General features: G+C 40.8%; 2 protein-coding genes across 13 annotated transcripts in view; both read right to left on the minus strand.

Moving 5' to 3' along the window:
* Positions 1-478: 478 nt before the first annotated feature.
* Positions 479-68,005, minus strand: NUP153 (nucleoporin 153). Of its 2 annotated transcripts, none has more exons than XM_040249318.1 (22): positions 67,310-68,005; positions 52,856-53,078; positions 46,846-47,094; positions 46,550-46,689; positions 46,342-46,470; positions 43,788-43,904; positions 43,653-43,697; positions 43,495-43,551; positions 40,966-41,112; positions 38,328-38,380; positions 37,919-38,021; positions 32,825-32,962; positions 32,090-32,188; positions 30,389-30,476; positions 25,972-26,097; positions 23,303-23,923; positions 20,314-20,511; positions 17,793-18,680; positions 14,925-15,281; positions 10,619-10,891; positions 3,696-3,867; positions 479-3,132 (listed from the first exon to the last, which is right to left on the minus strand). In XM_040249318.1, exons 1-22 carry the CDS (start codon positions 67,421-67,423, stop codon positions 3,048-3,050), a joined length of 4,422 nt encoding a protein of 1,473 aa, XP_040105252.1. In that variant the 5' UTR covers positions 67,424-68,005; the 3' UTR covers positions 479-3,047. The 2 variants fall into 2 exon arrangements, with proteins under 2 accessions (XP_040105252.1, XP_040105251.1); XM_040249317.1 differs by having other exon boundaries at positions 37,919-38,045.
* A 24,544-nt stretch (positions 68,006-92,549) lies between these two features.
* Positions 92,550-144,179, minus strand: part of KIF13A (kinesin family member 13A) — a 197,354-nt gene continuing 145,724 nt past the window's right edge. The window contains exons 17-42 of one of the 11 annotated variants that reach the window (XM_040249321.1): positions 144,070-144,179; positions 139,616-139,829; positions 137,209-137,371; positions 135,869-136,009; positions 134,807-134,956; positions 131,823-131,984; positions 130,718-130,891; positions 127,286-127,437; positions 125,679-125,811; positions 125,344-125,490; positions 121,126-121,164; positions 119,433-119,532; positions 117,731-117,857; positions 116,325-116,380; positions 114,630-114,754; positions 114,191-114,367; positions 112,417-112,509; positions 112,024-112,176; positions 110,656-110,733; positions 108,408-108,455; positions 107,143-107,248; positions 105,590-105,741; positions 104,972-105,076; positions 104,592-104,651; positions 98,138-98,929; positions 92,550-95,137 (exon numbers count right to left, since the gene is read on the minus strand). The exon at positions 144,070-144,179 is cut by the window's right edge and continues 10 nt beyond it. In XM_040249321.1, the coding sequence (XP_040105255.1) occupies positions 95,117-95,137; positions 98,138-98,929; positions 104,592-104,651; positions 104,972-105,076; positions 105,590-105,741; positions 107,143-107,248; positions 108,408-108,455; positions 110,656-110,733; positions 112,024-112,176; positions 112,417-112,509; positions 114,191-114,367; positions 114,630-114,754; positions 116,325-116,380; positions 117,731-117,857; positions 119,433-119,532; positions 121,126-121,164; positions 125,344-125,490; positions 125,679-125,811; positions 127,286-127,437; positions 130,718-130,891; positions 131,823-131,984; positions 134,807-134,956; positions 135,869-136,009; positions 137,209-137,371; positions 139,616-139,829; positions 144,070-144,179 (3,778 nt within the window). In that variant the 3' untranslated portion in view covers positions 92,550-95,116. The remainder of the gene's footprint in view (positions 95,138-98,137; positions 98,930-104,591; positions 104,652-104,971; positions 105,077-105,589; positions 105,742-107,142; positions 107,249-108,407; positions 108,456-110,655; positions 110,734-112,023; positions 112,177-112,416; positions 112,510-114,190; positions 114,368-114,629; positions 114,755-116,324; positions 116,381-117,730; positions 117,858-119,432; positions 119,533-121,125; positions 121,165-125,343; positions 125,491-125,678; positions 125,812-127,285; positions 127,438-130,717; positions 130,892-131,822; positions 131,985-134,806; positions 134,957-135,868; positions 136,010-137,208; positions 137,372-139,615; positions 139,830-144,069) is intronic. The other 10 variants (XM_040249325.1, XM_040249322.1, XM_040249326.1 and 7 more) reach the window with 10 other exon arrangements.

Here is a 144,179-nt window from a genome sequence, read left to right on the forward strand (position 1 = left end):
TCTGAGTCCTGTAGACAATGTGCTGTTAGGCACCCGGCCACTCCACTCGGAACTACAGTGGATGTCAGAGATAAGTTTCTAAAAGTCGCCCCACGTGAAAAGGAAAGCTCTGACATAAAGCTGTTGTGTGTAGCCAGACTCAACACATTCCATTTTTCTCAATTTTACTATACCAAGTTTGTCAGTTTCCAAGACAGGGCAGGGCCAGCACCTGACATGCTAATATTAAAGAAACTAAGTTCTTCCCCAGGTTAAACCAGGAAGTTCATGGACTGGTTATAAATGGCTAACATTAGTCCAACACTTTTACCTCAAGTAATAAAATCCTAATTACATGAATAATTCTAAGAGAAATTCATAACATATTAGCTAAAGGCTTAAACTTCAGTTGTCTGAACTGTACTTTTTCTTAACACCTCAAACTGTAAATTACTAAAAAAACCCCCCAAAAAACAAAAAAAACCCTACCCCTTAGAAGTGGCACGCCTGGACCTCAGGCATCGCAAGTCTTCCAGGCACTTATTTAATGATTTTTGAACACTATCTGAACTCAGTGAGTGCATGAATCTCTGGTGCATAGGTCTGAGATTATACATCTGCCACACCCCACCAAACATACTGATAGACATTCAGTGAGAACAACTTGACTCTTGCAAATTAACTGAATTATATAAATATACCTGATTATTCAATCTTTCTGCATATGGCTTTCTTACCGTCAGATTATTTTCAGTTAAAAACAGTTCCTCATTGATCCAGCATGAAAAGTGGGCTATTTATTTTCTTTCCATAACGTTTCCCCATGTTCCACAAACAGCACTTGACTTTCATCTGTGTACAGAGTATGGAAGCCAAGGCTGCTATTACAGCCACAAGGAGTGGGCCTGCAGCCTGCACCAAGCTGATGAAGAGATACGTTGGCTGGGCTTCAGTAGGGAAAGATCTGGGGTTGGAACTGCGACCAGGAGTGTATTCTATAGCTGCCATGTGCAGCCTGAGAGTTAGTCCCAAGTCCCAAACAACTCTAGCCCTAGAGATCTCAGTTCTGGGGAGATAGGAGACTTCAATTTTATAACTCACCCTGTTTGGTTTTTGGTTACTAGCTTTAAAAAAAATTAATAAAATGAAATATTTCTGGTACATTTTTAATGAAAAATCTTTCCCAGAATAGAAAGCTTAATATCCTCATCCATATGGGTCTAAAACAATGACTAAGATGGAAGGAACATGCAATTTAGTTAAGCATTAACACCCCACACGTTTCCAATTTACTCCGTTAGTATTCACCATCATCTTCTGCCCTCCAAACAGGTTATGTCAAACATTTATTATTTAATAAGTTGAGAATTATAAATAGAAAATTCCTACTCCAAAGCTAGCACGTGATGATGGCCTAAGACATTTCAGTAACAGAAATCATTTCCCTGGAAACACAGAAAAGCTCAAACATTTTAAACTACTGATTTTAGAGTCTAACCACAAGTTCAGTAAAATAAAAGTCACCATAAAATTATATGTTCAAATTGAAGAATAAAGTTATCAAATGCTCTCCCCCAAGAGCTCTTTTATGGGCCATAACAAAGAAATCTACTTCTTAAAAAAAAAAAAAAATCCATAAAACAATCCAAAAGAAATCGCACAAAAGGACCACTAAAGTTTTTGTGGGCTACTTTGGGTATGTATCTCCAAAAATTCAGTCAATAAACACTGTCTAGTCACCGATGAAGGAAGATACAAGTACAAACAGAAATTGTTGTTTCCATTTATTTTCTACTTTAAAAAGGTATGTCAATTTATATGCAAAGTAGGCATGATTCCTAGCACCAGACAAAAATGCAGCGAGCGTACCTTCAGACATTTCCCTTTCACTTAGGAGCTGTCCAAATCACTTAAATGTATTCTTTGGAATTTCTCTTCTGACTGACCACTGTTAACTTCTATAAAAAGATTCCCTTCCACTAACACTTTTTACCTTCACTATAATTTAACACTAGAGCAAAAAGTATTTCATAATTTTTTATTGATGGCATTTATCCCATGGTTTAACATGTTAATTATACTGTAATAAACATGGCTTTAATATTAAACTTTTCCTTATTATCCAAAGTCACCACAGTCCATTTCAGTAAATATAAAAATATATGCTTAATACTTTGTACAATACTGGTTTTTGGTCCAAACAAAAACTGGATCAGAAAAGCCAATAAACTCACTTTAAGAATCCCCAATTTTTTTTTTTTTAAAGATTTCCAAATGGATTTAGGCAACTTTGAATAATGGGATTTACATAATAAAATCTGAGACAAGACTAAACAAACAAAAAAAATTTCTAACACAAAATTAAAATTTCAAATTCACAGATTTATGTTATGCCAAAAAAGTACAGAAACAAGATTGTATTTACACAAGTTTCATAATAAAATAATGAAAAAGGCAAGACAGGTGATAGTCAGAAGAATGACAATATAGAAATAGCATATAATTATTAAATGGAGAACGAACTAGATCTAACAAGTCCTTAGCATGGACCATTCTTTAATCAGGCTTCCTCTATCAGAAAATTTTAGTGCACGATACACCCAACTCACTCACTTCACACATACACCAGCACAAACTCAGCATAGAAATCATTCATTTCAACATTCTCTAGTCTATACAGAATTAACCTCAGATATAATTACAATTGCAATGCGTTCCATAAACGCATATCAACGCGCACGGTGGTGCAGACGAAGAGGTTCTATACAAAGCCATTCTCCAAGCAGACTCGATTCCTGGGTTCTGCCAGCCTATGCCAAATCAGTGAATAATTTGCTGGATCATAAAATAATTTTGCTGAAGAATCAGTCACCAGTCTAGCTATTATTTTTTTTAAAAAGGGGGGTGGGAGAGGTGAAGTTGGGCTTCTATAAAGAAAAAAGGAGGAAAATTCCCAAATTAAAGAAGTCCTTAGGCAGATCTGACTTCAGATAACCCAGTATTATAGTACAATCCAGTATCTGAAAGCAGTGCACCAGCTGTTAAGTGTGTGTAACACATCATGACCTTTATTTCTTGCGTCTAACAGCAGTCTTTATCTTTCGACCAGAAACTGAAGTTCCAGAAGAAGAGAACATGTTTTTCCCATTTGACCTGCGAAAAATAAAAACTCTGTAACGTGACATGATGCTCACATAAAATCTCACAATCATAACACTGTGTGACTGGTGATGGGGGGTGGGGAGACAGTGTTACAGGAAGCACACTGTTGCACCGCATACCTACACCTACACACACACACCCCCTCCCCCCACCATGCTCTTTTGCTTGATAGTAATATGGTAAATTGGTGGAGAACATATTTGATTTTACCTCAACTATACTGCACCTGGAGAAGGCAATGGCACCCCACTCCAGTACTCTTGCCTGGAAAATCCCATGGACAGAGGAGCCTGGTGGGCTGCCGTCTGTGGGGTCACTGAGGGTCGGACACGACTGAGCGACTTCACTTTCACTTTCATGCATTGGAGAAAGAAATGGCAACCCACTCCAGTGTTCTTGCCTGGAGAATCCCCGGGACAGGGGAGCCTGGTGGGCTGCCATCTGTGGGGTCGCACAGAGTCGGACACGACTGAAGCAACTTAGCAGCAGCATACTGCACCTTGGTGATTCTAAACACACACACATGCACGTATCTCAACAGAAAGTTCTCTTACCCCACAGTAAACGCTGCTGAAGGCTGGCTAAACTGAAAGCCCCCTGAGCCAGAGGGTTGGGCTGAGGCCGCAGGTGTGCTGGGACTTGCACCAAATGTGAACACTCCTGATGGATTGTTGTTGGTGAAGTTGAAATTTGTAGCAGTACTGCTGCCAAACTGGAAAATGGAACCTGAAATTGTTGAAGCAGAAAAACCTCATTAAGGTAAAAATGATGGTTTTCTAGTAATGACTCTGACTTTTACATAGAAAAACATGTGAAGGGTTAAGTTCTCCTATGGTCACTTAAATAAGTTAATTTCTCTATAGACAAAATATATATCTGACACCCTCCAACAAGTGACCCAACTCACCCGTGACCAAGGGGAAAAAGGGCTGAGTGGACTTCTGACTGAGATTGTGCAATCAACATATTGAGCGCTAACTTTTTCAAAACTTATGTTAAAATCACAGTAAGGGGAATTTTACAAAGGTAGGGAGAGAAAGAAACAACAGAACAAAATTTAGAAGCTGGAAGCATGACGGGAGCCAAATACTAAACTGGTAGCAAGAGAAAGCACAGAAGGCATTCCATTTACACTAACCATCTCCACAAGGTTTAGGTTCCAGGTACTTCTGAAGTGAGAACGAAGTCTGCTTCTTAAACAGTTCCTCTACCATCTTGCCTTGTTTTTTTTTTTCCAGTAACTGTTTAAGAAGCAGATACCAGATCAATCCCTCCCCAACAAACAGGATGAGAACTCTCCTCCTCTACCTAGCAGAAGTACAGACTTCTAGTCTCTGGAGAGGCCCCTGGACCGGGGCCCATCACACACAGAGGCAAGGATACCTACTGAAAACAGAAGGCCTAGGAGTGAGTGAGTACAACAAATACTGAGAACGGCAGCCTTCCGCCCTGACTCAGCTCCCAACACTGGCAATCACGAGTATTTATGCCCTTCAGACAGGAGACTTGAAGAACCTTCTCTGGGGAATGTGACAGCCCCAAAGGAGAAACCTAAAGATACTAACAGTCAGCTCTTGGCAAGAGGACAAGCCAGTCAGAGAAACCTACAATGATATTAAAATCAAACCCTTTGCCCAATGGGCAAACAACCTGAACAGACATTTCTCCACAGACAACACATGGGTATATATAATAAGGATGCTCGACCTCAGCAATCATCAGGGGGAATGCAGATCAAATCCACTAGGAGATACCATCTCTCAGAACAGCTATCGATAAGAAATAGCAAGTGCTGGCAAGGATGTGGAGAAAAGTGAACCCTTGCGAACTGCTGGTGGAAAGGTAAATTGCCACAGCCACTAAGGAAAACAGTATGGAAGCGTCTCAAAAAGTTAAAGAGAAAACTACCATATGATCTAGCAATCCCATTCTAGATATTTACCCAAAAGACTTGAAACCAGGATCTCAAAAAGATATCTGGACTCTTATTCACTGCAGCATTATTCACAATAACCTAAGTAGAAACAACCCAAACATCCCCAGACAGATGCACAGATAAAGGAAATGACGTGTCCACATAAAATGGAATATTAATCTTGCAATTAGAAAAAGACATGGACACATCTGGAGGACGTTAAGTGAAATAATGCATGAGTTCACGTCTATGAGGAATCTGAAATAACCAAATCCACACAAGCTGGAAGAACAGGGGCTGCAGGGAGAGGTGGGGGTGGGGAGAAACGAGGCGGCGCTGTTCAGAGCAGGTGTAAAGTGCCAGTTATGCAAGATGCTCAGGTTCTGGGCCTCTGTCATACAACACTGGGCCTCCAGTTACCAACACCCGCGCCTTTGCTGCTGAGTAGACACAACTCATGTTAAACATTCTTACTGCAACTTAAAATAAACCAAACCCAAACACTGTGAGTAAGAGGCAAGAAGCACCAGACATCTGAGGAAAGTATTTCATAAGAAACACTAAGACTGAAGCAATAATAAAGAAAAGCAACTTGGAGAAAACAAAGCAGAAGCCATCAAACGGAAAAACAAAACAAAAACTCACTGTTAATATCCTCAAGAGATCAACAGATAACACATATAAAACAAAAGCAGAAGAACATCGACGGAACAATTTCCACCAAGAAAATAAGCAATACATGCAGAAGTAAAATCTCAACAGGTGTGTTTCAAGATAAAATTGAGGAAATCTTCCCAGGAAATACGACAAAAAGTGGGAGACAAAGGGAAAAAAATGGAAGATAAAAAAGAATGAGGTGCAAAATGTCCAAAGAAATAATTCAAGAAAATTCCCATGAAAGAAGCTTATAATAAATAGGACACACTGCCTTCCTAACATCATCCAAGGATAAAATGGATCCAGACCAGGAACATCCTCATAAGCAGAGCACTGGAGGCAAAAAGTACTCTAATGATGCTCCAGAAGGAAAAACAGATCAAAAGTAAAGAGACTGCAAGAGCAACTAACTCTGGGAGCTAGAACATCCACAATGGGAAAATGCCCTCAAAATCATTAAAAAAAAAAAAAATGTAATTTCCATTCTAAATATATATATTGAACCAAAATCTTACCCAACATGGGGGCAGAATAAAGATCTTTCCAGAAATATAAGGTCTCAAACTTTTCTTCCCTGTGTCCTTAAGATATCATGGGAAGATGTATTCTCCCAGAACAAGGGCATAAAGAGGAAAAAGATATGACACTCAGGAAACAGATTCCTTTAAGAGGAAGCTAAAGGGAATCTCCATTAGAATGGTGACTTAGCATCACCTTGACACCAAAATCAGACAAAGATATCACAGGAAAAGAGAATTACAAGCCAGTATCAATGATGAACATCAATGCAAAAATCCTCAACGAAGTATTAGCAAACTGAATCCAACAATGCATGAAAAGAAGTATATACCATGATACCCAGAGATGCAATAATTGTTCAATATCCACAAATCAATGTGATACACATCAAAAGACTGAAGAATAAAACAATATGATCATCTCAATAGAAAATATTTTTGACAAAATTCAACATCCATTTATGTTAAAAACTCTCCAGAAAGTGGGCACAGATGGAACATACCTTGACAAAATAAAGGCCATTTTGACAAGCCCATTGTGAACATATTTAATAGGAAGTATTTCCTCTAAGATCAGGAACAGGACAAGGATGCCCCCTCTCACCACTTTTATTCAACATAGTTTTGGAAGTCAATCAGAGAAGAAAAGGAAATAAAAGGAATCCAAATTATAAAGGAAGAAGTGAAACTATCACTTTGCAGATGACATACTATACAGAGAAAACCCTAAAGACACCACCAGAAAACTACTAGAGCTCATCAATGAATTAAGTAAAGTTGCAGAATCAAAATTAACATACAGAAATCTGCTGCATTTCTATACACTTAACAATGAACTATCAGAAAGAGAAATTAAGAATCCCATTCATCATCACATCAAAAAGAGTAAAATACCTAAGAATAAACCTATCTAAGGAGGTAAAGAGGGGCTTCCCTGGTGGCTCAGAGGTTAAAGCGTCTGCCTCTAATATGGGAGACCTGGGTTCGATCCCTGGGTCGGGAAGATCCCCTGGAGAAGGAAATGGCACCCCACTCCAGTATTCTTGCCTGGAGAATCCCATGGACGGAGGAGCCTAGTGCGCTACAGTCCATGGGGTTGCAAAGAGTCGGACATGACTGAGCAACTTTAACTAACTAACTAACTAAGGAGGTAAAACATCTGTACTCACAAAACTGTAAGATACTGATGAAAGAAATTGCAGACAACACAGAGGGAAAGATAGACTAAGTTTGTGGACTGGAAAAACTAATATTGTTAAAAGGGCCATACTACACATAGCAATCTATAGATTCAATGCAATCCCTATCAAAATACCCATACCCATAACATTATTCACAGAACTAATATTTTTAAGATTTTTTTAATATGGACCATTTTTAAAGTTTCTATCAAATTTGTTACAATATTGCTGCTTCTTATCTTTTAATGCTTTGTTTTTTGGCTCCAAGGCACATGGGATTTAAGCTCCCCAACCAGGGATCGAACCCACACCTGCTGCACTGGAAAGTGAAGTCTTAACCATTGGACTGCCAGGGAAGTCCCTAGTAATTTTTAAATTTGTATGGAAACACAAAAGACCCACATAGCCAAAACCACCTTGAGAAAAGAACAGAGCTGGAGGAGTCACATGTCCTGGGTTCAGACCATACTAGAAACCTATAGTAATCAAAACAGTACAGAATAGGCACAAAGAGCAAAGAGCAAAGACACACAGACCAAAGGAACACAGCAGAGCCCAGAAACAAACCCACACACTAATGGTCATTAGCATATGACAAATGAGGCAAGAGTATATAATGGAGAAAAGAGTGTCACTCCAGTAAGTGGTGCTGGGAAAACTAGATAGCTACCCGTAAAAGGGTGAAATCAGAATGTTTCCTCACACCATATACAAAAACATAAAGACCTAAATGTAAGACCAGAAACCATAAAACTCCTTGAAGAAAACAAAGGCAAAAAACTCTGATATAAATTGTAGCGATATTTTTTTGGATCAGTCTCCTAAAGCAAAAACAAACAAATGGAACCTAATTAGACTTTAGAGCTTTTGCACAGCAAAGAAGACTATCAAAATGGGAGAAAATATTTGCTAATGGTATGATAAATAAGGGGTTAACATCCAAAACACATGAACAGCTCACCTAACTCAACATCAATAAAACAAACAACCCAATAAAAACTGAGCAGACTTGAATAAACATTTTTTTTTCCGAAGAAGGTACCCAGGTGGTCAACAGGAACATGAAAAGATGCTGAACATCAGGGGAATGCAAATTAAAACCAAAATGAGATATCACCTTTCACCTGTAAGAACAGCTATCATCAAAAAGAACACAAATAACAAAAGTTGGCATAGATGTAGAGAAGAGAGAACCCTCATACACTGTCAGTGGGAATGTAAATTGGTGCAGTCACTAATTATTGCAAAAGAGTAAGGCAGTTTCTCAAAAAACTAAAAATAGAGCTAGCACAAGACCCAGCAATTTCACTCCCGGGTATGTATCTGAAAAAAAAAAACCCAAAACATTAATCCCAAACAATACACGCATCCCAATCAATGTTTATAGCAAGATTAAGGGAACAACTAAAGTGTCCATCAACAAATGAATGACTAAAGACGATGCAGTGTGTGTGTGCTGGAGGACGACGTGGCAACCTGCTCCAGTGCTCCTGCCTGGAGAGCCCCAGGGACGGGGGAGCCTGGGGGGCTGCGGTCTATGGGGTCGCACAGAGTCGGACACGACTGATGTGACTTAGCAGCAGCAGTAGCAGTGTGTGTGCTTTTGCGTGGCCCGGTAGTATCCCACCGTACACACAAAAAGAATGAAATTTTGCTATTTAAAACAACACGTAGGGGCTTGAAAGGAGTATGCAAAGTGAAATAAGTCAGAGAAAGACAAATACTGTATGAAATCATTTATCTGAGGAATCCAAACAATGTAACAAGCTATTGAATATAACAAAAAGGCAACACTCTCAGACGCACAGGAAGAACTTCTGGTTGTTAGTGGTGAGCAGAAAGGGGGAAGAGGCAAGACAGGGGAGAAGTTAAGGGGTACAAACTATTCTGTATAATGTAAGCTACAAGGATATATTATACAACATGGGAACGTGGCCAATATTTTACAGTAACTATAAATGGAGGATAACCTTTAAAAATTGTGGATCACTATGTCGTACACTTAAATAATACTGGTCATCAACGAGATCAATACAAAAGCAAAAACAAAAGCCAATAAAAAACTTAAAAAAATTATGTGGTAAAATTTCAGATACTGAGAAATAGCCAAAGTACTTGAAAAAACTGAAAATAGTTATATACAAATGGGAGAAACAAATATTAACCATGAGAAGAAATCACTAAGGCTAGGAAAAACAAAATGTTGTCTAGGAAAGAAAATCACAGTGTATCATACAATGTTTGTGTACTTAGCATAGTGATCTAATCACACAGTATCACTCTATTAGGACTGAAGGCATTCTTAGCTGTGTGAAAGAGAGCTAAAGTCTTCAATTTTGTATTGAGGGGTTGGGAATCATTAAATCCTGATTAAAATGATTATCATGTATCACAGAACAGGAGAAATTTTGCTACATGTACTAGCTAACAAAATACTAACATTCAAAATACAGAAAGAATTTCTACAAATCAATAAGCAAAGCAAAACAACCAATTAGTATTAGGGCCCCAAAAAATTACAGAAAGAATTCACAAAAAATGAAATCAAGTAGCATCCAAATATGAAGATCTTCATTTAATGCTGGAACGATGTGAACTGGCACAATCCATCAGAAGGAGTGTGTATAACCTTGTGATGTACTAAGATGCGTGCAGAGCTGCATGTCCTGACAGCTAAGAACAACTCAAACTTTCATCAACAGGATACGGATGGTCCAGTGGTTAAGAATCCACCTGCCAATGCAGGGGACACAATCCCCGGTCCGGGAAGATACCATGTACCATGGAGCAACTAAGCCCGCACTCCAGAGCCTGTGCTCCACAGCATGAGAAGCGACTGCAGTGAGGAGGCTGAGCCCTGCAGAGGAGCCTCTGTTCACTGCAACTAGAGAAAGCCTGAGCGCAGCAGCAAAGACACAACACAGCCAAACGTAAATAAATACATAAATACGTAATAAACCAATAATTTATTTAAAAACTGCACCTACCTTTTTAAAAAACAAAACAAAACAGACTGCTTAACTGTGTTGGGAAGAGAGCTGGGAATGCTGTTTATAGGTAAATCTAAACATACATGTCTCTATTCTGCCAAGTACAAGAGATCGAAGAAAAGAGACGTGCATGGTTTCAAAACTCAAAGAAAAAAAACTGTACTGAAGACATACAAAACTCAAGTAGGGATACAAACTACATTACTGCATACTTACTGGAATTAGGAGCTGTTCCAGAGCCAAATGCAGACTGACTAGGCTGCTGCCCAAACACAGGAGGCTGTCCACTGCTTGACACTGTCCCAAAAGTAGGTGGTGCAGGCTGAGAACCAGCAGAAAATAATGCCCTTGAAGATGGTATAGATCCAAAACCTGGGGGGTTAGGCTGGCTGGCACCTTGACTTTGTCCAAATGTTGGGGTCTGGTTAGCACCAAACGCTGAACTGGCAGATGGTGCTGAAGCTCCAGTGCCAAACACAAAGGAGGATCCTAGAGACCCAGAGACACACTTAAATCACCACGGATGGCTAAATCGAGGATAATCCTCAAATGTCTGTAAACTGAAATGCACATATCAAGATTGTTTGCAGACTCTTACCTTGCTGAACAGACCTTATCGGGACAAGTTTTGAATTACTGATGAAGAAAATACAATGCTTGCTACCATTATTTAGTAAAACCATACAGAATCCATAAAAACTTCAATTAACAAGATTCCTATCTTGCAGCCAAAAATGTTCAGGTCTTTAAATATCTAAGAAGACAGCTGCTCTCCTATCAGAAAGGCAACATAGTGCAGATACTGACTATTATGTGATCATGTATCCACTGCATAAAGAGGACTAACGTCTAATAAAATAATCTTCAGCACTGGTTATTTACAACATTAAAAAACACTTGAACAAACTAAAGATTACACTCTTAATGAGATGATAAAATTGCTTCCAAGAGTTCCTTTCAGTTCAGTCGCTCAGTCGTGTCCATCTTTGTGACCCCATGAACTGCAGCACACCAGGCCTCCCTGTCCATCACCAACTCCTGGAGTTCATGCAAACTCATGTACATCGAGTTGGTGATGCCATCCAGCCATCTCATCCTCTGTCATCCCCTTCTCCTCCTGCCCCCAATCAATCCCAGCATCAGGGTCTTTTCCAATGAGTCAACTCTTCCCATGAGGTGGCCAAAGTATTGGAGTTTCAGCTTCAAAATCAGTCCTTCCAGTGAACACCCAGGACTGATCTCCTTTAGGATGGACTGGCTGGACCTTCTTGCAGTCCAAGGGACTCTCAAGAGTCTTCTCCAACATCACAGTTCAAAAGCATCAATCCTTCGGTACTCAGCTTTCGTCACAGTCCAACTCTCACATCCATACATGACTACCGGAAAAACCACAGCCTTGACTAGACAGACCTTTGTTGGCAAAGTATTATCTCTGCTTTTTAATATGCTATCTAGGTTGGTCATAACTTTCTTTCCAAGGGATAAGCGTCTTTTAATTTCATGGCTGCAATCACCATCTGCAGTGATTTTGGAGCCCCCCGAAATAAAATCTGACACTGTTTCCAATCTATTTCCCATGAAGTGATGGGACCAGATGTCATGACTTCATTTTCTGAATGATGAGCTTTAAGCCAACATTTTCAATCTCTACTTTCACTTTCATCAAGAGGCTTTTTAGTTCCTCTTCACTTTGTGCCATAAGGGTGATGTCATCTGCATATCTGAGGTTATTGAGATTTCTCCCGGCAATCTTGATTGCAGCTTGTACTTCTTCCAGCCCAGCGTTTCTTATGATGTACTCTGCATAGAAGTTAAATAAGCAGGGTGACAACATATAGCCTTGACATACTCCTGTTCCTATTTGGAACCAGTCTGTTGTTCCATGTCCAGTTTTAACTGTTGCTTCCTGACCTGCATACAGGTTTCTCAATAGGCAGGTCAGGTGGTCTGGTATTCCCATCTCTTTCAGAATTTTCACAGTTTATTGTGATCCACACAGTCAAAGGCTTTGGCATAGTCAATAAAGCAGAAATAGATGTTTTTCTGGAACTCTGTTTTTTTGATGATCCAGTGGATGTTGGCAATTTGATCTCTGCTTCCTCTGCCTTTTCTAAAACCAACTTGAACATCTGGAAGTTCACGGTTCACGTATTGCTGAAGGCTGGCTTGGAGAATTTTGAGCATTACTTTACTAGCGTGTGAGATGAGTGCAACTGTGCGGTAGTTTGAGCATTCTTTGGCATTGCCTTTTTTGTGATTGGAATGAAAACTGACCTTTTCCAGTCCTGTGGCCACTGCTGAGTTTTCCAAATTTGCTGGCATATTGAGTGCAGCACTTTCACAGCATCATCTTTCAGGATTTGAAATAGCTCAACTGGAATTCCATCACCTCCTCTAGCTTTGTTCGTAATGATGCTTTCTAAGGCCCACTTGACTTCACATTCCAAGATGTCTGGCTCTAGGTGAGTGATCACACCATCGTGATCACTGGGTCGTGAAGCTCTTTTTTGTAGTTCTCCTGTGTATTCTTGCCACCTCTTTTTAATATCTTCTGCTTCTGTTAAGTCCATACCATTTCTGTCCTTTATCGAACCCATCTTTGCATGGAATGTTCCCTTGGTATCTCTAATTTTCTTGAAGAGATCTCTAGTCTTTCCCATTCTGTCGTTTTCCTCTATTTCTTTGCATTGATCGCTGAGGAAGGCTTTCTTATCTCTCCTTGCTATTCTTTGGAACTCTGCATTCCGATGCTTATATCTTTCCTTTTCTCCTTTGCTTTTCGCTTCTCTTCTTTTCACAGCTATTTTTAAGACCTCCTCAGACAGCCATTTTGCTTTTTTGCATTTCTTTTCCATGAAGTGAAGTGAAGTGAAGTGAAGTGAAGTGAAGTCGCTCAGTCGTGTCTGACTCTTTGCGACCCCATGGACTGTAGCCCACCAGGCTCCTCCATCCATGGGATTCTCCAGGCAAGAATACTGGAGTGGGTTGCCATTTCCTTCTCCAGGGGATCTTCCCAACCCAGGAATCGAACCCAGGCCTCCCAGATTGCAGGCAGACGCTTTAACCTCTGAGCCACCAGGGAAGCCCCTCTTTTCCATGGGGATGGTCTTGATCCCCGTCTCCTGTACAATGTCACAAACCTCCATCCATAGTTCATCAGGCACTCTATCAGATCCAGTCCCTTAAATCTATTTTTCACTTCCACTGTATACTCATAAGGCATTTGATCTGGGTCATACCTGAATGGTCTAGTGGTTTTCCCTACTTTCTTCAATTTAAGTCTGAATTTGGCAATAAGGAGTTCATGATCTGAGCCACAGTCAGTCCCAGTCTTGTTTTTGCTGACTGTATGGAGCTTCTCCATCTTTGGCTGCAGAGAATATAATCAATCTGATTTCAGTGTTGACCACCTGGTGATGTCCATGTGTAGAATCTTCTCGTGTTGTTGGAAGAGGGTGTTTGCTATGACCAGTGCGTTCTCTTGGCAAAACTCTATTAGTCTTTGCCCTGCTTCATTCCGTACTCCAAGGCCAAATTTGCCTGTTACTCCAAGTGTTTCCTGACTTCCTACTTTTGCATTCCAGTCCCCTACAATGAAAAGGACATCTTTTGGGGGTGTTAGTTCTAAAAGGTCTTGTAGATTTTCATAGAACCGTTCAACTTCAGCTTCTTCAGCATTACTGCTTGGAGCATAGGCTTGGATCACCATGATATTGAATGGTTTGCCTTGGAAACGAACAAAGATCATTCTGTCGTTTTTGAGACTGCATCCAAGTACTGCCATTTTGGACTCTTTGGTTGACCGTGATAGCTACTCCATGTCTTCTACGGGATTCCTGCCCACAGTAGTAGATATAATGGTCATCTGAGTTAAATTCACCCATTCCAGTCCATTTTAGTTTGCTGATTCCCAGAATGTCGACGTTCACTCTTGCCATCTCCTGTTTGACCACTTCCAATTTGCCTTGATTCATGGACCTGACATTTCAGGTTCCTATGCAATATCGCTCTGTACACCATTGGACCTTGCTTCTATCACCAGTCACACCCACAACTGGGTATTGTTTTTGCTTTGGCTCCATCTCTTCATTCTTTCTGGAGTTATTTCTCCACTGATCTCCAGTAGCATATTTGGGCACCTACCAACCCGGGGAGTTCCCCTTTCAGTATCCTATCATTTTGCCTTTTCATAGTTCATGGGGTTCTCAAGGCAAGAATACTGAAGTGGTTTGCCATTCCCTTCTCCAGTGGACCATATTCTGTCAGACCTCTCCATCATGACCCACCCATCCTGGGTGGCCCCCAAGGCCACCCGGCTTAGTTTCACTGAGTTAAGACAAGGCTGTGGTCCAGAATTATATTAAACTCAAAATGTACTTCATTCCACACTGAGTAATTACAACATCCCAGCTAGAGACGACCTAAATGCAGCCATGCCTTCTTGTGATATTATATGCTAAGAGATCATATACTTATAATGAAAGCCAATTCAACTACAACATGTTTTTGTCTTTAAACGTACCTGCAGAGCTAGATGTGGTTGTAGCTCCAAAGTTGAAGCCAGAGGTTGCAGTATTATTACTGCTGGCTCCTGTACCAAAGACAAATGGGGCGACAGCTGTACCCGTGCTTGATGTGGTTGCTGGTTTGCTCTCTTGAGAAAACAGCAAAGACTGAGATGTACTAGATTCGGCAGCGTTTCCAAAGGCAGAGCTGCTCACGGGATTGCTGGCCTGTCCAAACACAAAGGCAGCCACAGGCGCGCTGGAGGATGAGGTGGAACTACCAAATATGCCACCACCAGCTGAAGTGGCTGGTGCAGTTGAATTAGAGGAACTGCTGTTCAAGAAACTAAAAACTGGCTTGGCCGCACCTTGATCTGTAAGATGGAAATTAAGAAACAAAATTCTTTAAGAACAAGTAATAACAGAAGGCATTTTTTTTCCTACCCCAAAATCTTAGCATCCATTAGCAAATAGAATCATTACTGCTTCTGCTGCTGCTGCTGCTAAGTCTCTTCAGTCATGTCCAACTCTGTGCGACCCCATAGACGGCAGCCCACCAGGATCCCCCGTCCCTGGGATTCTCCAGGCAAGAACACTGGAGTGGGTTGCCATTTCCTTCTCCAATGCATGAAAGTGAAGAGTGAAAGTGAAATTGCTCAGTCGTGTCCGACTCTTAGCGACCCCATGGACTGCAGCCCACCAGGCTCCTCTGTCCATGGGATTTTCCAGGCAAGAGTACTGGAGCGGGGTGCCATTGCCTTCTCCAAGAATCATTAAGATTTTAATATAAATTAGTTCATCGAATGGAAATTTGTTAAATTTTGATGTAGTCAAACACATAAAACTATTCATATATATATATATATATATAATATATATGTGTATTTGCAAAATATACATATATTTTTAAATACTCCTTAAATCCAAATTCTCACTGGACACCACTATCTGAATTTGCTGTCCAGACTAGTGCACCCTAGCCTGCTCACTAAGTTGTAACTCTACAACATACTAAACTGCCAAACCTCTACAGCTACTATTGCTGGACTGTTTCAAATACTGCAGCCTTATAGCATTGCTGCATATTAGGAGGGCAAACCTGACGGTATGTCAGCCTTTCTCTCCACAATTCAAGTTTTCCCTTCCATATGAATTTTTAGAATTATTTTCACATGTTAAGTTCACAAAAATTCCTCTAAGAACTGAAATTCTATTGGGGCTGAGGTGGAGAGGAAAGGATATTCACTCAGGAACAAGTATAAAATACCTCTTTTATGTTCTCTTATTTATCATGTTGCAGGTTCTGCTGATATTATAAAACACAAATTGGAACTGTCAGAAAATATAAATGGGATATGCTACCAAACTATTCACTTTTGATTTGGAGGGAAGCTACTGATTCTTTATATGGTGACCCTGAATCCAGCTACCTTTAGTAGAAGACTCTTTTAAAAAACTTGTTCCAATAATCTCTCAATCCCAACACTACTAGACAGGGCTGGTCACACTGCAGTATGGGCACCAGTATGACTGACAGTAAATGTAACAGGTCACTTTCAAGTTGCTTAATAGGATGTTGAAAATGTATGTTTCAATGGAAATAGTATAGTGATACTAGGATTAAATTTGATTAGACCCTATCTCATTTTTATTCCTTTTAAATAATAATGGATAATTTAGTTTTTGCTTTCTTTGAAGGGTGTTTTTCAATTTAAGTAAAATTTTATAGATAAAAACTGCTCGTACCTAGGTGCTGAATTCCATACAAATATTTTCAGGTTAATTTTTCATTTTCTTGTGTTTCCAATTTATTATTCACAAAAGTGTTCATAGGCATTCAACTTTTGATTCTTTGCTTGTCTGAAAAACATCTGTATGTTACTCTTACAGTCTGAAAGTATTTGACTGGTTAACAATTCTCAACTCAAGACCATTTTTTCATTTTGAGGTCACTGCTCTACTGTTTTTGGCATTCCATGTTACAAATGAGAAGTCTGATGCTAATCTGATAATCTACTTGTGGCAAACTCTTAAGCATTCAGGATTTTGGCCCTGGTGTCCTAAAATGTCACTGGTCCTTCGCAGTGAACACGTCGTTTTAAAGACCAGTGTCTTTCTTTTCATGTGGGGAATTTTCTCCTGTTGCTTCTTTGATATTTCCATCATACTGTCCTCATCTTCTACGCACTCCTATTCCAATGGAACTTGTGGATATGGCTTAGATCAATCTGTTCTTTTACATTGTGTTCTGGGAAATTCTAGTTCACTAATCCAATTATCAGCTGTTTTTTTTTTTTTTTTTTTCCTTCCTGCTACTCAGTCCACGCAGTGATTTTATTTCACCAACTATGTTTTTGGTTTTCTTACTTTTAAAAATGCTATTTCATTTTTTTCTTTGCAATTTTAGTTTTCATATCCACCTCTGTTTCTCAGGGATTTATTGTATTTGTTGTCTATGTTCCTCAAATGCCAGCTGAAGACTGGCTAATGCTGTTTGTATATGAAGGCCTGTACATAAAGATTTTATTAGAAAGTTATTTCCTGAGCTTAAGGAAATAAAAATGCTTATCTTCCTGAATAGTGTGTGTCAATTCTGATTTTAAAAGCTCAAACAGAAGGGAAAAAGTCACACACAAATATGCAAATATTGTGGGCTTTCCATCAGAGCTATATCTCTCAAAATCAGACACGCAGATAACTTCATCAGAATCACGGAGGGTGGAGGAGGGGTTGGCGGGGGTGGTACAGAGCAGTTAAAACAGAAAGTCCTCTATTCCTTCCCAGAGTTCTGTGACTGGGACTCTCTCAACTATGTCCAGTGTAAACCACCCCTTGACTTGCTGCATTTGTCGACACCTTGTTAAAAAAAAAGGTTTAATGCTTACCAGCTGCAGTACTGGTTTGAGCGCCAAAAGCAAAAGCGGGCTTTGCTGGCTGCTCGGATTCCTTTTCAGATGGTTTCACCATGCTGAAACTGAAGGTTGACTTGGAAGAGCCCTCATCTTTGGTTTGCTCTGAATTCCCAAAGGAAAACACTGGTGGGCACTTCGGCTCTTCATTGTCAGCTTTCTTCCCAAACACGAGAGATGTGGAAGTGACAGGCTCTTCCTGTTTCTCTGCTGTCCTTCCCAAACCAAATAATGAGGCTGATGGCAGAGGGGCAGGGTCCACGCTGCCAAAAGCGAACCCTCCTTTGGTAGCAGGTGTTTCTTCCTTTTTTGCTTCTGAAGTCTGACACGTGAAAGGAGCCACAGAGACACTCTTGGTGTCTGTGGTTCCAAAACTGAAGCCACTCTTGCTCTCAGAGGTCACCGCGGTGTCAGCAGCAGCAGCGGGGGGAGGGTTAATGACACCTGAACCAAAGCTAAAGCCTGTCGATGAAGATTTAGGCAGTTCTTCTTTCTTTTCTTGCTGCCCGAGACTAGACACCCCGAACTGAAATGGAGCTAAAGGAGCTGGATTGCTTAAACCAGAAGAAAGTCCAAACTTAAAGTTATTGTCATTTTTACTGTCTTTTTTGACTTCTTCAGGTTTAGAATCAGATGAAACTCCAAATTTAAAATCTCCTATGGGTTTAGAAAATTTGAAGCCTTCATTCAAGGGGTTTGCAGACCCCGAATCTGATGACACGCCAATTTTGAAGCCTCCTTGATCTCCAAATTTAAAGTTCCCAGTGTTGGCTAACGTCTGAGAGGGCCCAGAAGAGGGTGATGGAATGCCAAACTTGAAGGATGAGGTTGCTGTGTTCGAAGATGAGGAAGATGTGCCAAAGCCTTCAAAAACATAAAGACACCACGCAGACACTGGATTAATATTACTAAATACCATTCAGTCAAACAAAATGTCAACCTTGACAAGCAGGAGGAGACAGGAACAGCTCAGACCAGGCCTACTTCAAAGAGCATTAGTTTAACAATGACAGTGAACATGAACCAAGCTGGCCCTCCTTCAGCATAAGAAGTACATCTCAAGCCTCACAGCCACATTTCATCCATCATCTCGAGCCTCACAGGCACATTTCCTCCATCAGACTGACAGAGATCAAACAAGTCTGATCAATCAGTGCTGGTGATGAGACTAGGAGAAACGGACAGTCTTGATATGGCATGTGGATGTATACATCAACACAAAGTTGGTGGGAGGCAGCTTGTCAACAGCCCAGCAAGTCTATAGCTGAGTCTATTTGAACGATAAACTCACAGTATGTAAAATGCCATACGCCACCCAGCCAGCTGAAATGAAGAACTAAGACACATCCGAGCTCATCTGTGGTAATGACAAGGGCGCAGAAAGGTGATGGTGCCTACAACCTTTCCTAACAAGGTAGAGAGAAGTAAAAATACAGAGAAGAGAAGTACATTTGCTTGTGATGTGCATAAAGAGACGTTGAAAGAGATACAATAAACTAACCACAGATGACTACTGCCGTTGGCAGGGCAGGAAGGATAGAAAATGAGCCAACGAGGACAAGAGACAGACCTTTCACTGTGAGTCCTGTCGTAACTTGCTTCTTAAATCTTGTGAGTAAATGTGTTATTTACTTAAGAATTCAAGTATTTAGCATGAAAGAACCAGAATTGTATGAGTGGAAGCAGTATTTTAAAAAATACAAATACTATAATGACAAGATCAAAGTCTTGGTTTCAGAATGCTTTTCTGTAGCAGAATAAACTAGAAATTAAGCACCTGACTGATTGGCTCCACAGAGATCAATGAACGGTACCAAGATACTTAAGCACTGTTCCCACTTACCCACATGTAACTTAACAAGTGACAGCCAAGCACTTGTAAAAAGCGTTTGTCTTCAGATTTCCTTTCCTTTAATGGTTACCCACCCAACTTTCTTTCCCTAAGAAACTTACTTGAAAAATTACATCAGCATCTCAAGAGCAAATGGCTACTATCCACATGGGCTTGAAAATGCCTTATGTGACAACAGACAGAAAGCGAAAAAATAAAGGGGTCAAAGACAATATTAACTAATTATCACCTCTGCCTCAAAGGAGTTCAAAGGCACTTCTGCCTCAGAAAGAAGGTTTAAGGTATGGTGATTACTACTAGTGGGGAAAATGGGAAAGAGACTGTGAGGCAACAGTTATTATGAGTTTTAGTGACCTCCTAAAATCCAAGTGCAGTGTTCTTCAAACCAGCTGTAACCTTTAGTCATGTCATTACTTCAGTGGGCTGCAACAAACATTTTCCTTCTCAAAGGAAAACTAGTAAAACACCAAATGTATATCCTCACTCCTGACCACCAAATAACTACACGGTAATTCAGAGATAGATTGAGCTGAAAGTCCAGGACAACACCTCATTTTACAAGAATTTTCAAGAAAGAATGGTTTTAAAAACAAAGCTGTGTGCAAACATTTTACTTTTTAAGGAGGCACTTTACCAACACCTCACCTGTAAACTCGGGCTTTGTGTGTGCCTTTACAGTTTCACATGCTATACATATGGTAGAATCTGCTTTATTCTTCACTAGACACACTTCACAGTTCCAGCTTCCCTCAGGTTTCTTGAACTTGTCCAATCCTAGGCAGCCTCCAGATGACAGGGAGACTGGGGGGGCCGTGCCGCTGCTTGAAACAGGTACTGAACTTCCTAAAAAACAAAGCAAAAATACAATAATTCTAATTTACATTATGTCACGATCTCCATGACACCACACGTAAGTCCAAATGAACAATTTTTATCAGTGTTTCCTATTAAGATAAAGAAAATGCCAGAAATATAAACATCATGTTGTTAAAAACGGTCCAGACATCTCAGATTTCTTTTAGTCTTATAAATGAGCAACTCACACTCACCTTGCTCACTGATGAGTGTCCTCTTAACCCCAAGGTTGAATAGCCATGGGTTTTTTTTGTTTTTTGTTGTTTTTTTTTTAAAAACTGATGCTCACAGATCAGAGCATAAAAGACTAAATTTTCCTTAATAATGTTTGTCAAATTTTGTTAAGCATCACAGATTATAAAACATAAGTTATAAATCGTAGGCAAGAGCCTAACACATAAAATACACAGTCATGGCCATATTAATTTCAAGATTCCAAAGCACAGATCTCTGACTCTGAAATGACCATTTCTGCACAGAAGTGTTCTATTATCTACTTTGCAACTCAAGTAGACATGACCTACTATGTTCAAGGCATTTCTGTTAAAACTTAGCCATTTAATAGACACTGATTAAGCACTGTAATGTTCTTAGGTTCTGGGAATATCAAGATGAGTAAAGTGTCGATTCTAAAGGTGCTTCTGGTCTAAAAAGGGGAAAGTAAAACAAACATGAATGCATAGTACCACCATCGCCAAGATGGAGTGACGAACGATCTAAACAAGCGCACAGAGAAGACACTACCACGAGACAGAAGGATTCAGAGGCCCTACTGACACCTTTAAGCAGACATAGCGACTTCATGGGGAGAGGCAGCAGCATAGGAGGGATGGCTCAGCAAGGCGCAGCTGCGTGAAGAAAGGCAGGGTTGCAAGGAAAGCCATTCGCTCCGGAAGCCCCCCTTCTCTCAGTGTCCTCCAGCTGTTGTCACTTCTCCCAGTTACCTGCTCTGTGGTTTATCGGTATGTTCTCTTCCACTTTGCCAATAAAATCCTACCGTCTGTGGTCCACTGCCCTCTTACAAGGTCTCATCTACCCTGATGATTTTAATCACCAACAAAATCTTTCCCATTAGCACCCAAGACCCATACTTCCGGGCGTCAGTGCTGTACTACCTCTTTGATGGGAGTTCCACTACGCACCTGGCTGGCCTGGTGAGATGACAACTCCTCCCTGATGTATCTCTGCAATCTGTTTCATTCTCTTCCTCGGACCCTTCTGCTGCTCTTCTAGGGGACAGCCTTATTGAGACTTCTGGTTTGGTTCCCTTGAAACCCATCCTCCTAAGAAGCAACCAGTATTACGTGGTTCTTGTTTGGTTCTTGTCTTTCCTCTCAATTAACTGTTTCAAAGTTCTATTCTTGCTACTCTCTTAAGCTAAGCAGAGTTCAGTTTTAGGCTATCCTCTCTGTTTGCTCCACTCACTCACATCACCTCTTCTCTCATCATTTATTTGAAAATTATGAGTGAATGATTCCCAAATCTGTGTCTCCAGTCCAGAGTGTCTATAATCAGTTTTATATCTTAAAAAGTCTTCTCACACATATCTGTCAACTTCAGCAGCTTGAACTTAATGTATCAACTAAATACATTATTCTATCCCCCTCCATTTGATTTCATTAGTACATATCTCTATCTATATTATTGATCAACTTCCTAATCTGTGCTCTGATCTCCAAATTTTGTTGCCTTCAAATCCATCCTCCAAAAAGCCACCGGATGATTGAACAAAAGTACAAGTTTGACCCATCAACTCAATTAATTTTGCTCTCAGACATCCATCAACAGCTTTTTTTGTTAAAGGGACAATGATGACAGATGGGAAGAGAAAGATATTTCAGAATAAAGACTCTGAAATCTTATTCCTGTAGAGATGTCTAGCAGGAATCAAGAAATATAGCATACCCCTTGTGTTAGGATAGGGTTCTAGGCTATGAAGAGCTTTTCATTGTAGACACAAAACCACGCATCCATCAATAATGCAATAAGAATAGGAAGTATAATTCCCAGGACACTCATAACATGTTTTATTTAATATCTATGTTACCATGTATCTGTACCAAATAATTATATAATAGCATTACAAAAACATCAAAGAGTCAAATGAATTAAGTCCAAATGAATTAAAGATCAGTGTAAATCTTCAGTAACTCTTTCAAAATTGAACAGAGAAACAGGAAAAAGTCAACCCTAACTCCATTTTTCTGTCTGCCCAATAGTACTTTTTCATTAACGATTTAATAATTTATGATCATTGCAGGGTCTCTGGCAGATAGCACATACAGGTACAGGTATCATCATTAGTACTCAGCCACACTCTTCTGATAACGCAATACTGTCTACTCCTTAATGAAACTAGCTCTGGAAATGGCCACTAGCCATCCTCACTTCCTCTTTGAGAAAAAGAGACAGAGTAGTATTTTATTCTGTGTAAAGGTTTGAGAAAGAGTGCTCCGTTCTAAGACCTTTGCATCTGTATCCGCCAACTTTGAAAATGATCACGAAGAGCCAGAAGTTTCTAATAAGTGCACACAAAGAAGAGGTCAAAGCAAATGCTGGACTGATTAACACACAACCTAGCTTAAGAGAACATGCAGTGCCAGTTCCAGGCAAGTCATTTTCATCTCAAGACAGTTTGGAAAATTATGACACAGGAGGAAATGCTTGTCCTGAAACATCTAAAATACTGAGGTTTGTTCTTCGCTGTTTTACAGAGAACAGAATTAAAATGTCCTATTAAAGTAATGAACACAATTATTCCAAACAGCCATAAACGTACCTGGTTTCTCAGACATACAGGACACACACTTATTGTCTTCTGCATTATTAGAAACACAGCACACTGGACACTCCCAAGATCCCACGGGCCTTTTGAATTTATCTGCAAATCCTAAGGCACCAGTGGTCACAGTGCAGCTGGAGGAGGAAGCAGCCACAGTTACAGCACTTTCTGAAGCCACTGGCAACGTAAGGACTCGCTTAACACCAGTTCCCGGTTTCGGTGTTTCACAAGCTACACATTTTATCGCTTCAGGTTTATTCTGCACTAAACAGGTATCACAATCCCAAGTTCCTACTGCTGGTTTAAATTTGTCTCCGAAGCCTGTAGTCCCTGGTGTGGAAACAGTCATTTTGCCGCTTTTACTTGGTGTCCCGGTTGCAGTCTGTTTAGCAGACTCTTTTGGTAGCAATTTTGTTGCCTGGCAGGCTACACATTTGTTGTCTGTGACTTTGTTCTGGAGTAGACAAGTATCACACTGCCACGACGACCCAGCTTTTAAACCTTCCCCAAACCCAGTTCCACTAGAAGAAAAGCTGCTTATTGCTGGTCTTGTGTGAACTACCGGGCTTGTGGTGGCAGGTTGAGCAGCAAGAGAATCTGCCTTCGGTGATGCGAAACCTACAAGCAGGGGGAAGAGGGGGGTGGGAGGGGGAAAATTAGTTCATGTTTTGATTAGAATGTCTCCCTGTTTACTATTAATAAATATTAATAACATTAATTTATATTGGGCTGGACAAAAAGTTCATTTGGGTTTCTTCTGTAAGATCTTACAGAAAAACCCCGAAACAACTTTTCAGCCAACCCAATAATGTGATACACTTATAGCTGTTAGTAACATTATTCCTGGGAGAAAACATTTTTTACCTTAATTACAGAATTATTACAATCCAAGAACTACTTACGAGTTTTCACCTAAGCTGTATTTCTAGTACTAATTACATAGTTAATAACTGACAACCCAGTTTAAAAAGTCTACAGAAGGTGTTTTGTTTATAGTGTATCATCCTCCTCTAGGAATTTTAGTTTACTATAGTTCAGTCAACACCTAATTTATGACTTGGGGCTTCCCAGGTGGCTCTGACGGTAAAGAATCCGCCTGCCAATGCAGGAAACCCTGGTTCGATCCCTGGGTCAGGAAGATCCAGGAAAGGAATGGCTAACCACTGCAGTATTCTTGCCTGGAGAATCCCGTGGACAGAGGAGCTTAGCAGGCTACAGTCCATGGGGTCGCAAAGAGTCAGACATAACTGAGCGACTGAACTGAATTGAAGGTTATATACACGTACAATCATGAAATAAGGAGGAAAGGTTTTGTGGTATCATTTAATTGATTCACTCAAGCTATACTTTATTTGGAGAAACTACCTTTCAATCCTTTTACTTTGGACCAATTAACATTTATTCTACATTCACCAAAAAACCCTCTAGACTGTAGCATCAAAGGAAAGAAAAACAGAGGGAAAGATGATATAGAAGGTGGTTAGAGGTTTTTAGTGGCACCAAGAAATAATCCAACCTAGAGCTATTTTTCCCTGAAAGACAAAACAATTCCAAATGCTTCAGTTACTCCCAACAGACAACAATGTACTGTTTTGTTAATGATTAACCTGAGTCACGAAAGTTGGCAAAATTCTAACAGCAACCACTTCAAGGTGTTACAGTTTTTTCCTTTTTGGATTTTTAAAATTTCCCTCAAGAGAACATATAACTACTCCAAATTTTTGCTTTCTGAATCAGTGTGAAAGAGGGAGTGGGCATTATGGATCCAGGCAGAGTGACACTTCTATGATGATAGACTATAATATATGCATTTGATGCTGACTACCATTGTTCATCCCAGCACAGGATTCTGGAGCTCTGCCCGTAACTGCATAAAATCATCTATACTTAGACTCCAGTAAGCAGTATACTAATCTATGAAATGGGAGCTACACCAAACCTCTCCCGCCTCCAATCTCTCTAAATCTTGTAGTAGCCAACCTTATTACTGAAACTCCTATTCACCTATACATGAACACATGTACTGGATAAATCAAAACTCTTTCGGAGCTACTACATTATCTTATAAATCCTTTTATATTCTTATTGTATACATCCCAGTTGGAATTATGCTATCCTCTGATTTTCAAACTGAAAACCCATTCCTATTTGAGCACTTACTTCTATTCATCACCTTCAAATATTACCCACCAGCATTCATATCTTATTTCCTTTCCAGTACTACCCTCCCCCTGCCCCCACACACCCTGTGTGTGTTACAATTAGCCAATGTTTTCTTCCCACTTGGCTTTGATATATACACACCACAACTGGGGAGTAATCTGAGGACAAGGCAGTTCAATGCTCTGAGAGAGAGACATGTCTAGGTATATCATCAAGTTTATCTACTTTTTCTAATTATTGGCCCATCTCTATTAACATGCAATTCACATTTTTTTCTTCTATACTTGCCTCTTAGAGATTCCATTTTAGTGCAGTCCTTGAATTCTAAAGCAATAGTTTCTAAGGTCTTTCGCCTAAAAAATTTACACCTGAACCATCACTACATTCAAAAGACAAGACACCATTTTTTAAAAGCCTGAAGTACAACAAAGTGTAACAAACAATACTGAGATGAAATCATGATTTTATAATTAAGATTTCTGACTATCTCAAGGGCATCTCACCAGGGCTCTTCAGAACATCTAAGACACTTCCTTCTTTCAGGGTTTTCGCCACTCTGAAAGGGCTCTCGCAATCTTCATCTTGCTTCTTCTTATAGCTTGTACTGTTCACTGCAGTGGTATCTTGAGCTGTAATTTTTGTAATTGTAAAAGATATTACCACAAGAAAAAGCAAGTTACATGCATTAGAAAGATCTTTCAATCAACTTCTAAAAAAAAAGAAAAAAATTACCATGACCCAAAGATAATGAACAACAAGGGACTGTACATCTCTCCTCCAAAAGAGTAAACAAACACATATATAAACTATATATAACCCATAAATGAGTCATTTATAGATCCACTATAATGATAGGAGTCAATGAGTTCACCAGTCATCAAGAAAATCAAAACAAATCTTACAGAACATATGGCAACTGGGACAAGCTCAAACACTGTATGAAATATGCCTTGATTATACAGAAACTTTAACAAGTGATTTAAAAACAACATTCAGACTCTCCTGGTGGTCCAGTGGTTAGGAATCAGCCTGCCAATGCAGGGAACATGAGTTCAATTCCTTGGTCCAGGAAGATTCCACATGCCCTGGGTTAAGTAAGCCCATGAACCACACCTACTGAAACCTGCACGTCCCCCAGAGCCTGTGCTCCCCCAAGAGAGAAGCCACCAAGACGAGAAGCAGAGAGCAGCCCCTGCTTGCCAGACTACAGAAAGTCCATGTGCAGCAAAGACGATCCAGTGCAGTCAAAAATAAAAGTTTTTCGAATTTTTTAAAATGTTGAAAGCTTTTAAAAATGATTAAGTCAGATACTTCTAAAAATTCACCCTATGATTGAAAATACCTGTCAGTTATTATGCTGAAAACCTGAATGATAAATACGCGATAAAAGGGTCTAGCTACATAAATTATAGAACATTGACATGATGGAATGCTATGCAGCCACAAAAATCATTCTTAGAACAGTTACGGGGAAGAGTAGGTTAGAAAGTCCAGAAGATTGTGCCTGTTTACATCCAGAGTAATGCTATTACTTTTTATGTTTCCCAAACTTGCTAAAATGAACATATACTTAAGTATAATATTCTTATACTTAAAATACTCTACATTGTGAGTATGATAATCATTTTGTCAACACATTTTTAAGGGGGAGTGTTTCTGTTTACAGATGAAGTATTGTTTGAAAATTACCTGGCAGTTGCATCTGTGTGTGTGAGCGGAGTAGTGAAGGTGGGAGAAACAAGACTGGTCACAAAATGGCAAAGGCTGAAGCTCAGTAAAGTGTACCTGGGGATTCAGTCTACTATTCTATTTCTGAGAACACCTGAAATTTTCAAAAGTATAAATAACCAGGTTTTTTTAAGTTTTCACCAATTTAGTAGTAATGGGTAAAGCAGTTAAAGAAAACCTATCTACCCTTACTTCACATCATGAGCAAAAATTAATTCAAAATGGATCGATGATCTAAACAAGAGAACTAAAACCATAAAACTCTTGAAAAGAAAACCTATGAGGTACATCTTCATGACCATGACAATGAATTCTTAGGACACCAAAAGCACAAGAAAAAAAACTAAACTTCACTAAAATTAGAAATTTCTGCATCCAAGGACATAATCAAGTAACAAGACAATCAACTGAACAGGAAAAAAATACTTGTAAATCACATATCTGATAAAGATCTAGTATCCGGACTATACAAAAAGGCAAATAACTCAGCAACACAAAGAGAAACCAATTTAAAAAATGGGCAAAGGACTTAAACAGACATTTCTCCCAAGAAGATAGGTAAAAGGCTAAAAGCACATGAGAAGAGGCTAAACACAACGTCAAGTTTTTTAAAGCACAAGCCATCCATCATCCTTGCTTGGTCCTGCAATAAATCTTTCTCCATTAAAAAGAAAAAAGAAAGCTAAACATAGTCCTCAGGGAAATAAATGCAAATCAAAACCACAATGAAGCATTGCTTCATACCCACTAGGATGGCTATCATCAAAAAACGGAAAATAAGCACGGTGAGAACATGGAGAGTCCTACTGGTGCGAATGTGAAACAGGCTGGAGGCTGAAAATAAGTTTCATTAATTCCTCAAAAAGTTAAATGTAGGACTACCATCTGACCTGTCAACTCCATTCCTAGGTACATCCTCTAAAGTACTGAAGCCAGTATTGAAACAAATACAAGCACACGTACTTTTATTAGCAACACTATTCACAATAGTCAAAAGGTGGAATGACCCAGATGTCCACCAACAAATAAACAGGTAAGTTATGGTGTATCAAAAGAGCGCAGCGTCTTTCAGCCACAAAGGAATGATGCTAGCAGTACACGTTACAACACAGATGAACCTTGAAACGTGAGAAGCCAGATGCAGACAGTCACACTGTGTGATTCCAGAACAGGTGGATACACAGAAATAGAACATGCATCACTAGCTGCCAGCAGTTAGGGGGAACAGGAAATGGAGACAAACTAGTTAGGTTTAGGAGTGATAAACGTGTTCTGTACTAGTTAAAGGTGGTGACTACACAACGCTGCGCATGTAGTAAACGGCACTGACTGTTTCCCTTTAAATGATCAACTTCGTTCCTGTCACTGTTTAGTCTCTAAATCATGTCTGACTCTGCAACCCCATGGACTATAGCCCACCAGGCTCCTGTGTCCATGGGGTTTCCCAGGCAAGCATACTGGAATGGGTTGCCATTTCCCTCTCCAGCGAATCTTCTCAAGGATCGAACCTGTGTCTGCTGCACTGGCAGGCGGATTCTTTACCACTGAGCCACTAGAGAAGTGCATACATCTTATCTCAATTTCACCTCAATAATAAAAATGTGCAAAAACCAAAACACCATACCTACTTCTTACAACTGTGTTAAAACAAAGAAAAATCAGCTCATATGCATTATCACATTCTATATTCCTTTACAGTCAAAATTTTAAGGTAAATTTTAAGGATTTCAAGTGTACTCAGAGACGGAAAAAGATGATAATGTGAAAATTATCATAATTAGCTCCTATCATACAGTAATTAACCATGACTTCCACATTTTCAATCAGCGTTTCAATTACCAAAGTGGTAAGAAAACAGAGGTGTCAATGTAAGAACAACTCTATATATACTACTTAAAATACATGTCTTAAAAACTCTTGAGTAATTTCCCCACATGTAATGAAACATAAAAGTTTTAACAAACTGTTACTCATTCAGGGATCATTAGTAAAGCATTAGTAAAAATGGAAGCATTTTAATGCCTTTCCCTCATAACCAGGCATGAAAATGCAATTTGAATAGGTTTATTCCTTCTTGAATTCACAGTAACATTAAAGAAAGAAAAGTCACATGTTAAGTACACCCGAAATATACTTGTTACTTTCTCATACACAGGGCTGTTTTATTCAACAGAAGTTAGGACTGCAAACATACCAGTCAAATTCTTATTCTGTGCTACTTGCAGAACCTATACTCTTGTCTTCCAGACCATACAAACCAAAGACCTTCTCAGCTTATGGGTCCTGGTTCTTTGATATCCTGATTTTTTTTTTTTAATCTATCTATAAGGGAAGATCTAGTTTTTTAAGATTCCCAAATTCAGCAGATAGTCAACACTTCTGAATAAGGCAACAGCCCCATAGCTGATATCTCAGTCCATAATACCCCTCTCCCAACCACACCCCCTCAATACACTGCTGTTACTCCAAGGAACCATCTCACACCGCGCCCTGCACAGTAAAAATCATGCCGTGTTTTCCTATCATTCAAATTAAAATTCAATTATTTAGCGTAGCACTCAAGAATCTTTAGAACTTAAAGCTACCTCTCAATCTCATGACAAATTACTCGCTATTTTCAAAGTGCATCAGACTTCTCCTCCTGTTCGCTTATATTTGCTGTTTGTTGGGGGAAAAGCCGTTCCTCTCAATTCTTGACCTGAGCAGCTTAGCCCAGATGATTCTTCATTTCCCAAGCACCCAATACTTGAGAGCACACATCATGACCACCACAGCAAATTCCTATGGTCTATTTATCTATTCAGACAGATAATTTTTTGAGAAATAGCCCATTTTTTTGAGAAATTATATACTACTACTGTCTGCAGAGGCTGATATAATCCTTATGCATAAAAATGCTTGTGAACTCAAGAGAAAACCTGAGATGGAATCCACTGTAATTACAATGTGGAACACCCTTGAATTTCTTGTACTGAGATTTCATTTATAATAAACTGTCACTTTTTTGGGATTAAACAAAGACTGGATAAATTTGCTATTGTGACCATCCCCTTCACAAGCGGTAACTTATTCACATTTAGGGAGCTAATTATATTCACATAAAAGCATTTACAAGAATGACCAAAGGTAAAATAAGTAATTTGAAATATTAACCTATTTTTATGTAAAATATTATGAGAAAAAGTGTCTTACCTGAACTACTTGTAATTAGTTCTGAAACACTACTAGAGCCAGAAAGTTCTGTTGTTTTTGCCACAGGCACACTAAATGTAAATCCAATCTGTAGAGAGAGAAGTTGTCCTTTAACTGCCATTTAACTTTAAACAATCCATCAAATATAAAGCTCTATTTCAAGTCAAAAAAGTATACTGGATTTCACATATTCTAAGATTCATCGTTTTTCCTATTTTAAATCTCTAAAATCAGTGTGCTTCTTATAATGAATGGTGTGTCTTTAACAAGAGCATTTTAAATTTCTAAAGCATTTTTTCACTCAAAGCATTACATAAAATAATAATGTGTTCCTGATGCCCACTTTTGGGTTTCTAAATGCCATTTCCTAATAAAAAGTATGAGACATCATGGACATTGAGTAGATTTCAAGCATTTGGCAGGGAAATTACAAAATGATCTGGAACATCTAGTTGTAACAGAAAATAAGGACACAGTAAAAAAAACAGAAGGTAACATGTCTAGTCAAGGCTATGGTTTTTCCAGTGGTCATGTATGGATGTGAGAGTTGGACTGTGAAGAAAGCTGAGCACCGAAGAATTGATGTTTTTGAACTGTGGTGTTGGAGAAGACTCTGAGAGTCCCTTGGACTGCAAGGAGATCCAAACACTCCATTCTAAAGGAGATCAGTCCTGGGTGTTCTTTGGAAGGATTGATGCTAAAGCTGAATGAGTTGACTCACTGGAAAAGACTCGGATGTTCGGAGGGATTGGGGGCAGGAGGAGAAGGGGATGACAGAGGATAAGATGGCTGGATGGCATCATCGACTCGATGGATGTGAGTCTGAGTGAACTCTGGGAGTTGGTGACGGACAGGGAGGCCTGGCGTGCTGCGATTCATGGGGTCACAAAGAGTCGGACATGACTGAGCAACTGAACATGTTAAAATGATACACATGCCAAATAGAGATGGGGCAACTAGAACATTAAACTTATGTACTATTTTCTTTTTTTTTTAATATTTATATATTTAGCTGTGCCAGGTTTCAGTTGTGGTATGTGGGATCCAGTTTTCCAACCAGGGACCGAACCTGGGCCCTCTGCACTGGGTGGAGGGGCCGCAAGCTGGCAGGCAGAGTCCTAGCCACTGACCACCAAGGAAGTCTCCAATTATATACCATTCTTACTCAAAATATTTATTATGAAGAAACAAATATATAGTGGCACATAAAACCTTCCAACTTTTCTAGATTAAAGCCAATCCAAGAGACATGCTAACTAAATGCAATATGACTTAGTTGCTAAGTCTTAACTGTAACTGGATCCGGTACCAAGAGAAACAAAACAGCAATTAAATGAGAGTCTGAGGCTGATGGGTAAATCTGAATGTGCACACGATGTTACTATTAACATCATGTTACATTTTTTGGGTATGACAATTATATTATGGATATGGAAAGAAGTATCTTTTTTCTTAGCGGATACACAGAAAATTAAGGGTACCAAAATATCTCCATCCTAACTTTCAAATGGTACATGAGAAGATACATACATATATACATACACATATATTTTGTGTATAGATGTTCAAAGTTTCCTGTACACCGGAATTTTTTTGGTTAAGAAAAATGGCATTTCTTACCACCAATGGTATCTTAGAGCTTAAAAATACAGTATGCCTTTGGAATCAATCAGTAAGAAATATTCTTTACTTGCTACTTACAGATGACGGAGGTAGTACATCTGACTCAGTAGATTTTACAATTGGAGATGAAAATCTAAACAAGGGGCTGCCAGTGCTGTTTGGAGAGGTCACTTGTACCTGGTTTTTCAAATTATTAAAGAAATGACACAAAAAGCTTTTTAGAAAAAGAAACTGGCAGTGAAATAGACCTTAAGCAAATTAATTACAAAGAAGCCAAAAGCATTTTTTTCCCTTTTAAATTTAAAAAATCACTTTTAACTTCTGAAAACTACTCAACATCTAACTGTTATAAGATTTGGCTTCCTCTTCGAAGAGGAATATTCATGATCTTGGAGGGAGATAATTACTTAAGGGAATAAAATAACATCTATAAGAAAATGTTCAGAAAAAGTAAAAGTCAGGAAAAAAAGCCTACAAATTTTAGGAGCATAGTCCTAAAGATGTTAATCCTACTTGAGAAATTTTTTTAAAACGCAGAAATTCATTATTAACCAAAAATAAATAAAGTATTTTAAACGGAAATGTTTGAAAACAGACTTACAATACACTCTTCCTCTCATACATTCACAAGAATTGAAGAATGTTCCCATTATGATGTACATTTTTTTTAAAAGCCGATGCTATTTCCGTTTTTCTCAAATTTCTGAGTTGTTAATTCCCATAGTGAAAATTAAGCACTGATTTAATCAGATTAGCTTTTTTAAAATAAAGAAAAAACAAAAAGCACCTCTATGGGACAATGGTTTTTTTTACCTTATTTGTTAATGATTGTGAAGGACTAATGGGTGATGGAGAGGAAGTTGTGATCACAGAAGAACTAAAATTGAAGGTAGGCAGTGAAGAACTGGTGATGGGTAGAGAGATCTTCGGTAATACTGGTACTTCCACTTCCTAAAACACAATTTTATAATGACAAATTTTATCTTTTGTGTCATTCTGTTGTATCACTGTATTTTCAGTTAGAACAGATATAGTTACGTGCAAATTCAGAATAAACAGGGATGGGGTAGCATATGCAGTGTTAACAATGTAGGCTCTTAAACAAGAAAAAACTAAACAAGATTTGAATCCCAGCTGTGCCACCATCCAGAAATGTGACTTTGTGAACCTATCTGTCCTCAGTACCAATTTCCTAGCTGGTGAAAATGAAAAAAAAAAAAAAAAAAAAAAAATTTTTAACATATCAGAGTTGTGGTTTAAATAGGAAACAAAGTCACTTTTGGTCTTAGCATGTAACATAAGCATTCAATGAACATCAGTACTGATGAATTTGGTGAACTGCTTTGGTTTTTATTTCAATGTAAGCAAAGATCTCCACTAGTCTCAAATGACCCATATTAGAACAGACAAACATTGAGTTTCACTTCCGCTAATGGTGGAAGACCTTGTATTTAACCAATGCTCTGACAAGTAACAATTATAGATGCTTGACAATATATTAAAAACAACCATCTGAAAACATTAGAAAGCAACCAAAAGCAAGTAGATACTGGAGGGAAGAAGATACTGAGAAGAAGGGAGGAGGTGCTTGTCCTCTTTGAGTTGGTTGCCAGTTGTACAGCTGAAATTCAGAGAAAACTGCAAATCTGTTGACTGAGGCATTCAAAGGACAGACTAGGGTGACCACAGTAGCTAGAAAATAAGGGGAGATGAAGTGCCACAGAAGGGGAGTCCCAAGTCTGCATATAAACTCTCCAAATCTCTGGCAGAGCAAATCTGTGTAAACTACAGGTGTATAATAAAGGCACTGAGATAAAACAAAACTAAAACCTGCTCTACAGGTTCTTCAGGGTGTAGGGAAATGACACCAGATGGAAATTCAGATTTCTGGAAGAAATGGAGAATATGTGAGTAAACATCTCTTCCTCTTAGTTTCTTTAAAATACACATTAAGTAAGTAAAGCAAAAATGTACTGTGGATTTACAGCATATCTAAATGTAATATAAATGATATATAGCATAAAATACCAAGGAAAAGGGGGTGGTAAATCGAACTATAAAGTTACAGGATTCTTAAATCTTATAGGAAATGATCAATATTAACACAAAGTAGAATTTAAAAAGTTAAAGACACCATAATCCCAAGAGGACTGTGTAAATTATGAGAAGGGTCAGAGAGATAAAACCAACGAAAAATGGAATGCTAAGAAATATCTAATTAACCCAAAAGAAAGAAGCTTTCAAAAAGAACGAGAGAAATAAAAAAAATGGGGAAAATAGAAAATAAAAAAGGTAGACCTTAATCCAACCATACCAGTAATTATGTTATTTATAAGTAAACAGGCCAACTAGAAAATTTTAAAAAGGGCAAGCAAGACTCAATTACATGCTGTCTGTAAGAGATTTACTTACATTAAACATAAAGACAGATAAATAGATTGGAAGTTAATGGATGGACAAAAATTTAACTTGCAAATAGTAACCCTAAGAAGGCATATTTTAGTATCAGAGTGGCTGGCTATATTAAATACCAGATAAAGTAGATTTCAAGACAAAGAATATTTCCAAAGACTTTTTTAAAGGACATTTAGTAATATTAAAAGGGGCAAATTATTGAGAGGCCACCATAGATAAGGTGTACATACCAAAGAGGGCCTCAAGATAAACAAGCAAAAAATGATATAATTAACAGGAAAAAGACAAATTCACCAAGTAAAAACTGCCAACTTTTAACTCATATCTCAATAATTCACTAGACACATCCCTCCCTTCCCCACTCCCCACAAAATTCAGTAAGAACAAAGATGATGTTAGAATTAGTATCAGTCATCGTATCTGACACTCAACAACCATAGAATACACAATGGTCAAGACTCAGCAAGCAGACCATGTGCTCGGGTACAAAGCAAGTCTCAATACATTTCAAAACATTAAAATCATGACTAAATCCACTTCTAAATAATCTATGGACCATATACGAAATCAAAAAGAAAAGTAGGAAAATCTTCTCAACAGAAGCACCACTATAAATCTTCTAGAGGAAAACACAGGAAGACTTTTTTTGTAGACAGGGATAGGTTTCTTAGTAAATATAACGGGAAAAATGTTTAAGTTGAGACTTCATGAAAGTTAGAACATCTGCTAATCAGAAGATCCTATTAGAAAAAGGAATAGGCAAGTCAGACTGGGAGAAAATATTTTAAGACATTTATCTTGACAAAGTACTTGGATTTAGAATTTACAAAGTTCCTACAACTCAATAATAGTAAGACAACCCAATTTTTAAAAGACCAAAAGTTCTAAACTAACACTTCTCAAAGGAAGATATTATGGCCAATAAACACATAAACAAGAACAAAATATTAAGCAAGAGGGAAAGGCAAATTAAAATTACAATGAGACATCGGCATACACAAAGCAGAATGGCTAAAATTTAAAAGATGACAATCAACTACTGATCAAGATGTAGAGTAACAAAAGCCCCATCCACTGCTGTTACAATTGCTTTGGGGAAAACAGTCTGTCAGTTACTTAAAAAGTTAAATATGTATCATATAGCCTCAGAACTTCATGTCTACCTTTGCTGTCTACCCGAGACTATCCCAACATTACATAAATCAGCAGTATTCCAAATGAAAAGTTTGGGGGGAAAAAACTCCACAGGCTAGGCAACTAATTTGGGCAGCCACAAATTATTAGTATCTCTTTCCTCAGAAATGTGGAGACTGTAACTTGAGAGTGGAACAAAGCAGGGACAGACAGGTTAGGGGAGGCATCCTGGGGTGCAAAACCAGCAGTTGGCAGGAATAGAGAGGGGGGTCCAGAGAAGGGAGAAGGTGATAAAGGGGGTTTGATTTTCATAAAACTCCTCAGTTAGTAAACCAGATAGTTTAAAAGTCAACAAATTTTTAAACCCCCTCCAAATGTCTCAAAACAGCAAAGTTATATTAAACACTTATCTATCTGCAAGACAGCTAAAACTGAGCTATATAGACCAGTCTAAGCTACAGCTGAAGATCCTAGAAACCATATCTTTAAAAACAGAAACTAAAGGGAAATAAAACTCACAATCTGTCACCTGGTAAACAATAAACCAAGCTAATGCTTTCCTCTCATCAGGATAAACTTTTAAGAAGGTGGGGCCACACATTTTACTAATAAATATAAAATCTTTTCTAAAGAACTACCTAATCCTTTATTAATGAGATACTCATTTTGTTATGTATACACAGGCAAGGCAAACAACTCATTTTCTAAATGTAATGAATCAAATCAATATAAAGAGTTTCAAGCAGAAAAGAAAAATTTGCTAAGTACAAAATTTTATATGCTACATGATCAACTTTATTTTCAAGATGTTGTAATGCAGTACTACATTCCCTCCCTTCCCCATACTCTAGCGCAGCAACAAGTAAAACCTAAGGGCAAAGAGTCTCAAGACCCGTAACTGAGCCAAGGTCCCCAGCATGATCTCAAATATCAGAACCCAACAGGCATATGGCAGAAAGCCCAAACTGCCAAAGTCAAGCTTCTGATAAGTCAGAGAGGCACAAGCCCAGGAAAAGGGGAGATTAAAAAAAAAAAAATCATGAAAAACACAGACCTCTCACTCTAAGCAAGGCTGCAAAACAAAATACCAATAGATACGAAGGACACAGACATACAGACACAGACACACAGACACACAGAGCAATTTCAATCAAAACATTAATTTCAGTCAACAGAAACTGTTACAGAAGACCTCCTACTTAAAAACCTAAAAACATACTCCTAATTCCTCATGGGTCAATGAGAAAGTCACAAATACAATTTCAATTAGGAAAAAAAGCACAAATCAAAGTACGATGTAAATAACTTCAAAGACTGAGCTAGGCTGAAACTGATTTACACAAGACTGAAATGGACCCAGATACAACTCCACGTAGTTAGAAAATATACAGTGCAACCTAGACAGAAAAGTTAATTTAACCAATCTCCAGTTAGTCCTTATCGTTTTCAAACTTTCATGTTCAGTATACATAAAGAATTCTTCCCAGTAAAAGAAATAACCCAAAGGGGAAAAAAAAAATGGATCAAGAGAAAACGCAAAATGGCCAAGAAACTCACAAAACGATGTCTCCTCACCCTAGTAAAGAAGGAAATGCAAATTAAAAATCCAATGGCATACCACTTCACATTCGTAACATTAATATTAAAAAGAAAAAAAATCAAGTACTGGTAAAAATAAAGGAAAACCAGATCTACCTACTGTTATGTGGAAGCATTAAACTGTAAAACTACCCTGAAGAGCAATAAGGCAAGATGTGTATCATCCTCTACAATCCAACAATTCCATTCCTAGACAAGTAGCCTGGAGAGAGTACTGCATGTGTGCTGGGGGAGATGTGCATATATGCTCACACTGGCGTGTATAGGAATCAACCCAAATGCACCCTGCAGAATGGGCTGTGCTGAGTCTTCATACTGGATAAATACGTAACAGGGAAAACCTGCTATTTTTTGCAAGACTGATAAATTTCACAAATAATAAGGAAAAGGCCCATGAGACAAACACATCATGTTTCAGGAATGGGCAAAACCTAACTACATAATAGTATTTCAAGGGTCAAATAATTTCAATTGCAGTAGTTTTATTTGAAAAATTATGGCTTTAGACTAGTGATACCCAAGAAATTTAAGGTATTAGATTAGGTCACAGTGAAGATGGTTTAAAAAGCCTAATAGTTTAAAACACACACACTTTTAAGGAACTGTTTCAATGGCAGATAATTCCTATGCTGGGTCTCTCCTAACTGCATCCTTCCAAGGGACCTCCAGGTGTCCCCGTATCACCACATCGAAACTTTTAATAATGAACTTCAAGGTATTAAGATACTTCAAAATACATGTTAAAGAGTGTAACCTTACCTCCTTCTCTTGAGGTTTAGATGCCACAACACGTGTTCTCTCTCGCCTCATCTTGCCACCTCCACCACCTACTCCAGGAGATAAACCATTGGCTGCAGACATACTGAAATTTGGATAAGAAAAGCCACTAGGCAAAGAAAAAGAAAATTAAAACAAATGATATATTACTCTGGTCCATAACTTGTTAATATTAAAAAAAAAAACGATCTGCCAATAATTAAGAAAATAAATTTTCAGCTGAATGTGATTTTAAAAGCTCACAGATTTCTATGTGTAGTTTTCTATGTGTGTAGATTTCTATGTGTAGTTTCTATTTCTTTAACCTTTTTAATCTTCAAGAAGGCAGATATATATCAAATATAGGCCTTACAAAAAATACAAAGAAGCTTCACTATAAAGATGACATTACCTTTCTTGTTGCTCTCTATTTTGTGCTGGTGTTGTATTTTTTTCATAATCAGCCTAAAAAAAAAAAGAACATATTTACATAGCTGCTTATTTAATTTTAACACCACCTTTTTATCTGTGAACTTTAATATTTGGAAGCAGGAATTTGACAGTTGTTTAGTTAATGAATTTTAAAATCTACAACTTATACCCTGTCACCTGAATGATGACCAAGAGTTACAGTGAGATTATATACGTAAACTGATAATAAGCACAACTGTCTTTTAAACAAAACTGTAGCATACAAACTTAATACACATTATCAACCACACAAATACTTTTACTTATGGCCTATTAAATGTGCAATCAAATTTACACGGACGGTCCTTTTGAAATGATTCTATGCAACTTAAAGAGTTCTTCCATCTAAAGGAATCAGGGTTCCTTGGAGAAATGGCTGATTTCAGGGCTGGGGCTGAAAACTCACAAGATGAGCCTGGGTTGTTTTATAACATTAAAAAGCAACTAAGTGCTTGGAAAATGATGTGAAAATATTAAAAGGACATGAGCCGGTTCAAAGGCCAAATATGGGACAGTGAGCATCGAAATAAATAATGCTAGTAAAAGATTACAATCTTATCAAATTTAAGAATTTACACTGACTTAAACAAATAAATACATAGAGAAATACATACATAGAGAAAACTTCCTACAGTAGAAAACCAACTTCATAAAGGTAGAAGAAATGGTAGAATTAGAAAACCACCATTTGGCATCTACAAATAAAAGATTCAGGCAAATATCATCAAAACTGCTAACAGTGGTGGGTAAAAAGGATATTTATACTCTCAAAGTTATCTTATTAGTTATAAAAGGTACAATACTAGCAACTTCACAGTGAAGAAATCCCATTGACACCACCTAAACTGCTGATGACACCATCAGTGCGGGACAAACTGGCAGAAAGTGCCCTGTAATATGATACTGAGAAGAGTTCAGAATTTGTTCTGTGGTATTACTACCAAAGGTGCCTAACCAGAATCTAATCATGAGCCAACAAACATCCTTGTACTCCTTCAGAAATATCAATGTTATGAAATACCAAAAAACAAACCCCCCAAAAACCAAAAAACCTGTTCTAGACTAAAGGCGATAAAGAGATTTGACAAATTTAAGACATGATCTTCCATTTTTGTTCTTTTGGGACAACTGGCATCTTAACAAAATTTGCAATTAACAGTATTGTACTGATGCTAAGTTTCTTTCTGGTTTGGGTAACTTCTTCAGGTATGTGAGGGAATTTCTTGTTTGTAGAAATACAGAAAAAGATAAAAACGTGGACTTCTTAAGATTTTTCCTGCAAGTCCAAAATTATGTTCAAATTATTTTTTAAATGTCTGATTAAGCAAATATGACAAAATGTTAAAGATGGGTGAGTCAAGTTAAAGGAAATAGGTATATACCGTACTATTTTCTCAATTTCAGTTTGAAATTTTTCAAGAAATTGAGTTGTCATGAAGATTCAATAAGCTTAAACCAACAAAGGCACAAATAGGAAGATGTTTTATAAATGGAAAAAGAACACACTTTAGTTAAATGACACAGGAAAACACACAGACCCAGGATCTGAGACAAAGTAGAAGACAAATGATCTGGCCTTTTCAAATACCAATGTGCCTAGCAATTCTACTCCAGGGTGTAAGACCGAAGAGAAACGAGAACATTATGCTAATGATGAAAATGTGAAATAAGCCAAACACTAAGAACTACTTATTTTAAGATTTCATACATATGAAATGTCCAGATAAGTAAATCTAAAGAGAAAGATAAACAGCTGCCTCAGGCTGGAGATGGAGGGGTGGGAAGTGACTACTAATGGATATGAGATGTGGGGGAGAGGACGATGAGAATGTTCTACAACTGACTAGTGACAAAGATGAACAACTGTAAACGCACTAAATCCACTGCGCTATCAACTTTAAGGTGAACAGCAAGGTATGCGAATCATATCTCAATGAAGAAGTTACAGAAAAATAAATACAGTGTGGTGAGGGTAAAGATATGACGTCTAGAAAGACAAAACCACAAGTAACACACTTGTCTGGATACCGGCTCAAAAAAGCAGCTATAGGGAATTCCCTGGCTACCCAGTGGTTAGTACTTTTACTGCCAGAGCCCCAGGGTTCAGTCCCTGGTTGGGGAATTAAGATCACACAAGCTGAGCAGTGGCCAAAAAGCAGCAGCTATAAACAACATATGAACTAGATTATCAGGTAATATTAGGAAGGAACTAACATTAACTTTCTTAAACATGGTAACACAGGAGATACTAGTGTATCATACAGTATACCAAAGTACTCTGGGTGAACAGTTATGATATCTGAAATTTTCAAATAGCTCAACAACACAGACAAAACACACAAATAAAGGTAGTGTGGCAAAATTATTTAATATAAACAATGCTTGCTAGTAAACACTAATTCAGGATATGACCAAGATGTCAACCATTAAAAGCCATACCAATTCATAATCACTAATTCACAAACTTTACTCATTATCTAGTTGCTAGACTGCCAACAGTAAATTATTTGTACTTTACAATGTGTTCTTATTCATTTTAATCAATACTCAAAGACTAGTGAAAATAAACACATACTTACACTGTACTCTTTATCTATTCTTTGATTAGTCTTCCTTAATTCACCAGATGGAGTCAAAGATGGTTTAAAATAAACAGTTCGATTTGCTGCTACGGAAACTGGCTTTGGGATCATGAGTCTCTGCACAGGGGGGTACTGAGAGTCCACCTTACAGAGAGGCAGAAATCAAAGACAAACTTATTTTCATATACCAGCTATGCATGTCTAAAAATTATTTGACAATAGTTAATATAACCTAGAGACTATGAGTACCTAGTTCTAGAGAAATATACAGTGGGTGCAAACAAACACTAAGAGGAAAAACTAAAAGTAAACAAATGTGTATTAACATTTATATTATTAATTTATGTAAGTACTAATTTATTTAGACATATACCTATATACACATATACTTTCAAAATGGTTTCACTGTTTTATTCTAAACTTAATGACTTTTCACACACATGTGACACACACAAGGAAACTTCTGCAGAGCATTTTGACTACTCTAAGCTTTTACAGGATGAATTTCAAATATATGAATCAAAATTGATTTTGCCACATTTTCCCCCAAATTACTATCTATATTTTCTTCAGTTATAAATATTTAACTAGCTATGAAAACTTGAATTGCTTAAAATGTGTGCAAATCTCTCCAAGTAATCTTTCCTCCACTGTTATTTAAAAACCAAGTCTTTACAATTTAAGTCTGATTAGTAAAGCACAGTGAAGAATTCCAAATATTAAGATAAACTAGCTTTGTTATCGAAGAACACAAGTGTTATGTCAACGTCTTTTGGTACACTGAAACACAGCAAAACTCCAGTTGGTGTGAGATGACTATAAAGCCAAGAGCTTCTACTTTGTCCAAAGATTATAATACTATGAATACAGTCCTTTCATCCAGCAGCAGCTGTGAACAATGTTGGTTTCCAGGGCAAAGCCTCCATCTAGTCACTAGATCTTCCCTAAATCCTCATCACAAATGTGATCCTATAATTCAATGAGAAAGTCTATTCTGTAGACTGTTCTGATTGCAACTGTGAAACCTGAACAACAATACTGTATCCTGGCCTTTATATTTCCTAGCATTTGCTACCAAAATTTTACTGAAACCATTGTTGTCGTTGTTCACTTGTTGTGTCAGACTCTTGCAACCCCATTAACTGATACTATACTCAATCACTAATAAAATTTTTGCTTATGAGAACTTCTCTTATGACACAATTTTAAAATTTTATTTCTTTTTAAACAATCTGATATAAATGAGTCACAGAAAAGCAGATAATGGCTTAACTTAATCCCATCACAGCAACCAATAATGAATTCCCTCTTGCCTTATTACAAATGTCTGAAAGGGAAAGTCTCAGTTGTGTCCAACTCTTTGCAACCCAATGGACTATACAGTCTATGGAATTCTCCAGGGCAGAATACTGGAGTGGGTAGCCTTTCCCTTCTCCAGGGGATCTTCCCAACCCAGGGATCGAATCCAGATCTCCCACACTGCAGGAGGATTCTTTACCAGCTGAGCCATAAGGTAATACTAAAAATTGAGAAACAATGCTATCCCAAGAAAAAGCTCAATTAATCTTTTCTTTTCTGCATCAGAATTGCAGTAAAATAATTGTCATTTACCAATATCTTGAACACAGTTCCTACAATTAATTCAGAGATTTATGATAATTTTAATCAATTACTCCTGAGGGAACCTGGTGGTGTAATAAATGCTTTACAAGGAATGATGTGGAAATCTGCTTTCCCTTAAGGGCACTTAGCCATAAATATAACTGACAAAAATTATACCTCTTTAACCTTAACTATCAAGCATTTTTATTTCTCACAATAAAACCCCAAACTAATTTTAACCAAATAGAATGTGATAAAAAGGGTTATCAAGATATAACTGTATTATATTTTTCATTAGCTTTGCTGTCTTGGCTGACTGATGGAAGATAGGCAAACTGGAAATCCTATCACACGTAGCTGATTTGACAATGTTTATGAGGAAAGTTTACAAAATAACTATGTTCAATGAGAACTTTAGTTCAGTGAACTGCTAATTAAACATGTCAAGCTCTGTTCAAGCCTATCTTCATTTATCAAAAGCTAAGAGTTACTCATATAAAGACTGCCAGAAATATACAAAATAGTTAACTAATAAGAACCTACTGTACAGCACAGGGAACTCAAGACTCTGTAATAACCTATATGGGAAAAGCAGCTAAAAAAAGAGGGAATACAGGTATATGCATAACTGATTCACTTTGCTGTATACCTGAAACTAACACAATATTGTAAATCAACTAAAAAAAGACTGCCAGGATACTGAAAATGGAAATGCCAAGACATAACCAATATATCCCATCTACTACATATACAGCATGTGCTAAGGCCCTCACAAGAAGCTGCAAAATCCAAGTTTTAAAAAAAATCCATTTTTTTCAAACATGTTTCCTAATGACCATCAACTAAAGCCAATTTGTGTATTTGCCAACTTAAAAATAAATACAAAACCGCCAGTACCTTAGATAAATGCTAAAGAAGGCTTACCTTTTCCCTTTTGGCCTGAAGGTCTGTGGTGGTATCCATCCCACTCCTATCAAGAGGCTAAAGACATAAAATACCATTAGAATGGATGGGAAACTGAAAAATATGATATCACCAACATGTGAAAATGTACCTCTTTAAAGATTTAAAAGTCCACTTACAGAATTCAGAGGAGAAGAAAAAACAGATGGAATTCTTTTTGCATCCTGTTAATGTTGAAATAACGAAATTAAGATTTCTCACTATGCTTAAATTTTGCTATACTCCTGAATTTAATTGTGATTTTAAAAACTTACCGCTAGAGGACTTGACATCTTCTCTAAGGACTGCAATATCCTCCGAGCTGTTGAACTAGTGACACCATAGGACTGTGCGTTGGGTTGCTTAGCTTTCATTTGTCTTCTGACTGGTGCCTATAATGTAAACCTTGAGTTATTTGCTGGAACTTTATACTCTAAAGCACAAATTTCAGAGAGTGAAAATAACTATGAAACAGAATTTTATGTGCAAAGTGAAAAAGAATTAACTATTAACAGCAACCTGTCTTTGGGTGGTATCATTAAGCTCATGTTCAACTTTTTTTCTTTATGCCTTAATTGAAAATTTCAATTCTCTGAATCCTGTGAGGGGCGAGGGAAGTTTGGAGAACTCAAGAGTACCTGATTTCAGGACTTACTATAAAGATATAGCAATCAAGACAAAGCACAGTGTTGACAAAAGGATATACACATACACACACGTCAAAAGAATAGTAAGTCCAGAAATAGAGCCACATATACAGTCAATTCATTTTCAAAAAAGGTGCAAAGACAATTCAATGGATAAAGTACAATCTTATCAACAAACAGTACGTACTAGAAAAAATGGACATTCATTTGTTTAAAAGAATGAATCTTGATCCACACCTCACACTATACATAAAATTTTAACTCAAAATGAATCAAAGGTCTAAATTAAAACCTAAAACTATAAAGCTTTTAAAAGAAAACAGAAGAAAATCTCTGTGACCTTGGGTTGGGTAAAAATTTCTAGACATGACACCAAAGGCATGAACCATAAAAGGAAAAATAACAAAAAAACAAAAACCTGATATGCTGAATGTCATCAAAAGTAAAAACTTCTCTTGACAAGGTATTAAGATAAGCCACAGAATGGGAGAAAATATCTGCAAAACATGTATCTAATGAAGGACATACACCCTGAATAATGAATTCTCAAAACTCATAAATAAGAAAGAAAATCTTATTTAAAAATGAGCAAAAGGGACAGACTAAATTGCCAAAGGGGATTAACAGGTCTACACTTCCATATATAAAATAAGTCGCAAGGATGTAATGTACACACAGGGAATACATTCAACAATATTTTAACAACTTTGTATGGCAATGGATAGTAACTGGTCTTGTGGTTATTTCATAATGTATAAAGATATCAAGCCATTATGTTGCATACCTAAAACTAATATTTCATACTGTAACTCAATAAAATATTTAGATTTTTATTAATGGGCAGTAACATTTGTACACGTACTTCACCCCAGATATACTGATGGTAAATAAGCACCATCATGGTCATTAGTGAAAGTGAAAGTGAAGTCGCTCATTCGTGTCCAACTCTTTGCAACCCCGTGGACTGTAGCCTACCAGGCTCCTCTGTCCATGGGACAGAGTACTAGGCAAGAATACTGGAGCAGGTTGCCATTAATGCAAAACCACAGTTAGTTGGAATTATCACTACGTGCCTATTAAAAAACTGATGACAAGTGCTGACCGTACGGTGAGAATGCAAAGGGGTAGCACCCACTTTGGAAAACACTCCAGTGGTTTATTATAAAATTAATGCATATACCATGTGACTCAGCAGTCCAACTTCTAGGAATATACCCAAGAGAAATGAAAATTAATGTTCACAGAAGGCAATGGCACCCCATTCCAGCACTCTTGCCTGCAAAATCCCATGGACGGAGGAGCCTGGTAGGCTGCAGTCCATGGGGTCTCGAAGAGTCGGACACGACTGAGCGACTTCACTTTCATTTTTCACTTTCTTGCACTGGAGAAGGAAATGGCGACCCACTCCAGTATTCTTGCCTGGAGAATCCCAGGGACGGGGGAGCCTAGTGGGCTGCCGTCTACGGGGTCGCACAGAGTCGGACATGACTGAAGCGACTTAGCAGCAGCAGTTTTATTCACAATAGACAAAAATTAGAAATAATCTAAGCATCCTTTTACTAGTGAGTAGATAAGCAAACTGTATTATAACTGCAATAAGAAGGAATTAACTACTGATATATGTAAATACAGACTGATCTGCATAATGCGTAAGTGTATTATGCTAAACAGAATAAGCCACATTCAAAAAATACACAGTATATGATTAAATTTACGACATCCTGGGGAAAAAAAAACAAAACTACAGGAAAAGAAAACAGATACTGGTTGCCAAGAGGTGGAAGTACAAAGAAGGGTTGACCTCAGAGTTGCACAAGGTAATGTTTTGGTATGATGGAAATGTTTATTCAGTATTTTGAGTGCCAAAGTAGTTATTCAACTGTATTTATTTAGTTAAAATACAAATACTGTGATAAGGGTAAATTCTACTATATGTTACATACACCTCAACTTTTTAAAAAAGGAATTAACTACCATACTTTCTAAAACACACACACAAAAATAATGGATAAAATGTTCACTTTGGTCCAAAATAATATTAATATAGTTCCTAAATGAAAAGAATATAATCCACAGTTTTATCATTTCGCCAAAGAATAAATGGACCAAAACTTTTTTTGAGTGACAATAGTTAACTTATTTTTAAAAGAAAAAAGGTATAAACCCTTCTATTCAAACCGACCTGATATGGTGTGTTCCGTAGTTTAGACTGTCTTACAGCGGCTGCTGCCCCACCATATGTTGTTTTTCCAGGGTAAAAAGGAGAATCTCCAAGTTGACTTGTTTTAAAAATTGAAGAGTTCCCAAGTGACTGCACAGAAACATAATGATAAATTATAAGACAAGCACTCAAAACTAATGTGGTTAAATCAAATCAAATTAGGACTCACAGGAGAAAGTGCTCCAAAGGCAGACAAGTTGAATGCTGGTTTTTTTGAGCTGGTGGCAGTGTGCTGTGAGAATGAATGAGAACGTTCAGCCTCTGGGGACCACAGAGGTGGCACTGAAGTGTTCTTTGAAACAGCTATATCTGAAATAAAAATATGCAATGCACAGTAATAACACTAATAACAAGGCCTATGTTTTTATAAATAGAAAATGAAAATGACAGCCAAGTTAGAAAAAAATATCCCATGAAATTTATTTTCAACTACCAAAATTATTTACTACCAAATGCCAAGAATACCTTTATCAGAAGCTCTTGAAGAAAACCCACTGGTGGTTGAGATGTTATCATCATCATGCTGAGAGGTAGAATCTTTAATTTCCTTTACGAGGGAAAATCCAGAACTGCCGATGGGGAATGCCGAAGATGTAGAGGGCTGACAGTGTAACGCAGGAGAGTCCAACATGGAGAAATTCAAATGGCTCCGATGAAGAGAAGGCCTTGTTAATACATCTGGATAATTTGAAGCGGTGCTAGTTGTTGAGGGTTCTAAAGAGAACAGCAATAACATTATTAACACTCAGTTTAGAAAAAGCAATATACTATCAAAATAAAAGTGTTTGTTTCAAGAAAATATACTATATAATAAATATAACTTCCATTCAAAACACTGAAGCCTCCTGTGATAAGTGCAATTCAAGATAACATGCAAAAATCAGTTTTGTTCTATACGCTAACAATGAAAAATAAGTTATTCCATTAACAGTAGCATCACAAAGAATAAAACACTTAGGAATTGACTAAGGAAGTGAAAGAACTTGCATGATGAAAACTATAAAACATGGCTGAAAGAAATTTAAGATGTAAATAAACGGAAAAACATCCCATATTCTTAGACTGAAAGACCTAAAATTGTTAAATGTCAATACTACCCAAAGTGATCTGCAGAGTCAATGCAATTCCTTTAAAAAAAAAACCCAATGACCCTTTTCTGATGAAATAGAAAAATTCGTCGTAAAATTCCTATTGAATCTCAATGGACCCTTAATAACCAAAATAATCCTGAAAAAGAACAAGAATGGAGATGTCACACTTCCTGATTTCAAAAAATTATTACAAAACAGCAATCAAAGGCATGGTGGTGGCATAAAGATAGACATGTAGACCAATAGGATAGAACAGAGAGCCAAGAGAGAAATCCCTGCACACACGGTCAAATGATCCTTGACAGAGCACCAACAACAGTCAATGGAAAGAACTGTCTCTTCAATAAGTAATTTTGGGAAAACTGGATATCCACAGGCAAAAGAAGGAAACTGGACCCTTTCCTACACCATACACAAAAATAAAACTAAATGGATTAAAGATCTAAATATAAGACTCCAAAATATAATGTTTACAGAAAAAAAAAAACAGAAAAGCTTTAAGATGCCGATCTTGGCAATGATTTCTCAGATATGACAGGCAACAAGAGAAAAAAAGACATGTGGGACCGTATCAAACTAAAAAACTTTTGTGTTTTTTTAAGTTTTTAAAACTAAGACATGATAACCAAGAGGGAAAAGGCAACTTAAGGAATAAGAGAAACAGAAATAAAAATAGAAAATGTTTGCAAATCATATATATGATAAGGTGTTAATATCCAGAACATATAAAGGACTCCTACAATAATAAATCCGGGGAAGGCAATGGCACCCCACTCCAGTACTCTTGCCTGGAAAATCCTATGGACAGAGGAGCCTGGAAGGCTGCAGTCCATGGGGTCACTGAGGGTAGGACACGACTGAGTGGCTTCACTTTCACTTTTCACTTTCATGCATTGGAGAAGGAAATGGCAACCCACTCCAGTGTTCTTGCCTGGAGAATCCCAGGGACGGGGGAGCCTGGTGGGCTGCTGTCTATGGGGTCGCACAGAGTCGGACAAGACTGAAGTGACTTAGCAGCACAATAATAAATCAAAGTATCTGATTAAAAATTGGGCAAAGGACTTGAACAGACTCTTGTTCAAAGATGATACACAGTCAACAAGCATATGGAAAGATTCTCAACATTTCTAAACAGAAAAATGCATATCGAAACCAGTGAGATACCACTTCACACTCTTAAGGACAGCTACTATCAGAAGAAATTAAAAACAGAATTACCACATGACCCAACAACTCCACTTCTGGGTATATATCCAAAAGAACGGAAAGGAGAGTCTCAAAGAGATCCGTATAACCATGTTTATAACAGCATTATTCACAAGAGCCAAAGTTGGGAGAAACCTAAGTGTCCATCAACAGATGAATGAATAACGTGGTTAATACATACAATGAATATTATTGTTGTAAAAAGGAAATAAATTCCAAGACACAGAACGATGTGAATGAACTCTGAAGACATTCTGCTAAGTGAAGTGAGTCAGTCACTGAAGGATCAATATTTATGATTCTACTCATTTGAAGTATGCAGTCAAAGTCACAGCAGAAGTACAATGGTGTTTGCCAGGGGCTGAGGGGAAGGGAATGGGAAATTAGTGTTTAATGTAATCATTTCTTACCAAGTTTGCTCAAGTTAAGGGAGAAACTGGCAGGAGCTTTGAAATCTACTGGAACTGGCACTTACACCTATTGGTATCTAAAGATTATCATATTTCAATTATCTCCAGAGTCAGGATTCATATACACATAGGCTGAAATGTTTCTTATAGCATGAAGTATTCTAATTTTGTAGCAGATCCTAAAAGTGCTTTTTACTGACCCATTCTCATCCCCGCAGCAGTTTATCCCATAGGATATTTTCAAGATATTGGCAGACATCTACTCAATCTGGTAGATAGAGAAGCCATAGAGAAAAAGCAATCTAGTATGATACACTTCTACTGGAAGGTATGCTGCTAACAGCAATGCCAGTTTTTTCGGTTTATATAGCTTCCTTACCCTCTAAACCAGGCCCAAGAAAGGACACATTTGGGGATAGTAAGACTAAATTAGGTCATGTCATCTACAGATTCACATCAGCCATAAATGCTCACTTTCTGAGAGTATACCTAGGATATCACAGTATTAATCAGCCAGCATAGTCTACAATTTCAGTCCATGGCTGACCAGCATGTTAGATGCACCATTGTGGGTGTCCCGCTCCGAGGTTTGAACTCTTACTGAATCAATAAAAATCTATCCTGTAAATTATTTGAGGTTCTCCTCACTGATTAATGCCATTAACTGAGTAAAAGAAATCTAGACAGGTAATGGCTCACCATCACTAAAACACGCAATACAAGGAGGTGCATAAAAGCAGAAAGCTGCAGACAACAGATATGAAAGAGGCTGCAGATTCTATAAGTGCTCATACTGCAATGTGCTATTTGAAGGATGTACAATATTCTCCTGCTCCAGTTACTATTAATATATGAGTTACACTGGTAATTAGTAAGCAACATGCAAGATTGTTACATCTAAATTATTTTTCGCCTTCAATAATTTTACACTACTTTAAGAGCAAGTATGTCTAAGTTGTTTTGAGAACGCACTGTCAAATTTAAGAATAATGTTTCACAGAGTAAACAAAGTGATGGCCCTTTCTAATCAGATCTACATTCATCACACAGGAGAGTTATCAATTGATACTGTAGTCACACATTATGTGGTGGTAAGTACTGAATACTGAGAAAGACAGAGGCAGACTGCCAAAAGAGAACTGCCTAGAACTTACAGATTTTAAGACAGGAGCAGGAGTCAGCTCTAAGACAAGACAGAGGGAAAATGCCACCAAGTTTCTGAAGTTAGTATTGAAAGCTGCTCACAACTTGCTTCTAAATCAGAGGAGTTCGAATGAGAAGGTGGGTGAACAGATGTGGGAATGAGGAAAACAAAGTCAGCCATAAGCTGGCTGTCCTTGAAACTGGCTAACAGGTCCGAGGGGTTTACTGTACTATCCTCCTCCTTCCTTTTGTAGTTTGAAAATTTCCACAATAATTTAAATTTAGAAATTACTCACAAAGGTATGTGTATTATGTATAGATATAATAGAAAGCTACTGTGTAAACTTAATAATATAATGAATAAAATCCAAGTGAGAATGAACCTTGGCAGACCACTGTCATCATTTCAACAAAAGTACAAACACACAAACAAAAAGGAACCTCACAGCTGTACAATGAGACACTCCATTTATCTCATACCTAAACTGAATTCTTCAAGTTAGTTAATCCCCACAAGCATTAGGATGGAAAAGGTTCAGTCACGGTAGATATATGGTGGTACACACTCCAGGTTTCTAGTCAAAAGAGAGAAGTTGGGGTCCCACTTGATGTCAGAAAAGAGAATGACACAGAAGCAGTCACCCTAGAGGCCTACCAAGTAAAACCTCCAGACGGTTGCTGGTAATATATTAGAAAGAGATCTTGAAAAGTACAGATATTAAAACACCCTAAGTTACTCTAATAAAAAAGACTAAGCCAAATTGAGTATCACTAAGAAAACTTAGATTTGCCACTTCTCCAAAATAAGAATCCCTCTTTCAGCCCATATCACGCTCACTAGTTCTGACTAAAAGCAAATCAGGCAGGAAAATAAGTTACTAAGTATACCAAAATTAATAGGCACATATTCACATCAATTACTGAGGCAAGACAAGACTTAAGTTACCAAAAAAATTGCTGTAACTGGAAGTCAAAACATGCAGCGAAAGAAAACAATAAATAAATTGAAAAGAAATATATACTTGAGAGACAAAGTGGACCTCAAAATTTAAAACTGTTGTGTTTCAAAGGACACCATCAAGAAGCTAAAATGGGAGAAAAATGTTTGCAAATCATGTAGACATAAGAGACTTATATCCAGAATACATCAAAACCTCTTTCAATTCAATTATAAAAAGAAAAATAACCTGGTGAAAAATGGAAAAGGGGGATTTGAATAGCCCATTTCTCCAAAGATATATAAATGGTCAGTAAGCACATGAAAAGATGCTCATTATTAGCGATCAGGAAGATGCAAATCAAAATCACGATGAGATGCCACTTCACATCTACCAGAAGAGCTATATTTTAAAAAAAGAAAGAAAGAAGTAAAAAAAATATTGCATTCTTCACACACTGCCAGGGTAAAGAAATTGCATTCCTCACACACCACCGGTGGGAAGTCATTTTAGAAAAATAGTTTTTTCCTCAAAATGTTAAATTACCAGATAACCCAGCAATTCTACTCCCAGGTACCGCCTAGGAGAAAACACATCCACAAAACAACGTGCACAGGATACTCAAAAAAGGAGTGTTCTCAATCCTGCAGAAGTAGAAACCACACAAACGTTCATCAACCGGTAAATGGATAAATAAAATGTAGTTTATCTAAGCCATGAAATATATCTGGCAATAAAAAGGAAGTTCTGATACATGATATAACATGGATGAACCTCGAAGCCATCATGTTAAGTGCAAGAAGCCAGTCACAATAGATCACATATTTTATGATTCCATCTGTATCAAACGTCAGTCTAGACAAATCTATAGATACAGATTGGTGGTTGCCTGGGGCAGGGATGGGTAGTGACTACTAATGGGTGTAGGATTTCAGGGGAATGGGGTGGGGAAGGATGGTAATTAAAATGTTCTAAAATCAACTGTGAAACACTCTGTATATACTAAAAATCACTAAACAACAACAAAATCACTGAACTATACACTTTAAATGGGTGAACCCATTTATTGAAGTACATCTCATTAAAGCTATAAAAAATACATGAAATGCAATGACAGAGTAATATTCCCAAATATGTCACATTCGTGCATTACCTGAAGCTATTAAATATTTGCAAACCCCAGGAAAACGCCTTAAGTAAATCCAAAACGCATTTAGAACAGGGCCGCTCAGTCTAAGATTAAGGAAACAGCCCAGCTGAGTGGGCTGAGGCGGACAGGAGCCAACTGCAGCTTCACCACACCCAAACCCACGTGCTGGGGGGCCTTGACACTCTGCTCCTAGTTCCAGGACCCATTCACATTCACTATTCAAAACCACTTAGGAGCGCACAGAGGAGAACAGATTATCTTGACCAAAATTCCACAACTAACAATCGGTGGTGTGAAAATTCAAACCCAATGTCTAACACCAGATCTGGTGCTCAACTGATACAGTATTTCAACCTCCCTTAATAAACAAAAAGCTGCTAAATTAAAGAGATACCAATTTGAAGGTGATCCTCACCCTCCTCCAACATGGTTTCTGTACTACACAATTAGATTTACCACAGCTAGGCAATATAAAAATATTTTAGACTAAGGCATGAAAACCTATCATTCAAAACAAAATATCCACATTTTATTTACCTTCTGTATTACTGCCTGTTGGCTCAGGAGTGATTCTCCCATCATGAATGTTCGCGCTCTCCTCATCAGAGTATATATGGTCATCTTCCCTGTTTTCTGGCCACTGCGGCACCTCTCTTGTGTCTGTTGAGCAGCTACATACATCTTCGTTCTTGCTGAAATATCTCTGTAGCCATCCAGGCACAATATTCTTAACAGATTCTGTAACCCTGCTAAGAATGCCCTGTTGAAGAGGAAAACATGGAAGGCAGTTTAGAAATTTATCTTTTAAAATAAGTACCTATATACAGAAAGCCATACCGAGCAAAACATAACTATTTCCAACAAAGTTTCCTAAATTTAGTTACTTAACACTGACATAATGCATTTTACTAATTCTATAGACTTTATGAAATTCCTACTTTTTTCTTTCTTCTACATACATGTGTCCATGAGCCAATAAGTGCCCCAAATGACTCTAATCCTTAAAAACCCCAACAGGCTTTCAACTAAACAATATAAATTTTAGATTTAGTAGTAAGATATGCACTAAAATGCTATAATCCCAGACAAAAGGTAGCCATCTTGATCCCAGCATATTAAAGCAATATAAATACCTTCAACAGCTTCCTCAAGCAAATATTTTACTGTACATTCTTTAACAACAAAAATTTAGATGAATAAAAAGGCAGTAAGACAACAAATGCAACATAAAAAAATCTAAGACTTTCATTGATGGGAAAATTTTGTTATATTAAATGTTGCCTAAAACCCAAGAATTACATTACAGTAACTTTTAAAGGGAGAAAAAGATGTGGTACAACAATTATCAGCATTATTAATGTTCATTATAGCTTTGCCATGTGTCAGACACTGTTCTCAGCAGTTTATACACATTATTCAATTTAATCTTCACAATTTTATAAAACTGCTTTTAACAGTGCCACTTGATGAATGAAGAGGAATAATGAAGTCATGGGCCCAAGGTACAAACACAACTGCTGCGGAATATCTAGCATGGACTTTGGGGTCAGCAGGCTGTACTCTGATTTACTCTCGGTAAAATAAGAATAACACCCTTTCCTACTATTACTTGATAGGAATTATAAAGAAGATCAAATGAAATAATGTGAAAGCACTTCACAATTTACTAAGTATTAACAGAAACATACACTGATAATTTCATTTGTAATGAGAAAAAAGGCTGGCAGAAACAACCTGGGGTGAGGTAGCCAGGTTCAGGCAACAGTCTCTTTCACAGAATAGGATCAGAAAGTCACAGAAGAGGAAAAAATGAGTCAGCAGGCACAAAAAAACAATAAAGTTAAGGTAGTACACATAAAGCTTGAAAGCAAACCCAAGACAAAGAGGACTTGAAAAATCCTGTCAATAGAAAAGATGGAAGATACCTCTGATATAGGCACTTGGACAGTATCTTCTGATTATCTGAAAAGGTGTAGGGAACGACTAGGAAATAAGCACTTATTTTTGCTCCAAACAGACATTTTGAACAGATCTGTAATGTCAACTCTCTAGCAACCCATGAAACCAACAGCCACGGAATACTACTGAAAAACACGAATCCACTGCTCCCCTTTCCTACGCTAGTGTTACAGAGCACCAGCTTTTCTGGCAAAGATTCTACACCTACTCCAAGATTTAGTATTTATAAAAACACACGTTTATTATTTTGCTATTTACATTTAAATATTTATTTACTTCTCCATATTCCAAAATACTTCAAAGTGCTTCCAAGAAATAAATTTTCAGAAAGGCATACTTTAAAAAATACTTTAAAAAATATATGTATCTATTTATTTATTTGGCTGCACTGGGTCTTATTTGTGGCATGCAGGATCTAGTTACCTAACCAGGTATTGAACCTGATATGAAGCACTATAGGAAAAATTTGTATAATATGTAAAATAAGTCTTGCGTAGACTTCCTCTAAGGTGTTTAGCTACTAAAAATATTAAGAGATTCCTGTGATCTCTACTCACCTAAGGAGGCAAGTACATCACAAATTAAGCTCACACCATCTTTAACCAAAGGTCACTTATGTGGCAGCATTAGGGAGCCTGCCTGCCAATGCAAGAGGCGTAAGAGAGGCAGGGTCGATCCCTGGGTTGGGAAGATCCCCTGGAGGAGGGCATGGCAATCCACTCCAGTGTTTTTGCCTGGACAATCTCACAGAGGGTTATACAGTCCATAGGGTCACAAAGAGTAGGACACAAACGAAGCAACTTAACACGCACACATGCGTAGGTTTTGTTGAGAAAAGATCAGTAAAAATTCAAGTCAAAATAGATATAACTGAAACTCATGAATTTTGCTTGCAGATCCTCTTTTTCCTAAACTAAAATGTAACCAATTTATTTAACCACAGTGCAGAGCAGCTTAGTATAAGATTACAGTGAGAGAGAGGGGAAATACTAGCAGCACAATGAAAGAAAGCACGATGTGCTTGATAGAAATAACGAAATAAAGATGCTAAAATTGACCTGGAAACACTATCAGAAAGAAATATTCCCCATACTTCAATATCCCTCTCCAGGGTAAATGACCCTAAGTCATCAAGAAAAGTTATAGTAAGCTCAGTAAACCCTAATTCTCATGGTTACCAAGATGTGGTCTCTTCACCACTTGTATCAGCATCTTCTCAAGCCGTCTTCCAGCCCGGCTAAATCCAGGAGGTAGGACTCACCTGTTTTAACAAACCCTCACAAGTGATTCTGATGTATGCTATATTTTTGAGAACCACCAATCTAGTTAAAGAGATTAGGAAATTAAATACATTTCAGGAAATCACAATACAATTACCTCTACAAGAGGTGAATAAAATTATGTACACTCAAATCTTAATATTCAGTTACCTGGAAAATGTATACGTGGAGCACTAGTCAGACACTAATTAAAATATATCAAAATACTATGTAACCAATCAGAAAAACAAAGCTTAGAGTAGACAGTGCTGAATACAATGTGGCTTACATAACTATTTCCTGAGCATTTCCCAACTTTAGCCATGGTTTTTACCTGTACTGTTACTTAACGGTTTTATATCTGTGTGTGTGTTAGTCGCTCAGTCATGTCCAGCTCTTTGTGACCCCATGGACTGTAGCCCACCAGGCTCCTCTGTCTGTGGAATTCTCCAGCGAAGAATACTGGAGTGGGTTGCCATTTCCTTCTCCAGGGGATCTTCCCAACCCAGGGATCGAACCAGGGTCTCCTGCATTGCAGGCAGATTCTTTATTCTGAGCCACTAGGAAAGCCACCAGCAAGTTTATTTCTCTTAATAAACAGCTCTTTCTACACAATAAAATCTACCAAATCACAGATTTGATTCTGTACCAGTCCTCAACTTGCACTTCCCTGACACCATCTCTGATGACTGTCTCAACAAAGTGGCTCATGAGAGATTCTGGAGGTCATTAGCTATCAGAGGATGGAAGGAAAGTGAAGTCTCTCTTCCTGGGCTCTCTCTGCTCAAACACCCCATCTTTAAAACTACAGCTCCAGCCAGCCAGCTCTTGCTCCACACCAGTTACACGGTTTCTTCCGTTTATCTGTCTAGTCCTAGCGGTGGCGGCAGCTTCCCACTACTGCTAAGTCTGAGCATCCTGCTAGCCTCTATGTATTCCTTTAACCACCAGCATTTATCTCTGAGCAGACTCTTAAAAGAAATTTCAGCTGGAGTTAACTGTTTCTTGCTGGGTCCTTAACTGATATAGCAGTGTTACTTTTGTTAAATTTGTTTTCTAATTAACATGAAAATTAAAGTCAGCCCAGTCATTGGGTTCATCTTCTTTAGCAACAATGGAACACATGTACCACATTCGGGGAACACACATTTTTTTGGCCATATGTTGGTATCTTAGTTCCCAGTGAAAGTAAAAGTCACTCAGTCCTATCCAACTCTTTGTGACCCCATGGACTATACAGTCCATGGAATTCTACAGGCCAGAATACTGGAACGGGTAGCCGTTCCCTTCTCCAGGGGAATCTTCCCAACCCAGGGATCGAACCCAGGTCTCCCACATTGCAGGCAGATGCTTTACCAGCTGAGCCACAAGAGAAGCCCTTAGTTCCCAGACCAGGGATCAAACCTGGAACACCAGCAGTAAAAGCACCAAGTCCTAACCAGTAGGCAACCAGGGAATTCCCCAGGAAGCACTTACTACCCAAAAGTTACATCCAACTTTTATCTCTATAAAACAGTACATAAATGGACCAGGAAAGAGGCTTATCCTGATGAATATTTTAAAATCTTATCTAACTCACAGAGGTAAAAGCAAACATTGTTTTACTTCATTCAATTACTTTAATCAATACTTATTGATCATATACCACATGTCAGGCAAGAATACTGGGGATAAGGCAGGGAACAAGTTCCTGCCCTCTTGGAACTTAGATGCTAAGTTAGGGAGACAAACAAGTGTAACATGTAACGCACACGATATAGTGATTTGGTGCTATGGACAACAACAAAGCAGAAAAGCAAAACGGGGCAGCTGTTTTATACAGGCAAAGACCTGATAAAAAGTGAGGAAGGCGCCTTGCACATTTCTAGTAGAGAAGTACTACAGACTGAGGGAACAAAAAGTGCAAAGACTCAAATGTAGAAGTGTCCTTGGCACATGCTGCCCAAGCTTCCAGTAACCTTGTTAATAAATGCTTAATCTAATAGACTTGAAATAACCACTTAAATCCTTACTCCCCTTTGATCATTTGGGGGTGTGTGTGCATGCACGTGTGTGTGAGAGAGAATCCACGTGCAAACCTTTTGTTCTAAAACCTAACACAGTGGTCCTCAAACTGGAAGTCTTCAGACCAGCAGCCTTGGTGTCACCTAAGATCATGTTAGAAATGGAAATCTGTTTTAACAAGCTCCTGAGGTGATTCTTATGCAAATTAAAGTTTGAAGAACACTGTACTAAAATCATCTGAAAACTCAATTACAGGTTTCCCAGCTAAGGCCATGATAAACATAACTGTGAGAACAAGCTTAACAACAAAATTAACTATTTCTACATTATCTCAAATGCCATGCCACTTATATCAATTTTCAAAACTATCTACTTTATAGTCTGAATTCTGAAAAATCAAACATAGAAGAGAAGTAAAACATAAAATAGCATACTTCTGAATCTATTTTATTCCCACTTAAAGACAACTTGCGCTTTATTGACTACGTCAAAGCCTTTGACTGTGTGGATCATGACAAACTGCAGAAAATTCTTAAAGAGGTGGGAATACCAGACCACCTTGGTTGCCTCCTGAGAAATCTGTAAGCAGGTCAAGAACCAACAGTTAGAACCAGAGATCGAACAATGGACTGATTCCAAATTGGAAAAGGACTATGTCAAAGCTGTATATTGTCACCCTACTTGTTTAACTTATATGCAGAGTTCATCATGAGAAATGCCAGGCTGGATGAAGCACAAACTGGAATCAAGATTACAGGAAGAAATATCAATAACCTCAGATAGGCAGATGACACCACCCTTATAGCAGAAAGCAAAGAGGAACTGAAGAGCCTCTTGATGAAAGTGAAAGAGGAGAGTGAAAAAGCTGGCTTAAAACTCAACATTCAAAAAACTAAGATCACAGCATATGGTCCCATAACTTCATGGCAAACAGACATGGAAACAATGGAAACAATGGAAACAGTGAGAGACTACTTTTTTGGGCTCCAAAATCACTGCAGGTGGTGACTGCAGCCATAAAATCAAAAGACGCCTGCTCCTTGAAAGAAAAGCTATGATCAATCTAGACATATTAAAAAGCAGAGACATTACTTTGCCAACAAAGGTCCATCTACTCGAAACTATGATTTTTCCAGTAGTCACATACAGATGTGAGAGCTGGACCATAAAGACGGCTGAACGCTGAAGAACTGATGCTTTTGAACTGTGGTGTTGGAGAAGACTCTTGAGAGTCCCTTGGACTGCAAGGAGAGCAAACCAGTCCATTCTAAAGGACATCAGTCCTGAATATTCATTGGAAGGACTGATGCTGAAACTTCAACACTTTGGCCAACTGATGAGAACTGATTCATTGTTAAAGACCCTGACGCTGGGAAAGACTGAAGGCAGGAAAAGGGGATGACAGAGGATAAAATGGTTGGATGGCATCACCAACTCAATGGACATGAGTTTGAGCAAGCTCCGGGAGTTGGTGATGGACAGGGAGGTCTGGCATGCTGCAGTCCATGGGGTCGCAAAGAGTCGGACACAACTGAGTGACTGAACTGAACGACTTCACACATTTATTTATAGTAAATAATCAACTACCAGATACTAGAAGTTTAAAGAACAGCTCCTGCATTGCTGGTGGATTCTTCACTGTCTGAGCCACCAAGGAAGCCCTAAAGAACTGCGGGGGGAAAAGAAATCTGATCACGCAGAGAACAAGGCAGACAAAGAGTAAGAAACCCTATCTACCATACAGATTTGGAGAAGCACTTCCTTGGCTGGCAATTTTTATGAATTTCAGCCACTAATGGAAGGCAGGAAAAAAAAGCAGAGCTAGAAAAAGGGAAAAATCGTTTTCTTACCAAGTTTCTTTGATTGTATTACCAAATAAGGACCTTCTTATTGAGATAAAGGTTTTTATTTCAATAACCTTTTCAAGAGTTATGTAGATAAGACGTTTCAGGTCTTTCCAGGAATGGGGCAAATCAGCTTCCTGTATGGACCCAGGAGAAAGAACATTTTGTGATACAAAGATACTCTTTTTTTTTTTTTTTGGCCATGCAGCCTGGCTGGGTTCTTAGTTCCATGACCAGGGACCAAATCCATAACCTCTTCAGTGAAAGCTCAGAATCCTAATCACTGGACAGCCAGGGAATTCCCTGTCTTGTGATATTAAATACAAACAACCTAACTTTGAGGGGGAAAGAGAAGTACATGGAGTAAAGGTCTGATAAGCAGTGAATACTCAAGTCCAACTTTACCAGAGTAGCTTTCTCTCCACTTTCAGAGGCTTCATTATAACTTGATGTAGTTTTCCTAAAGAAAAGCTTCTCTGATCCTCCAAATCTAGGACCATCACTCACTTACATGCACCAACAGTGCCCTGTACTTCCTAAGTGGAGGTGATCTGTCAAATGGGATGGTGATGACAATCTCTCACCTCCGCTTAGAGGATCAGCTCTGTGAAGGCAGCAGCAGGTCTGTATAGTGCAGATTAGCTGCTGCATGATTTTAGTTTATCTATGGATGCAATACTCAACCAACTTCTTATTGCCACATGTGATATGCTATGGCAAGTTTAAAAAAAAAAAAAGGACATTAGTAATCCTAGAATTCAAAAAATAAATAATACATTTGCTTGGTATAACAGTTTCAGTTTAAATATTTTAGTTGCCACGCTAATAGCCCTTCCTCCAAAAAACAATTTGTGAAACTATCCAAGAGCATGGGAAAATCAAACCATCCTTTGGAATGATAAATAACACAAAGCCAACTAAATGAAGAGAGGCAGAAAAGTCAAAGAAAAAAATTAATGAATGGCTTAGAAAAAGCAACAGAGTATTAAAATCTTAAAAATACTTCTTGTAGCCCCAAAGCAAAGTCTACACTGCTGCTGCTGCTACTGCTGCTAAGTTGCTTCAGTCGTCTCCGACTCTGTGCAACCCCATAGACTGCAGCCCACAAGGCTCCCCCGATCCTGGGATTCTCCAGATAAGAACACTAGAGTGGGTTGCCATTTCCTTCTCCAATGCATGAAAGTGAAAGTGAAGTCGCTCAGTCGTGTCCGACTCTTAGCGACCCCATGGACTGCGGTCCACCGGGCTCCTCCATCCATGGGATTTTCCAGGCAAGAGTGCTTGAGTGGGGTGCCCTCACCTTCTCCGAAGGTCTACACTAGATGATCCTAAGTAATGAAGCTAAATTCAAGGATTACAGGAGCAAAACTTTAAACCGAGACGGGTTACAATGATTGGGTTTCTCCCCCAAGAACTAACGATTCTTCATTTGGCAAAACAAACCACAACAAAAACCTTATCAAGATGCCACTGAGATTTAGAACAAGTACTCAATTTAGGGGCCAGAAGTAAATTCAATTCAATACTATACACTTATATTAAGTACACTCAATTTGTAAGGTACTGTGACTACATTATGTGAGATGTTGGACTGTGAAGAAAGCTGAGTGCCGAAGAATTGATGCTTTTGAACTGTGGTGTTGGAGAAGACTCTTGAGAGTCCCTTGGACTGCAAGGAGATCCAACCAGTCCATTCTGAAGGAGATCAGCCCTGGGATTTCTTTGGAGGGAATGATGCTAAAGCTGAAACTCCAGTACTTTGGCCATCTCATGTGAAGAGTTGACTCATTGGAAAAGACTCTGATGCTGGGAGGGATTGGGGGCAGGAGGAGAAGGGGATGACAGAGGATGAGACGGCATCGCTGACTCGATGGACGTGAGTCTGAGTGAACTCCGGGAGTTGGTGATGGGCCTGGCGTGCTGCGATTCATGGGGTCGCAAAGAGTCAGACATGACTGAGCAACTGAACTGAACTGTGACTACAGTAGCTTTTCAAATTATATGGAACCTGAGTTCAAGGGTTAATGAAAGAAGGCTGAGGTAGGGCACAAGACTCTTTTACAATCCAAACACAGAACTCATTTGTAATGAAAAAGAAATTCTTTGCCTATATATCTTCTCATCAATTTGCAATCTCAGAATAAGCAGAGACACTCTCCATATCAGCACTATACAGCCTTCCTTCTTACATCTTGCTCTGTTCCTACTAGTTTTCTTGATTTCAGTTCTAGTCAACTCTTTTCTTCACATTATCCTCTATTAAACAGTAGAATTCAGTTTATAAAATCTCTTTTCTCACATAAACTTCACTGGATCTCTCACTATAAATATCAAACATAATCTTCAGCTTGAAGGTTCTGGGGCCCTATTCTCCCAGAAAACACTGTTGTTTTGGTTTTTATCTGCTCTTTGGGCTAGATTTTGCTGAAGTTTGCCAATGACCCTTAGTTTTCTTCCAGGGGTCTGTGAACTCTCTCCTTACTCCCTCAGCTCCCATGTCACTAGTCTTCCCTTTCCACTCTTTTTGGAAGTTTCATTTCAAATAGACTCCCTAATCAGTTTTCCCCTTGCTCCAAGGGCTAAGAACCAAAGACTTCATGTGAGACTTGAATATCTAATTATAAAATATCTTTAACACTAAATAGTAAAAACCTAAATGCTACTCTAAATCTTTCAGTTATTTCCAGTTTTTAATACATCCATTCTTACATTACTTCAAAAATGTATCTATTAGAAAGTACTCAAATTCTAATGCAGTAATACTGCATCTGATTTCAATAATCTGAATTTAACCCAAGTTGTTGTCACATTTTACAGCCTACAGTTAAGCTTTCCCTATCCAACAAGTCTAAATCTTTCCAGCCACGTAAATGGATTTCCATTCATTCTTTATACATTTCATTTCTCTTTTCAATGTCAAGTTCAGTTCAGTCGCTCAGTCGTGTCCGACTCTTTGCGACCCCATGAACCGCAGCACACCAGGCCTCCCTGTCCATCACCAACTCCCGGAGACCACCCAAACCCATGTCCATCGAGTCGATCATGCCATCCAACCATCTCATCCTCTGTAGTCCCCTTCTCCTCCTCCTCTCAATCTTTCCCAGCATCAGGGTCTTTTCCAATGAGTCAGCTCTTTGCATCAGGTGTCAAGAGATTAAGTCAAAAAACGTGAGCATACAAGTTATTCTAGCTAAAAACAATTTATAACTGGCCACAATTTTCAACCTCCTTTAAGGCTCTTTAACACTAATTCAGGTAGGAGAAACATGACCTGGCTTAGTTTCTTATTTTTAGAGATTCATATTACAAAAGCAGAATTAGTAGATAATTAACAGTAATCTAACAACAAGGGCAAGAAAAGGATTCCCTACAAGACCTTCCAAATCACTAACAGGAAACCCAATAAAAGCCTAAGGCAATTTAACCCACTGCAAGTTATCCCAAAAAGATACTGTCACTTTCCTTTCACAATCTATTTGGAAACTGGATGTAAAAGTGTATTAAGTCACAAGCAAATGGGCAGGGAAACAAATATATTTAGACAGAAGAGGCATTCTATCACTCTGTTTCAAACAGTAAATTGTATAGTAAATTGTATCTGGTGGCAAGACTTTTCAACTGGGCTTCCCAACACAGAAGAATCATTCAAAAATACATTACAACCATGACCATAAGCTAAGTAGCTACAAGTAAAATGTTTTTGAAAATACAAGGTCATTAACATTATATCTTTCCAATAATATTCTGTGCCTAATGAAATGGTTTTAATTAGTGACATCAGACCATTTTATTTCAAACTAATAGGTAATTGCCCCAAAGGGCTTTCCAGGAAAGAGAGACATTTGGGCTTTGTCATGAGACAAATTGGTGAATAAACTGATAAAACTATTTCACAAGGGCTTCTCATCGCAAACAAAATTTTCTACTATGCATTAAAAAGTATGTGGATTTATTTTCCTATACACTTAAATGACTGGCATCTATGAGGAAAATGGTAAAAATAATATATTTTTAAATAGTTTATGGCTGTTTAAAGGTTTGGCCTCATACTCAGAAAACAAGTCATAAAATCCAGTACAAGCCTATAAAAGACTGAATTTGGGTATATAAAAGAAAGATACCTCTACTAATCAGAGACTAAACATTTAAATCAGAAGGTTCTATTTAACCACAACAGTTTTCAATGAGTCCTTACTATATATGCCAGGCCCAGTTCTAAGAGCTTTATTTACATTATCTCACTCAACCCCTCACAACAGATTTCCACTTTACAGATGAGTAAATTAAGCACAGAGAACTTTCCAAGTCCTGGCAGAACAAGGATTCAAACCCAGATGCTCTGAGTGGATTACAGCACTTTTTTCTAACAACTATGTCCATTTGTTTTCACTGACAGTATTAATTAAATATCTAGGATAAAGCAAATAAAACAACTCAAGGATTTCTGGGATGAGTTATGTATTCAATCTTTCAATATCCTTCCTTTTCAAAACTAAGAATGGTCTTCAGCCATCCAATACCAAGCAGGACATAATTATCTGGAGCAAAATATCATACAGAAGCTACCAAAACAGCAAAAAACCACACAATCTTATAAACCAATGCTAGGCAAACCATGTCTGTGGCCCAGATTCAGCCCTCAGCCTGTTTTCATACAGGCCTCAAGCTAAGAATGATTTTTACATTTTTTAGAGTTATAAAACAAAGAACATGCAGGAACAAAACCTAAAATATTTATTATCTGGCCCTTTACAGAACTTTATAGACTCCTGATCTAAGCTACTGAATAGATAAAGGAGCTTTTGCCACTCCCTGCCTCCAAAAAAACAGCTAAATGCAGAAACTGACTTGAAGGACAAACTGACTCTAGGAAGATAAAATGAGTGGATTCCCTTAGCTCCAAACCAGAAGACAAAACCCCTGAAGCACACTCCCCAAAAAAGGGCAAAAATAAGGAGTCCCCCTCTCACCAGGAGGTGGCAGTAGATTCTTCAAGAGGCAAGGTTCTGATTTGCCCATGGGCTCAAGCTTTTTGTGGCGGCTATTAAGAAAAGCAGCTTGACCTCTCCAGAGCTCACTTTCTGGACCTGACAATCTGCACAAAAAGGAAATGGGAAAGGAGACTGAACAGGCAACAAGAACTAACCACATACTCCTTAGGGACGTGTTCACTCCCACTAGAAAAATGATACCATTTCCTAAATGCATCTGGGCTAAGAGCTAAGGGGTGGGGAAGAAGGCAGGTGAAAATGATCAACTTAATCATTCAGTGCTGTTCTTCACATTCGCTTAAGTTACCACCCTTCAGTTAGTTAACTGACAATGAATTTTTCTCTCCACAACTTCAAGCAAGATGCCATTTTAAAGATCAGAAGTTAAAAGGAAAAAATGTAAACTTTAGATATACCTCAGCAGAGCTAAACCAGAGTCAAAACAGGAAATTGCAAGTCAGTGGAACACATGCGAAAGTCACAGGTACTGGGTTGACTACACAAGCCAGTTATCCCGACAAGCAATGGCAAAGACCCACTAACTGAGCCAGATCTCTCATTCTTTCAGTCCTCAACTGCACAACCAAAAAACTTTTGCTCAGAAACCAGTGGACGTTTAATCAAAATACATTAGTATATAAAACATGCCATGTCATGAAGCTCCATGCTATTCATGATGACTCAGCAGCTGCTGCTAAACAGAGGTGACAGCCTAGGATAGCTGACAGCAAGCAGGTGGTCTACAAGTTCACATAAGTTTTAATAAGGACTAAAGAACATCCTTAAGATTTTTAAAAAATCCTCAAATATTCTTTTGTATATGCCTGGATACTTTTCTTTGGTAGTAACTGCCAATACTAATTGTTGTTCAGTGGCAAGTCGTGTCCAACTCTGCAACCCCATGGGCTGCAGCACGCCAGGCTCCCCTGTTCTTCACTACCTCCTGGAGTTTGCTCAAACTCAAGTCCATTGAGTCAATGAGTCATGCTATCCAACTGTATTAGCCAATACTAATAATACCTGCAGAGTTGATTAAGAAACTCCCAAACACCTTTAATCTCAATTCAAAAGCTACAAATGTATTTTCAATTAAATGGCTGTGGCAAAAAGCTGAATACTTTAAACAGGGGGAAATGATAAACTACCAAACTTTAAAACTGCACAGTCTGAAATCATATCAGCTCTAAGACAATTTGGATCACAAGTGTTATGCTGTTAAGGCATCATCTCCCTCACATTAGGTTTTTATCCAAGTATGTTTAAAAATAAGGTGTGACTTTGGCTTAGACGAGCTCCTGTCTAAACTCTGTCCAGACCATCCAATGATCTGTATTTACATTTCATTTTTTATGTAGTAACTTTCTTCTAAGGAAAGCACTCATTTATTTTTTCAGAAAAACCAGAAAGCACATGTGTCAAACTTCCTCGCAACAAAAGGATTAGGTTAAAGGGCCAGGCTTGTGACCTGAATTCTAATCTTGCTCCTCACAAAGAAAATTTGAAAACCAAGCCTATCTGGGGGAACACTGGTGGGAGGTGATAGTAGCCAAGACTTGTAACCATTAGTAGAGAGCTACTTAACATTATAAACTACAAATTTCACTGTTAAGAAACTTCTCCCAAATCTTTACTTTTAAAATTCTGTTTTTAATGATACAATTTAACAACAGCACCAAACATGTTTAACTGTTAAATATTTATCATGATCCGGAATAAAGCAATCTAGAAGTCTACCTTTTATAGTATGCAACAAGTTATCAGACCCTTTTGCTATACTCTTTTTTACAGGTTTAAGGCCCACACTTACTTCCTACCTTACTATCAGTGAAAAGTTTTATAAGTGACTTTTATTAGAAGGTTTTCAACATGTTCCCCCTCAATCCCCCATTAATAAGCAAAACTTAAAATACTGAACTTTCTCAGAATCAAATGTCTAAGGATAAACTCATATTTTTATAATTTCAAACACCCACGAGTCCACAAGGTGGTTAAATTTCAAGACCACCAACATTCCTGTAGTGTCGAAAGTACCTCAACTTCTAGAATACCCACTGCAATATTAAAATATTTTGTGCATGAGATCAGAACTGGAGTCCCAGTCAACTGTGCATAATGGCCAATTCTAGTCTCCAAAATAAAACGCGCGGGGGTGTGTGGGGAGGGGGGGAAAAAGGTTGGACAAAAGTGGGGAGGGAAGAGTCTCGCGACGGAAAAAAAGACGTAAGTGCGGAGAGGGACTTTCAAAATGCCCCAGTGCCACTAACCATATCCCGGTTGAAGAAAAAAAAAAATAAGGCCAGGGCCCTTAGATCGGGGAGGGCCACGAGGAGATGGAGAATTTAAAGGATGGAGAATAAGTTATTCCACTTTCCCCGTAACAGCGCCCCCGCCAAGCCCCAGGTAGGTACCCTGGCGGGGTAAGGATCAGAGTCCTTGGGGCAGCCCCCCTCCCCGCACGCGCTGAAACGCGGGAGACTAGAAATCTGCAGGCGTAGAGGGCCGGGGGGTGGCCCTCCCAGCCACAGCTTTTTCCCTTTTCCCTTGAGGGACATGAGTAATTAACCACCCCCCCGCCTCCAAGCAACTAATCCCCGCCAAAAAAAAAAAAAAGGGCAGAATTCTGGGCCCACCGTGGGCCTCGGACTTGTGTTCCCGCCCTGCGCCCAGGCCCGGGGAAAGCCCCGGGGCGGAGAGGGCCAGGGTGCGGGGCGGGGGGGTGGTGGAGAGAGGAGGCCGAGCCACACGTGTGCGCCGCAGGGCTGGCCGGCCTCAAGCCCACTTCCCGTCGCCGCCCCGGCGGCCTCGGCTCCCGCCGCCTCGCCCGGGGCCTCCCCGACGCTCCACGTGGGGCGCCAGGGCCGCCCCCCCTGCCCCCCCGCCGCCCCGAGGGCCCGCGAAGGGGCCCCCTCACACAGAGCGCCGGGGCTCCCTTACCTGGTGCTGCGGTCGCCCCTGCTGGTAAGGCTTCATCGGGCCCTGGTGGCAACGCCGCGTCCGGATCTTGCCGCCGCCACCGCCCCCTCCTCTGCCTCCGGCTCCCGAGGCCATGGCGGAGCCTCCGCGGCTTCCCCCTCCGGGGCGGGAGAGGCAGAGGCGGCCTCAGAGGACCCCCGCCCCCCGCCTCGCCTCACCCGGCCCCAGCCCCCAAGAGTCCGCCCGCGCTGCCCTCACAGCGGGGGCCCAGGCCCACCGGGAACCGCGGAGCGGCGAGCAGGAGCGGAGAAGAGAATGCGCGCTCCGGCAGCGAGGTGGGGGGAGCGGGGGAGGGGGGAGGCCACAGAGGCCGAGGAGCTGGCTCTCCGGTCCCGCAGGCTCCCGCGGACCCCCGCCTCTGTGTGTCACCGTCTCTATGGAGATTTCCCCCGCAGAGGACGACGCGAGCGGCCCCCGGCGCTGCTCGGGCCTAACTCGGCCGCCGGCTGATGGGGATTCTTCTTCCGCACGCCCCAGCCGTGTAGCTGCCGCAGTTGAAGCCGCCGGCACCGCCCGCCTACCCCTCCCCTTTGCGCACAGCGCCCGCCCCGCCGCCGCCGCCGCCGTCGTCGTCGCCGCCGTCGTCCCTGCAGTCGCCGCTGTTGCGTCTATTGCCGCTGCTAAGGCCGCCGCTGCGGTCGCGAGCCAGAACACCGTCACTCGTCAGCGCCCGGCGAGCCTGCGTCATCACGCTGCGACCGGCTGATAGGCGAGGAAGGAAGGAAGGGCTGGTCGAGCCCGCGCTCTCGGCCGCGCGGGCCACTGGGAAATGTAGTTAACGGGAGGAAGGCTAATTCTCGGAAAGGACGCGGAAGGAGAGAGGCACGGTTTGCCGCAGAGGCACAAAGCCAGGGGGGTTCCGTTCCTTTTTCCTGTGCTCGGCTATAAACGTAGACTTTGAAAGACGCATTTAACACAGAAGCAGTAACCTCCTTCTTACTCTCCTCCTTCCTCGTGGTTGGTAAAGAGGACAGAAAGTGAGCAGATAGTTAAATCAGACAGGAGCGAACATTATCTTATAAAAAGAAAAAAACTGGTTGAAAAAAAACAATGTTCATGATCTTTAAGCCTAAAGCAGAATTAGAAAAACATAGTGTCATTAATGTTCGGTTGTTTCATAAGAGCTGTTGTCAAAGAAGGCGAATTCTGGTTCCACCACTCTAGTTTGACCTTGGATAAGTCAAAACCTTCCTTCTCCCTATAAAATGGGAACTTTAATATCCACCTTATAGAGCTGTTGTGATCATACGAGTGGAGCGCTTAGTATATTTCCTAGTATGTGGGAAATGCAGTAAATGAGTACAGTGACTACCTACAGCAGTCAGCTCACAGCGGTAAAGGATATATTAGCAGTAATAAAACTGTACATATATTTGCCCCAAATAGAAGACGTATTTAGGAAAGTGAGTAAGCGAGCTAGGCTCAAACACTGAGTATAGATATTTTAAGAGTTGACCGTTAAAAAGATCTTGGTGCTCAGGTGGTCTAGACCTCATTCAATGGACAAGACAGGGGTCCAGAGAATTCAGGTGGCATATTGGAGGACCCTTAGCTGGGCAGACAAAGCCAAGACTATAACTCAACTCTTCTGTAAGAGTTCAAACAAAGTAACCAATGATTAGCAAGAAAATCTACTACTGTGAAAACATAGGCTTAATGGTCCATTTGGCTTCCCTGGTGGCTTACACAGGAAAGGATCTGCCTGCAATGCAGATGACCAGGGTTCAGTCCATGGGTGGGGAAGATCCCCTGGAGAAGGAAATGGCTACCCACTTCAGTATTCTTGCCTGAAGAATTTCACAGGAACTGGGAGGGCTACAGTCCAAGGGGTCTCCAAGAGCCAGACATGACTATGCAGACAGACACACACTTAATTTTAAATCTGTCACTTAGTAGATACATAGTCTTGGGAAAGTTATCCCTCTCCTGAGTTTCAGTTTCCTCATCTACAAATAGAATGAGTATTAACCTCAACAGGTTGGTGGTTCTGATGAAAGGATTTATATATATAGTTCATAAAAACTGCTTAGAAAGCATCTAATAGCATCCAGTTATCAGATACAAATAATTAACTGTAAGACTGTTAAACCAAACTACCACCAAACTGCATGACTCCAATCACTATATAAATCATATAAGTCAAAATGTGAAGCCGAACCTACAGTACCTTGAAATTTGTAGTACCTTCCAACACCTAAGGAACCGTGCCATATCAAGCATAGGTTTACAGAACAAATGGCATCTCTGACTGAAACCACCAAGACTATAAAAATTTCCCAAATATGATGGACAAAACTAATCTACCTCCTTTTTGCTCTTCAGTGTCTTCCCCCTAAAGCACTCTCTTCCCCCTAAATCTCTTCCTCCTAAAGCACTTCATCTTTCTTCAATATAATTATTTGTCTTCAAGATTCTTAGCTAGGAATGTGACAAGCAGAGTAAAGTAATTCATAATAAGCTAACTTCTAGGAAAGATGTGTTCAGTTTAGTTGCTCAGTTGTGTCCGACTCTTTGCGACCCCATGGACTGCAGCACGCCAGGCCTCCCTGTCCATCACCAACTCCCAGAGTTTACTCAAATTCTTGTCCATTGAGTCGGTAATGCCATCCAACCATCTCATCTTCTGTCATCCCCTTCTCCTCCTGCCTTCATTCTTTCTCAGCATCAGGGTCTTTTCAAATGAATCAGTTCTTCGCATCAGGTAGCCAAAGTATTGGAGTTTCAGCTTCAACATCAGTCCTTCCAATGAAAGATACGTACCTGAGTCTTTAATTGCGCTACACATATAAGAGATTGAACGTAGCCACATCCCATTTACCCTTTTCACCCCCTAAAGTCAAGATTTCTAGCAAAGGAGATTGACTGGGACTCAACAATCATTCCTTTGTTAGGGGCTTGTTATTTGGTGTATGGGACAGCATTCCTGGGTTTTCCCAAATGGTGAAGTGGTAAAGAATCCGCCTGCGAATGCAGGAGACATGAGTGACATGGGGTTGATCCCTGAGTTGGAGTAGGAAATGGCAACTCCAGTTGCCAGTCGCTCCAGTATTCTTGCCTGGAAAATTCCATGGACAGAGGAACCTAGCAGGCTACAGTTCACTGGATCCCAAAGAGTCAGACATGACTGAGCGAACACACACACATGTGCACACAGCATTCCTATCCCAGCTCTGAAAGAAAAGGACATGCAAAGAATGGGGATAAATTCAGATAAAACTTCAGCATATAAGATTAGCAGGATTTATGGAGATAAATCCACATTCCTCTTTAGCCTTGATCTTAATTGCTTATCTCATTTTATGATAAGTTTTTGAAGTTAAGCAAACATGAGGGAACAATAAGGCATTAGTCCCAGACTCAGGTAACTGAGTTACTGGAAACTTTTCCAAGCTTGAGAAGGAATAAGAAACAGAAAGAAATCTGTATTTTGTTTTTAGAAATCTAAATTTAGAAATCTAAATTTCTCACTGCCTGATTTTACCCAGAAATAGTATCAGCCTCAACTATGGGATGAAATAATTTCTTACACGTAATTTGAGATTCTAAACTAACATTGTTTCTGCGCTGAAATTCAGTTTGGAGTCACAAATCAACAAATCTAGAATTCTTCACATATTTTTGGTAGAGAACTTATTGTTCAGTTAGGAATTACTAGAAGTAGAATGAGTTGTAACAAATATTCTGATTATGAAACAAAAAACTGCCCACCTTCAAACATACAAATAATTATTGAACATTTTTCTAAGAGATACTCTATGTAAATTGGGGAAAATATCAAATGTCATGGAATAATAATAGGGATTCCTGAATTTGTTCTAGCTATATTAGGAGTTAAGTTTAGTGGGAAGGGAATAATTATTATTTCAAACTTTCAATTAAGCAATTTCTAGAAATGATAAAATTTAATCTCTATAAAACCTATGATATTCTGTAGTTCACAGAATTGGAAGCTATCACTTGTAGATTTTCTGTTTTAAAGTAGCTATCTTCTTTAATCATCCTTTATTCAGAACTTCTATTCTCATCAGTCTTTTGGGCTAGACAAACTGAAATGGCTGTCTCTGAGAAGTGATCTTATGTTTTAGGTTGTTTCACTGCTGCTGATGCTAGTAAGTCACTTCAGTTGTGTCCGACTCTGTGCGACCCCATAGACCCACCAGGCTCCCCTGTCCCTGGGATTCTCCAGGCAAGAACACTGGAGTGGGTTGCCATTTCCTTCTTCAGTGCATGAAAGTGAAAAGTGAAAGTGAAGTCGCTCAGTCGTGTCTGACTCTTAGTGACCCCATGGAATGCAGCCTACCAGGCTCCTCCGTCCATGGAGTTTCCAGGCAAGAGTACTAGAGTGGGGTGCCATTGCCTTCTCCAGGGTTGTTTCACTGGGTGTATTTTATTAGAAATTAATTTCTCCCCTACTAGGTTTTAGACTTCAGGGTTTTTTCCCTCACTGCTATAATCTGAACACACAGAACAGTGTTGACACATACCAGCAACTCTACATATACTGTGGCTCATTTGCCCAAAATCCGATTATGACCAATGCCAACTGTTTCCATCTTATTGTAATAAATACAATGATGAATACAGCTAAACTACTTTCTATAAGCTTCCCTAGCTTGCATACATTATTTTTCAGTATACCATAACACATTAATATTTCTCAAATTCATTCATTTACTCATGATAAAGCATTCATGAACATTATGAACAGATCCCTATGAAAAAGTTATGCAGGAATTATTATCCTCTTACCTTTGCTAGCACTCTGTCGTTTTTGTAGCCAATTTAGGAAGCTACCTGCTACTTAAGTTTGGGTTTGTTTTTTTCTTAAGTTTTTTTTTTCCAGTTCAGTGGAGAATTCCACACTTTAGAAATTTCTATCTCTGATGGCCTTCACATTGACTAAAATGTTTAGCTCCTCAGTTCAGTTCAGTCGCTCAGTCATGTCCGACTCCTTGCGACCCCATGAATCGCGCCAGGCCTCCCTGTCCATCACCATCTCCCGGAGTTCACCCAAACCCACGTCCATCGAGACGGTGATGCCATCCAGCAATCTCATCCTCTGTCGTCCCCTTTTCCGCCTGCCCCCAATCCCTCCCAGCATCAGAGTCTTTTCCAATGAGTCAACTCTTCACATGAGGTGGCCAAAGTACTGGAGTTTCAGCTTTAGCATCATTCCTTCCAAAGAACACCCAGGGCTGATCTCCTTTAGAATGGACTGGTTGGATCTCCTTGCAGTCCAAGGGACTCTCAAGAGTCTTCTAATACTGTCTTATTGCATAGTGAGAATAGATATTTCCCAAGAGTATGATATGATAGTCATTGGAAAGACAAGACTCAAATAGCTGGCTTAGGATCATCTGGAAATTACAGGATTCCCATCATGGCATGGGGATATGAGGATATATTGAAGGAAGGAAGTGAAGAGTACATCAACAGGGGCATTTGACTGTGAGGGGCATTTGACTGTGATGGGCATTGTACAAAAGACCTCCAAATCACAGAGAAAAGCCATGTTAGGCATATCAGTAGAATTCAATGTGTTTGTTTCTATGAAGGATAAAGAGGGGAAAAAAAAAACTGCTATTCATATTCAGATCAAGTGGCAGAAACTGAAACAAAATACAGAAGGATAGGAATTCCTTCTCAATTAGTTGAAAACAAAAATTAGAACTTTACTTTTCTTAAATCTGGATCCAGTTTTTTTCACCCAAAACAGATGGTGTATTGGAAGAAATCTTAATTTATGACAAGCCTATTACTACGAGGGTCCCTCTCCCTCAAGAAACGTCTTTAGTTTTCCTCATAGAATATGGTCTCTGTCTGCCAATTATAAATTAGCAAATAGATTGCTGACTTTTCTTTAAGATAAAGAATATCCACCAATTATAAATGAAATACAATTTGGTCTACACCCAACGAGGATTTAAAAAACAAACAAACAAACAGCATTTCTATCTTCTTCAAATGGCAAGAAAATTCTAGCCAAAGGAGTATTTAGAAATGACAATTACAAGAAGTTAGAAAGGTATATATTTAGCCTACCTACACAAAATGTGGTATTTGCTATGACATGTATTGAAGCAATTTATTTTATTGAGAGTAATTTTAGATCTATCTCTATGATATTCCACAGATATTTCTATGTGATAATTATTACCAAGCATTTTATTAGATAGAAAAATAAGGTTAAACTAGTGGGGATTTTTTCCAAATGTATTGTGGTGATTATAATGAACTTCAATCTCAGAGGGAGAAACTAAAAAAAGGGGTTGGAATTCTACAAAGGTATTGGAGTTTCTCTCTGTATCTTAGGGACAGAGAGGTCACAGCATCAGGAAGGTATTTAAAGATGTACATTATTATGTTCTCATTAACTCACTGTGTTCCCTGGCTTTGGGGAGTAAAGTAATACTTAAGACTAAACAAATTAACTAATATAATCAAATTTTGATTAACTATCTATATCACTTAATTCCAACATGCCAGTTATTTTTCCCTTCCTGACTGCATATGTCAATGTATAGTAGTCTTTAGCATATACGTGTTTATGTATCTTCCATTAAAGTTGAAGCCACATTTTAGATTCATCAATACTAAATAGAAATCCAGTTTTACTGAATGAAATAACCAAATTCAGATAGACCAGTCCCATCCTAATATTTAAGACAGGTGATGAATCAACAAAGATTAAACATACATTGACCTATAGGCAAAAAGTAAACTAGGACAAACAACTGAGATCAAGGCTAAAGAAGGATATAGATATGTTTAAACAATTTATGAACACAATCTAAACATTAACACTTATTAAGAACCTATAACAACCCACTCCAGTATTCTTGCCTGGATAATCCCATGGACAGAGGAGCCTGGCCAACTGCAGTCCATGGAGTTGCAAAGAGTTACACACAACTCTAAGCACACACACACTAAGTGTTCATTTCGAATCTGAGCATTTAGTATATATGTCCGTGTATAAAACATTAAACCACCTCTGTCTATGTAGTACATTATACTTTATCATCTTAATGAATTCCCTTAAAACTTACTGTATTGTGCTCCTTTAACCGCTGGTACGTAACACTAATAATTTACCCCCAAATTCTACATTCTAAATTCTAAACACCTGCTACTGAATTCATCCAATACAATAAATCTAATGGCTTAGTTTAATTTTTAAAATATAATTCCTTAGTTACATTAGAAAACTGGATTCATTATTAAAGTTGCAATCCATGTAAAACTATAACGTTTGCAAAATTCAGTTTGCTCCCACTGAGACCAGGCTTTTTTGTTTTTAAAAAGCATTTGTAGAGGATGCTGGAATTTAATAGATTTATTAAGACCACTTTTCAAGAACAGTCTACTAATTATTGTGTTAACAACCCTACTATACACGTCACCCACCCCCCCCCATCACCAGAAAGACACAACTTCCCCATCTTAAGAGTGTCTCTGGCTACTCAGGGGCCAACAACACGGTTCTTTAGGAGCTTGTTAGCATAAAGGATCATCCCAGGCCTGCTTAATCAGAATCTGCCTTTCAACAAGGTCTCCAGGTGCTTCGTATGCACAGAACATCTGAGAAGCAGCACTGTTTTAAGAATTAACCATGCTGCAGAAGTCATAAAACCCATCTGAAATGTTAGCAGTCCTTGAGACTAAACATTAGATATAAAATATACTTGAGCACGTTAAAGGGCACCTTGTAATTCCCACTATCCTTCTTCATTTGTACAAATTTTCTTTTAGAATTAATTCATGAAAAACAAAAGACATGGACAGAGAGTAAACCATCTTAAAATTCAAGAAGCTGTGAGTAAAGAGAAATTCTGGAAAAATATCAGACTACTTCCTCAGAATTGCTGTGGCTTTTCTCTTTTCCAAGCACTCACAAAACTAATTTTAAGGTAGAAATTCTAAGAGGGAATATTCTTGGGACTAGGTGAGCATCTAATGTCTAAAATGCTGTATAAAAGGTCAAGCAACATGGAGTAAAATCTTTATAGACGTCGCTTTCCTAAACTGTCAGGACAGGAATGATGGCAGCTTTCTGCTTAACAAATCATAAAAGCAATTTTATAATTACCTACTAATAGCCTGATTTCTTACATAGGTGCTCTGAAGTCAAAACAAAATTCAAATAAAGTGTTTCTCCAAAAATTACTTCTGGGGGAAAAAAAAAACTAATAGTGGATTTTTAGACTAAATATTCCTTCCCTGACATTAGTCATCAAAAGTATTCTTTGTACAACATACCTACAGCTCTTAACTCTCACAACAGAGAAGGCCTAAAAAGTTGTGAAATACAAGAAACGAAAAATCGTTTTTTAAAGGGCTCACACATACCTCCCCTCCTATAGGCCAAACATAAATACATTTGTTCATAAGAACACTTACGCATCAAAACATCAAGATAATGGAGTATAACCAAAGTTTCTGCGAAGGGCAGGCTGAGGAATCCCTGCTTACCATTAGCCTCCAGCCAGCTATTTAAGTAAGAGTTGATGAACCAGCAACTTGAAGCACATGTAGATTTTTTTTTCCCCTCTTATTTAACATTTGGTACATTTCATCTTTACCACAAGGTGGGCAGAAAGGAAATTAAGCATTTTTAATTTTCATTAGCAGCTTTTTTCCAAAGGAAGCTAGACTATTAGCTGAAATTAAATTCTGGATTTAGTACATTCTTACTGTCTATAATACTACCATAAGTAGCAGAGCTGGTTCAACTGACCAGACATAATGGTTAACGAGATGATTTTAAATCCAGTACCTATAACCCGCGGCCTGTCTTCAAATTATCTCACCTTGTTTGGGTTCATTATAAGGAAAAGAGGATACCATGAGTCAGCACAAATGTGGTTCTTCAACACCAAAAATCAAAAGGAACTCATCCAACATTCTCCAATGCAAACATGAGTGGAGTTATACTATTCTACATACAATATTAAATTGGCAGTATTGTCAAACAGAAGGCAATCTGCAGCCATGGAGCAAAGCTGGTTAAACAGACCCATCTCTGGTTTGGGAAAGGTAAGGCCTACGAAGTTCTGGATTCAGAATTAGAACATCAAAGCACATCCAAAATCTCCACCGAGGCCCTCACCAAGCCAACGCACAGCTTCTACCAGCCATGACGAGATCCAAGCCACAGCTCGACACTTTAGCGCTTTTTCACTTGTGTGGTCCTCACATCTTACCCTTTCTGTGAATCAGCACGTAACTCCTAAGCACTTAGAATTAGAAGCACCTGCTTTTAGGCTCATGCCTTTCCGCTGAGGTGCTGGGATCCATGCGTGGTCTTAGCTTTGTAGCTGCTAATGTGAGAGTATAACCCCCTTTTCTTCCTGACTAGGTAGTGCCATGTAGAACGGCAGTTACTCTGTAAACTGGTAGAGGGGACACAAATCTACAAAAGGCCACTAGGAGCAGACTGTTGGGAAGGAAAAGCCATTTTTCTGTTTGCCCTGCCGGCCTTTGTGCACAGGCCTCTCCTTTCTCTCATCATCAGGGCCTCACCTTTGCTACACTTCCTCAGATAACCGCTTCTTTTTCTCAAGGTTTGCTTTGAGTTTACAAACAAACCGACTTTCCCCCTTCCTTTGCTCTATCATTTACTTTGAAACAGCATTTTTAGAAAAGTCTGTAAGACCGAGATGGAAAAAAGGTAGAATAGTTCTTAAAAGCTTTCTAAGTTCAAGCTAAGGAAAACTACAGTGGCCAGTTCTACATCAGATCGAAACAAGCCAAGTCAGATCCTTTGTTTAGATTTTTTTTTTCAGCAGTTTTCACCGACAACTTCCTACCTGTCCCAGCAATATAGAAAAAAAAAAGGGGGAAATGTTTAAGGGGTGATGTAAGAGAGCAGAAGGGAGGGCTGAGGAGAGAAAGGGGAGAGCAAACTGTGAATTCTGACAGTCACGACAAGCAATTTCTGAAAACTCGCCGTCAAAAGTTCTGCTAGGTCTGAAGCTGACCTGAACTCACCTTTGGTGGGTTGACCCTCTTCAAATCAGTCTTCTGAATCTACATTGACTCCTCACTGACCCAAATTCAAACGCTATAAAATAAATGAAGGAGAGATGAGGGGTACCTTGCAAGAATGGTGCTTCAGACGTGCGGAGGATCACTTACTAGTGTCGTAAATAATGAAGGACTGATAAATAATACATTAGAAAGAAAAGACCCTCCGTATTGCCACATCATGGTGTCCTGAGTTCCATATCCAGAGTACCAGGTGCAAATTGGCTACATGTTTACTAGAAGGCTGAATGCATATTCACAGATCTTTTGCAGTTTGTTATTGCCCTCAACCACTTTTATATGAAGGAATTTTTTTCGCTGTATTTCAAAAATACTTTACAATCTGTAAAAATAATTTATTATTATTAAAGCACCTCTAAACTCCCCTTTCTTTTTGTTTACGTCCCTAGTGGCTCAGACAGTAAAAAAAAAATCCATCTGTGATGCAGGAGACCTGGGTTCCATCCCTGGGTTAGGAAGTTCCCCTGGAGGAGAGCATGGCAACCCACTCCAGTATTCTTGCCTGGAGAATCCGCATGGACAGAGGAGCCTGGCGGGCTACAGTCCATGGGATCGCAAAGAGTCGGACACACTGAGCAACTAAGTAAGCACACTTTTTTTCTCTCTTTTTAAATAATTAATTTTAATTAGAGGCTAATAACTTTACAGTATTGTGGCGGTTTTTGCCATACACTGACATGAATCAGCCACGGGTGTACATGTGTCTTGCATCCTGAACCCCCCTCCCAACCTCCCGCCCCAGCCCATCCCACAGGGTTGTCCCAGTGCACCGGCTTTGAGTGCCCTGTTTCATGTGTCCAACTTGGGCTGGTGATCTATTTCACATATGGTAATATACATGTTTCAATGCTATTCTCTCTAATCACCCCACCCTCGCCTTCTCCCACAGAGTCCAAAAGTCTGTTCTTTATATCTGTAAGTACTAATTTTTTGGCTTGTAGAATCTTAGTTCCTTGACCCGGGATCCAAGTGGGGGCCCCTGGGGATCAAACTGGAATGTGCAGAGTCCCAGCCACTGGACCGCCAGGGAGTGCCCCGTCCCTTTCTTTTTAAACACAGCTTACCTCAGACCATGTACTACTTGCTGTGTCAGAGGTAAACAGAAAAAAAATCACTTTTATGCAATCAGATGAAGATAGTACTCTCCCTCAGGGATTATACCAAAATAGAGACTGTGAATGACAAGAGAAGAATATATAGCCTTTAAAACCAGACTTTCAAAATACCATGTGACAAATATTTACTATATTCTGAGCCATATGTTCTGCAGATAGGAACATGATGATGATATAGGTCCTGCCATTTAGGGACAAGTAGAAATGGCTATACTTTTACTTTATTTTTAAGTGTTTTGAATAAACACTTATGCAGACAAGTTTCCCTTTGGAAATTTGTATTACATAAATGGCTGTACGTTTACATTCTTTATTTTAAACAATTTTTGGTCAGAAAAAAAGCTACACTTAAACCAGCATTGGATGGCCTCATCGACTCAATGGACATGAGTTTGAGCAAGCCCTGGGAGTTGCTGGATGGACGGGGAGGCCTGGCGTGTTGCAGTCCATGGAGTCACAAATAATCGGACACAACTGAGCAACTGAACAACAAACCCCATGGTGTCCTCACTCCCTGGGTTTCGTGGAATTGTGAACAGGACGCTGAACTAGGGAATGTGTTAAGAGTGCTATTCATTTATTTATTTATTTATTAAATTTTATTTATTTATTTGGCTGCTCTGGGTCTTAGTTGTAGCATGTGGGATCTAGCTCCCTGACCAGGGATCAAACCTGGGCCCCCTGCACTGGGAGCTCAGAGTCTTAGCCACTGGACCACCAGGGAAGTCCCTATTCATTTATTTATTTTTAAAATTAACCATTTTATGTATTTATGGCTGCTCAGCTTCTGGGATCTTAGTTCCCATACCAGGGATGGAACCTAGCCCCACTCCAGTGGGAGCACAAAGTCCTAACCATTGGGCCACCAAGGAATTCCCCTATTCCTTGATTTAGATGTAGATGAATTCTTTAGTATAACAGACAAGGGTAAAAGAAAATACTATAAACTGTAAACTGTAGACAGATACTGAGGTTGCAATGGGACAAACTGTGTGACCGAACAATTGCAATATCCAAGTAGGATATTCCAGAGGGGAGGCAGAGACCAAGGAATGTGATTGAAAGTTTCTTACACTCTTACTTAGACTTCCCTGGTGGCTCAGTGGTAAAAAATCCACCTGCCAATGCAGGAGACGTGAGTTCAATCCCTGGGTCAGGAAGTTGCCCTGGAGAAGGAAATGGCAACCCACTCTAGTGTTCTTGCCTGGGGAATCCCATGGACAGAGATCCTGTTGGGCTACCGTCCATAGGGTTGCAAAGACACCGCTTAGCAACTAAATGGCAACACACTCTTAGTTAGTAACTAAGTGTGTGAAATAATAGCACTGAGGTGAATCCAGGGCCATGCACCTGTGTGCTTTACGTGCTTTCTTTTTCATCCTTAAAGCATCTTGTAGGGAGTCGGCTAAAAGAGGAGGGTTAAAGTACTTCACTGCCGATGGTGACTGAAGCCATGAAATGAAAAGTTGCTTACTCCTTGGAAGAAAAGTCATGACCAACCTAGATAGCATATTCAAAAGCAGAGACATTACTTTGCCAACTAAGGTCCATCTAGTCAAGGCTATGGTTTTTCCTGTGTTCATGTATGGATGTGAGAGTTGGACTGTGAAGAAGGCTGAGCACCGAAGAATTGATGCTTTTGAACTGTGGTGTTGGAGAAGACTCTTAAGAGTCCCTTGGCCTGCAAGGAGATCCAACCAGTCCATTCTGAAGGAGATCAACCCTGGGATTTCTTTGGAAGGAATGATGCTAAAGCTGAAACTCCAGTACTTTGGCCACCTCATGTGAAGAGTTGACTCATTGGAAAAGACTCTGATGCTGGGAGGGATTGGGGGCAGGAGGAGAAGGGGACGACAGAGGATGAGATGGCTGGATGGCATCACGGACTCGATGGACATGAGTCTGGGTGAACTCCGGGAGTTGGTGATGAACAGGGAGGCCTGGCGTGGTGCGATTCATGGGGTCACCAAGAGTCGGACACGACTGAGTGACTGAACTGAACTGAAAGTATTTCAGTCAAAGTCATATACTTGGTAGTTGACAAGATGGGCTCAGGTCTGACTGATTTCTACATTCCTTCCTTTAATCCAGGCAGCATTCTAGAACTTCCCACTGCCAATGGGCAGGTGTAGGGAGTGAAGCCTGAGATGTTTATGAAAGCTGCTCAGCCCACTGACATTCCTGCCTCTTCTCACCAACGTTTGTCCAGCTGCTGCTTCTCAGCCAGGCCTTGGCAGGGCTCCGGGAGTGAAGTGAGAGCTCGGCTTACCAGGTCAGGGGGACAGTGGCAGATGTCTTAGAGGGCCCCCTCACCTGTGAGTTCCCTTCCTTGTAGGGCCCAGATAAATATTCATTTTAGAACAGCAATGAATAATTTTTTTTAGTATAAGAATGTCCCAGTTGTGCAAATATTGCATGGGACAACTTCTTTGCTAAATTTGGCCACCCTGCTTTTTGACCCTATTTGAAAGTCTTGAATTAGAATTAGAAAGAGTTGCATGCATGCTGGAATGACTTACAACTCTAAAGATTACAACAGGTGATCTTCAGCTTAGAACTCCGGTCTATGGACCGGAATTGTAGGAAACTCTACAACACATCATACCTGCCCAATACCTACCCAGGATGTTCAATGGTTTATCACGGGATGCTGCTGTTATTCATGTGATTAGCTTCTGGTGCAGCAGATATGTCTTGACATGAGTCAGACATAGGTATGAGTCAGACATGACTCAGGTATTCGAGACATGTAAATTCCTATTGCTTTAACTCAACAGGATTCTGTTCTAAAACCTCATTGTTTTAGAGGTAGCACAAACATAAACTCTCAAGTCAGGTCTCAACACACTGCCTTTTCCTAGAGTTGCTCCTAGGGTACATGTCCTGCTGTAGGGGCAGGGCACCTGTTTCTTGATGTCCTCTGGCCCTGCAAATTGTTGCCAAGGCATCTTGCCTTCCTGGCCTTCTGCCCCCTTTGCTGTCCCTCCTACTGGGCTGAGTCGCACAGGGTCACCCATCCCTCTGCAGGGTCTCCTTGCACTCCAGGGCATCTGCTTTGGGGTGGGAAGCCTGATGCTCTTTGCCATCAAATCCTACTATCTCAGGTTTTGCCTTGTCCCCAGGGGTCTTCCCCTAGGGAAGGGCACATCTTTTCTCTGGAGGACTCCAGGCATTCACGTTCTCTTGTTTCGCTTTCGCTTCCAGCCTGTGAATACCCTCTGCCTAGACCATCTTTTTCTGGGCATGGCCCATCCTCTAGCTCTCAATATTTTTCCTGTGTATTCGATTCTCCTAAGGATCTTAGGTTTTTGGAAGACATTGGAAGGTTATTCCTTTTCACCCTTACTTATTACCACCACCATGCCAACAATGAATACAAAAGATTTTGCTTGGAAGGGAGAGAGAGGATAAGGCTAGAATAGAGGGAAGTATTTTAACCAACTGACTTTAAACATCCTCAGGCCCCATTCCTCCTTTTTTTTCCCCCTCTAAGTCAGATCTTAAGAATTAGATCCTGATTTGTTTGGACACAAACTTTGCTTTTCCACGGGAGTCCCCAAATATGGCATCAGTATCAGATGGGAAGCATTTAAAACATGGATTGTCAGGATCCCACCCAGATGCATAGCATCTCTAGGGTTGAATCCAGGAAGGTGTATTTTTAAAAACTCTGGACATTTTTCTTACATGCTCAGTTACTCTTGTCCACTGGCCTGCTTCTGGGAACAACTCCCCCTTTTTTCCCACATCTGCCTTCTTTCCCTTTCTTTCTTATCCCTGGTGTGGCAACTTCCAGTTAAAGGTTCCTTGCATAAAACCAAGATCTAGTGTGGAGTTCTGTATCCATCTTTCAAAGCGAAGATAACCTAGAAGGCAAGAGGATGTTCAAGAGTCTTATCTCCTCTTATTTATCTCTTTTCCCAGTTTTCTCATCCTTCAGTGTCCTGTCCATGTTCCAAGAAGGGAATCTTAGTCTAATCCACCAGACAGGACCATCCAACAACATGTTTCCATCCACCTCAAATGCAAAACTGATAGGGGCAGAATAAAGGGGAAAAGTAGAGGATTAATTAATCCCACTAGGGGATTGTAGGTAGAAAAAACATGGGAGACCCCTGTAATTAATAATTACTCAAGAGAGCAGTTTTGCTTAACCACAAAACCAAGCAGGCTTGCCTAGCAACAAAACGATAGAACAGAAGCCAAGACCCCCAAACAATAAAACCCTGGTGACGGGAGACCCACAACTTCCCAGTGAGCTCAGCAAGTTAATGACCCCTAGGATGTACTGTCTAGGGATGTTGTGTGTTGTTGTTTAGTTGCTAAGTTGTGTCTGACTCATTTGCAACCCCCTCGTCTTATAGCCTCCCAGACTCCTCTGTCCATGGGATTGCCCAGGCAAGAATACTGGAGTGGGTTACCATTTCCTTCTCCAGGGAATCTTCCTGACACGGGGATCGAACCCACATCTCCTGCATTGGCAGGTGGATTCTTTACCACTGAGCCACCAGGGAAGCCCAGGACATGCTGCCTGCACACATGAAAAGCAATAATTTGTGGATCTGGCTTGCCCCTGAAGGGACAAGAAAACTCCCCTGTTCAACCTGGAGGAGGAACTGATGGTGGAAGCATGATGTCTAAACAAGAAAAAGAAGGAAGTTCTTCTCCCCCTGCCCACATTTTTTATTGTAAAACTGTAGCCGGGTAAGTTCCTGGGACACAGCATTTCTCGCCCACCCACCTGTCAGCCTCACAAACGCCCTCTTCTAATAAATCACTTCCTATCTACCGCTTTGCTCTTGCTGAATTCTTCTCTGCGCTGAGACATAAAGGACTGTGGTACCAGAGCTCTTTGGAGCCCGGTTTCAAAACTATTTCCCAGAGACCTAGATGCTGCTTGGTTCTTAGGAAGAATCATCAGCAGATCTAAGCATCCCAGTTTTTCACAGCTTGGGGATACTTCCAGAAGAAAGGCTTATACAATTAAGATGTATTCCCAACACATGTAAATTACAAAGGAAGGTTCTTAAAAAATTCCTTGTATTGATTTGTTTAAATTATTGTTAAACATTGTCGATTTATTTGGAGAGACCAGTTCACCTTTCTAAAAAGTGAATATGGCTAGGTAGGACATGTCAGGTTGGCAATATCACTGGCCTATTTTTTTTCTACAGTGAGATTAGGATACTGAACTAAGTTGGGGCTCTTATAGGATTACATCCTAGGGAGTGATAATAAACACACTAACTGAAAGCCATTCACAAGTAATGATTGGAAGCACTCACTCTCTGGGATGGTAGTAGATTGTAAAAGTCAGCTATGCTTATTGACTTGATTCAACAAAAAGTCATGTACTGTTACTATGACATCAGAATATCACTCCACGTTAAATAACAGGACAAAGGTTCTGAAAAATGAGGAGGGTGGGCAGACTGAGCAGAAGCAGAGAAGTGGATGTCGTCTAAGCAGGTACCCACGATTCCTTTTTCTTAGGAAAGTAAATTTACACTGAATATCTCATCCCAGGTTTAAATTATTGAGAAATGTATCCTTCCCTTTAACGCTGACTAAGCAGAGCCTTCCCTGGTGGTCCAGTGGCTCAGACTCCACGCTCCCAAGGCAGAGGGCCCAGAATCAAACACTGATCTGGGAACTAGATCCCACAGAGTGCAACTAAAGACCCCACATGTCACATCTAAAACCTGGCACAGCCAAATAATTAATTAATTAAAATAAATTTAAAAAGATTAAGAAATGACAGAAAAACCCAACCATTGTATGATTTCAATTATCAGTGGAATCTAAAAAATAAATGAATTAACAAAATAGAAGCAGAGTTATGTATAATAGAGAAGTTAGTGGTCCCTGGAGGGGAGGGAGGAGGGATGAATTAAACAATAGGACAAGGAGATTAAGAGGGACAAACTTCCAGTTGCAAAATAAGTGAGTCCTTGGTATGAAGTATACAGTATGTGGAATACGGTCATTCCCCAGAGGATGAGATGGTTAGATAGCATCACCAACTCAATGCAGATGAATTTGAGCAAACTCCTGGAGACAGTGGAGGACAGAGGAGCCTGGCATGCTACAGTCTACGGGGTTGTGAAGAGTCAGACATGACTTAGTGACTGAACAACAACATCTTTGTATGATGACATATTGTAACCAGAGTTATGGTGGTGAACATTTTGAAATATCTAGAAAAAAATCACTGTGTTGTGTAACAGGAAATAACGTAGTGTTGTAGGCCAATTATACTTCAAAAACAAATACATATACAAACTCAAAGGGATCAGATTTGTGGTTACTAGAGGTGGGGATAAAAGTATGGAGAGAGGGGGAATTGGATGCAGGTGGTCAAAAGATACCCCAAACTTCCAGTTACAAGATACATAAGGCCCAGGGATATAATGTACAACGATATATATAGAATACACTGCAGATGGCGCTAGTGGTAAAGAACCACGCCCTGCCATTTCGGGTTAGACATAAGAGATGCTGAGCATCCCTGGGTCAGGAAGATCCCCTGGAGGAGGGCACAGCAACCCACTCCAGTAATTCTTGCCTGGAAATCCCGTGGACAGAGGAGCCTGGTGGGCTGCAGTCCATGAGGTCACACAGAGTTGGATACAACTGAAGTGACTTAGCACATATGTTATATAAAAGATTTGTTAAGAGGATAAATCCTAAGAATTGTCAGCAGAAACACACACACACACACTTTTTTCTGTTTCTTAACTTTTGCATCTATATGAGATGATGGATGTTCACTAAACTTTGTGATAATCCTTTCATGATTTTAGTCAAATCATGGTGTTTAAATTTACACAGTGCCGTGTATCAATCACATCTTGATAAAATTGAAAGTCGATTAAGCAGCAGTATCTGTTCAAAGCTGATCAGGAAATATTATAACAGATACTGACTGTCTACAGAGCACGCTGCTAGATGCTGTAAATAAAGGAAGCTAGCCTTCCTGCACAGAGAAATTCCTTCCTAAAAGGTCGACACAGACATGGAATTAGGAACCAAAGAAATCAGATCTCACAGGTTGAAACCAACCATCAGGTTTTGCTTAAGCCAGTCTCACGAATGGACTTTCTTCAACTTCGTAAGTGTCCGTTGTACTGGAGGTTTATTGTTTACAGAAATGAAGATCCGTGCTTCCTGTGGGGTGGAGAGTGGCCCTGGCTGGGGACAGCTGTTGTCTCTAGTGGGAGTTGGGAGGAAGAAGGCCACTTGCTGCTCCTTGATGAGCTCTGGACCTGCTCTGGGGACTTGGCCTGGATGGACCTAATCCCCAGGGAGACTTCATCAGCAAGTCTTGCCAACAAGTGTACTCTTTCTCTCAATACTTGCGTTGTATTATGTATTTACACTTTAGATACAAACTTCGCTGTGATGGCTTGTCAGATTTTGAAGCATTTTTCCCATTCTGTTATTTATTCATGTTTTTTTTTTTTAATTGTGTTTCATTATAGGAAACTAAGATCCACACTGGTTAGGCTATATATTTGAGATCACAACTTTGTGACTTAGTAACAGGATAGATATCTCCTGACTCAAATTCCAGTGAGTTTTACACTATTTGGGATATGTTCTTACTTGGTTTTCATTGACTAATTAAAAAAAAAAAATTCATCTCTCATTTCTCATCAGTGCAACAAAGGATTAACAGAATTGGTAAGTTTAATACTTGTGCAGTCCATAGGGTTGCAGAATCAGACATGACTGGGCGACTGAAAGAACGAACAAATATTGTGATTATGGATTTATTTAGATTTACTCTTACCATCTTGTTTTGTTAATTATCTAACCTGTTTTTTTCTATGTTGCCTTTCCCTTCCTTTCTTGCTTATTAATGGACTAATGGCTTTGGTGTCCCTGCCTGTCCTCCCATCTGTTGGTTGGAAAGCTGTAACATTTCCTTCCTTCCATTTTAACACAGATCATATGAAATCGATTCGTCTTTCCTCTTCCAGGACACATAAGCATTATAGAATGCTTTCCACTCTAATCACTCCTCTCAACTGTTGACGATATCTTTATCCCACATCATTTTCACACTTCCACACAAGTTTTGTTCTGTTGATGCTTTTTCTTTTGTTTTCTAGCCATACCACGAAGCTTGTGGGATCTTTGTTTCCTGACCAGGGATCACACCTGGGCCTCCTACAAGGGAAGCAGGAGTCCTAACCACTGGACGACCAGGGAATTCCTTGTTGACGCTTCTTTAGATTTAACCATATATCAGCCAGTTTCTTTGCTCATCACCTTCTTGGCTTTTATTCCTTCCTTCCGGTTTAATTTTCTTCTTCTTGAAGTACTTCCTCTAATCGACTTTCAGTGGGATCGTCTATAGGTGGTAAATTCTGTGTCTCGGCCTAAAATGTTATTATTTGCCTTTGTTTTTGAAATTATTAACAAACCAGAAACTGAAGCAGAGATTGACTTTCTCTCAGAATTTTGAAGCTATTCCCACTGCTCTCTTCATGAAAGAGCATGAGTTTTGGAGATCCAGTTAAGCATGGTTTAGATAGTTAAACACAGCACAGGGGCCCCGGAGCAAGGGTATGACCAGTGAGCGTAGACCTGAAAATGTGCTTGGGGTCAGGTCAGACAGGCTTAACCTAAATCCACAGAAAGATCTGGGCTTTTTTTTTTGGGGGGGGGGGGGTGGCGATTGCCCCCCACTGAGAGTATAACTCACCTCTTGAAGTGAAGTTATTAGTCTTTCAGTCATGTCTGACTGTGCAACCCCATGGACTGTAGCCCACCAGGCTCCTCTGCCCATGGAATTCTCCAGACAAGAATACTGGAGTGGTTAGCCATGCCCTCCTCCAGGGGATCTTCCCAACCCAGAGAGCGAACCCAGGTCTCCTGCATTGCAAGCAGATTCTTGCAATTCTGAACCACCAGGGAAGGCCAGAGCTGGGCTTTGACATCAAACAGACATCAGGTCTGGAGCTGCCTTTCACCTGCTGTCTGACCTTGAGTGATTTTAGACTAGAATAAACTTGATTATTTCAAGTTTTTTAAGTTGTTGGTTTTTTATTTCTTGATGAATGATCCAACCTATCCCTTTACAGAATCATCAGGGATGTCCCAACCTTTAGTTAAGAGCTCTGTTTCATTTCCTTAGAGATGAGATCACCAATGATGGTGGTAGAGACAGCAAAGTCTCAGACTAGGAGAAAGGAGGAATGCCACACCCCCTGTAGTTTTCCCTTTTCCACTGGAAAGTCAAAAAACTGGGAGTCAAATATAACAGGGCAACCACTATACGGTTCTTCTGGACAGGATTTGGGGACTGACAGCCTGATTATGACCATCTGGCTGGATCTGAAGCTCACAGCTCCATCATTTTCTGGCCCTTATGATCTTGACAAATCCTTAACCTAAGACTATGTTTTTTCATCTACAAAGTAGGGGGTGATGACAGTATCTACCTCACAGGGTTACTGACATTTCAGGAGACACTACATACGAAGTCCTTTATGCTCAGTAATGATGCAATGGGGATGTCTATTAATATTAAACAGAGGTGTCATTTTGCTTACAAATCACGGTGCCCTCTGGTTCTCCACTGTCTTTCAGTGCCATGCCTTCCTTCACAGAGTGGTTGGGTAGTATCCTGAACACAGCTTGGCTTTCAGACCTCACCCAGGTATATAAGTAACCTTGAGAGCCAAGTTTCACTGAATGAGGAAAGAGTTGTTTTAATTCCAAGAGCCTTCCTTTACGTATTCAACCCAGGAAGTCTGGGTTGTTATGAGTTAAGAGTGTACAGAGAATGGCTCTGTGGTATAAAGGCGGTTCCTGTGAGACAGGAAGGGGAGGGGAAAGGAGGAATTAAGAAAGGGGACGCGAGAAGAGACAGAGGCAATTAAATGTTGAGAGCACTGTGGGGATGCCTCTTGGTCTGTGAGAAGAAACCCAGTCCGCCAAGCCTTCGGGATAAGACCTTAGGAAAACTGGCAGACGTTACAACAGCATGAAAGGGAGTTTGAGACTGGTGAGGCTGATGTCTGCTTCTCCCTGTTGGCGCCCTCCCAGCCTTGCCTTGGATGGAGGGAAGCGATGGGCTCCAGAAAGCACCCCGCTGGTCCTTCTTGTGGCACAGGTGGTTTCTGAAAGACACCACGAGTGATGCAGAGGCATTAAGTCACTGTGAGCATTCCCGGCTCACCCGCCATGCGTGGGCATGGCACAGGAGCGCCAGGGCAGGGGCTGTGTGGTGGACAGCCCAGCCCCTGGAGCAGGGAGAGCTGAGCCTCACATGTTCCAGGGCAAGGCCAGTGGGGGAAGCAGGCCAGCTGAGGGCATTTGCCAGGTTTCCTGCGAACAACCATCCTGCAGAAAGTCTCTAAGAGGACAGACCATTGCTGATGACAGCGGTGGATGAAGAAAGAAATCTGTGCCCCAAAATTAAAATAAAAGCTACTCTTCAGCTGGGGTATGGTGGCCCAGATGGTAAAGAATCTTCCTGCAACGCGGGGGACCTGGGTTTGATCCCTGGGTTGGGAAGATTCCCTGGAGGAGGGCATGGCTACCCACTCCAGTATTCTTGCCTGGAGAATTTCATGGGCAGAGAAGCCTGACACACGCACGTGCAAGCATGGACACACACACACACACGCGCCTGGAGAATTTCATGGGCAGAGAAGCCTGACACACGCACGTGCAAGCATGGACACACACACACACACACACACACGCACGCGCGCACAGAGCTGGGGCCAGCAGGAGGCAGCAGAGGGCAGATTACAGGCACCTCTCCTGGCTGGCAGAACTAAAGGTGCTTTTAGACCCATCTAGGGACTGGAAGGCAGGGTCTGGGGACACAGGGAGAAACAGCCCTAAAGCAGTGTTTATTTACCCTACTCTAATTTTAAACTGGAGAGGGAAATGGCAAACCACTCATTTTCTTGCCTGAAAAAAAAATCCCATGGACAGAGGAGCCTGGTGGGCTACATACAGTTCATGGGATCACAGAGTCAGACACTACTGAGCACACAATTTTAAACAGGAAGAAACCACGCAGCATTCCTTTTCTACCTATCTGTACCACTTTTTGTTCACCTTTTACTTTTCTAAACTGTTTTTTCTTTAAATGATTTTTTAAAGTCCCTTTATTTAAAAGTTTTTTTTTTTCCTCCCCAGTCATCCTCTTTTGGATTTAAAGTTTTATTTTATAAGCTTCAAGAGCCTTGAACCAACCCCTTTGCATATTTCCAAACATTTGGATACGTGTGTCATTTTCATAGTAAAATAATCCTACCTTTCTCAGTATCTTCACCAAAAAAAAAAATTCCTAGATTCATAAACTTCTTTTGCTGGCAGTTTGATTTCTAAAGCTAATCACGAATATTGCTTGCCTTTATAACTAATGTATTTGAATTTCCCAAGATTCATTTTCTATTTTGAGCAAAGCCATCAAATTTATTCATTGTTCCTCTAATGAAGCAAATCTGAAAAGAATCAAAGGTGAAAATATAACTATAAATAGAAGCATAATTAATAGTTCCTGATCATTTGCCAGGAACTATCTACCAGAAACATTGGTGCAGTATGATTACTGGCTATAACAGATATATTCAGATAATTCTAGTATTTTCCCTTTTTATTCCCTGTGACCTCATTGTTTATAAATGACCTGGATTCCCACATTCATTTATAGGTTCCAGTTAGCTTCGCTTTGGCCCCATGGCCTCAGCCATATACCTCTGAACAAATTACGGCCGTTTTAAAATATGCCTACAAATTCTTAGACGCTCTCTTTTCAAAAGGGAGAGTCTGGGAATTCTCTGGTAGTCCAGTGGTTAGGACTCCATGCTTTCATTGCAGTGGGACACGGGTTCTATCTCTGGTCGGGGAACTAAGATCCCATAAGCTATATGGTGCAGCCAAAAAAAAAAAAAAAGGATGAAAAAACACGAAACAGCCCACTTCCCTACCCTGGATTCCTGACCCATTTAAAATGAATAGAACATGGTGCGACTGACAATCTCTGACATCTGAGGCTCCGTGGCTTGTGTTTGCTCTCCAGAACTGCTCACTGCAGAGAAGCCACCGTTGCACCATGTGGTAAGGACACTCAAACAGCACACAGAGGCCTGTGCGGTGAGGAAGACCAGCTCACAGGCTGTGTGACTGAATCACCAGAAAAGTGAGTCCTCCCAGCTGCAGTCGAGCCTTCGGATAACTGCGGCTCTGGCTGACACGTTGACGGCAACCTCACGAGCAGGTAGAGGCAGAACCACCTACAGATGCCCATGCCTGAATTCTAGACCTGCAGAAATCGTGAGATAATAAATTTTTATTGTTTTAAGCTGCTGAGTTTAAGGGTAATTCATTTTGCACTGGACATTAATGCACTGGCTTTCTCACAAATATATACCACTACATATAGAAGAACTGGAAAAAACATTGGTAACTTGGGATTCTCATACCGTTATTAAGATGGCCTTTGATACAAGTGGTACTGAGGTTAGAGCTTAAACCAGTCTCGGTGAACTGCTCTCTTCTTGGGTGTTGCTGTGGCTAAGTACTTTAACTCCAGTGTTTCTAAGTAGCTTGGATTACTTGTGGTTAACCATACCCTTGGTAAAGATTATGCTGATTCAACAAATGTAACTCATCAGTCACACGAAGGTGAGGCTTTTGTCTCAGATTCATTCTCCAAGGACTTTCAGTCAAAGAAAATTACATCTACTCTGCTGCAACAGTTCCCCAAACACATGCTAGATTAAGAAAAGACAAACAATAAACCTATATGATTTGTTTCAGGTATGCAAAGTTGTTAGAGACACCAATGTTCTCTGGGTTTAAAACGTAAACAGTTACAAGTGTTTTAGGTATCATGAAAGGGTCAAGTTGGTCTGTACTACTCTAATTCTAAACCAAACTGGACTTTCCCCCCTCCTCAAGTTGATCTTCTTCCCTAGACTCCAGTTCTAACTTACCTTTTGTTGTGTGTGAAACATTTATTGTTTTATTAATCAGCATTTCAATGTCTTCTTCACAAATAGGGTTCCACAACAATTTGAGAGTTCCTTTCTTGGAAAGGCCACCTGGCGATGAGATACCCACAGTAATAAGCTCCAAGATGGTGGCTGTGACCGGCTGGGCTCAGATTCGAGACGGAGCCATCCCAAGCATCTTCTTGAGCTCCAGTCTTAGAACTGAACACAATGATCCAGGGACCCCTCACAAAAGGAGAATAACTTGTCTTTCCAAAAAAACACACAGAGGTGAGTGTGTGCCTGAGAATATCAGGAAGATGAAGACTAAGTTTTATTTCAACTTAAATTAGCTCACAGTGTCCACAAAAAAAAAAAAAAAAAAAAGACTATTAAGTGGCACTCAAGCCTACAATTATATTTCCCCTCAGCTCAGGGGATTAAAAACAAGGGATGAGAAGGTTGATTGGAAGATTTTAGCTCCACTCCTGTTAGCTCCAGTTCATACTGTATTAAAGGGCAGAACTTGCCTCCTGGCATTTTCGTGGCATCTTCCACATCCCAGGTTCCCCCGCCAGCAGGATGCTGTCCACCCCCAGCTGTCTGGGCATGAGAATAGACTGCCTTTCCTCCAGGTTAGGAGAAACCCGGAGACGAACTGCTATACATTACAGACTGACTTCCTGTTTGTTTTTTAATTCAGGAAGTAGGCTCAACATTTCAGAAAGACACCTGTGCTAGGGCAGTAAGGTCAAGGCTTAATACAAAAATCTCTGTGTGGTTGTGTACTGGTAGCATCCTTTTCTACTTTTACTTCTTGGTCTGAAAAAAAAAAAGCAAGAACTCTTACTCCATTACGTCTTCTTTTAAGACTTTTCAAATGTACATGACCAGGAAGCTTTACTTTTAAAAAATAAAAGAGTAACCATGTAATTAGTTGCCTCCCCCCAGCAACACAATTCTAAAGCTGAATATTATAATTTTCAAAATAAGTATTGGCTAGAAAAGGTAATTTTTAGAAGGCCGTATCTAGCCCTTAGCTACCCTAAAGGTATATTTTTTTCTTTATGAACAGGTTTTCTTCCCACAAGTTGGTGCCTTAGAAACACAAAGCTAAATGTTTGCCATGATAAAATGTGTGTTCAAACAATGATAAATAAATGCAATGACAGCAGTGATACTGTACTTTGGAAATGAACTGGTAAACACAGGCCTATATTTAACTATCCGATACATCTTAAAACCAGTGCGCCTTCCCATAGCCAACGAGAAATGACAATACCCATGACCAAATACCACTTATCTCCTGCTAGTAAAGGCAGTGGTGACAATTTGCTTCTTTTGTCTTAAACTGTATTTGTGGTTGTCATGATTTAAACATTAAATAGCTGCTTTTCCCTCCCCCAACTCCCATTCTACAAGATGAAAATAATTTGAATTTTCTTCCCCATCTACTTTCTCCTGGAAATCTACAAAAGTCATGCTGTGTCCAGAATAGGCTAGAACTAGTTCCTGATCATATCAGAAAGGCTCTTGTGAATGGAAGTTTTTCTGAAAGGATTCTGGAAAACCATTTTTAGATAACTGCGTCCGGGGTGGCAGGCCCTGCTCCTTTTTAAGTGCTAGAGTGTCGGGACCTCGTGTAACCCACCTCGGCCTGTCTGCTGCAGTGGCTCCTTGCTAATGTTGCTCAGTCCAGACCTGGGACTCTCGCCACAGCCCTCCTGCTCTCTCCTCCCTTTGGAGGCTTGTCCCTCCACGCCACGTCACCAGACAGAGCACCAGGAGATGCTGATGAAAGCGTGGGCTGAATCCTGGCTTTGCCGCTTGCTCCCTGTCGCCAACCACTCCACTTCTGTTTTCCTTTCATCCAACACTTAATAACAGCAGAACCCATGGCATCCGCTGCTGTGAGGATTAAGCAAGATAAATACAAAAGGTGGGAATAGTGCCTAGTACATAGTAAACCCTCAATGAATGTTTGCTGTTACTATTATTATTTAAGCCACAGGGGCTTGCATACAAACAAATTTGGAAAACTGATCTGAAACTAGTGGCAGTGTTATTAAAGACAAACAATGGATGTTTTAAAATCGGAATTAGACAGTCTGTATTCTAAAACACACACACGCACACACAATCTGTACCAATTAAATACAATAAAGTTGAAAGGGGATATAAATTACAGTCTTTCTCTTTTTAAACAGTCAATAGGAAAATACTACAGTCAGCTCACTATACACAAAAATCATGAACAGCAGCTTCGCATTAAAATCTCCAATATCTTACTCATTTACGGATGCTATGAACTTCAAGGGAAAAGGTACAGCAGGCTGTATGTCCTCGCTTGCTCCCACGACACATTTATTGCTGTACATCTTGACCAACTGTACAAGCATCTACACAATAGGTACAGAGAGTACTTTTGTAAAAACTTCTGCACACATAATTCTCAGAGTCTCCATCGGTAAAAGAATTTTACCGATGAAGACACACAGCAGAGCCATCTGTCTTCAACCATCTCCTGCGAACACTGTGAAGTGGGCACCTGTGGACTTCACAGCTCCTGTCATCCCTTCAGCGTCTTCCAGAAACGAAATAGAACAACGGCAGAACCACACCACAACAAAAACCTACCAACCCCAAACAAAACCACAAAGAGACGAAAATCAACACCCCCCCCCCCAACCCCACTCTTGGTTTGTCCCTGTGTTTTCTGTAATACTGCTCTCTGCATCCCACCTGCCTGGCTGGGCTGGACCAAGGGACAGGAAAGACTGGGATCAGAGCCCCAGTCACTGTCAACGGTTCCCGAACCGCGTCAAGTCAGCAGGCAGCGGACCAGGTGGAAGACCAAAGAACGGAGCCGTGAGATTTTTCAGTGTGCTTAGGAAACACGACAGAGAACGGCAGCATGTGGCCTGGGAGCCACAGGGCATATGGCACCGAACTTGCAGTCAAACACGTATGTACACATAAAACAAGAGTGGACAGCAAAAAACATTCAGTCTTAGGTAAGTTCTTTGGTTATAAGGAACGGCATTCTGCAACCTCTGCTGCAAAGAGGCATTTGCAACCTCATTCTCAGGCAAGACCATCTCTTTCATCTGCTTGTGTTCTGAGAGATCGCCCGAGCTGCTCTGTAAGAAAGCCCAGTACCTTACAATTTTCTACAAACCACTTTTATCCATTTCAGTGTGCAGTCCTGTCTCTCCAGACATACTATAGATATACATTTCATATACATAATATATATTATTTATAAAAAAAAAATTAGAGCATTGACTCCAGATTCTACAGTAAGAACTGATTGAAATTGTACAAGAATAAAGTCTGGTTGAATCTGTGGAGGTTTCTACACCGTGGGGGTGTGTAGTGAGTGCAAACAAAAATACTGTCACTTTGTGAAGCCAGGATTTTCGGTTCTCTGGAAGAAAGCAGAGGCTGCTGAGTCACCCGAGTGACAAAGTGACACTTCTCCCGGCTCGGAGGGGAGAGGGGAGGAGGTGGCCCCGGAAGCCGTGGCTTCTCCGTGCTGGTGTGAGGTCCGGCCGGGCCGCAGTGTGTTTGATAGATGGGCTGGTGCTCTAGGAGGCGACCGGAGCAGAGATGCTGTGGCCTTCGGAGGAAGTGCTCAGTGCCTCTCATCGAGCAGTGGTGCTCCCCTGGAATGCAAAAGTGGGTGAGCGCAAGCTCCGGTCCCCACCTGCCCTCCCCCCCACCCACGGGGATCAGCCCCTATGAGGGGCTCTGCCTAGAGGATACCACAGGATCCAGTTTACTGTGGAATCCAGTTCTGGAGCTTATACTGTACCAGGAAGACTCGAGCTCCAAGGTGAAGCTTCTAGGAAAAATAATGACCGCAAGCCCCAAAGAGAGAGTGAAAAACACATTACTGCTGGGTCCACACTCAAAGTCAGACCAGGGTGAGCACAAAAGTCAAACCTGAGGACTTCAACAGTCCTCAGGTTTTAACACAGTTAAAACTATGTTTTAATCAGAAACAACTAATTAAAATCAAGATAACAAAGATACTAAAGCAATTAAAAAAAAAAGATAAAACTCACCATAGTTCCAACATTACCCTGATGCAATAAATATTTTTGTAAATTTCACTTTTAAACCAAGATCTTTGGCAGGGACACGCTATTCTGGAGCAGAATTCAGGTACTGCTCCTGTTCTTGCTGCTGCTGCTGCTAAGTCGCCTCAGTCGTGTCCGACTCTGTGCAACCCCATAGACGGCAGCCCACCAGGCTCCCCCTTCCCTGGGATTCTCCAGGCAAGAACACTGGGGTGGGTTGCCATTTCCTTCTCCAGTGCATGAAAGTGAAAAGTGAAAATGAAGTCGCTCAGTCATGTCCGACTCTTAGCGACCCCATGGACTGCAGCCTACCATGCTCCTCTGTCCATGGGATTTTCCAGGCAAGAGTACTGGAGTACTGCTTTTAAATAATTGAGGCAACAAATCAAGAAATGGGGGCGGGAGTGAGGGGGTTGCAGTCCCCTTCCCTCTTCTCTGGGCCATGCCTCAAACAGTGCGGCCCTCAGACAGCCTACCCCATGTTCCTCCTGCAGAGGGTTTGTGAAAAGCTTATCCCTCCCCCAACCTGGTACTGAAGCACAATCTGAGGTATGCAGGGCAGCCACAAATGGGAATCTGTATTTTTTTTTTTTTTTGCTGCTGTTATAATTTTCTTTATGTATTTAGTTTTTGGCTGTGCTGGGTCTTTGCTGCTGTGTGGGCTTTTTTCGAGTTGCTGCAAGTGAGGGCCACGCTCCAGTCATGGCGTCTGGGCTTCCCGTGGTGGTGGCTTCCTTTGTTACAGAGCACAGGCTTTAGCACACTCGGGCTGCAGCGCTCTTGGCTCCTGGGCTCTGGAGCACAGGCTCAATAGTGTGACACATGAGCTTAGCTGCCCCGCGCATGTGGCATCTTTCCAGGCCAGGAATCAAACCTGTGACCCCTGCACTGGCAGGCGGACTCTCTACCACTAAGTCACCAGGGAATAGTTAGTCGCACAGTTGTGTCCGACTTTCTGCAATCCCATGGACTGTAGCCTGCCCAGCTTCTCTGTCCATGGAATTCTCTAGGCAAGAATACTAGAGTGGGTTGCCATTCTCTTCTCCAGAGGATCTTCCCGACCCAGGGATTGAACCCAGGTCTCCTGCATTGCAGGCAGATTCTTTACCAACAGAGCCACCAGGGAAGCCCCTGGGAATCTGTATTTTTAAGAAGTATCTTCTCCCTACACCCCCCAGTGGGTCTATTGCACATTTAGATTTGAGAAGCACTGTTCCAGACTGAAGAATTAACCTGGACCACATTCTTCCTGGACTTCTTAGAAAAAGGACTGAAAAGCTGATGTACCAGCAAAGCAGATTCTGCTTAAGATCAGTGTAAAAGGAAGCTGAAGATTTTGAAACAAACGAATGTTTAGCTTGTTAGAAAAGTAATGAGTAACTTTATGCTTATGTTGGGCAAAGAAGTCTTTTCTGAATTGTAAAAGAGACCACTCTTTGGTATTTGCAGTTAATTTATGAATACGCTATATATTTGACCACGTACTGAAATTTTAAGGGCTAATTCAGAAAACTTGGGGGAGAGGGCAGGGAAAAGCACCAAGCTGGGTTGTTTTGCTTCTTCCGCAAAACAGAGAGACTGAAGGGCACCCCGATCATCTTTGCCTTCACCCAGCACCATTCTAGTTCTGTCAGCTCTTTGCTTGGCTAAGCCTTGTGCTCCCACACCTTTATACAGCTGCGGCTGGGGTCCAGGGTGAGAAGGGACGGTGGGACTCAGAAGCACACCATCTCTTATTTGCATAATTCACTGGTTTCCTTGGGAATATTAGCAAGACCCCATTTCTTTTTGTTTTACTATTAAAATTAAATACCGTAAAAAACCAGCCTGGGTAACTTCCAAAGCCCAAACTTTAATTTCTCAGGGAACCTACCTCTGTTTCCTCAACGCATTTTTTATCCTATGGGCACCAAACGTCTATATTTTATCAAATCTGTGAGGCATACCTTACCCCTGCCTGCACTTTATAACTCTGAAATTGCTGATATGGTTGATTTTAATTGGAAGTATTTTTTTTCTTAATGATACATAAAATAACGGTATATCTTGGGACTTCCCTAGCAGTCCAGTGGTTTAAGACTCTGTACTTCCAATGCAGGGGACGTGGGTTTGATCCCTGGTTGGGAAACTAAGATACCACATGTCTCACGGTTTGGCAAAAAAAAAAAAAGTGTATCTAATAAAAGAAATCACTGATTTGATGAAATTTACCATATTTCATACCAGAATCCTTTGAGATAGCCAGGAATTAAACATCTCAGGGGATGAATACGAAATCAATCCTTATCCATGTGAATCCTTAATTCAACAGGAACCTATATGCCAGGTAAAAAAGCCACGGGTCCTATGTAAGTCACAGTTCTCTGAAACTAAGAAAGTAGATTTATAGACTTGTTCCCCCATAGCCAGCTAGCTGGGCAGCATGAGAGCATGGTCCAAGAGGGCTCATCTACCCTGTCAGAAACACCTGGATGAATCTCTCCTACTAAGTCACTGTGAGGAAGGGCCTCTGGGGATTGGGGCATAATTAGCGGCCATCACTGATATCACCGAACCCAAAGGACCACCCCTGGAATTTATCACCTGGTCATTCTCTGCCGAGGAACATAGCTGGCCAGAGTCCTGTGGCCCATGTGAGACACGCCTACTGTCTGCTATATTTGGTAGGTTCCTCTTACTCGAAAGTTCTCCAGCAGAAGAATCCGTCAAACCATCAAAATCTTTCCCATCTGACACCCCCATAAACTCTGTGAAAGAGTGATCCTCGAGGATGCTTGTGGTGTGTTCCACAGTCACCTCCCTGGGGCAGAATCCCCTGGCCGGCTGGCTGTTTTTGCTGGAGCAGGCATCCTGCTCTGAACACGAGCTGGTCCTACAGAGGGTTCTGGAGTTTTTCTCCGGGATACTGGGGGACAATGGGCTCCCTTTGGCTAAGGCACTGCTTTCCTTGAGTGGCACCACAGTCATCTTATCCTTTCCCAAGCCTCTTTCTAGTTCTGTCAACTCTTTGTTTGAGGATGGTCTGAAATCCTGCACAAGGGATGGTCCGGGATGCTCGCTGGAATCTGTGTCCTTCGTCGGAAGGGCCAGCTGATCTGAGCTGTCACTGGAAGGGACCACCATGTCGGACAGGGTGGCGTTGGAGGCACTGTGGGAAAAGTAGCCACTGGTGATGCTGCTGGTGGTAGGGCTGCGGGACACCTCCTTCTCTAGGACCTTTGAGTTCGTCAGATCGCCTTTAGAAGAAAACCACTCTCTGTTCTCCAAGCTGGCATTGTAAACGCTGAAGTCAGCGAACTCCACAGGTACATAAGGCTGTGAACTAATCAGCTTCCGGCTGAGACCTTCTAGATCATTTTCCTCCTCCTCAGAGTCCTATAGAAACAAAGCAAAAGTCAGCCATGAGCTCTTTATAGCGACTGGATAGTTGAGACAAGTTTTAGATACTCTACTGTTAAAAGCACTTGCCTTCACATGTTTAGGATTTTTTCTTTTTCCTTCCTGACTTTGGTTAAATCCTGTCACTTGTTTGTAGACACAAGCACCTTATCCTCAGAGATCTATGAGCATGAAACTCTTACCATTGAGGATGAAGGAGATTTATTTCTTCGGTGCTCACTCAATGCTAATAATTAGAAACCTTTCCTGCTTTAAGGGCAAGGATGAAAGGAAGTGCAGTGGACTTCTGATTAGCTCCTCATGATTAGTTTCCAGTTGGAGGTTTTCCCTTTTCTAATTAAATGAGTAGAGGGACTGCCAGAGGCAGGGAAGAGCTGCTGTTTTATTTTTACAATCCTCACTTTGGGGAGCAAAGTACAGAAAAATAATATGATTTGCAAATGGTTTCTGGGCTATGAGAAGGAAAAGCAGAAAATAAAGGCCCCCACAATAGCAAAAGGGCAAAGAACACAATTTCAACAGTCATTCTCAGTATTCCACTGAACACTGTAAATCTATGAAATACTAAATCTGACAATGACTGTTTTCCAGGGTTTTTGAGAAGCAGAGATAGAGCTTTTGACTACAAGGTGAGGAAGATAGTAAGAATTATATGAAAATCTCTTTTGTCAAATAGCTTTAGGATTCTGTTTATAAAGGTTGGTAAATATGCAAGAGTAGGTATTATCAACTTCCAGTCTCTCTTCCCAAGTGAATGATTCTTTTATATTAGGTGGAAAGCAATGTAGAACACTTTCCAAATAAAAAATAATATTCCTATCTTGTTGTTGTTCAGCCGCTAAGTCGTGTTCAACTCTTTGCAACCCCATGGACTGCATGAAGCATGTCAGGCTTCCCTCTCCTCTACTATCTCCCGGAGTTTGCTCAAGTTCACGTCCATCGAGTCAGTGATGCCATCTAACCATCTCCTCCTGTGTCGCCATCTTCTCCTTTTGTCTATTACTATCTAGTCATTTCTAACTAACCTTATAAACATCTGATGACACGGCAAATATTCCTTTTCTCTTCTAAAATGTGACTTTCATTCAACAAATATTCATTAAGCATCCTCTACGTGCCAGGCATTGTCCTAAGACCCAGGAATACTAATGCTGAGCAAAGACAGGTATGGCCCCTGCCCTCAGGGAGTGACAGCAGCGGGTCCTTGCTCTTAGGATGCCCCTGGACACTGCTGGGTGGATGACATTTCACTCAGTATCACAACAGGGTGACCGTAAAGACCTGAAAACATTTCCCTCATTCATTTCAAGAGAGCGAAGAAATTGGGGAGAGAGAAGGATAGGGAGGGGAGGAAGAACACACTCCACAGATACGGCAGATGGAACTCACAAACGAACATAAATTTCATCCACTGAATTTCACAGCAACATTCCCTATCTCACAGATGCTAAATACCTAAAAATTAGCTTCCTGTGTTTTAATGCCTCTTAGATTTTAAAACAGCCTGAATATAAATGATTTAAAAGCATCACTAGTCTTCATTCCTTGGCTGTTAATCAGAGGTGACTATTACATATCAGTGATAAAATTCCAGAAATTGGCAAACCAAATTTTTGGCAATACTAACCTTGCTATCTTATTTTTAACTACATTTTAATCAAGTATTAACAGCACTGTTTCAATGAGGGGTGGGGTAGAGAGTTCTCTCCCCGAGGGCTAGGGGAAAACGTTTGTAAAAAAAAAGGGCACAAATTGGACAGAACTGTCTGAATCTGTACCCTTCGCTCTATTTTCTAGATTCTCTACTTGATTTGATTCCCAGATGGCTCAGTGGTAAAGAATCTGCCTGTCAATGCAGGAGACACAAGGGATGAGGGTTCCATCCCTGGGTTGGGAAGATCTTCTGGGGCAGGAAATGGCAACCCATTCCAATATTCTTGCCTGGACAAGAATGGACAGAGGAGCCTGCAGGGCTACAGTCCATGGGGCCACAAAGAGTCAGACACAACTGAGCAACTGAGCTCACACACTACTAGACTTGTTCAGATTCCAAATTGGATTTCAAGTGTTTGTTTCTCTTATAATTCCTTCTAATTGCAGCTGGCAAAGAAGTGTAATCCCCAAGCCCAAGAATACATGATGCAATTGATTACTAAAAAGTTAGTTGTTGCAACGAAAACCAAATTTGAAGATGAGAATTAAATAATCTGGGTCCCTTTTTATGCTTGAAGCTACTTCTTTCTGAACACTGAGGAAAGGTCAACCTAAAATATAACTTTGCTGAGTGAAATATTCAATCACAAATTTAATGTGTAGAAATAGGTATACATATGTTAAAATCAGAAAGATAAATGATTTAGAACAACCTTAGTAAGACTGAAGGGTCTACCAAAACAAACAGGGCTCAGGACAAAGTCAGGCATTTGGGGTGGGGTTGGGAGTGGGGGAATGAGCTAAAGAGAAAGGCTAAAGGAACAGGAACACCTAGTTCCAGAAAAAGTAAAACTGAGTAGAGATTAATCATTTTCCAACATGTAAAAGGAGACGGAAGTTTATGAAGTTATGGCTTCCAAGGAGAAAAGAGGACTTTGGCTTAAATTGCATTTTAAAGGAATTTGATTAGACAGACTTTTTTTTTTGGCAGTATCTCTTCACTCTGTATATTTTATTACATTTTAAATGGAAGCATAGTTGATTTACAATATTGTAGTAGTTTCTGTTGTGCAACAGAGTGAATCAGTTATACATACATATATATATATATATACATACATACATACATACATATATATATAGATACACATTCTTTTTTATATTCTTTTCTATGATAGGTTATCACAAGGTACTGAATATATTCCCTGTGCTATATAGTAGGACCTTGTTGCTTATCCATTTTATGTATTAGAACAATTTTATGCCAGCGATATTATTTATCATTTTACCTTAAAGGAGACTAAACTAAGCACCTCCCTACTATGTCTTTAGGACAGAGTGAAAACTCGTCCTAAAAGTAGGACACAGAATCAAGCTCTCCAGCTTCTCTACAGCTGCAATGTTCATGAATTGATTTTTTGAGCTTCTGTTTGTGCAGCTGATATTTACCTCTAGACAAAACACCTTGATTTTAAGGAGGAATCAAAACTCACATTAAAGCAGTGACCTTCTGTAAGGACCTTCCCCGATTAAAGTCATTTTCACTCCCATTCTCATCAGTTATCCATCAGAGAGATGGTCTGTTTTCAGAAAGGCTCCATCAGCCAAGGGGCCCTAGTACTTCTGTCCATGGTACTAAGGGGAGGGTGGACCCTTTGAAGAAACAGCAGCAGCAGGGCGATGAAACTGCCCTGTGACCGGGAGCCCCGGGAGTCACTGGGGTCAGCCCCATGCTACTGATGGATGGGGCTTTTGTTCCCATGTTCTCGTTTACTGTGAGACCTTGAGCAAATCACTCAGCAAGTCTCGCATTTCTCCCTCTGTAAGATGAGAGACAAAAGTCATACGCTGTCTGTGCAGGACCCAGGAGAGGGAGAAGTGACTTTCTGTTCTTCCGTCTACTGCGAGACTTTAAAACAGAGACTGCAAAGGCGCCCTGTTACTTTTATCTTAGTCACGGAAGACACAAGGTGCATTTGTCTATCTTCCCAAGTTGATGAGACAACAAAACATTGCTTGAAGAATCAAGCACAGCTATATTTACTGCATTTTATGTGAAATGACAGGTTACTTTGGTAATTGGATGGACTGAAAAATAAAAGGAACAATGTCCTGATATTGCTTCTCAAACATGATTTCAAACTCCTTTGATCAGAATGAACCACTGATTTGCCCTCTACTTTTCCAACAGTGGAAAACGAAAGAAAGTAAATAGGAACTCAGGAATGAAGCAGTTTATATCCACTTATAAGAGGAGAAATAAAATGAAAGCTTCCCAGAGAGAAACTAGAACTAAAAACTAAAACTAGATTTTACCCTTAAAATCTACTGAAACATCCTGGAAAAGCTGCTATCTGAAATAAATCAAACGGTTCAATAGTTTCAGAGATGAAGAGTGTGCGGTGAGCCAGATTTCTAAGAAAGTAGATGCAAGTATCTCAAGTAAGACTCCAGCAAGAAAAATGGCTCCATTGAACCCTGATTAGTAGGTTTCATGGTGTGTCTGATCACAGAGAATCTAACTGCTGATCAAAGGTTCTTGGATCAAGAAAATCTGATTCTATCCTATTCTCTGCTAGTTAACAGTCCTGAGATAGGTTTTACTTTAAAATAATAAAAGGAAAGTGAAGAAAATAACTACGAAGCAGATTGTAAACTGTGAGACTATCTGCAGGGCAGCCCCAAAGGGCCATCCAGCAATTTTTTGATGGTGTGTTCTACCAAAATGTATGGTTCAAATAGGTTACAATGTAGTACCCATGCACCATGTAGATGGGTGCCATGTCAATAAACAGATAGTCAGCCAGCCAGAGAACTGAAGGAGTAACAAAATGAGACCCTGGCTCCTTTAACCTGGGCCCTCCCAGGTGGCTCAGTGGTAAAGAATCCACCTGCCAGTGCAGGAGATGCAGGTTCGATCCCTGGGTCGGGAAGATCCCCTGAAGAAGGAAATGGCAACCTGCTCAGTATTCTTGCCTGGGAGAATCCCATGGGCAGAGAAACCTGTCGGGTTACAGTCCATGGCGTTGCAAAGAGTCAGACACGACTGAGTGACTAAGCGCACACACACACTCTTTGGCCCATGCTGCAGCCCTTATCAATTAAGCAGGGGGAGGTCAAGTGTGTGACTGGGGAGCTCACTAACATTGGGGGAGACGAGGAGCAGCTGTCGGTGTGCACGCTCTTCTCCAGCAGGGATTAGGGAGGGGAAGAGAGAGAGAGACGGACGGGGACAATGGTGCCTTTTCTTCTTTCCTCAGTGAACATGCGGAATGATCATTTCTCATGATCCCCGAGCGCTCCAAGCATGCAGGAGCCTGGCTTGCTGCACATCCAGGGGGAGGTTCTAGTTAGCATCACACTGCGTGCATCAGCAGCGTCTTCTAGAATCTAGAGGTTCAAACAAAAGACCCCGCGCTGATGACACTCTGGAATGAATCTGAGATGGTGTAGCCAGGGAAGGCAAGGGCCCCACCCCGCAGAGCTGACCACATGCAGACGAGAGCAGCAAGCAGACCCCTCCTGCTCCATTCTGCCTCCCGTTTTCAAAGCCTGGGAAACCACAGGAGAATGAAAGCTGAGACACAGAATCTGAGAATTCTCTCCAGGCCCCAGAACATACACTTCCCGTTTTTAAATTAAGGTAGTGCTTATGATCCCTAGTGCCTAGGATGTAGTGTTTCAAAAAACATTTCTCAAATTTGAAATGTGAAAACCGAGCGCTAGGAAATGAGGTTTTTCAGGTAGAGTTTCAACCTACCCGTGGTAAAAACAGAGAAGCCATCCTGAAAGCAAGACTGACACCAAGGGAGCTGGAATCTATTTTGCCAGCAAATGTAAAGAGGCTACCTGAGAGGTCTGGATGATGAGGATGGCCAGTGATGGGTGGCGGAGCAGCTACAAACTACAGGATAATCTTGGCAACAGCATCAGGCAACACAAGAAAAGCTATTACACACCCACACCTAAATGCATGATTACTTACTCCAAGTAAGTGCAATTCCTCAAGGTAGATTAACTTCAGAATCTGGGCAACGTGTACAGGCTCATTAGAAAGATTCAATATTAGTTCAAGTGATTGTTACACATTTGAAAGACTAGAATCATTAAAGGTGCCTTTTTCTTTCTAAGCAAATTTATACTAAGCAAAATAATAATAAATCAGTAAATGGAACACAGAAAAATCACAGGTCACGGCCACATTCATGCAAAATTTCATTACTGATGGTCACATGTGTAAGAAGAAGAGAAAAAAAAAACCAAGACTCAATACATCTCTTAATTTCTTCTAAAGTATTTGGATGATTGTGAAAGGGCCTTAAACCCACCACCAGGCAATAGGACAGAAATGGTTCCAGGACTTACAATCTTCTTCTCACGTTTGCTATTGAGTTCTACTGGCATGCTGCTGCCATTGCTTCCCGAAGGCACAATGCAGCCAGGATTATGTGCCTGAGATGGAGACATGCTCTGCAAAGGTTAAGACACACAGATGCATCACACAGGAGACGGCGGTGGCCGAGAAACACCTTAAGTACGTACGTGCATGTTAGAAAAGCAACGCAAACACTTGTATTATGTGTGAGTAGTACAGCCAACAGTTCTGCAGGCTTGAGGTCAGCTACTGATGAAATCTCCCAAGACTACATAGATTCTATGCAAACAGTGTAACTGGATTCATCACATTAAAAAAAAAGCCTTTTCTATCGGCAAAAAGCCGAGGGAACACCTCTTTCTCATTTGAAATACTCTGAAAAAAGCCATAAGCACAAGGAAAATAATAGCAATAACAACAAACAAGAAATTCTACTATGACCCTGTGTGCTTGAGAAAGAGGTTATTTATTCCTGAACAGGATCCATGGGGTGATAACCCATACATGCCAACCTGTGGCATCTGATTGTGTTAATGCAAAGCGTTACTTCTGCAGGGGCACAGCGCGTCCATTCTATTGTACACGGTACAGACAAGTCAAGCATTTACCTCCTGGCTTAGAAGAGGCCTTGCTTCAAGCGCTATCCTTTTCTTACGCTCCTCTTTTACAGGCATTAGGGGCTTGAAAAACTTTGGTGGCTGAGGAGAGAATGCTTTGAAAGGGCTGACTGTTAAGGCATGAGGATTCTCTGATGTACAACCTGGAGAAGACAAAAGGCACGGGTTTACAGGCACAGAGCACTTTAAGCAACCCACAGGGAGCGAGGCAGGGATGGAGCCAGAAGGAATATCTGGCGGAACAAAAGAATTAATGTGTGAATGCAGCTGACCTTGAACATTGCGGGTCTGAACTGCATGGGTCCACTCACACATGGATTTTTTTTCATTAAATGTACAGTCGGCCCTCAACAGCCTCAGGGTTTTGCCTCCGAGGATTACGGAGGACTGACTATGGGACTTGTACGCAGGGGCTCCGGGAACCAGTGGCCCTCAGATACCGAGTGATGGCTATATTTGAGCATTAAAAGAGGTTGGCAAGAATGGAGATGTATCTATAAAGTTAAAAAGAATCATCGCAGGCCTGGACAGCAGCAAAGAAATCAGAAACCAAATTTTCTACCTTCTTGTCAAGATCCAGCCTGAGCATCACTTCCCAGACCAATTTCAACTCACGCTGATTTTCTATTTCTCTGAATTCTCAGAGCCCGTATTATCTGTAAATGCATTTTGGCACTTTCTGATTTACTGGCTTATTTTCTACATATCTCATCTTCACAGCTGGATTTTAAGATCTTGGCATCTTTTGGTTTCTGTCCCTGCATAAGGCAAGGGAGAGGCTCAGTCTTAACTCAGTAACTGAGTACTATGTAAGTTCTCTTGCAAGCCACTGTTCCCTGAAGCCACCTTGCTCCATATGACTAAGGAAGGACAATTCCTTTTTTCTTGCTTTTACTCACTTTTTACTTTTTGGGGCCTCTATTTCTCCTTCTATATTTTTTTCTTCAATTCACTATTGAAGGTACAAAGGAACACAGTAGGTAAAATATAAGGTATAGATTAGGTAATAGAGCTGATTGACAAATTCTAAGAATGCTATTCCTTTCAGAGCACTGGGAAATTACACATTTAGGCAATAATGTTGTCAGTGACCAAATTCATTTCTGGTATCATTTTTTAAATTTCCTTAGGAGTCAGAGACATATGCTCTTAAAAACATACTTTGATTTGATTTGAGCACAAAACCATGATGGAGGTGGATATGCTTTTGGTAAAGAATGAAATCTAACCATAATGTAATAATAAGATTTGTATGTGTTTCAAAACTGATTTCAAATCAGGAAATGGTACATGAAATGTGATTTGAAAATTACAAGTGCTACACAAAAAGCCTATTATTAATTGGATGATATAACGGATACAAAGAAAAGAAAATCAAATAAGTGAGCAGGATATGTTCTATTCAAGAAGACACTTTTAGATCATCTAGCAAACTAGAATTTCAGCTTTCTATCTTATTAAAGCCATCTAGAAAAGAATTTCTCCCCACACCTTTCCTAAGAGATTATAAAGAGATAACACAGAAAAAAATATTTCACCACTACCTTCTTTACTCCTTCGAGGTGAATCCCTAGGCAAAGTTCCATAACACGATACATCCTGGTAACTCGGGCTGTAGTCAGACATGTCTAACTGGTTCTCTGGCCAACCCTACAAGGTAGAAACATGGGTTAACTGTAATTATGTTCCTCTAAAATGAGAAAAGAAGCCTGATTGGAGTTTTTTCCTATTTCTTTTTATGGCAGTATGTGCTCTTCTTTTTTTAAATTATAAAATAGATCTAACATGTAGAAAAGTACGGAACGATATGACAAATGCTATTGTAACCAAGTGAAGAAATGTTGACAGTTTATTCTATTAGTTCAAGATTTAATAAAATCATTACAGATATAGTGAAATCCTCTTTTGGACCCCTACAGGACTCATTATTTTTTTTAATATAAATTTATTATTTTAATTGGAGGTTAATTACTTTACAATATTGTATTGGTTTTGCCATATATCAACATGAATCCGCCACAGGTATACACGTGTTCCCCATCCTGAACTCCCCTCCCTCCTCCCTCCCCTACAGGACTCATTAAAGCTCCACTTTTATAAATCTGTTATGTACCTAAGATGACCAGATAATTTAAAGATCAACCTACAACACTTGGGGGTGAAACATTTCCACTGATAATTCTTCCTAGGTGGCAGGCATAAGCTTGGACTGCCCCAGGCAGATGAGGTGGTATGGTTACTCTCCATATACTTGATATGTAAAACTTCCAAGCTGGCAAAGATACTGGTATACTAAATGGGGACACCTCCTTTTTATCATATATACTTAGCTAATCTTACTTCAGCTTCTCAGGAAATGTCATCTCTAAGGACTAGATTTTAAAATGCTTGAAGGCATAATGTTTTGATATTTTCTGAATCATCTATAGTCCCCCAAATAAAAATTTACATATGAATAAGATAATGCTGTACAATATCCTTAATTTCAAGTTCCTAATTTTCCCCATTTGAAATAATTTTGATTTTGCTATGGTGGATGTAGTCATTTAGAGTTAGATCCATAAACACATATTTATTTGATTATGTATGCAATGATCCTGATATGGAACATATCATGCTAAGTAACAATGTAATACTCTGAGCGCACAGCAATTTCACACCAAGTACTTGAACTTGGAAATGGACACGTGGAGACAACAATCTGCATCAGTTTAAGGTGGGAAGTTCAGAGATTTTAAAAACACCAAGATAACTTAAATTTCCAGATTTAGATCCCACTAATAACCTGGCCACGCCCACAGGCACACACCTTATCATCATCGTCAAAGCCAGAAAGGTCTGGTCGACTGGAAGAGACCTGTAAGAGATGAATGGTTTCATCAGTGTGGTTTATATATTTAACATAACTAATTAGATAAAATATCACACATACAGTTGAAGGTTGTATGACCGTCTCCTTCCCCTCATTCTTTCTCCTAATATTTATTATTTCCTTATTTATTTGAATTTATCATAATTGTGCTGTAATATTTATCATTACCTTTAAAAAAGTATTCAGATTTTCTTTTTCTAACTTAAAATATTTTATCCATAAATATTTCTCTATGACTCTCTAGAAGATAAGGAATTCCTATTCTCTTTGTGAAACCATAATATCATTATTGCATCTCAAAAGATTAAGCAATTCCTAAATAGTATCAGATATCCCAGTAGTGGTTAAATGTCTATAGACACTATCACAGCTAATTCTGAGTCAGGATCAAAGCAGATCATCCATTGCAACTGGATGATATAGAAGTCTTTTTTAATTTGAGCTTTCCTTTTTTTTACCCTAACAATAGCTCTAATACTTTCATTTTTTCCTATCATCTAGCATTCTGCAGCACAAATGAAATAACAGGAAAATTAGGGCTAAACATGGAGAAGGAAATGGCAACCTACTCTAGCGTTCTTGCCTAGAGAATCCCGTGGACAGAGGAGCCTGGTGGGCTGCTGTCCACTGGGTTGCACAGAGTCGGACACGACTGAAGTGACTTAGCATCTATGCATGCGTTAGAGAAGGAAATGGCAACCCGCTCTAATATTCTTGCATGGAGAACCCCAGGGACAGAGGAGCCAGGTGGGCTGCTGTCTATGGAGTCGCACAGAGTTGGACATGACTTGAGCGACTTAGCAGCAGCAGCAGGGCTAAGGAACTCCCTCTTTAACTGCATCCCTCAAGTATTGGTATATGTATCATTGGTTTTTTTTTAATCATTCAGTTCTAAATACATCCTAATTTCCATTATGATCTCTTCTTTGATGCCTAAATTAATTAGAAACTGTGTCCCCCACCCCCCAATTTACAACTTTATGAGTCTCAATTAAAAAAACTGAAATGTGGTCAGAAAAAGTGATCTGTTTGAAAGTGATTATAGGGATTTGCTTTTCGGACTACTGTAAGGCAAGTTTCATGAATGTTCACCAAGGGGACTTCCCTGGAGGTCCAGTGGTTAGGACTCCAAGCTACCAATGCAAGGGCATAGGTTCAATTACTCGTCACGAAACTAAGATCCTACACGTCGTGCAGAATCAAAAAATATTAAATAAATGTTCATTGTGTTTGTAACCATTATCTGGCAATTCTTGAGAATGGAAAGCAAATCAGTTTTCCTTGAGAGGATCTGTCTTTCACTCTGCTGCTTCGAGAAGGAGGCTACTTTGAAGTGGTCCACGCACTCCTCTGTCCTTTCTTCCTATGACAGTGTCACCTTCCACTAGACACAGTGTCTGTCAACTGGGTTTCCTCGCTGAAATGGTTTGTTGAGGAAGGTCATCAACATAAACAGCCAGCACCATGGGAGGGTCTATGTGGAGGTCTCTGGCGCCCTATCACACCAATAGTGAGATCCTTGGGGCAGCTAGAAGCAGGCACAGAAACAGACTGGAGAGCAGTACTCCGAAGCACTGGCACAGGACCTCTGACCCCACCATCTTTAAACCAACATGCAGTTCACATCCCAAGAAACTTCTTCCAAGGACATGCAACTCTATGTGGAGAAATTTGCAAGATTCCACTAAAAGCTTGGGGCTTCCCTGGTGGTTCAGATGGTAAAAAATCTGCCTGAAATGTGGAAAACCCAGGTTGGATCCCTGGCTTGGGAAGATCCCCTGGAGTAGGGAATGGCAATCCACTCCAGTATTCTTGCCTAGAGAATTCCCATGGACAGAGGAGCCTGGCGGGCTATAGCCCATGCGGTCGCAAAGAGTAGGATACAATGAGCAACTAATGCAAACACACACACGGACTCTAAAAGCTCAGTCCTGTTACTTGTAATAGCTTGTGGGCAACATACACGTACACATACACACACACAAAGCTCAGTCCTGTTACTTGTAACAGCTCTCTGGTGGGCATCCCTAGAGCAGAGGAGCAGGCTTGGCACCCTGGGATGCCCACACCTGAGCCAAATGTAAACCTCCCCACTGATACACCCTGACCTGACTCCCCTGACTTGCCGCACCCCAAACCCTGAGATGAGTCACTTAGACGACAGCCCCGCCGCGGGTGAGCTCACATTGTGAACGTTGGGCGTGCTGAGGCTTCGCCGCAGGTGCCGAGCTTTGGTGGAAAGCGCTTCTTTGACCGTCACTGCCTGCAAATTTGAAAATGACATTGATTTTTCTTCCTCTGATGACAAAAGGAATATATGTTTATTGTGAAAGATTTCAAAAGTATAGAAATAAATGTCATTTCAAGCCTATACTACCAGCCCTCCCCACCCTGTATTTACAAAACTGGAATCTTATTGTTTTCACTAATTTTTTTTTTTTGCTTAATTTATGAAAAATATTTTTCATAAATAAAACCAGGAAGACTGATGAACTAAAGGTATTTTATGTTGTAGCTTTACAGATAGGTGGGTAGAGAAAACACGGATGAAATACCACTAACTATATATGTTACTTGTGAAGCTACAATCAACTTTCATGCTGCTTGTGTTTCACTGTGCCACAGTTTGGGTGGGACTTCCACTAAAGGAAGATTTTTCTGAGAGATGCCAATCTTGGTCCTCTTTTTGCTCAAAGCACACTTTTCATAACTTCTACTGCCTCTATCGAGTGACACCTCCTCTGGAGTTTCATGACTTAGTGGATTATTTTCACCTGGCAATATCTTGCCACAGAGGTTAACCTTGGTCCAAACACTAGGGAGAATATAGTTAAGGATGTGGACTTCAGAGTCAAGCGTTCTGGGTTTGTACCAATTCTTAGCTGGGTGCCCTTGGGCGGAGTGGCTCACTGCTGTCAGCCTCAATTTTCTCATTTACAACTGGAAATGATGACAGTATTTACCTTGCAGGGTTACTTACTTATTTTTTTTAAAACTTTACGGTAAAGTCACATAATATGAAACATATGATTTTACCCATATTTAACTGTACAGCTCAGTGGCACAAAGTCCATTCCCATTGTTGTGCAACCCCCGTCATCATCCATCTTGAAGAAGAAATAATGGGGCTTCCCTAGGACGGGGTCAGTAAAATGCACTCATCTGAATTTGTGTCCCTCTTTTGTCAAAATGACTATATTGTCTAATGAGATGGCTACTCAAGTCTTCCTTCTCTCATGGGTTGAGAGAGAAGGTGTGTTGGTAAATAAGTTCATCTTTATCCATTTGGGGTGAAGGCTGGTGATCTCTCAGATGGTACAGAATCTGCCTGCAATGCAGCAGACCGGGGTTTGATCCCTGGGTTGGGAAGGTCCCCTGGAGGAGGGCATGGCAACCCACTCCAGTATTCTTGTCTGGAGAATCCCAGGGACAGAGGAGCCTGGTGGGCTAGAGTCCATGGGGTTGCAGAGTTGGACACAGCTGAACGGCTACCACTGTCAGTTTTCACTTGCTGGTGATCTCACCCTCCGGTCCAGACCCTGTGGTTACTTGCCTGCCGGAGTCGTTCCAGGCTCAGAATGTTCTCCACCTGCAGCACGCCCCGTGTGTACTTCTCGATGTACGTCTCCCCATCCGACGTGCCTTCATTCTCACTCCTCGCGGCCATGAGAGCCAGCGTCTCCCGGTCCTCAATCTCCTCTGTTGCCTAAGGAGACAAGCAGGCATCTACATTACTTGCAAGTATTGTAAATATTGTTACAAAAATATTTACAAATACAAATGATTACAAAAATAATACAAAAAGTTACAAATACTTGTAGATATTGTTACGCGAACAATATTTCTCTCAAAATTGTGGTGAGAAAATGGTTCAAAAGTTTTGAGACCTAACTCGTTCTCCAGTACTCAGATTCTGACATTTCAAAAAAATAATACATGCTTTTACCTTTGGTATGTTGGATACTATTTCATAGGTTACACCACAGGAATAAAATATATTCTTCAGTGATATTCTCCTCTTCAAACTCTGGGTGAAACTCTGGCAGAAAAGGAAAGCTGAATTAAGTGATATGGAAAATATAAGCTATTTAGTATTATATAAATTATTTAAAAAAATCAATGACTATGTTTTTGATACACACACACTACAAAGTAAAACAGAAGAACACTGAATGGAAAAATCTTTGTCCTCAAACCTGAAGGACAATAACATCCAGCTATTAAATCTGGGGATTATATGACAGAATTTGCAGTCCAACCAGGGCTTTCTGTGGTTGCTTCCCTTTACTGTGTGCATATTTCGTGGCTCAGTTGTGTCTGACTCTTTACGACCCATGGACTTTAGCCCGCCAGGCTCTTCTGTCTATGGGATTCTCTAGGCAAGAATACTGGAGTGGGTTGCCAATTCCTACTCCAGGGGATCTTCCCCACCCAGGGATGGACCCCAGGTCTTCTGTGTCTCCTGCACTGGCAGACCAATTCTTTACCCCTGAGCCACCTGGGAAGCCCACATTATACATTAACATTCTATACATCATCATGATATATAATTAATATTGCCTATCAAAAGTTTTACCACTGTTTAAAAAAAAGAACCTGAAAGTGATTTTTAAGCTGTACATTTTCTTCAAGAAAAGAGATTCCTAGCTTTTACTCCAGGGGAAAAAGTGCATTTGGAAAAGTTTCTTAGGAGAAATCTGGGATTCACTGCTTCTCTCTCCCATCCCATCTGCTCTCTTCCTTCTTGATGCTGTCGGGGTTTAATCAGTCCATCCTGGCAGCATCAGAAGTCAGCTCAGCGCATCCGTTCTGCTGACAGTGCTTCTGAGATGAGATCTGGGGAGGCGTTAGCACACGGACTTATATGCAGCCTGCCTTTGTCCTGCTTTTGTCATTAACCTGTTTGAGCCAGGCACTTAATCTTTTTCAAGCAGAGAAATGTCGTAACTTCACTGCCTCCTAGGGTTATGGGTCTCAAACTGGTCAAGGTGGAAGAGTTCTTTGCTGGATGACATTTAGTTCTGCTATCCTCAGACCCTGTCATCTTAGATAAATGAGCATCAGATTATAAGCTGGTAGCGACTTGCACAGCCACTGAATTAACACCCCCAAACACCACTTTGTGATAGCAAAGAGCAAGAAACTTAGTGCTCATACAAAGGTGGCGCTGGTGGTAAACTGAAGTGACAGTCGCTCAGTCATGTCTGACTCTTTGCGACTCCATGGACTATACAGTCCATGGAATTCTCCAGCTCAGAATACTGGAGCGGGTAGCCTTGCCCTTCTCCAGGGGATCTTCCCAACCCAGGGAAGAGACTTGGAACCCAAGTCTCCCACATTGCAGGCGGATTCTTTACCAGCTGAGCCACCAGGGAAGCCCAAGAATACTGAAGTGGGTACCCTATCTGTTCTCCAGCAGATCTTTCCAACCCAGAAACTGAACCAGGGCCTCCTGCACTGCAGGCGGATTCTTTACCAGCTGAGCCACCAGGGAGCTGTCAGTAAAGAATCTGCCTGCAATGCAGGATGCCGCTCCATCCCTGGGTCGGGAAGATCCCCTAGAAGAGGAAATGGCAACCCCCTCCAGTAATTCTTGCCTGGAAAATCCCATGGACAGAGGAGCCTGGCGGGCTACAGTCCATGGGCTCGCAAAGAGTCAGACACGACTGAGCGACTAAACACCACCACCACGCAATGGCAGAATCAGGCCCCGTTACTACCTGTTTGTTGTAAATGTTGGCTGCAATCCGTTTTCGTAAGACCAGCTCCATAGCCGCCGGGTGGCTGAGCTGGACCGTGGTCTTCACTATCAGGTAGATCCTCTCATTCTGTGGGGTGACCCTGTTCAAGTGAACAGAATCATGCACCGAGGAGTCCCAGGAGGCTGTGGCTGAAACCTAGGGACCCAGGAAGGAGGGGGACATGGAGATAAGACAGCTCAGCTGTAGCAGTTACACACCCTGAGCTAGAAAACCACGTGCAACTCTACTGAATCACAGATGCTTTCCCTCGCCTTTTGGATAACACATCTGTTCTACTTTTTAAAGTTCCCAGTCCACGTCTCCAAAAGCCCAAACCATAGCAGCTTAATGGGCAGACAGGCCCACAGGCATGTGCATTAATCTGAAGCCCTTTAAGAGACTCTTAAAGGCCCATTACCTCCTCGTCACTGTGCTTTATGATGGGCAGGTAGAAAAACTGGCTGCCGTGCTCCTTAGGGAGGATGGAGTTCACGCCTGATGCGTGGGGGCCCACGAGCTGCTCGTTGGCACTGAGGTCATCCGCTGACGAAGTTCAGGGCACAGATACAAAAGTGGGGGAAACATCAGATTTCTTTTAAGCAAGCACCCCAAAATTTTAAATATGCTTTTTACAGATGAAGTTTATAGGAAATGCTATTTATCTTTTTCATCCCTTATTCTGCAGTTAAAACAGTGATTCCAGTGCCCACAACAGCTTCTATCCTTTACAAAAACAACTCTGGGAGCCAAAAAGGTGTCTTTGTGACTCTCCTATAAAATGGACTAAATATATTCCATATATAGTCCTAGGAACAAACATTTTCACTATGTAAACATACCTTACAATTGTGTGGCTTTCTGATGTCAATTCCTCTTATAACCTAGTGTTAAGTTTATGGTCCTACTTATGTAATTTACACTAGAGATTTGTTGGAGAAGGAAATGGCAACCCACTCTAGTACTCTTGCATGGAAAATCCCATGGACGGAGGAGTCTGGTAGGCTGCAGTCCATGGGGTGGCTAAGAGTTGGACACGACTGAGCGACTTCACTTTCACTTTTCACTTTCAGGCATTGGAGAAGGAAATGGCAACCCACTCCAGTGTTCTTGCCTGAAGAATCCCAGGGATGGGGGAGCCTGGTGGACTGCCGTCTATGGGGTCGCACAGAGTCGGATACGACTGAAGCGACTTAGCAGCAGCAGAGATTTGTTCGGTTACATTACCAACTTAGAAACAAAGTTCTGTGCATTTGGGAGAACTTTGACGACCATCCTCTCCAATGCCTTACCCAATGTAGGATTCACTCTTTACAGATCTCTGGATACAGTTATTCAGCCTTTACTTGTATAATGGGGAACCTCCAATAATGGGGAACTCATTGCTTCATGAAGTAACAGTCTACTTCTAGGCTTTTAAAAAAATTGCCCGTATGAAGAGACAAAGCTAACCTCCCATGTGTTCATCGGTTACTGGTCTTCCCTCCAGAAGAGAGGTTCTTAGGCTGTGCTTTGGGAATCCCAAGGGCCCCGGAGAAGGGCCTGCCTATCCCTAAACACAGCAGCTCTACTCTCATATTCCACATGTGGGGTTCCATTTACGAGTTCATATTGAAAATAGATTTTGCTGCTAAAACACATGGAAAACACTTGTCCTAGGTTCACCCAGGTTCAATCTAGATGCTATAATAACAGACAACCCTTCATGTAGGGTTACAAGTCATCATGGTCTAGAAACACCACCACTGGTGGTGGGGAGCAAAGGGCATCAGTCAGAAATGCAGATTCCTGAGCAGCGGCAACACAGAAGGATTCAGAACTGTAAGGGTGATGACTTTCTCATGTAATTTCCATGTCTGTTACTGTTCTGAGCAATAACTGAACTACAGTTTTTGTATGGAGCTCTCAATCTCTCGAGTGCTTTTTTCTGAAGAATAAATTTCTACATCTGTCTTTTAGTGATTCTATATGTCATGGTTTTATACATTTGGTTGTTACCTCGATAAGGTATGTGAGGGATCAGACAAGTCATTTAAGGGCTAAAATGCTGTGGGTTTGACTAGATTGCAAACCTCATTCAGGGTGACAAGCCTTGGAACAACAGGTTTCTACTTACCGTTCAAATCAAGGAAGAGAACTGGTATGTGGGTTTCCATTCCAGGTGGTGGGATCCTAAATTTAATAATATTTCATCATAACAAAATACGTGTTTTGCCTTTTGTTAAATAACTAAACATCACAGAGGCAGGGAAGCAGAAGAGAACCATTGTGGAGATAGATACAGCTCTTACAAATGAAACATTCTCACAATTCTTATCATCCTTATTTAACACAAATCATGGGATTTATGTGATTTCTATAAAGAACTACCAGTTATATGAACTACATGTAATTAATTGAAACAAAGATTATTTGAAGTCTTTCTGAGAATAATTCTAGTGATGGGAAGAAGAGAAGTGACTACTTTAGAGGTGGTACAGAAAGCTGGATTGATTTGCCTAGCTTCTTTTGAGCATCAGGACTGATTGAAAATCAACTGACTAATGGATCATTGTTGATGTAGTGCTTAAGTGCTGACTCTATGCTAGTGACCAAACTAAATAGGCATGAAGACAAATAAGAAGACATTTCTGCCCTTTTCAAGTATGCTCGAGAAGCACCCTTCTTTTAAGCCAAGATATGAGAATTTCTTGACCACAGCTGTGAAATTATAAGGTGCTTGCTCCTTGGAAGAAAAGCTAAGACAAACCTAGACAGTGTATTAAAAAGCAGAGACACTACTTTGTTCACAAAGGTCCATCTAATCAAAGCTATGGTTGTTCCAGTAATCATGTACGGATATGAGAGCTGGACCATAAAGAAGGCTGAGCGCCGAAGAATTGATGCTTTTGAACTGTGGTGTTGGAGAAGACTCTTGAGAGTCCCTCAGACTGCAAGGAGATCCAACCAGTCTATCCTAAAGGAAATCAGTCCTGAATATTCATTGGAAGGACTGATGCTTAAACTGACACTCCAATACTTTGGCCACCTAATGTGAAGAACTGACTCACTGGAAAATATCCTGCTGCTGGGAAAGATTGAAGGAGGAGGAGAAGGGGATGACAGAGGCTGAGATGATTGGATAGCATCACCGACTCAATGGACATGAGTTTGAGCAAGCTCCGGGAGATGGTGAAGGACAGGGAAGCCTGGTGTGCTGCAGTCCATAGGGTCGCAAAGAGTTGGACATGACTGAGCAAGTGAATAACAACAATGAGAATTTCTGGAGATCAGGAAGTTGTGTCTGAGGTGCTCCTTCCGGGGAACCGAAGAGCGTGGTATCTGATTCCTGGCCAGTGATAAATGATCTCTGGCTTCCTGAGAGAGGACAGTGGTTGCAGAGGGCAAGGACAAGAGGGACAGGAGCACTGGGGCTGGGCGGCCCTTCCCTGGGCAGCTTGGAGTACTTAACATTTTCTGTGACAATCTCAGCAGGTCACTCGCCTGACCCACCCCAGGCCACCACAGGAGAGGGGGACTCACCAGTCGGCAGGTGCCCCGGGGATCCCGCTGCCTGGCGCAGGCACCAGCACAGCGTTCCTCTCCTCCGTCAGCCCCACCCACTGCTCCACCAGCCGGGCTTCCCGCTCCACGTCATCCTCCGTCTTCTCTGCGGGCAAAACAGGGGCATGAGCACCAAGGGGGAGGAGGGACAATTTCTAAATTTAAATCGGGTTTGTACCGGGTGGTATCCATGTGTGGCTTAACCATCCGGGATGTCCCCCTCAAAAAGGATCTGAAGCTCTGAAGTTTAAGCCTGAGCAGCTCACGGAGGCTAGAACACCGGCCTAGCAGAGCCTAAGCCCGGAAGAGTGGAAAGAGCAGTGGAACAGGAATGAGAAGACTCGAGTCTTTTTTAAGAGTTCTGTCATTTGGGAAAGTTATTCCACAGATGGGTCTTCATTTCCTACTTTGTCCAACAGGGATCCTACAAGTCATGTCAAGTTCATGCACCTGTCAGAAGGATCCAGTGGGAGAATGGACAGGGCACTGCTTTATGAAACCACACATCATTTTACAGAGGATTAAACACGGTCTCCTGCACTCTGCAAAATGAACTTATTCTCCTTCATACTTGTAATGCAAGGGATTTTATTTGATCTATTTTGCAATCCTCTTAGCCTAATTTAACTCTGGAGTGAGTTTGTTTTTTTAAAGATATATTGAAGTTCTAACTCCCAGCACTTTATCATTTTTTGAAAAAATTAATTAATTTATATTTGGCAGTGATGCGCCTGCATTGCTGTGCTCGGGGTCTCTCTAGCTGCGGAGAGCAGGGGCTACTCTAGTTGCAGTGCCCAGGCTTCTCATGCAGTGGCTTCTCTTGGTGTGGAGCACCGGCTCTAGGGAGCTCGGGTTTCAGTACTTGTGGCTCCCAGGCTCTAGGGCGCAGACTCAGTAGCTGTGGTGCTCAGGCTTCGCTGCTCCATGGTATGTGGGATTTTCCTGGACCAGGGACTGAACTGGCGTCCCCTGCATTGGTAGGCAGACTCTTAACCACTGGACCACCAGGGAAATCCAAAGTGGGCTTTCATTAGCAGGCTGAGCACATACAAAAACTGACACCAAGATGTTTTACTGAGAGAGGATTTTTGCTGACTTCTATGTGAAGTGGACTCACATTCAGGACATGTCCTTTGGAGGAGAATCAACCTCACTGAGTGAAGCACACAGTCTGGATGAGAAACTGGCATTTTAAGAGTATATTTCTGCTCTAGAATCCAAATGGCTGTTGGCCGTTGGAAGCAAATGGAATCCTCGAAGTTGGGTAGTGGTGAGCAGAGCTGCAGGCTGACTTCTGGCCACCCTCAACAAGCCGAGCACATGGTTACCGACCAGTGGTAGCCGGGGCCCACCTGCCACATGTCGTGGGTTCAAAAGTGACCCTTTCACTGCAGGATCTGAGCCTGGAATACCTCATATGGACATATTGATATTGATGGCATTTGCCTTCATCAAAATGAAAACTGAATTTAACATTTAATATCATAGTCCACTCAAGTAATGAAACTACTTTCAAATTTAAGGCCTGTTTAAACCAACCTTGCACAATAATTCACTAATATCTATAATTGTGACAGGGTCAAAAATCTGAGATACTGTTGTGTAGCTAAGGCATGAAAACAGCCTACCCTCACTGTCCAGTGAAAAGGCAACTCCCAGCCAAGAGTAACATCTCATGTACCTTTTTTGTTGCTGACTTTTTTAATCTGTTCGTCTAGGTATTCTCGCCGTTTAATGAGGGCATCCGACCACCTCTCTCTCACGCAGTTTAAGTCTTCTTCCTGGCATCAGGAAGGGAAAACATTTTCCTGTAAAGTGCACAGATAACTCTTTCTTCTTTTTTTAACAAAAGGTGTTTCAATTGATTAGGGAACTTTTCATTAGGAAAGGCCATTAAATGTTGCTGTGTGATTAATATGCAAGAAAGCACAGAAGCCTTAGGAACCTGCATGCTGATTGAGGATCCTGATTTTCAGAAAATCAGAGCCCCTGGACTTCCAAAAGGATAATTATACTTAAAAACAAGACAAGCTCCAACTACACCAGCTGTTATACAATATATGCGTCTATGTATTTAAGTTGTAGCTGTTCGTTTGAAGAGGTTTGTGATTCTAAGAGGAAGAGCACCAGAAACAGACCCCCAATTTCAAAACAGTAAATGGAGAATCACATTTTCACCATTCATAGCTCAATGGCTTGGGTAATGTGTATTTTCTGAAAGGCAGAGAATAGATCAGCAGAGAACCTCTCGCACTTGCTGCAAAGATCTTACCTCTAACTGCTACCATGAGGCTAACCAAAAATGCCCCATGCAAAAAGCCAACATGCAGTCAGCCATGCTGAGAAATCCCGGAAGCGGATGCTGGACCTGACTGTGAACCACGGGGCAGGAAGTGCACAGCCAGCCACAGGACGTTAGTTAATGGCACTGCTGAGACTCAAGGGGATACTGGTATTTACCCTAAGATTTGTTTTCACTTGTTTGTTTTCTTTCTCAGTAAAACTACGAGGCAGGAAAGACACCTACCAACCCTATTCAGAAGGCTTTGACTGCCTAATTCCAGTCTAACCCATAAGATGGTCCATTAAGAGCAGACACCTGAGGACTTCTGAGGTGTCCCCTATGACGGACCCACACTTTACTTGGAGGAATGCACACCAGAAAACATGTTCTTGACATTTATGTAGAGAATCAGCACAGAGACTGGGAAGTGACCCAGAAAGCTTCATCTTGGTTTGTCACCTTGACATTACTCTAATCCCACATTCCACTGACTGCAGGCTGGTCAGCACCAAGTACAATTTCACCTGTGCACTTTTTCCTCTAGATTTCCAGAAAGATTTAAGGCCGAGAGTTAAATTCTCCAGGTTATGAATAACTAACTTTGGCTTTACAGAAAGAAGAAAACTGGCTAAACAAAACCATGTGCTTAAAATGTCTCCAGTTTTCCTATCTGGCAAAAATCTTTAAAAATTAAATGGCGTGTTAGAACAACGTGACTCACTCGGATGTAAGGTGCTAACTGCAGGTTCACATAGGAAACACAGGTCTATTTAAAGATTATGGATGGATAACTACAGTTCTTAAGATCAGTTTAATACAGTGATAGTGGTCTTGTTTAGAAAGGCTTTACAAGCTAGCAGTTCGAGATGGCATGGCAAAATTGAAGTATCTGCATACACATATTGAACTGATGGGGAAATCTGTAGAAACAGGACTGTGTCCCTGATTATGCTGAAAGCAAATCAAAAGCGAGTGAAAACGGCATATTCTTGCTGTACGGTCCTTCCTCCTCCCTGCCCTCGGCTTTGCGGATGTTGGCAATTAGCAGCAGCTGTGCCCCATGCCACAGGATTGACAGCAGCAGTAATACCTGATAACTATCCATATCATCACCATCCTCATCATCTCTCTGGTAGGAAAAAAATAAACACAAAGGACATGCATTTTGGTTCTCAAACAGCACACAAGGAAAACAGATCTTTAAGCTTAACACACACATTACAAAGGACGGCACACACAAACAGCAATGGCATAATAAACATTGAACGGAATCTCAAAAACTGGATTTAATTCACTTGCCTATAGTTAACAGCGAATTTAAGATTTTACTTTTTTTTTCTTTCATGGAGAAAGCAGTCATTGAAAAATACGAACTATCTTAGATTCTCTTAGCTGGGGAGAGGAACGAACCCCGCTGGGTCAAGACTTACCCCACTGTTGTGCAAAGTTGCTATTAGTTTCTGGGTGAGCTGCCAATTGAGATTTATGTGGGCAAAGTCAGAAAGGACTCTGGGGAGTTTCTGGCTCAGGCTCTTGGTTTTAGCCGTGAGGCAGGAGAGGGAAATGGCAACCCAGTCCAGTACTCTCGCCTGGAGAATCGTATAGACGGAGGAGCTTGGTGGGCTACAGTCCACGGGTTGCAAAGAGTTGGACATGACTGAGCGATTTCACTTTCACTTTCACTTTCAGCTGAGGCCTGAAGGATGAAATGATTGAACCCAAGGCTCACACGGATAGTGGCAGGGTCAGGACTGAGGCCAGGTCTGTGCCCTTGACCTGGCACCACACCTCAGTTATTGTGACATGATCCCAGGGGAAAAACCACTGGGAAGCTAAGGCTCCATGTACAGTCAGTGCTCTGTATCCACAAGTCCCCCATCTGCAGATTCAACCAACCACAGAAGCTTCCTCATACAGAGGGAGGAGTGTACTGGGCCGTTTTATGTGAAAGACTTGAGCATTCTCGGATTTTAGTATCCAAAGCGGGGTTCTGGAATCAATGCCCCTGGATACCATGGGAAGACTGCAGAGAGTCTGTATATGAAACCACTACAGTAAGAGTTTATGACTATGTGGGGCTACCCTGGTGGCTCAGATGGTATAAAGAATCCGCCTGCAACGCAGGAGACCCAGGTTGGATCCCAGGTGGGGAAGATCCCCTGGAGAAGGAAATGGCAACCCACTCCAGTATTCTTATCTGGAGAATTCCATGGACAGAGGAGCCTGGCAGGCTACAGTCCATGGGGTCGCAAAGAGTCAGACAGGAGTGAGCGACTATTACTCACTCATGGTAAGAGCACAGCCCATGATTTTGGATACACGGCTCTATCATCCACCACTGTAGGACAGACCAGTATTCATGTACCAGTCAGGTGAGAAAAACCAAAACTGTCCTAAACCCATGACAACACTTTACAATAACTACATAAAATAAGCATTTTGGCAAAAACATTTGCCAAACAAAATGATCGTGTTGAAAATAAAAGGGTTTTAGTTAAGACGATTTTCCTTAGAAACAAGGAGGGAAAGGGAATTAGCTGGTGGTTCAGTGGTTGGGACTCTTGGGCTCTCACTGCTGAGGGCCTAGGTTTGATCCTGGGTCAGGGAACTAACATCCCAGAAGCTACAAGGCCAAAAAATAGAGAAAGAAACAAAATAAAGAAATCCCCATTTGTAGAGAATATCCATCTCTATGGAGGCAGGTTCTACTTAAAATGAAACATCCTTCTTCCATTTTTCTGCAGTTATTAGAGGGTTAATGTTAAAAAAGGAAGTGGAGTGGCCTGGTCATATAAAAGACTATTTTTTCCAAGCACTTTAAAAAATATATATTTACATTGTTTTCATATTGAAGTATACTTCAAAATATACTGCTTTTCAAAAGTGCTTTAAAAAATACTGTCAAAATTATTCTGTGTGTAGACTTTAAAACAAACTTCAGGGTTAGTTTGGTAGCCATCATTTTCATTTGGATAACTAACTTATTAAATGCAAGCCCAATACTGAAATAACTTTCCTCGAATTAATTCCCCATACTAACGAATAAAGGACAAACAGCCGTAATTTCTCATTATTTCTTAGACCAAGGAGATACTTCTATTCACGGAAAACCAGCTTGAGCTTTCATGATGGAGAACTATTGTGAAATCAGCTTTTTCTGGATTGGCTCCAGCTGTCACATCAAAATAATTCTAATGTCCTATTCCACCAACAAAAACGGTACTGGACATGACCTGCAGCATGGTGCAAAGAAAAACAAAAGCTCTAAAATAGTCACTGCTTAAGTTTGCATGGCAGGTGCTATATTCTTTGAAGTTTTAACTCAAGAGGTATAGCTGCTTTAAAAAGTGCAAATAATCAACACTTGTAAGTGTTCCTTTGGGCTTCCCTTGTGGCTCAGCTGGTAAAGAATCCACCTGCAATGCGGGAGACCTGGGTTCGATCCCTGGATTGGGAAGATCCCCTGGAGAAGGGAAAGGCTACCCACTCCAGTATTCTGGCCTGGAGAATTTCATGGACTGTACAGTCCATGGGGTCACAAAGAGTCGGACACAACTGAGCCGACTTTCACTTTCACAGTGTTCCTCAAGTGAGAATAATCCATCAGTTAATGATATCAATCAGTTAATGATCCATGTCTGTAGTCATGGTTCAGGACACACAGATTCAAGGTTTTATCTAAGATCAGAGATTCATTAAGTCACAAAATCTTATGGCAGAAAGGGACCTCAGAGAATTATCATAGTTTTGGAGGAAAGGAAAAGGGAACTCAAAATATATATATACATATATTTTAATATTTATCTATTTGGCTGCATTGGGTCTTAGTTGCAGCACGTGGGATCTTGGTTGCATCATATGGTATCTTCCATTGCAGAACGAAGGCATGTGGGGTCTTGGTTCACCGACCAGGGACCAAAACCCATGTTCCCTGCTTTGTAAGGTAGATTCTTAACCAGTCAACCACCAGAGAAGTCCTAGAACTCAAAGTTTAAATGACTCGGTTAAATCAAACAAAACTAGGTATCCTCACTCCAAGTCTGAGCTCTTTCTACCAGGCCCTGTAGCTGCCCTCAAAGTTAATGGCCAAGCGAGGGACAGCCTATTAATAACATCTACTCCACACACAAGGAAAAGTCTGGTGGAGAAGCCTCCCCAGAAACAATAGACTCCAGCCTCACATCTCCATTTACACTCTTCTCAGGCTTTGAGTCTGAGGCAGTTTTGGCCTGGGATGAGTCTCACAAAGTTGTGCCTTCCTTTTGGCCCAACAGTCCAAGTCAATCTCCTTTGTAGCTTTCAGCAAAGTCTTTGCTGCCATGAAGCCAAAAGGAAACTGCGTTGGAAGATGAATCATTCTCAGAATAGTCTGGGCTTCTGCCCAGACTCTACAGAGAAACTTTTCTCCCCATCACCACACGGAGCATGTTGCCTTCACCTGTGCCAGTGAGGGAACCAGGATTCAATGATCTGATTCTTCCAAGTCTCTAAGTTGCTGTTGTTTAGTTGCTAAGTCGTGTCTGACTTTGCGACCCCCATGGACTGCAGCCTGCCAGGCTCCTCTGTCCATGGAATTCTCTAGGCAAGAATACTGGAGTGGATTGTCATTTCCTTCTCCAGGGGATCTTCCCCAACCAGGAATGGAACCCGGGTCTTCTGCACTGGCAGGTGGATTCTTTACCACTGAGCCATCAGGGAAGCTTGTCTCTAATTATAACTGATAGCAAGCCAGGGACTCAGTGAAGGACATGAGTTCTTTCAGGTCCCTGGCGACAAGTCCCTGATCTCACAGTTTATTGTGATTGGCAAATGTAATGAACACTTAGACGGTTCCACCTTTTAATTAAACAAAAAAAATTAAAACAGAAGATTTAGCAAAAGGAGATTTAATAAACATAAACGATCATGAGGACAACTTTCAATTTAAATAAAAAGGAAACCTTTCAGAGAGCTGGTTAATTATGGCAGCATCTGGGGGCAATTTTATATTAATAAAAGTGGAATCAGGCCAAAGCCAGAAATGTCACATACCCAACATAATTTGGGCCTGATGTAAAATAAAACCTGCCTAGAGTAAATGAGCACAATAGCGTCAACGTGTGTTTATAAATAAAATTATTACTATGCAGCACTAAGCCAATATGGTATTTTAAACCTAGTAAAAGGCAACGGATGGACATATGAATGGGTAGGGGTGGGGCAGATACATGGTTAAGGGGAAGAGCTTAGTTATATTCCTAAAGAGGACTGCCTTAGTTCTGCATTAACCAATCTTTGCTGAACTCTATTTCAAGCCTGTTGGTCTCACCTGGTAACTGTCCAACCCTCTCTGGAGCTTGGTTGACCGGGCAGTGATGCAGCCAATGGAGATGGACAAGATGGCTTCGACCATGAGTGGCAGTGTCCCGGAATGCTGCACAGGTTTCACTGTGACTTGGACTCTCCGGGAATGACCCTGCAGAGGCGGGGGTGCAATGCGGAAATGGGTGCCAGGAATGGGAAGCGGGAGGGACAGGCGAAGAGGATAAAGGAAAGGGGGGAAGAATGAGGGAACAGAGAGGCAAAGAGCTAGAGAGCTCCAGAAACTGTCTGTGATGGTGGGACAGGGAGAAAGCATGAAGCAAGCTGAGGCAAACCAGGTACCTGTCTAAGCTGAAAGACGCCGCCCGTGTTGACGTCCTTGGCCTGGTGAAGCTCCACGGCGGCGTACTCCCCCAGCTCGTTCAGCTCCAGGATGGAGATCCACATCTCTATTCTGCGAGTAACTTCATTCCACCTGCAGAAACATGTTCCAGCAAACAACCAAGTCATTATTCTTTTAACATTTATTTATTCTTATTTGTTTGACTTCGTTGGGTCTTAGTTGCAGCATACATGTGTGTTCAATCTTGTCCAACTCTTTGCAACCCCATGGACTGTACTGCCTGCCAGGCTCCTCTGTCCATGGCATGATCCTGGCAAGAATACTGGAGGAGGTTGCCATTTCCTCTTCCAGGGGATCTTCCTGACCCAGGGATCGAACCTGCATCTCCTGCATTGGGAGGTGAATTCTTTACCATGGCATCACCTGGGAAGCTCCTTAGTTGCAGCACCTGGGCTCAACAGTTTCACAGAGTCAACCCAGGCTCATGGGTTTAGTTGCCTCTCAACATGTAAGAGTCTCACTTCCCCGACTATGGATTAAATCCACGTCCTCTGCACTGGAAGATGCATTGTTAACCACTGGAGCCTCAGGAAAGTCACATCCATGACATTATTAACCAAACACATTATTAACAATAGGAAGAAGCCCCTAGTCACTGAGCATTTATTATGCATAAGGCACTGCGCTATGTGTATCACAGATTATTTTCCTATTTAGCTCTCAAAACAACCTCTTATGGTATAGGTTCTTTTTTCTTTTTATTTATTGAGGTATGACACAGTGAACTGTCTAGCTCTCAAGTGTAGAGCTGGATGAGTCTTGACAAATGCACGCATCTGTGCCCCTTGTCTGCCATGACCACAGCAGGTTTGCTCAGGCCTCTTCCCACTCAATTCCCACACCATTCGCAGCAGCCGTATAACCTCAGATTAGTTTTATCTGTTCAAGAACTTCATACAAATGGAATCATGCAGTAGTGTGCTCTTCTAGCTCTGGCTTCTCTGATTCAGTACAATGTTTGTGAGATTCGTCCAAATGGGTAAGAGTGGGGCAGAGTCCTTTTCCTTTTTTTTGTTGAATAATATTCTATTGTGTGACTACTAACACAGCTCATCATTCTCACACTGAAGGACATTTGGGTTGTTTACAGTTCGGGGGACATTACGAATAGAACTGCCATAAACATTTATGTACCAGGCTGTTTATGGACTTACATTTTCATTTTTCTTGGGTAAATACCTAGAAGAAAGATTTCTGGGTCATGGGAGAGGCAAAGAATCAACCTTAAAAGATGATACCCTCCTGTTTTCTTCTATAAGCTATACAGTTTTATTTTTTACATTTAAAGTCACGATCCATCTCCAATTAGGTTTTGTGGAATCAGGTGAATTAAGATCAAGGTTGTTTTTTCCCAAGTAGATACCCAGATGTTTCAGTCTCGTTGAAAAGATGTTCCTTTCCCCACTGAATTTTTCCAAAACCTGGTAGTTCCTTTCATCATTCCCATTTCATAAAGCAGGAAATAGGCTCACAGAGTCCTAGTTCTCAACCACTGTCCAAGTGCAAGCCTTGACCCCGCGTCTGAAGCCCTCAGCCAAGCACACACCTGTCATGCAGCGTTCTTGTCTTAGCATGAAGGGAATCGACCTCCCAGATGGAGCTGCCGTTCCCGGTACACCGGTGGCCCCACACTTCGATGGCCAGTGCTCCATCTGAAATGAACTCCAGGAATTCTTCCGTTACGTTGACCACGTAGTCCTGGGATAAGTGGGGGAAACAGAACAGGACAGGAATTATGCAGAAAGGAATCTGTGAAATCCACTTCACACAGAGTCACTGTACACAGATTCACTTCAGAGGATGTTAGCTTGATCCCAACCTTAAACCCCATCACTGCTGCTGCTGGACAGAAAACAGCAAAGAAACCAGCAAATTAGATGGCAAGGGATACCCTGAGATAACTGAATTGCGTTCCTTTCTTTAACACAAGAGGACACTGAGGAAAGTAGCCACCCATGTCACAGGACTCGCTGTTGCAGAGCTGAACCTGTCCTCCCTTCCTTGTGGTTTGGTCTCTTTTCCCCAGACTACCCCAGCTTTCAACTGGAACAGACCAATTAGCACAGCAAAAAAAAAAGAGGAATTTATGATTGTTCCTTGCTATGGCTTAGGAGACTAAAAAACAGAAGTAAATTTTATATGGTTATCTCCACCAATCTGCACTCTTGCTCTTAAACGCTCCCACTCCAACTTTTTCAAAAACTGTTTATCTGTTTATTTATGTCAGTGCTCGGGCTTCTCACTGTGGTGGCTTTTCTTGCTGTAGAGCACAGGCTCTAGAGTGCATGAGCTTCTGCAGCTGTGGCTCCCACAGTCTGGAGCACAGGCTCAGTAGTTCTGGTGCGCTGGCTTAGCTGCTCCTTGGCATGTGGGATCTTCCTGGGTCAGGGATTGAACCCGTGGCTCCTGCACTGGCAGGTGGGTTCGTTACCACTGAGCCACTAGGGAGGCCCCTCCCACTCCAACTTTTCGCAAAGAGATGAGTGAAGAAATAGACACTGAATGGACAGAGCAGTAAAGCAAATCACCCAGAACAAAGCAGCAGGCAAGGAACCACTTTCATTTCCTTCCCATTAGCAGGAAAGGGAAGGAAATAGAAGGGCTGTGTTGTGCTGCATTGGTTTAACATTATACTACCTAACTTCTTATTTGGAGATCAGTTCAGTTCAGTCGCTCAGTCATGTCTGACTCTTTGCGACCCCATGGACTGCAGCATGCCAGGCTTCCCTGTCCACCAACTCCCAGAGCTGGCTCAAACTCATGTCCATTAAGTTGGTGATGCCATCCAACCATCTTATCCTCTGTTGTCCCCTTCTCCTCCTGCCTTCAATCTTTCCCAGCATCAAGGTCTTTTCTAATGAGTCAGATCTTCCCATCAGGTGGCCATAGTATTGGAGCTTCAGCTTCTGCATCAGTTCTTCCAATGAATATTCAGGGTTGATTTCCTTCAGAATGGACTGATTTGATCTCCCTGCAGTCCAAGGGACTCTCAAGAGTCTTCTCCAACGCCACAGTTCAAAAGTATCAATTTTTCAGCACTCAGCTTTATGGTCCAACTCTCACATCCATACATGACTACTGGAAAAACCATAGCTTTACTAGACAGGCCTTTGTCAGCAAAGTAATGTCTCTGCTTTTTAATATGCTGCCTAGGTTGGTCATAGCTTTTCTTCCAAGGAGCAAATGTCTTTTAATTTCAAGGCTGCAGTCACCATCTGCAGTGATTTTGGAGCCCAAGAAAATAGTCTCTCACTGTTTCCATGGTTTCCCCATCTATTTGCCATGAAGTGATGGGACCGGATGCCATGATCTTAGTTTTCTGAATGTTGAGTTTAAGCCATCCTTTTCACTCTCCTCTTTCACTTTCATCAAGAGGAGTTCCTCTTCACTTTCTGCCATAAGGGTGGTGTCATTTGCATATCTGAGATTATTGTATCTCTCCCGGCAATCTTGATTTCAGCTTGTGCTTCATCCAGCCTAGCATTTCACATGATGTACTCTGCATATAAGTTAAATGACAATATACAGCCTTGACATACTCCTGCCCCAATATACAGCCTTGACGTACTCCTTTCCCAATTTTGAACCAGTCTATTGTTTCATGTCCAGTTCTAACTGTTACTTCTTGACCTGCATACAGATTTCTCAGGAGGCAGGTCAGGTGGTCTGGTATTCCTATCTCTTGAAGAATTTTCCACAATTTGTTGTGATCCACACAGTCAAAGGCTTTAACGTAGTTAATGAAGCAGATGTTTTTCTGGAATTCTCTTGCTTTTTCGATGATCCAGCATATGTTGGCAATTTGATCTCTGGTTCCTCTGCCTTTTCTAAATCCAGCTTGAACATCTGGAAGTTCTTGGTTCATGTACTGCCGAAGCCTAGCTTGGAGAATTTTGAGCATTACTTTGCTAGAATGTGAGATGACTGCAAATGTGTGGTAGTTTGAACATTCTTTGGCATTGCCTTTCTTTGGGATTGGAATATTTGAAGATAGAGTCAGAATTTTAAAAGGAAAATAAATTTAATGACCAATTAGCACAAACTACACATTTTAGGGTGAAAAAAAACTCCAGGTCACATAGTGAGTCCAAGGCCTCTGATGCTAGTATTTATTAAGCCAGTTGTTAAGTAGGATGTATCTTAAATCCAGGTTTCGCCCTTCTAAAGGAGCAACTTTTTGGCTATAAAGAAATATGAGGAATATTTAAAAGAATATTCAGAAAACAACAACAAAAGATTAATAAAGAATTGACAAATAGACTTGGTAAACACAGCTTAAAAATAGTGGGCTACTTGTTTTCATAATAACAATGACTTGACAACTGATGAATTTATTTGCAAGGCAGCAATGGAGAAACAGACAAAGAGAACAGACTTATGGACATGGGGAGAGGGGAGAAGAGGGCGAGACATATGGGTAGGGTAACATGGAAACTTATATTACCATATGTAAAATAGATAGAGAGTGGGAATTTGCTGTAGGTCTCAGGGTACTCAAACAGGGGCTCTGTATCAACCTAGAGGGGTGGGATGGGGAGGGAGATGGGAGGGAAGTTCAAGAGGGAGGTGACATATATACACCTGTGGCTGATTCATGTTGAGGTTTGACAGAAAACAACAAAATTCTGTAAAGCAATTATCCTTCAATTAAATACATATATTTAAAAAGCCAAAAAAAATGACTTAATAGACTTTACATATGTTAAATTTTACAAGTGGTGTTTTCTAGGTGTAGAACCAGAAAAAAAACGGGCACAATTTTGAAAAAAAAAGTAACCTCGAGAATCTATTACAAATTGTCCATGGAATATAATATAGTGGAACTGTATGTAAAAAATAAAGTACACTTGGAGGTTAAAAAGCCTAATAAACATATTATGTTTCATAATGGGGGAAACCTCTAAGTTACATGTCGACCTCTGAACTGAGTCCCGGCCGGCAGCCTCCTAAATAGTTCATTTTGCAGTGGCATTTGTACCTCACAGTGAGAGAAGGTCACGGTGTACTGGGCATCCTTGGACTGTGGGGAAGGCACCTCAGGGTCCACGACAGGGGCGGCCACCGTGGATTCACACTGGTCCCAGAACGTGTATTGACAGAAGACGAAATTTGAGAGGTTTAAGGGCAGCCCAGTTGCTTCTTTAATTTTTACCTGAAGAAAGAAGAAGAAGAAAAAAAAACGCAAATATAACTCTCATAAAGAAAACAAACTATGCATGCTTTTCATAGGGATGAAATAAATCAGTCATCCATTTGACATCTGAAGTACTCTTGCCTGCGAGATTCCATGGACAGAGGAGCCTGGTGGGCCACAGTCCATGGGGTGGAAGAGAGTCGGACATGACCGAGTACACAGGCATACAAGAGCATCTGTAATGAAATCTGTACCACAGATTTGTAACTACAGTATATGAGCATGGCAACAAAGGCACACATCACTCTCAAACTTTCCTAATGACTGAGTTTCAGATACAGCTGCAACCTTTACTAGAAAAGCATGATTCACTGAACAACAGATGCTCCTTGCAGCTCACATACATAGAAACTTTTGAAACTTCACACAACTGTCATCATAAAGTGTGCTATACTTCTGGAAAAAGTACTATCCATCACCATGTTTGCTGTCAGAAAGGTTAACTTGTACCATGTTTAATGCAGGGGCTTCCCTCATAGCTCAGTTGGGAAAGAATCTGCCTGCAATGCAGGAGGCCCCGGTTCAATTCCTGGGTCGGGAAGATCCGCTGGAGAAGGGATAGGCTACCCACTCCAGTATTCCTGGGGTTCCCTGGTGGCTCAGCTGGTAAATAATCCACCTGCAATGTGGGATACCTGGGTTCAATTCCTGGGTTGGGAAGATCCCCTGGAGAAGGCAAAGGCTACCAATTCCAGTATTCTGGCCTACAGAATTCCATGGGCTGTATAGTTCATGGGTCGCAAAGAGTCGGACACGACTGAGCGAATTTCACTCACTCACTCACTCATTCACTCACTCATGTTATATGCAAAATGCCCAAGATTTTCCATCAAATTGTTTTGAATGGAAAAGGTCACTGATCCTAGCCTCCGCAGCCCCTCCCTCTCACCCGGCATGTCAATTTCTTGACTCGGTGAATGATTTCCCCAGTGCTGTCTACGACTTCAAGACTCCCGCTTTCACTGGAGTTCTCCGAGGAGTCGTCCTCCACCATGCGCTCCGGGACGGCGCCTGTAACTCGCATCACTTCCACGTGGAGACGCCCTGCAACCTGGGTCAAGGAACCAGAGCACCGTGGGGTTAAAAGGCAGCCTGTGGACAAAACCGACCTGAGATGGAAAGCATGCAACCATAACCCCAAGTGAGCAGCTCCACTGTGACTACTAGGCCACCTCCAGCAACAGGAAACTTCCAGAGCTAGTCCACTCCATCACCTGCTCTGTAACCACCAGGCTTTACTTGGAGCAAAATCTGCCTCCTGGAATCATCTTCATTCTTACCCTTCTTATAGGACAGTTCATGAACAGCACAAAGGCAGCTAACACATGCTACTTGGAATCATTTATTTCCCTTATTCATATATTCATTCACATACTCATCTGATCAAATACCTGGAATCGTGGGGAACACTGAGAACATGTCTTTATAGACACGGGCTCTGCTGTCTGGATGCTCACAGTCAAACGAGGAGACAGAGAATTAAAAATCCAGGAACAACAGTACAGACTAACTGCTCTAACAGAGATATGTGCGGGTTGTCACGAGATGAATTTATCCACTCGACAAATATTTACGGAGAAGAGACTGGATGCCAGGGAAGGACTAAGCACTGCGTTTACAACAGCAAACCAAACAGTCAGGCCACTGGGCTTATACAGCCTCTATCCTCTTGGGAGCAGAGAATGTGAACAGACCTCACATGGTGGCTGGAAGCAGGGGGAGGGGTGAAACCTACTCCAGGAGGGAGGACAAATACAAAGCCACTAAGTTATAAGGAAACAGTTCCTTTAGGATGGTTTTTATTAAAAAAAAGGTGGGTGGGTGGGGCTTGAAGTCTCCAGAATATCTTAGTGGTTTCTCTGGATCGTTGAGTTTAGCAGTGTCTCTCCTGTAACTTGTGGCACAGAACTGAAATTGATGGGAGGAATGACCCCGACCTTCGCAGACCTGGAGTGCGATAATCAACCAGGTTTATCTTGGATACCACACTTTAAGGCTGTAACGACAAGTTGTGAAGGGGACACGTGCTGGGGGTGCTGCTGTCATCTTCCTTTAACTTGTGCACAGAACTGAAATTGATGGGAGGAATGACCCCGACCTTAGCAGACCTGGAGTGCGGTAATCAACCAGGTTTATCTTGGATACCACACTTTAAGGCTGTAATGACAAGTTGTGAAGGAGACACACGCGCTGGGGGTGCTGCTGTCATTTTAAACAGTGAGGCTCATTCTCAAAGATAGCTCAGATCACCTTCTGCAGAGCAACCGGCCCTGGCACCCAGGACCTGTGAGCTATTAGCTGCTGGTATTTGACAAGTGAGACAGATGTGGAGGAAGAAGTATGAGAAAGGGAAGAAAGGAAATATGAGAAATCAGTTAGAAGATGGTACTTCTTAAGCTTTTTACTCCTTATGTTTTTTGAGAAACTAATACATTTTTAGTAAAATTTTAGGGGTATCAATGGAACACGCAAAGCCCACCATGGACCCTAGCTTAAGTAACCGTGACTAGGGACTCAGCTACTAGGTTTCTTTGCCACTGGAGTCATGCCCACTTTTAACATGGGAAAAAGTAACTTAGCTCACTAGTCTCCCACACCATAGTGTTCACAGGGAGGCTACACAGGTGGGAATAGGAGACATGTATTTACACATCACAGCTGGGAACCTAGGGTTTATTTTCTAGGTTCATTTCAGGCAGAGTGGAGCCCTATCCTCAGCCTGCTCTAAGAACCATGAACCATATGTAAACTACATAATTAGTGGGAATTTGCTGTCTGATGCAGAGAGCTCAAACTGGTGCTCTGTGACAACTGAGAAGGGTGGGATGGAGTGGGAGGAAGGTTCAAGAGGGAGGGGACATATGTATACCTATGGCTGATTCATGTCTATGTATGGCAGAAACCAACACAACATTGTACAATTATCCTCCAATTAAAAAATTTTTTAAGTAAAATAAAAATGTAACTTAAAAAAAAGGAGCATGAAAAACAACTTAGTATTTCCAGGTTTGCATGTTATTAAAGAGCAAATTACTTTTAAATTTAGTAGCATCATGAAATATTGATGCGACTAAATTTAAAATGAAGACATTCGTTGATGAACTGGGTAATAAAAAAAATGTTTGAACTTGAACATTTTCTGAAATGTTTCAGGCTGACATAAGGCCAATATAATGAAATAACTGAAATATGAGAGGCATTTTTTTTCAAAGAGGTGGTAACAATGGAATGGTTCAGCCTGTTTGCTCTGAATATTTCAGATTTCAAAATAATCCTCTCAAGTTATATCTTATAAGGGCTTCCCTTGTGGTTCAGATGGTAAAGAATCTGCCTGCAATGTGGGAGACCTGGGTTCAGTCCCTGGGTTGGGAAGATTCCCTGGAGAAGGGAACGGCTACCCACTCCTGTATTCTAGCCTGGAGAATTCCATGGACAGAGGAGCTTGGCAGGCTACACAGTCCATGGCTGTTGCAAAGAGCTGGACATGACTGAGCGACTTTCACTTTCACTTTTATATCTTGTAAGGACCACTTAGGGGCCAGGAAGGAGCTAAAAGGTATTACGGGGGTAAGAGATTAAAAGAGAAGTCAATGTGGGGCACAGAGCTGAATCTGGTTTCCAAAAGATTTCTAACTTGATTAAAACAAAGAAAATCCTTGTGAACCACAAACAAAAAACATGTTCTAGTAATCTTTTAAAGCCATGAATTAATGTTGATAGTTCCTATTGATATTAGTAGGGAAAAAAGAACGTGATCCTGAAGCTTCACCCTAGTTTCTGGATCTAAATCAAGAACATAACTTAAATCGAGTTAGAACAACAAAAACCACACTTGAGCCATGGTCATTTCCTCCCAGCCTGGCTTGTCCTTACCTCCCCCTGCTGGCTGATGATAGGAACTGCATACTGAAGCTTCACATCACAGAAGAGACACTCCAGGAACACGTTTGCGACGCCAATCAGGTTGTGATTCTCTTGGGCTTCATAGAAAGGGTCACCTCGTTTCCCGCAGAGTCGCTTTGCCTGAGTGGCAGGACAGGTTGGGGGATTGGGGGTAGGGGGTGAGTAGGGAAAGAAAACATCAACCTAATACTATTTAAAACCAGCTATTTTAAAATGTTTCAAAAAAGAAAGCATTTATCCACATCGATTAAGAGTAAAATCAGAATCATGTGATACAAATAAAACAAAACTAGCACACGGGAGGGGCTTGTTAGGGCAATAACTGATGAAAAGGCGTGGAAAGCCTTTCTATCAGTTATAGCCCCACCTACCACACCCCCCACCCCAACCCTCCCCGTCTTCCCTGGCACACCCTACCTGCATGGTTCTACTCCCTGAGCTTTGCTTCATTTCCTTCGTTGAGTCCTTTTTTCCATTACTAACGTCCGAACAATGGACCGTGCTCTCTAAAATTATTCTTAGCATGCACCCAGCCATGAATACCGCTAGGACAGCATGAGCATATGCTAATGAACACAAAACCCATGCTGGCCCATCTAAGCTGATTTTTAACACCACCGACAAAACAGCACAAATTCACTTTTCCCACTTCATTTCACCTGAAATGTACTAAAGATGCAGAAGGTGCTCGGTGTTCTCTTCACGTAGTTCCTATCTGCGTGAGGATCACATATTTTATGACCCATCCAACTGACTTTCACTTTACATTTCTAATATAAATGTCCCCAGCATCACTACAGATATTCAGTGATGCACATGTGTGTGTTCTGACAATTGTGTGTTAGTCACTCAGTCGTGTCCGACTCTTTGTGACCCCATGGACTGTAGCCTGCCAGGTTCCCCCGTCTGTGAAATTCTCCAGACAAGAACAATGGAGTGGGCTGTCATTTCCTTCTCCAGTTCTGATGGTTAAGTCACTCATATTCTGTCCTTTTAATGCAACTAAACTCCTTGACATTATGTCCCTTTTACCTCAGGAATCTTTTCCTTCCATTCTTGATAAAGGTCTCTCATATCAATTAATTTATTCTCCAGCTTCTCAATGGTCCACACTTGGGTGCTCTTTCCTTTCCTCCTCACCTGAATAGCTGGCTCACTCACTATTGCTCCTCTCTGTAGAATACAGGAAAACAAAGACAAAAAATCAAACACAGCAAATCTTGTTATAACGTTTTTGCACTGCTGAAGCAATATGCATTATTACCAAGTAGAAAGTTTGAAAAAGACACATAATGTATACAAAGAAAGATGAAATCTACCATATACAGAATATTCTAGTTTATTTTCAATCTTCTTTGTAGGGCTGTGCATGCACGTTTTATTTTTAATCACACTCAGAACCAAGCAAAAATACAAATTCCCCATCCCAATTCTTTCTCCACAGTGAACCTTTTTGTGTGGTTAAATATTCTCCAGAAGCATAATGTTTAATAGCAACAAAGTGATCTGTTATGGGGATGTATCACTCATTTGACTAATTAGTCTACTGCCCAACATCATGGCTGTTACAAATGTTTGCTATTACAAAGGTAACTATGATAAGCATCCTTGTACAAAAGCACATAAACCTTTACAAACACTTTTGTAAGTATGGATTTAGAGTAAATTTTGCAAAGGAGAACTACTTGGTCAAAAGACTAAAATGCAAGAAGGCTGATGAGATACTCTCTGACTCATTTCTCACTCACTTGTCAGAGGGAAAAATGGATGGAGGAAAAATTACTTTTCAAGGTTTCTCCCTAAAGAAAAAAATCTTGAAGTTTTAATGATGGAAACTTCTGAGTGGCTGCAAAGAATCCTTCTGTGTATACAAAACAGGGACCATAGGCATTTTCCTTTCTTGTCACTCTCTCAGAATGGTACTATTATAAGATATTCACACATCCCCCACTTCAGGAGGCATTTATATGAGACAGAAAAGCAAGAGGAGTTAGTTATATCCATTTCTAGTTTTCTTATTTATTTCTGGCTGCACCACGTAGCTTGTAGGATCTTAGTTTCCCAACTAGGGAGTGGACCCTGGATCACAGCAGTGCAAGTGCAGAGTTCTAACCACTGGACCACTAGGGAATTCCCAAGTTGCAATGTTTTAAAGAAAGCATTTAAACTAGCAACTCTTTCAGCCCTCCAGATTCTCATATTCTGATCATATATACCCAAAGAGGTTTCTAGAGGGGGTCTTTAAAAGAACAAACCCTCCAGCTCATGTCAGGGTCTCTTCACAGATGTTCTGCAGATATCAAGGTGATGTTCTACCTCTCAGAAGCTAATGCTGCACCTCTTGCTCTCCTCCCCTTCGAGAGCATTCTTACCTTTCTGTTGGCACTGAGGTTCGCAGCAGGGATCTGCAGAGTCACCTGGTAGTCGGTGAGCTTGCTCATCTCCTCGGCTAAGAAGTTTGCCTCTCTCACCAGGGTGTTGGCTTTCACCAGCTGCTCCCGCAGTTTTGCCAAACTTTGGCGAAAGAGTTCGTCCCTGCGAGCAGCAGAGAAGGAAGTGAGCACATCCGGAAGAAAACTGCAATCTCGTTTTCCAAGTGAGTCATACTGTTAGAAAGTAGTTAAGAATCTCCTCTCAGACAATTATCTTTCAACCTATTTTTGCCAATTCACCTCTTATCCTTCCCTCTTCCCACTGGGGTTCCATGGGTTATCCACTGGTAACAAGGGATGAGAAGCAAATGTATGGGGTAACTTAACTTCCAACCGTGTTTTAAATTATATAATATTTGGAAAAGAATAGATTTTGATATGAAAATGCAAAAAAAAAAAAAAAGCCCAATAAAACATTCCTTTAGGAAAAAGAAATCATTATGACTTTTGTAAGCTTTGCAGTGGAGGAGATCTAGAATAAGGAGAAAGTGTTTTATGTGATTTCTTCATTTGGTAAATGTGAGAAGTATGTACTTTTGGGGCAGCAGAAGTCTGCTTCTCAACTCTAAATGATAGTGCTTCTTGATAAATGTGTCTCTAACACCCTGACTAGATCCAAACCCTGTTACATGTTTTCCCGGAGGCACAGCTTTTGCCTCTGGAGTCTTTGTCATGTAGCTCAGCTGGTAAAGAATCCACCTGGAGTGCAGGAGACCCTGGTTTGATTCCTGGGACGGGAAGATCCGCTGGAGAAGGGATAGACTACGCACTCCAGTATTCTTGGGCTTCCCTGGTGGCTCAGCTGGTAAAGAATCTACCTGCAATGCAGGAGACCTGGGTTTGATCCCTGGGTTGGGAAGATCCCTTGGAGAAGGGAACGGCTACCCACTCCAGTATTCTGGCCTGGAGAATTCCATGGTCTGTTCCATGGGGTTGCAAAGAGTCAGACATGACTGAGTGACTTTCATTTTCAGTCTTCGTTATAGTTACAATTTTTCACTTATTTGTATAATTATTTGACTGATAACATCCATCTCCCCTATGAAGCTTTAGTAAGCACCCCTAGAGCAGGGGCCATGTATTTTTGGTTGTCACTACACTTAATTCCTGGCCAAGTACATGGCCCACCATAGAACATGCAAAAATTACCCACTGAACGAAAGAAAGAGTATAGCTGACCCTTGAACAACATGGGTTTGAACCGCACAGGTCTGCTTAGATATGTAGTTTTTTCTCTATGATCCACAGTTGGTTGAATCTGTGGATGTGGAATGTAGATATCAAGAACCAACTGCAAAGTTACACTCGGATTTTCTGTGGCATGGAGTGTCGACACAAAATAAATGCTTAAGAAATGTCCAGTGCTATTATTATTACAACAGAGGAGTTATTAATGGATTGTCAACAAAGCCTGGCCTTTTCATTTACTGAATGCATGACTGAGAAGGTATTTCGATTGATTGAAATAATATTTCCCATGACTTGGGACTTGGTGCTGTTGGGATCATAAAAAAGCATCATTCCTAGACTGTGGCAAGAATACAATAGAGCTTTGTAATAATTTACTATCTTTACTGTTGTTACCATTTCCTCCACTGCTACCTCAGTTCTGATACAAATATTTTAAAGTTGCAAATTTTAAAAATTCACAGATATCTTAACATTAAAACTGCATTTACACTGATTCCAAAGTAAGAGAAATAACAGAACAAGAAATGCTTTTTATGCTTTGAGTGAGTGAAAGTCGCTCAGTCATGTCCAATTCTTTGGGACCCCATGGACCGTAGCTCACCAGGCTCCTCTGTCCATGGATTTCTCAGGCAAGAATACTGGAATGGGTTGCCATTTCCTTCTCCAGAGGATCTTCTGGACCCAGGGATCAAACCCGGGTATTCTGCATTGCAGGCGGATTCTTTACCGTCAAAGACACCAGGGAAGCATGCTTTTATGCTTTAGAACTATTCAATTGTTCTTTACTTCAAAGCGAAACTGTGATATTCTAACTGGGCACCATTTTTACTGACGGGTAAGGGGGCAGGTGTAATCTTTAACAACTGACGTCACAGTAAACATACTTGAAAGTGAAAAAGTGAAGTCTCTCAGTCGTGTCCGACTCTTTCGGATCCCATGGACTGTAGCCCGCTGGGCTGCTCCATCCATGGGATTTTCCAGGCAAGAAGACTGGAGTGGGGTGCCATTTCCTTCTCCAGGGGGACCTTCCGCTAACAATTCAGACATGGAAGTAAGATTTCCCTCTTTGCTAGGTTTGTCCCCCTTTGACGTGCCTTACAACGGCCTCCCCCGAGGCCCCGAGGCCTTGCCCCAGGCCCCCGGGTCCCCTTCCTACCTCTCCTCGGCCCACTGGGTCACCTTCTGCTGCGCCGTCTGGCTGCTGTAGGCCAGGCGGTCGGGGCCGCTGATCTGGGGCTGCCTCTCTGGGGACAGCTGCTGGCGGAGCTGCTCCAGCTCCCGCTCGTACATGAGTCGCTGCTCCTCGAGGGCACTTCGCTTTTCTTCCAGGTACTGTTTCTCCAGGACCTGCACCACGTTCTGAACTGGGTCTGGTGAGCCAAGAGACAAGGCAAGGGGCTCTTCAGCGGTGACTCAGACAGGCAGCGCCCCCCAGCCCGCCGCGAGGCTTCTAACAAGGACTGTCTCCTCCCCCAGATGGAGCCCTTCAGCGTGCTTGTCTGTGAGCGGCCGGCCGGGCCCGGTCAGGTGGAATTCTCTCCTTTTCCTTTTTCTTAACATTTCAGATTAAACACCTTGTACGGAAACATTCCTCACATCTATTATTACGTTCTTCAATTTGATGAGCTCGCCCTGATGTGTAGATAGGTAGCTCAACTACAAAAAGAAGAGAGTAGAGGAAAAAGGGATGGTATTCTATCCACCGAGAAGAAAGACTCAATGAAATCTAAGGTGATTTCAAAGACAGAGCCACACAAGATTTGATTTTATGTCGTCACTTTTTAGGTGCATTTACCATTGGTTTTAGTTGACAAAGGGTTTATAGTTCCCATTGACAAAGGGTTTATAGTTCTAATTTGGCTAAAAATTTGTTTCTCCTGAATTCCTCTAATGTGGGAGGAAACTTACAGATCACAGCATCTGTTTGAAAATATGAATTGAGTATATGGTCTGCCAATTTCTCAGGTGTTAATAGCCAAGAAAGCAATTCACTTTATAAAAACAAAAGTCTACTTCTGCTTTTTTGCTTTTGCAGATTGAGAGATGACCAACAGACATGTGGGTGAACAGGTATTAGAAATACTAACAGATCTTGTTTAAAGGGGCCCTGACTATGACTAGGAGTGGTTATGGTGTAGGTAGGACTCAATCCTAAAGAGCTAATTGGTTGTCCCAGGACATTAGCTTGGTAACAGCCGATGACCTGGATGCAGTGGACAAAGATTAAGGAAAGCACAGACCACGTGTACAAAAGAGAAAGCTATGACACGTCTAAGTGAGGAGGCCATAATAGGGAAACAGTATGTTAGACAATCTGGATGGTAAACAAAGAAATTTACCATAACGGTAAATACTTCCTTGAAGTACATAAGACCTAGGAGATTTACTTGTATTCTCAGACTAGCCTGCAATTTACACCCTTGCCTACTATTCAGTGCAGTGTCCTATTTCTACAAATTGACTCTCATTTTAATTTCTGGGATAACAGAAGGAAATTAAGAGGAATCTTCACATCCCCTGATGATGGATACTGACTGACTAGACCCGAAGACCCTATCAATTTGTGAAATAAGCATTCATATTTTACTGGTTTTCTATATGAGAAGAGGGGGGAAAATAGCACTTTAGCTTAGAAAAGGTTAAAGAATACAAAACAGAGTAAAAGTAATTTTAAAAATCACTAGAGATGCACAGTATAGGTGAGCTGTTTTAATAAAAATGATGACCACAACAGCAATAATCATGCTATTATCTGCTGGCTTATGTCTCAGGGTAGAGGCACTATATGCTTTGCAGGCATCCTCTCATGAAAGCCTTGCAACAAACCTAGGGGTGGGCAGCATTCCCATTTTAAAGAGGAGACGACTGGAGCTCAGAAAAGTTAAGTGGCCAACCTAAGATGGCACAGCTAATAAGCAAAGCAACCGAGCCAGGTTTTGAACTCAGACCAGAATTAATTATCTGAGGGTAGGAAACAAACTTAGTAATAAATTATACTCTTACCTCCAATGTTTTCCTCAGAATTAGTACTCTGCTAAAGAACAGATGTTTAAAAAATACTATTCTTTGCTGATGTAAAATTCTAAAATTTTTTTTTTTTTTTCCAAAGCAGAATACTTTTCTTCATAGAGTCCTGATGTAAGAGTCCCTAAAATGCATCACCTGAAAGGCCAGTGAAAAATGGACTCCAAAAAAAAAAATCCTTCTTACACAAAGACAGACCATGGCTGGGCAAGACCTTTCCCATAGTGAAAACTGATATACTCCAAAGGATTAGATGGCATGCTGCAATTCATGGGGTCACGACTGAGCAACTGAACTGAACTGAACTGGAAGGATCAGAACTTCTGATTCAGCCTTATAATCTCTGGAAGAAAAATTGTGAATAATATGGTAATGTTTTTTGAGAGAGTTGTAAAAAATTTTTACATTTAAGGGCTAGAGAAGAAAAGTTCTCTCAGAATTATATATATATTTCTCAAACAGTGAGATATATATATTTTCTATTTAGACTCTAGGTGTCAAAAAGAAAGGACAGGGTCCTCACCATCCATTTATAGGGCCCTAACTTAGTGTGTATGAACCTTTTTTCAGAGAAAGAAAACTGGAAAACACACCAATTTTTCTTTTTTTTACAAAATCATAATCTAGGGTTTTGGCTAAAAGACACTGAATAAGATGTTTAATTCTTATTTCTACTTGCTGGTCAGTGGTGTGTAGAAACACACATATCCCACCGCACAGGTGATGTGACTGGTCACGACACAGCATCCCTACTGCTCACCAGGCCTTCTCAGGAGCCACAGATCAACACACGGATGTGCCAGAGAGCAACTCCAAGCATCCTTCCCCTCGCCTGCCATGGACCAGCCCGAAAGCCCTGCTCGGGGACTCCAGATGTGGCCGGGATACAGAGTCCAGGAGAGGTACAGAGGCTGAGGTTTCTTTTTTCTTCTGATCCCAACACAAGTCTGGAAACACTTTTATCTTAGACATATTTGATAACTTTTTCTTTCCGAATTAATTGACCTGTTTTAAGCCTTTCTCACTATACAGCATATTCTTTTTATTTTGGCCACACGTCACGGCTTGTGGGATCTTAGCTGCCCAACCAGGGATCGAACCCAGGCCCTTGGAGGTAAAAGCATAGAACCCTAACCGCTGGGAATTCCCTATACAGCATATTCTTTTTTGTTTGTTTGTTTTAAATTTTAAACCTTTTATTTTGTATCGCGGTATAGTCAATTAACAATGTTGTGACAGTTTCAGGTGAATAGCGAAGGGACTCAGCCATGTCTGTACATGTATCTGTTCTCCCTATATCGCATACTCTTATTTAAAAGATCATTCTAATCGGCATGTCAGTCTGACTCTGTGCAAGGACAGAAACCAAAGATGATCTGGCCTGTTCTCAAATCACCAGTCCACTATCAAGAGAGTGTTAACAGTTTCCTTCATTTCACCATCACTTTCTTCCTCTTGAATGAACTGTTTTAAAACTCAGTGAGCCTGGAGCCTCAGGCCAAGAAACCAAAGGGTAAGTGTTTTAGGCGAAGAAAAAGGACCTCTTTTCCTTTGGGCATGCATGCTTCCTTCTTCCTTACTTTATTCTCTGCCTGGTACATACCTACGCAATGAGCGCAAACTTCCTTGCTTGTTCCGAGTATGGGAAAGAGAGAGGGTGATGGTATAAAGGTTGAAGGGCATTTACGCGACCCAGAGGAAAGTGAAAGTGAAAGTCACTAAATTGTGTCCGACCTTTTGCAACCCCATGGTCTATATAGCCCATGGAATTCTCCAGGTCAGAATACTGGAGTGGGTAGCCTTTCCCTTCTCTGGGGGATCTTCCCAGCCCAGAGATCAAACCCAGGTCTCCCGCATTGCAGGCGGCTTCTTTACCAACTGAGCCACAAGGGAAGCCCTGGGACCCAGAAAATTTAAAAAAAAAAAGTGACCCAGAGAATTAGAATTAATTCATATCAAGATGCCTAAGGCCCTGAATCGAAGGGCAGAATAGATCCTTCGAGGGAAAAAGGAAACTTTTAATTCCAGATGGAATAAGCTCTGGGACTCTTCACCAGCCCCTCAGCTCTTCTTTACTTTAGAGCTGCCACTGACTCTGTGAAAACAGTTGTTGTCAAGAAAAACATATTATGGTCTAAAAATATTAGGTTTGCTTTTACTCTTAATTCAAATGAACTGGGTTTTAGACCATTAATTATTCTAGAGATTTGAAGATAATGCTATTTTAGTTTATCACTGGGATAATGCAGGTGACTATTTACCCAGAAGTACCATATCCTGAACTCCTGTGCTGTCAACAGAAATAGAAATACCAGAGACACTTCTTGCTGTCAGATACATGGAAAAGAACAGCCATCAGGTTCTAACCATTGGGAAGGCCATGGAATTCGGAAATGGGGAGGAAGCGGTCATAACTGAAAAGGGAACATTCCTCCAACAAGAATTCAGAGCACCTCTGCCAGGCAGAAGACTGCAGCGTCTTCCCCATCATGCTAGATCCGGCCAAAGCATGAAGCACAAGCGCCGACAAGCAGCCCTGCTAAAAACCAGTCAAGCTCCCTCAAGCTAAAGCCAATCAGTTAAAACCTTTATCCCAGTGTTTGTGGAGGAGCTTCGTCTGAAACCACATGAGAGGGAAGAGAATCTTCAAATAGGACCACCAAGGGGACGACCACCAGGCAGACAGGCTTATGATC

Source organism: Oryx dammah, unplaced genomic scaffold (assembly GCF_014754425.2).
Source record: "Oryx dammah isolate SB20612 unplaced genomic scaffold, SCBI_Odam_1.1 HiC_scaffold_11, whole genome shotgun sequence".
Taxonomy (NCBI): domain Eukaryota; kingdom Metazoa; phylum Chordata; class Mammalia; order Artiodactyla; family Bovidae; genus Oryx; species Oryx dammah.

Coding starts and splice junctions, on each gene's coding strand:
- NUP153 (XM_040249317.1), bottom strand. CDS start 67,423: ATGGCCTCGGGAGCCGGAGGCAGAGGAGGGGGCGGTGGCGGCGGCAAG. Junction 32,189..32,824: donor CACAATCATTAACAAATAAG/GTAAAAAAAACC, acceptor TTGAAAAACCAG/GTACAAGTGACCTCTCCAAA. Junction 26,098..30,388: donor ACTAATTACAAGTAGTTCAG/GTAAGACACTTT, acceptor CAAAAATTACAG/CTCAAGATACCACTGCAGTG.